The sequence below is a fragment of the Cyprinus carpio genome, chromosome B15 (genome assembly GCF_018340385.1).
Source record: "Cyprinus carpio isolate SPL01 chromosome B15, ASM1834038v1, whole genome shotgun sequence".
NCBI classification, from domain to species: Eukaryota; Metazoa; Chordata; class Actinopteri; order Cypriniformes; family Cyprinidae; genus Cyprinus; species Cyprinus carpio.
Genome location: NC_056611.1, coordinates 14,260,880 through 14,399,177, shown reverse-complemented (window position 1 = coordinate 14,399,177; position 138,298 = coordinate 14,260,880). Strand labels below are relative to the sequence as shown.

Sequence of the window (138,298 nt, the reverse complement as noted above, 5' to 3'; positions counted from 1 at the left end):
TTCTTTAAAACACATTAAAAATCTTACATGTTCAAAAACTGTTGACTAGAGAGTAAAGATATATTATATATATATACTATATATATATATTATATATACTATATATATATTCTGTAAAATTAAATAAAAATTAAAACAAAAAAGAAAATTCCCCCCCCCCCCCCCCCCCAAACGAATTCAAAATATTAATAAAATCTATACTCACATCTAAAAGAACACAATGCTTGTTGAAGAATGTTAGTAACCAAACAGCCTTTGCGTTTGCCTATTGACTTCCATCTGGACAAAAAACAAAAAAAAACATACACTGCAAATGATCTTCTTTTACATTCCACAGAAGTTATACAGCTCTTTACAGTCTTTGCGGTTGAACAACCCTCAAGTTGTAATATATCACCTAAATTATGCTTACTTATGGATCATTTTGCACCAACAAAATAAGATGAACTGCTTGTTTGCCTGATAGGCCTTTATAGCTGCTAGAAAAGATAAAAGATCTGATTCTAGACATTGCACGGTGACATCTTTTTGTGGCGAAGAGCTTTGTTTTCCTCAAATTAGGAGCTGACGTATACTGGACGAAGTCAAAGTTGGCAGGGTTCTGCCGAGGCAGCTGCTTTACACAAACCAACCAACCACAAACCACAGACTGAGTCAACCTCATTAATTCAGAAAGTAGCCAGCCTCCTCTGAAAAAACTACATCACTGTATACCCACAACTGTTTCACTCCCCTAAGAATATTAGCAGAAGTGCAGTAAACATTTCATCTAGAAAGTCCACCAGCAGAGTTAGTAGAGGGCTATGCAATTCCTTTTACGTAATCCAGAATAAAGCACATTTTATATGTAGAAAAGCTTATATATGTGGGCTCTCTCCACAGAGTATTATTGTTCTCTTTTATGTTATAAATGCATGGTAATCCTTTGATTTATTACATTTTAAGCTCTATACCAGTGCAGTCTTTAGACTCAGTTCTTGTCTGTTCACCCAGTTATTAATTTCAGTAGTTAATGGAAATCTCTATTTCTGTTGTAGACCTGATACACTGTACCAATGAGATGAATGTGAACATTACTCAGCTGGCAGACTCTTTGTTCGAGAGGACCACCAACACCAGCTGGGTGGTGGTCTTTAAGTCTCTAAATCACAACACATCACCTCATGGTATACGGGAACGAGGTGCGTAACCGTGGGAGACCTGTCCACATTTTAATTAAAAAAATAGTTCCATGCGCTTATAAAGATCTGCAAATAATTCTATGCATTAAACCTTTTTTTTTTATTATTTTGGTTACAGCGATTTATTCAGTACTTGGCCTCCAGGAACACATTATTTAACCTCAGTAATTTCCTGGACAAATGTGGCCTACAAGGTACAGTATTGAACTATTTCACATTTATTTCAGGCTCTACAAAGGTTTCATTTTTCCTTCTTTGTGCTCATCTTTGGATGCATTATTTAAATGGTTGTAAATTAAGCATTTATTTTACGCCATAACATTTTAATCATGTTATAATAACAGTTATTTTCTTTTTAAATCATGTATTTGTTGTAGAATAGTATTTAACATTCACTTTTCACAGTTTTATTTAACATTTCAAATTCCCTTTTCCTGAATTGTAGCCACTTTTCCTCTCGTGATACTTAGCAACTACTCTTAAGCATTTGTTAATAAATAAAATACTTTATTTCTAACGTGATATTTATTGAGTATTTTCCCCCCATAGGTCATATGATATGTCAACATTCATTCGGAGGTATCAGTCGCATATATCCCAATTGATGAACGCAAACCCACCCCTACAACCCCCAACATACTTTCTATCGACAGTGGCATGTGCACTTCACGAACACAAGTAAAGCGTGGGTAGGATCTTTTTTTAATACATATTCTAAAATGACTTTGAATCTAAAGGTAGTATCTAGTTCATGCTTTCTCTGGTGTGCTGAATTTTACATTATAAGTGCATTATGTAACTGAAACAGTGATTCATTTGACCGGCAAATAGTTCACTCGATACAAAGTTTTTTTTTTTTGCCTTAGCTGTAGTTTTTGTTCGAAATCATTTGAGAGGGGAGTTATGTGGCAGCACAGGTTTGAGCTGCTTGCATGAAGTGCCTTGCAAGTCATTGCGCCTGAGCTCATCCACTAAACACGGTCCATGCCACGGTGATCCCCCTAATGTCTTGTGAACCTCTATGTTTAAAATCGTTTTCCTATAAGGGTGGACCCGGAGGCTGAGGAGAAAACCATAGTGAACACAAGAGAACGTGCTTAAAACCATCCCCATTATACAGAAACCATAGGGATGCCCCTTCTTGACTTTCAATGTAAGCCGGACGGGTTGACTTACATACATGACCATTTCCACTGCTAAAAATAGAACTTCTTGATATATGCAATGCAAAGATACTCTGTAGAAGCACAGCATTTGCTGAGTTAAAAATGCTATTTTGTTGTGTGTGTGTGTCCAGGTCAATCAGCCAATGAACTTACCAAATTGAGAGGTATATCAAATGCAGCCCCTTCATGCTTCCTCTATCAAAGACGGTCGCATCCGACTTGTTTTGCCGCCTTACAATGAAGCGGATAAAACTTACTGGGTAGACGTCTTTCAGAGATTTAATGACTGTAAGCACCTCTACTTCACTTTCTGCAACGATGCACATTAAAGAATTGAGGTTAAAATATTTGATTTAAAGGAATAGTTCACCCAGAAATATAAAATTAGCTGAATATACTAACCTCAGGACCAAATCCAAACAGATTAAAAAGCTGCTGTGTTGTAAGAAACAGAGAATCAAGGCAATTAAACTTTAAACCACGCTTTGGCCACAATTCAAGTCTAACTCTATAATCTATACCATAATGCCCAGATATAATTTAAACATATAGAAACGGCCATAGGTGAATTTGTAATGCAGTTCCTATGTCCTATTCATCTACCTCTTACAGAAAGTTATTTTTGATTTTATGAAAAATAAGTCCAGTGCCAATAGAGGCGTTTGCCCGACATTTACAGGAAATTCATTACTCGTATGCACACGCGATCTCGAGAGTTCCTCAAAGTGGCAGAGGTGACGATTCTGTATATTGTTGTTGCTGTGTTAGCCACAGGGACTTCATTAAAAGAGCGCTATGTAACATATTTGATTGAGCCAAACCTCACACAGCTAGGTGGGAATAGACCGCGGAGGACATACCTGACCTGTCTCAGGTAAGACTACACTTTTAATTCAGACTTCTAAACACTGCACTCGTTACCGGCATTTTTTAAACTATCCTGTGACTTAAAGATGCATGCTGCTTTCTCTCTTACGTTACTTTGCACAAATGCATTTCTGACTTAAAGATGCATGCAGGTCATTAGGATGCGCATGTCACTAAAGATTTCTCAGCTTTTCCCTGTCTACAGCAAATAAAGGTGTTAATTCTTTCTTATTTTTTTTTTTTTTGTTTTTTTTTTTTTTTTTTTTTTTTTTTTTTCGGCTCAGGGCGAACATTTCAGAATAATAATTACAATATAGAGGGTAACTAGAAATCATGACTTCCACAGTTATGACAAGAGATATTGAATCAGAATATGCCAAATGGCCTTCTAACTCAGATAGCTGGAGCCATTTTGTGTAGGTTGCCTAAAATTTAATTTAAATAAAATATGACTATGCCAGATATATTACTGCCTTTAAAAATCTGTAGTAAGCAACTTAAAAATAGCTTTTTTGAAAAAAGTCTCCTATGTTCATTTATTTGCATCAATTAATACAGTAAAAACAGTAATACTGTCAAAGATTGATTACGAATTAAAAAATACTGTTTATAGTTTTTTTATATATATATCGTAATATATTTAAAAAAGTGTATTAATTCATGTGATCGACAAAGCTGAATTTTCGCCATCATTAATTCAGTCTTCAGTCACTCTTTGCATCAATTTAATGCATCCTTGCCCTGAACTAAAAGATTATTTTCATTTTAAAATAGCTTCAGGCCATTGAAATCGTAACATGCATTTTAGCGTGAATAGATATTTTTTCGCTTGTGCTCAGCTCAAAAATAGGTTCCTAAATATTTCTCGGACCAAGTTAAGTGCCTACCTTATTGTCCAAAGGTACCCGGAAAACCTGCCATATAGCAGTAAAATAGAAAGCCACCCAAAAACATTTCCGATGATGAGTATATTTCCGAGATGGTTTGCGGTTAATGATTGATGATAATAAGGTTGATGCATCATTCTATATAGTGACATGCGAGGCTTTTACACAAGCAGCCAGTTATTTGACACGCGTATACATTAACATCTAAGCTCATAATGGCAAATGTTAAACATGGACACATGAAAAGCGGACAGATGATTATCTAATGCCAAATACCATCAGCCTTAATTACAGAGCAGATTTGATAACTCGTGCATTTATATGTCTGCCCAAGGACCACCTTTATATTCTGTATTTCCCTATTATCTTTCCACCTTATGTCCAACTTCAGTTTACCGTGGTGTGTAAGCTACTTTTCTGCACTCTTTTCTGCACTCCTGCCCACTGATTATAATTTTATTGCAAATAAGCTGTTTACTGTCTTTTCATTGGAGTCTTGATGCAGTCAGTGCTTGACTTATTCCTGAGTAAATGTTTGTGCATTCCCTCAGGCCCCCAGGCCCCCCCCCCCGTCTTTCTGAGAGCCCTGCGAGCCAACCACTTGGTCTTCAACGAAGGAGACAGAAGTTGAAGGCGACTCCACTGCCGCAGCAGGTGGGCCCTTTCACGGTCACATTCAAGAGCTGACCAGTACCATATTATATGAGTTCTAAAGATGCCATTCTTATGTTTGACCGCACCTTGTGTTCGCGATTTTACAGATTTTTAGTCACGAGCTTGTTCTTGATCTTTAACATGCCCAGGGGTTCTGTATACTCTCCACTTCCCTTTGACCCCCTAGGTTGTGAATTATCGTTCTATCCTGCATATCATAGAACGGCCCCCCAATCGATCTTCCCCGACTTCTGTAGGGAACGCACACTATCCAATGCTGTGTCATCTCTCTGGCCAAACTACCCACTGCTATGTCTTTTCACCAACAAGTGGCCTTTCTCTTTTGAAGGGGGCAAAGAAGGCAAGCTTCAGGAGGAGGGAGAAGGGCTTGCGTCCCATTGAACACGCACTGCTATAAAAAGGTACAAGAATTCTATGCCGCCCCACTCTATTACCAAAAATCTTAATTAATAATTTTCTACGCGCCACCAAGTAATGGAGATATCAACACATCTGTAGACAAGTTGGTTTAGTTATAAATCATTACGAAATGTAAGTCCAAGTGTCTTTGGTCCTGTAATATTGTACTTTGATCAAAAATAGCAGCCGCAATACTCAAATTGCCATGAGCTATGGCAAAACTTTGCCGTTTTTACTCAGCATGGTGCCACTTATTCTAAGCAATTGGTCGACTGATCGCAGTCGTTCTTGCTTATAAGATGTCACGATAGACATTAAATCTCACATTCGTCCCCTCAATTTGAGGGCCGAGTTTTGTGTGTACAGTCATCGTCTAGGACCATAATTCTAGTAAAATACAAGTTCCTGTCGTCCCACACCTTTACTTCTTGTGCCCCTGTTCTTACTTGTGTGCCTTTCCCCCCTACGAATTCCCCTAGCCTATGAAGACAACTTATTAGATCATCATGGGTGCTTTCTATGCGTCTGAAGATCAACTAAACCATTTCATGTCTATATAATGCATATATTGCACCACAACTATTCGGCAAGGACCCTCGGGTGCGATTGGTCTGAAAACTTCTATGTGATTGGCTGGCTCATTGACTTCCATAAGTCAACATGAACAGTTTTTTACTCAGATAAGCTGTTGTGTACAACTTCCCACGCTTTGACTTCAAATTCACACTTCTGGTTATGGGACCCCGCCAACCATGCGCTACGAAAAGTTGTCAGACTTTGCCCAGCAATGTTGCATATATGGGATTATCTGGTCTTTGAAATACATTTAACCAGTATTCTTAAAGAGCGGATAATTGTTTAAAACAAATGTCATCTGCAGAAGCTTGGCATCGGTTATCAAATTTTAATCCTCAAAACATCACACTAATGAAATGAAATCGGGGTGGTTAGGCCCTTATCCCTCCCTGCCCATCCGAATGGATCCTTCCTGTCTTAAAATGGTTTTCTTGGCTTCCTTGTTAAACCAGGGAAAGATCGCGCTCCTGACGGAGCTATCCCCAAGATTTTTCCCGCCCTCTAGTTTGCCACGAGCCGACATTTAATCTTTCCAGTCTCCACACCAGCAGCATGCATCAGCACAGCTCCCTGCCATCAGCCCTGTTCTCCACCTCCAAGCTGCTCCAATGTGTTAGGTCAAATCCAATCACATTCATAGTGTGACAATCTCAATCCATCCTAGGTTTAATTTGACTTTTTTCTTTTAGGACGATTACAATCAGAGTTATATTAAAAACTGTCCCTGGCTCCTCCAAGCTGGATAAATGGCAGTCAATGGTGAAGATTTTGAAGCCACAAAAAAGTGGCATTATCATCCATCATAAAAGTTCTTCCACATGGCTATGGAGGGTTAAGAAAGGCCTTCGGACACGAATCAATGCGTTTTTTGAAAATTCCATATTTAAAAAACTACTATCTTCCTGAATACTGTCGTACGCAACGTTCAGCGTCGAAGAGTGGCGTTTCCAGCGGAAGATTTATGACATAGGACGAGCATAAGCTCTGGGTCAGAATATGCTAGTCTTTGCGAGTTTCGTTTTGTTTTGTTTACAGTAAAGGAAAACCAGTCTCCACTGGGCTTTAAAGATATTGAAAGTCCTTCAAAATTATTATTTTTATTTTTTAATTTTTTTACAAATCCTTGTTTTGTACTTCTAATTCATGACATGACATGACATTTTTACACAAACGCATCGCTTCACTTCAGAAGCCTTCTATTATAACCCCGGTGTGCTGCGTGGAAGACAACTTTTTATGATGTACATGGATGCACTTTTTTGGGCTGTCAAAATCTCAATCTCACTTTTTATACACTATTCATTGCCATTGATAAAGCTTGGAAGAGCCGGGACATTTTAATATAACTCCAGCTGTATTTGTCTGGAAGAGGAAAGTCATAGTGACACCTAGGCTTGTGGGTGAGTAAATCAGGGGTAACCATTTTCATTTTTTTGGGTGAACTGGTCCCCCTTTTAAATCGGTTGGGCATTAAAGACCTTTGTTATTGTTTTCTGAGCCTCAGTGCCCTGAAGATGGAGAGCGACCTCTTCGACATGCAGACTAACTTTCAGTCAAGCATGCAGCCCGGACCCTCTGTGGCCACGGCATGGGGAGGTGAGACCTTTTGTGAGACCATCTCAGAGATTTCAGCATGCTGTAGCCTTCTCTGTGTTTAACTCGAGTCTCTGTTCTAATGTCCTCCTGTTCGACTCTTTCTCTCTCTCCTCTCCCTTTTGCCTGCTCAGGATCCTTTCCTCCTCCTTCTGAAGCTGTAGATGACTCCCATTCCAAACCTAACCCTTCTCCTAACCAAACTTGTTGTTGATGGTGCTTGCATCTACCCGTTATGTGTCATCAAGAGGGTGTTAGTTTCTCTCCCCCCTAGGACATCAGGTCATGAGATTTTTGGTGGTAAACACGCTTTAGTTTCTTTCTTTCAACCCACCCATCCAAAGTGTTTTATTAGTTTGAGTTTTTCTGGTCTCTGAAAGTCCCTCGTTGTTTCGCATGCACAGTGCACAGTATCCCGTTGTGTCAAAATCAGGATCCTCTGATTAAGTTCGGTCACATCGTTCTTACAGTTGCAGGCTCGGCATCTGAGTAAAAACGAATGGCTTAGTCTTGTAATTTTGAGACTAAATGGCGGTTAGGTCGGGCAGTACTATAGATAACCCTCACAATAATGTTTGTACACATATAGCATTTGTTTTGGCTTTGTTATAGTGGGGCTGTTTCATTAATTTACAGGTTTTATCTTGATTTAAAGCTAAAAATTAAAGTGGTTGTAGGTAGTGTGAGGACCAACACAATTGGAAAAGTGCATGTTGCGGAGATTGGAGTATAGAAAGTCAGATAACAAGATGATATCAACTACATTCTGAATAGATTATTTTGCCCAAGTTTCAACATATTTATTATAATATCTAAATTTGAAGAACAAAGAATAAGTTAAATACACCACCATTCAAAAGTTTGGGGTCTGTCAGAAGATTTTAATGTTTTGAATAGTCCTCATGCTCATCAAGGTTGAATTGATTTGATCAAAAATACAGTAATATTTGTGAAATATTTATTACAATTTAAGATAACTGTTTTTCTATTTTAATATATTTTAAAATGTAATTACATTTTTTTCCTGTAATGCAAAGCGGAATTTTCAGCATATTACTCCCAGTTTTCTCAGTGTCACATGATCCTTCTTAAATCATTCTAATATGCTAATTTGATGCTTACGAAAACTATTTATATTTGAATTATTTTTTACTGAATAGGAAGTACAAAAGAAACAACATTTTTTTAAATAGATTTTAAAACACTTGTCAATATACTGTAGTGTACTGTCACATTTGATCAATTTACTTAGATTCTTGCGAATAAAAATATTAATTTTCTTTCATAAAAATAAAGGAACCCAGATCTTTTAAGGGTAATATATTAAAGTAGGGCTATCAAAGATAATGCGTTTAACATGCATGCGACTTACTGAAATATTAAAAATGTTTATAGAATAATGACTTTAATAAGCTTCGATTCTTTAAGACTTGTGTAAGGGGATGCAATTTTAATAATTATCAAAAAAAAGTCAGCAAGTGAAATATAAACCTGGCATTGACAAATAAATATTTAAATAATTTGACAGCAACTAATCCACTAATATATATATATATATTATTTATGAAACATTCTGGAAGCGTTCTGCACCCAACAAAAGTTTTCAGAAAAATCACGCATTTCATTCCATTTTCACCTCAGTCCTACCTTTGCTTTGTAAAGGTTTAGTTAGTTAAACTATAAAGCTATAAGTGAATGATTGTTTTTGATAAATTTTCCTTTTCCACCATAGATTCATACAATCCCTTTATTGATTCAAGTTCATCTGTATCAAGCAAATTACAACGGCACTGTGCGGTTAGAACACTTAATCTCAGGTACCATGAGCAAACCATCCCACCTATGTTCGCCTCTGTCTGGAAACATAGGAGCACTGAAACAGTGTGTACAGGTCGACGAACCTGTGTATGATCCCTGCATGGATACTGGTGTTGCTTTCTTCTGCACATGGCTGTCTTACATATTGCTGTTTAAATACGCGCGCTTTACTAATCCAAACAAGAAAACTACCTTAACTCAATCTCAAATGTCTTTATGTCTGTAACACCCTTGCCGTGTTGGTTCTCCTTCTCCCCGTCTGCCTGTCAGACTCGTTTCGCAGCCCGTCTATGGTCCAGCATCTCCCAAACCCCTCCTCTCCCTTCAGTCCCTGAGCCCTCCATCTGTAGCAGGCCTATTCAGAGGTAGGGAGCCTGTGGCTGGAGGTTGCCTGTGTGTGAAACTGCACCCCTTTTTGATATATGTTTTTCCCTTTGTCTCTAATGCTGTGCTGATCTAACATAATATAACATATATATATATCTCCCAAAAATGATGATACTGTCATCGTTTTACTTGACCCTCACTGTGTTTTATGGTGCTTGCTAGGAGCTCGACAGCCTGAAAAAAAAATAACCTCAGTTCATTTCCTTATATTCTTTAAAAATGACACACCTTCTCGATGCTCATACGAAGTTTAGAATGACACACAAAGGGTGGGTAAAATGATGACCAGTGTTTTTGAATTTTGGTGAAGTATCCTTGTAGTTTTTCAGGATGTCTTGTGCGTGATTGTAGTTTACCCTCTACTAACTTTGTGACCATGGACGCTAATCCACTTATTGGCAGCACTTGAACTTAAATTTGGTATGGTTTCAACTTGTGTATTCTTCGGACTGTGTCCTAGTCTATATTGTGGACTTCTGAAAGAAGGGTTTAAATGGGTTTTTCTACCTTTTAAAGGATACGGAGCTCCAACATATCCCTCCTCCACAGAGCTCAGGGGAGCTGCATGTTGCTTTGAGTCTGTTTTTCGGTACTAAAGCTGCCTCGACTAATAGCCTGGATACAGATGGTAAGGCCATTTACGGTAAAATCAAAATGAAAACACATCAACATGTAAATCAGGACGTTTCTTGAACTGACAGCATTAAAGGATTTTAAACTTGGCTTTTATGCCTGTATTTTTCTTATTTGCTTCATCCTGATTATGACCATTGTGTATCAGATATGCTATATAAATATACTCACCTGTCTTATTTGTGAATGTCACAGCAAGGGATTTTGAAACCGGACCACTGTGGCCGGTTCAATCAGTCCGCTCCAATCTGCTCCCAGAGAAAGACTGGTGTCAGAAACACCTGGATTTCTTCCCTTGGCCAACCTTGTTGGAAAGTAAGTGTCAGTTATTCAAAAGTTTTGTTGACTTTGTGTTTGTCAGAATATGATGCTAAAAGGAAGATATTATAAAATTTATACAAATTTAAATGTACCTCTTTAAATGTCTTCTAATATATATTTTTCTAACTATAGATCTGGGCATTGGAAAACGGTAACCACTAAAAAGTAAGAATTTTGGCCCTTTATGATGCTCAGTATGTACATTTTAACTCTTATTCTGATTGTTGGTGTTATATTGGTAACTGGTTTTTCGCAGTGGATATCCACTGGGAACCAACCAGGAGATAAAAAATTAACTGGTGGAATGAATTGGCAACCCAAAACTGCTCCATCTACTACATGGAACCCGGTCCTCTAATGGTGACAGGCGTACGTATTAAATAGTTGATGAAATTGCTCGGTTCCAAAACCAGTGAGCTGCGTCCATAAGCAGCTACCTTCTTTCTAGGGGTGCATCCTTACACTCTTAAAAAGGCTGGAATACATTTATATGACTTTTTGATTCTAACAGATTTTAAAACACTAGGCATCATACACCTTGGCCAACTTTGTAAATGTGTTACAGAGAAAACCGTAAAGGGCATGTATTCACTAAATGAGTACCTCCATTGCTATGAGACAAATAACAAGTGCAAACAGTATGTTCTGAAATCAAACTCAAACTATCAAACATGTAATCCGCTGAGATTTAGGTCCTGAGAGTAGTCTGTGCTCGTCGGTAGAACTATAGTGCGAGGTGATGTCATAGCAAATATGCAATTGTTCTACCAATGCTGAACTGGTGGTGAACAAATATGCAGAATAGGCTCTGACAGAGGGTTTAGGATAATTAGTGTTGACAAACGCCCCTTGACTGCGAAACCTGGGCATACAATAGAAAGTAGAACCACTGATTTCACAAATGACGTATTTTCAACAAAGTCGCTCCTTACTACCTTTCTGAATACTTAAAACGATGGTAGTTACGGGTGCTGTCTATGGAGGGTCAGAAAGCTCTCGGATTTCATCAAAAATATCTTAATTTGTGTTCTGAAGATGAACAAAGGTCGTTATGGGTTAGGAAACGAACAAAATGCAGGTTATAATTAATGGACAGAATTTTCATTTTTGTTGGAAATTAACTCATACCCTTATGTTGTTCATTTGTCTACCACTATGATAGGCAGCAGAAACAAAAACACATCTACACAGGCGACTCACACCAATGACTAGTTCAGTAGCACATTTGAAATGAGCAATGTTGCTAAGAGCTAAACAGTTCAAGGTACTACAAATAATTACAGCAGCACGAAATATTGGTGAAAGTAATACAAGAGTTTGGCCATTACATGTAAAGACCGTTTTAATATCAATCCTCATTATTGGAAAGAAATGTTTAAAATCATAACTGGACATTTTTCTGCCTTGCCTCTCTTTTATTAACTGAGCTCACTGAAGTGCGGCATTCTGGGATTTTGTGTCTTAAGTTTTTGGAACCGAGGCAAATATAATGAAATGAATAACTAGATGAACTTAGTGTTCTTATTAGTCTTTTTCTTTGTTTTATAGCCTCCATCTATCCTGGCTTTCCCTGCTACAACACCTACAGGAATGATGGGATATGGCATGGTTAGTATTTCTGCCTGTGATTTTTGTATTTTTATATTTTTTTCTTTTTAGTTATTTTTTGATTTAGTTTTTAGTGTGTCTATATATATCTATATATGTATGTGTGTTGTGTGTGTGTGTGTTATATATATATATATATATATATATATATATATATCATATATATACTATATATAAGTATTTCGGTTTTATATTTTATTTTTAATCTACATTAAAATGAGAAATGTTGCTTCAACAAGCTGCAATGTTTTTTTGTTTATTATTTTAATTAATGTTGATTTTATTTCAAAATAAAACTAGGTTTTTCAGTTTTTTTTTTGTGGTTTAAGTTCACTTTTAATTTGTTGAAATTGTCAGCTGAATGATTCCTCATGGTTGTGATTATGTGTAGCCTCCACAGTTGCCCTCTATGAGCATGATGACCCCAGCCCACAATGATGTACACACAGCCGGTCATTAGGCCATCCAATCCGTTCGATCAGTGTCCAGCGCACAGGTACAGCCCCTACAATCTCTCTAACCTTTCATGTACGTTATGTTGTTCTTGTGATGAATGTAGCTTTCTATTAACACTCTTTGTAATCATGGTCCGTTGTGTTTCTAATGGGCCATGAAGACAGAGAAACTCCCTCCCAAAGTGCAGATCATTCCTGTCCTCCTCCACGTGGTGCTTCTCCCTGTCACTCCCAAGCTCTTTCCCTTTCTCTCTCTGTGTTGTTCTCTCTCTGCATTAGCCCTCCGCTGCCTCTAGCCCTTCCAGTCAGAGTCCTCTTTCAGAGCCCCAGGACAAAGACCCCTTTGCAACAGCTCTCTCTCAAGGATTTCTTGTAGAGCTTCGTCTTTTGTCTAGTTACCGCATGTGTTTTGTTGATCACTGATGGTCCTGCATGCCATGGTCAGTTTCATCTCGTGCCTCTTGCTAGATGAAGACTGTACAAATAAATTGCACATATTATACATTAAGTATTAAGGTACTAGAGTGATTCCAGGTAAAACATTTCATTATTATTGACTATATCTATATATATATATATAATATATATATATATGATATAGTATATATATACTATTTATAATAAGAATATATATATAAATAATAGTTAATTTTTTAAGTAAAAATGATTATCGACTTTATACACATGAAATTGACAGTTTACTTTCTTAAAACCATATCCCTGAGTGTACATTATTTTTTAAACAATTCATGCTACTACTAATTTAATTAATAAATAATGAATTAATAATAACAACAGCAACAACTGTGGGGAAAATTACGGAGTTCACCTTTAAAAATGTGATATTCATGCCGTGTGTGTGTGTATATATATATACATACACACACACACACCTATACAGGTGCATTACAAAAAACATTTGGTAATTTGGTCATTTAATGAAACTGAAATGTAAAATATCCTAATACTTTAAGATACTGTATTTTTGACTTTAATCAAGCTGTACACGAGTTACAAAAAAATAACTTTTTTTTTACTATATTCAATTTTTTTGAGATGCACCTGCATGTGTGTCGTCTGTGTGTGTGTGTCTATATATATTATATAAATATATATATATATATTACTATATGTGTAATATATGTGTGTGTGTGTGTGTGTGTTGTGTGTGGTGTGTGTTTTAAAAATGTTAAAACATATTTTAAGATATTTCATAACTTTTCAAAATTATTTTAAATCTTATATTTTTTTATAGAAATAAAACTGACACTATTCTTTCTTAATATGTTTCAGTTAGAAGTATATATTAAAACATTTCATTATTTGTTTTTTAACAATTTTATTTAATTATTCTGTAAAGTAACAGTAACAATAAATTAGTTCACCTTTAAAACTGTGATATTCATGGACCTGAATTTATATTTGAAAAACCCCTGGAGATTTCTATATGATTTTTTTTCTAGTTAAACAGGATATTTGAAGATATTTCATTACTTTTGAAAAGTGTTATTTACAATGACCAACAATTATTTTCTACAAAAAAAACTGACACTATTCTCTCTTAATGTTTAATAGTCAAGTATATATTTGATATATTTTTAATTCTATTTTTCAACAATTGATGTTATGTTCAAATAACAGTAAGAGTAATGAGTAAGATATTCAGCCCTCTGATAGTATATTTTAAAAAGTCATGGAAATTTCTATATGGAATATATTTTTTTCTAGATTTTTCAAGATATTTCATCACTTTTTCATGTTCTGTGAGTACAGTTTGTATAAAATAATTTTACATATCCAGTAAACCCAAACTGGAAAAGTCATGGAAGTAGAACCCCCTGCAAATTTCCGTAATACCTCTAAAAGGTTTCTCCTTTTCGTCTGACATTCTCAAAACCCTCTTATTTTTTAAACCCCTCTCCTTCAAACTATCATACAGACCTTCACTATCCAATCAGTTCACCCAGTTCCAGATTTCATTCATAAATGTATCAGGGTATGGAAGCGACATGGGTCGCAAACACTGTTTTCAGTAGACTTAACACACTGTTGTTTAAAGCGCATCTATTTGATCATACATTTACTTCTCGTTTTTTCCTCAGATGATGCAGTTTTATGTAACACAAAATGAAGTTGCTCCCTGATGTCAAAAGATGTAAGCTCTGCCCTCTGTGCTGGGATGCTCTTCAGAGGACCGATCCCACAACATACTCAACGTCAAAGATGTGTTGAAAGACTGGGAGCATACTGCAATCATTTCGTAATTTGTTTAAGATGTCAAGTGATGCTGCTGTTTGACCCCATAAAGGGATTCCTCATATATTTTTATAATCTGTTAAGGTAGGTAAGGGCATTGAAAGACTTGGATATTTAGTGTTCTGAGAAGCTATAGTTTGATTTTCCCCTGCTAGGTTGGTTTTTTTTTCTTCTTCGACCGGGAACTTCTGATGAGAGGTCTTCTGGCGAACGCCGACCTAAATCGGAGTATACTCAGCATCTGATATAGTACGTGTTATGAAATAGTAACAGTAACTTTGTTTCACACTTTAACTCTTTTAGTTTCGACTTTAAATTGTATTCACCGCGGTAGACCTTTCTTTTGCGTGTCGTTTGGTATTTATTTATAATTAATGCCTAAAAAATAAACAGGAGAGTTTACGAAGTACATCGGGGGGAAAATATAACACTATTCTTGGGCGTTGGATTGTATAATGAGGATAGACTTTTTAAAATAGATATTATGTGAAAAATACACCTGTAAGCTTAATGATAGAGCACTAACTATTCTCTAAAGTTTTATGTCTAGAACAACTTCCCGTAGATGAAATGTTTGGAGCCCAAGGCTATTGGGAGGGTAATCATTAGTGAATGGTTTGTTATACTGTTTAGTCGATACTGTGCTTAGGGGTTTTGCAATGAATATTTGTTGGAGTAGAAAAGCACTTCCTCCGTGACTGTGAGGTGTTGCACTTGGAAGGGAGGTGTTCTGCATTATGCATGGCATGCCATCATTTTCACACAGAACGGACCGTAAAGATCTGGCTGCCCCTGATCTGAATGTTTCAGACTTTCTCGTCAAGTTAGACACCCTGCTCTCTAAAGTCCAGGAACACTGAACGGGAGCTGGACGCTCCTCTAGCTATTGGTCACGGACAGGTTAATGATATCACTGTAAATTTGTAGTGTAAAATATAAGAAACGCTGACTGGGTCAGACGGTGCGCTGCACCACTGTTTGATCGGTGCTTTTATGTATATATACATATGATCATGTAGGCAGCATTTGTCCAGGGGTTGGCTAAGGATGGTTTGAAATATGAAAGCAAGTTCAATCAAATCGGAACTGACCTAAGTTTTATTGAATAATTTTGTGTGTTGTCCTCACGGGTCATTTTTTTTTGTTTATGTATTTAAAAGATGTAAGAACAATTAGTGAACTCTTTTCTTTTTCAAATAAAGTGCAGCTTCCACAAATCTTGTGTACGTTTGGTGTTTATGGTATGGTCATGGCATTAGTTTTTTCAGCTTGACATGATGGTTAATCATGTGCTAGTCTTTATGACTTACAAATACTCCTAAACATAGCTTATCTACCAATAGGAACTTATAAATTATCATTTGTATTCTATTAATCTAATTGGTACAGTTCAGTATAAAAATGTTTGACAGATTTGAGAGTTTGTACTCGCTTGCCTGTTTATAATGAAATCGACCCGTTTTAAAACCTTGCTCCTACTTGTTAAACATAAACCAGGTTAAACCTGTTCTAATATAAACTTGTTGAGGGAATTAAAAACATTTTAATATTTATTTTCCTTGAACGTACCAGGAAATAAAGTAATGTATACACACAGACATGTTGTGTTCCTGAATCTGCTTTGAACAAACTGGTAAATGATTCAATGATTCACTCATAAACACAGTAATTTGTCGCCACCTACTGGTGTATGTAACCTACAGAAAAACTGAAAAGTTCCCATCATTGACGCACAGACTGTCTGGAACAAAAACAGACAAACTAACTGATGAAATCAAAAGTCCCAGTGCTGTTGTATATCAGCATGCACTAATCAAATTAGGACCTAAACGAATCATTGTATAACAGCAGTACAGAAAACGGAAGACTTGTGTAATGATGTTGTTGTTTGCATAGACCCTGGCTGACTCTGAATTACTAATCACAAATAACATATTAATATCATTATGCAGACAAGTTTTACATGAGATGGTTGTGTAGCCTATCCATCATTCAGTGGATTTGTAATTTATGAGAACAAACTCAACTGGCCTACAGTAAGTATGCTATTCATTACAATTCTCGTACATAAATGTAAAAACACAAATACAAATAAAGTGCATGTAAAAATGCAGACCACGTGAAATATGAACTATTTCAATGTTTGCGCATAGGGCCTTCATTATACTAGCCATTTACATTCTTTAGGAAACAACTTTACAGTTTTTCTCAGTCGCTTTGGTACATTTCTCGAATCATCCTTGACATTTGCAAAACAGTAAGTGCATTTCTCAAAACTAACTTGTACAAATAGCCAGAACATCATGATTTACCTGCAAAAGCCAGTCTCTTGCTCAAAATCCTTAGTTCATCTCTCAAAAATAAATATCCGTGTCAATGAACATGTCAGTGCCATCAGAATGACAAGTCCTTGTGTCACTGTGTACGGATAAGACAGTCAAATTACTTAGTCATGTTGTCAATATAACAGTGTACTCTGGAGGGATGTTCTGATGTAAACTATGGCAACATTTTTGGATGACAGTTACTGTATTGAACATTATGCCATATGCTTATGTATGCCATATATCCATTTCAAAAGTACAAATTTACACATTACTGTATGTGGGATATTGATTAAAAGAGACTGGATAGAATTCCTAGTTACACTTTTACTAGTGGTCTGACCAAAAAAAAAAAATAAAAACCCTTTACAATGTCATTGTGAAATAGAAAAGGAAAAAGAAATATGGGCACAAAGATGAAAATAAAAAAAGAAGACCACTGTCAAAACTTGTAACTCTTGTGTTGTCCTCTGTCTATGCTTTCCAACTGAAGATTCATGAGATGAACCTTTGAGCTATTTCAGAGAAATGCTTTATCATTGGTTTATCTGCATTCTCTTCATTAGTCAAGATTCACTTGCACAATTCATGCCAAATTTACAAAAAGTCTAATAATAATGTGTAAAAAAAATGTGCTTGGCAGTTTATGACAACTAGATGAAATATTTTGCATTCAATGACTTATACGATGAACTAACGACAAGATGTTTTGAGGGGTAAGACTACTGCACAGAAAAACTATATAATACATTTTGAGCAACATGACATTAGCAACTGATAATGTAGGAAACTGCAGATAAATGTGCATAATCAATTACATGAATGTATAAAAGCAATCGCAACTTGTTCAAAAGTATGAGAAACTGGTTTTATGATGTGTATAAATGACTAGATGATGTGGAGGTTGTACAAGTAGTTTTGAGAATTTCATTTCTGATTTGAGAAATGCACCAAAGTGACTGAAAAAAACTGCAATGCGTTAACGTGACGCGAGGTGCTCGCGTGAAATACGCACGCCGAATACTTCCGATTGGAGCGTTCTATCTTGGCGCGTCGCGTTGAGCGCTCAAACGCAGTCTTTGATTGGTCGACTGGAAGCCGACGTCAAGCTCTCCGTCCACCCCCCGAGAGACGCGTCGCTCATACAGTGAAGATGTTCTGTACTGCGCGTCAGAGAGGCGCTCCAGAGGTTCTGCCACGGAAACAAGGTGAGCTCAACCCTTTCATATCGGCATATATACCTGTCGTTGTGTTTGTGAAGATTGTTTTGCCGCTACAGAATATATACATGAGCTTCTAAAGTTTAATGAAATACTTATAAATACATTCTTCAAGGTTGTCATTGTGTTCGGTCTCGAGTAAACTAACGTTAACATGAAAGTAAAATGTTGCGATTGATAGACTGACATAAATCATATAGGCCTAAAGCTATATTTACAATGCATTTATAAAACGCGATTACTGATCTCCGGTTGGTTTTGATTATCGAAATGATTGTAATGTGAAGAAAAGTAGCCTAGTTGTGACAGGTTCTTGCCTTACCTGCTCGTATATGTAGCCTATCACTGATGAATGCAATGCATTTATGCCTTTTAAATATAAATGCAATAGGGAGGAATAATTAAGAGAAACAATAATAGAAAAAGAGCACATGAATCCACAGACAGCAGTGATTTTATCGCTGTAGACAGAGATACGCCACATTATCCTGTTTTTACAAAAGTCAATAACGTCTAAAACATCAACAACTGGACACCTAAAACTCCAAGGTGCTTCAATTATTTTAACATATCCATAAAAAAAAATACAATTTTAATTTATTGTTACTTGTCCTGTTCATTAAAAAGTGCAATTTAAGGTTGATGTGTAAATGTTTGTTTACTCAGAACTTATCCAATTGAATCCAGCCTAATAAAAATTTGCAAAGAAGAGGCTCATTTGATAAGTCAGAAGACCTTTGGACAAGAAACAGGATTCAGGATGCGACACTGCAGCATCAAATAATGCAGATCAATCAGCATGTTAATGCATTACTCCATGTGCTCTTGATACATGGTTTGTCTTGTTTAATCATACCAAACACATTCATAATTTCAGATTCGAGTCAGACTCTCAAGAGAATACGTACAGTATTTCCATTCCATATTAAGCTCCTCACTAATGTAAAGCATTAACATTTCAAAGATATTTTATTGTTCGCTTGTTGTTTGTATAATGTTATGTATTAGGCTGCTTTTGTCATTTCTTTGAGACTTGTTTTGATCCAGGTGTAACCCAGAGTAAATAATGTTTCAGTGAGCTGTTTTCAAATATTTGCACAGTTAACGTGACACGCTGGTGTCTTAAGCATTAAATATGGTCATATGATCATGTAAGGAATTTGTTTTTAACAAATTAATTCAAGCGTGTTCTTATTTTTCTGTGCATAGAAACAAACCAATAATTTTAATAGAACATTAAAACCATTATCTGACAAGACTTTTAAATGGGAGCAGCATGCAATTTATGATCAATGGAAAAGTTCATCATTTGTTTTAAATGTGCTCGATCTAAAGGTCTGCCCCCTCTCATGGTCAACTGACAGAGCCGTCACATGTTTTGTCTAATCTCAGCGTTCTCTAAACAGGCTCTCACTCAGCTTCATTGTGCCCTTATTTAGAATCACATTTCATTCCAAATTACATCAAATTCAGCATACAAATTGGGTTACATCTGTACTTTCCATTAAATAAATGACTGAATAATACTCTAATTATTACATTTTCATAGAAAAGCCTAATCTGATGTGAATGAGACTAATGGAGAATCTCAGATGTTTTGGTGTGCTGATTGCAGGTGCTGTAATTGTGCATAATGAACTGAAGGTGATTCAGGAAGAACAACAGATAGCAGTGTGGACTCTGTGAGTCTCAGTACTAGAGTCCCCAACTGTGAGAAGAACAGCGGTCATCATGATAGACCTGAGCCACCTGAGCGAGGAGGAGCAGGAGATGATCATGACAGTTTTAAAGAGGGATGCTGAGTTGAAGAAAAGCAGAGGAGGAAAGAGTCAAGTAAGATTGCTTAACCAGCATAATCAAACTTTCACATGTATAATGATAGCTGATCTCAAGCAGTAGCAGCAATTTTTTCTAATCAGTTTTAAGTTGAATTATTGTATAATTATTTTAAATGGCATTTTATGATATCAACTGAAGGATTACACTGAATATTCATAAAAAACACATCTTAAAAATATTTTTACTCTGAAAAAATAATGTGAAATAAACTGTTAAAAGCAAAAGGTGAATAAAATATTAGTAAATCTGAAATACACTTTCACTTGTACATTCACATACAATTTAACTTAAAATATGCATTACTCTTCAAAAGTTTGGGGTTTATAATTAATACTAAATTGATCAAAAGTGACATTAAAAACATTTATAATGCAACAATTCATAATTCAATTTGAATCCTGAAAAACTGAATCAGAGTTTTTTTGCAAATAAGCAGCACAACTGTTTTTACCATTGATAATAAAGAAATGCATGTTTTTTGAGCATCAAATCAGCATTTTACAATGTTCTTTAAAATATTTTATAATAGATTTTTTTAAATTGTAATATTTCACAAAAATACAGTTTTACTGTATTTTTGATCAAATAATTTTTTACATTTTCTTTGTGAGCATAAGAGACAAAAAAATAAATAAAAAAATACAATCTTACTAACCACAAACTTTTACAAATGCACGTAATGACAGTCATTTTAGACATATCTATTGAAATACAACATAATACAACATAAAAAAACAAAGACACTTGGGGGTTCACCTGCATGAACGCCATTGCACTAGCAAACTATTTGTTCTCGTGTTTATTGCTTTGAATGGAGACTGGTAGTCTACATGAAAGGAAGAATGCAGAATCTGGCCATGTCTGGGTGATTTCCCTGTGTTCAGCCTCAACCGTACTCAACCTTATAAAAGGATTAAGTCTACCCTTGTGAAATAATTGTCTTGACCGTTTCACATGACCAACATAGTTTCCCCTCCTTCAAAAAGCAAAGATGTGTTCCAATGGTTGTTACCAAACACATGATTTTAATCAAACAATTAAGAATCACTGCAAATGCTCACAATGTCTTTATTATGGTTGTTTTGAAATTTTAGCTATTTGTAGCTTTCAACATTAACCACCTCTCAAACAAGTCATAGTATAATGATTAGTTTCGGCCTCTTGAGATGTTTTTCTTAAGAAATCATTCAATAAAACTCCTTATCATTAGTGTCTGAATTACTTAACAGGTTACAGCTACTGGGAACATTGATAGTACCCAAGAAGCAGCCATTATGAGAGATTAAGTATGTGCAAAACAAACAGAGTCAGTACTGAACACAGTTTTGTGTATAGTCAATTAAGGAAGAGTTTGTCCTGACTCTTTGGTCATAAGGAATGTTATTGATTTAAGAGGCTCTCATAAAGGAGAGCTGTGTAATGTAATAAAAAAATAAAGTGCAATGAGGTACCGACATTTGGAAAGCTCAGTTTATGATCCTAGTACTCAAAGAACTGCCTGACACATTTGTACATAAAAAGAATTCAACATTTTGTGAGCAAACAACAGAGGATGTGATAAGTGCTGTGCTTTCTGTCCTTGATGGCTTATGGAGTAAACTAATTTGCAGCCTGTGGAATGCATGGTATTTGTCCAAATGACCATGCTGAGGTGAGACTATATTAGGTTAGATGGATGTTGCTGGGAACTGTTGATGATTTTAATTTTTCTCACCCAAGTTGAACCTCTCATCTGATTTCCAGACAGCTGCAGAAAGCCGTCCCAGAGGAAGACAAACGCAAATTTATGACAGGAGAATGGTTCTATGAAGCAAAGTCACAGAGACACCAGGACAGGATTCATGGCTCTGAAATCATCATGGCATCGATGAAGCAAAGGAAACCCTCAGTTGTTGGTGAGACCAAAAAGACTACAGTTTAAACATGCAACTCCTCTTTTTTAAATGCTTTGATAGCAAGCATATCAAACACCAGTAAACAACTCACTATCCTCCTATATAGAGTATTTAACCAAGTCTTGGGGTGGCAGATCCAGAAGCATTAGCCTAAAGGATAGTGATGGCATCATGACGTCACCTAAAGTAACACAAGCTACTGAGTCCTCAGAGCAGCTAAAAGAGAGGTAATGCTAAATGTTCATGTACAAAAGCACAAATATCAGCATCTAGGGTTCAGTGAGGTTGGAATAATCCTACACTGAATATTTAGACATGCATAGTATATCTCATCTAGCTCTGTAGTCATTAAATTATCTGGAACAACAGGAGCAATAACTGTTCACACTCGCCAGAACCCTTTGGTTTGCACTGTGTATGCAACCTCCACCCCTCCCAGGCGCTTTGTGTGCTTTACAGGTGTGGATACCTTATGATTTCAAGATCTTTATGACTCGACAAGGGTCAACAGAGGAGTTTGCACACTGTCCTCTTAAAGTACTCTGCATGTGAAGGTTTAATTAATCCTGGTCATTGCAGGATGTCTTGTAGAACGGGACTTGTTTTCTTTTGCTTCTTATGAATGCAAGCATAAAAATGCAATTGCTATTTCTTTTACAATTAGGGAAAATGATGACACATTAGAAGTCTGTCAAGAAAAGCTAAACATCGGCATGAGATCGCCATCCAAGGTATGTAAGTGCTCATTAAACCATATCAGGGTCAACTGCCTTCATTAATGTATATCTTTGGGGAAACACTTAAAGGGGTCATATAATAAGGAATCAAAATTTCAAAACATCCTCTCCAGTCCAAATATACCATTTATTAAAAATGTGGGAAAATGGTTCCTACTGAACTTTCATGACTTACAGCTATCAAATGAATACATTAAAGAGGATGTCTGCTGCTATTTCATGCATTCCAACTTATTTACATTGCTAAAGAATTGGATTCTCATGCTATAAATGACCAAAGTCGTAAAAATCGAGATGACGTATGATGGAGTATTTCTGTGCCAAAGACACCCCTTCAGGGTCCGTATAAGTTCTGGAAAGTTTTTTCTAGTATGGCCCTGTACGATGTTATAAAGAACGGATTTCCATGTGAAGGCACTTCTCCAGGAAGAGTGTGCACACACAGTGACCAGAGTACATGGCTGGATCTGTATTTTAGCCATAGTTAATTTAAGTCAATAAAGTTTTTGTTCCTGTTTTATTTATGCTGATGTCGCAGCTTGCAGACGATCGCTATGGAAAAGCATAAAAGCAAGATTTAGACATCAACAACACCTATCTGTACTTAGAAACTTGGACCACCTGGTCAGTATGTGGTACTAAGGAGGATACTGCCACAGTATAACACAGGCTTTGCAGAGAGGCTGTTATTGAAGGATGGGGCAGAGCAAACAGTATATAGAGTATATTGGACTCATCAGCAGACCTGCAGCTTGTGAGTAAACACAACTGTTTCTCATGTCACATGCAACCAGGGTGTTAGGTGTAGAGTGTTATTTCTATTTATTACACGGTTCTGTGGAATACTTGATTCTGATTTGTCAGTCGCGACATTCCGAGGTATGTTATCCCTCGATAACAACTGGTAAATGCTGATAACACAGGCTCATCCGGGTAACCAAAGTTGGCACTGTACTCTTGCTAGGAACAGTTTGGTAAGATTTTAAAACATTTTCGTCTTAAGACTTTTATCGTCTTAATTATTTATGTGGTGAAATGTTGTGTAATAAGTGGTTTGACTGCACAGTTTCCCTTAAATGTCCGTCTAGTTTGAACTTGCCGCTTGCTCGCAACTGCTGTTCACGGAAGCTTTGCGGTCAAATATTTCAACTCAAATCAATATTTTGTGACTAATTATTTAGCCCTGTAATAAGTTGGATAACGAACATCCAGCCAGTTCACCCCTTCAGGGTGATACAAGACCCCTCCGTGGGGGTTATTCTGCAATAACAACCGGCTGGATGTACATTATCCCTTACATATCAGATAGAGGGTGGAAAATTGTCATGAATTTGATCTAAAATTCATATCTTCAGTAACACTACAGGATAAGGTAATAAATAAAATTACTTAATACAAATGTATGATATGACCCCTTTTAAGTCTAGGTCACTCTAGTGTGTTAATTTTGAGTGAAAGTCAATGCTAATCAATATGGCATTAATAATGTATTTATTCATTGTAAACTTTGTCTGTTTACCTGGTTCCAGCCAAGGCACAACCCATTTAACAGTGTTCCAGCAGAGCTTGATTTTGAGGAAACTGATATCCACTTTACATCAGGACCTGGTCTCAGGAAATCATTAGAACAAGGCTCTGATTCACAAGGTTTATGTGGAAACTTGTTGTATAATGTTCATTTGTGCTCTGACATTTGTAGTTTTGTGTTCTCCCATGCTTACAAGTCTCATATTTGCAGCAAAACATCAGGAAGCAAGTCATGGTGAAGTTAATAGTGAGGTCTTTAACACCCCACACAACAAACCTCCTGGTATAAAGCCTGTGCCAAAGAAGAGGACCAAAATCAACAAACTGCAGAGCTCTGTCTCAGACAGCACCAACTCTGTGTCCAGCCAGGGTGTGTCCACCACAGCAGGCTCAGGTATCAGGTCTCCACCACCAAGAAGTATCCCTAAACATAGCTCCAATGAGCCCACTCTCAAGAGCCAGCTGCGACAACCAGCAGTATCCCTAAGCTATGTTCGCAAAAACAGCAGTCAAGAAAAGGATCCTGAAGAATTTAGACTCTCTCTGGGTAGTACAGAAGGATCAGGTAGCAAAACTGAAAACAAAGAGCAATTTAGCTCTCCTTCACCACTGAAGTTGCCAAAGTCACGTTTACCAGTTAGAGCTGCATCACAACTGATAAACCCTCCACAAGGATTACAAGAAAAGCCAAAAATAAAACCACGTCTAAGTCTGAACTCTATCACAAGAGCAGATGATGGCAAACAAGTGGAAGAACTTGTAAAACAAAGAAGAGAAACAAATAGTTGCCTTCCTCAGACATCAAGTATGGAATTAGATCACCCAAACATTTCTGGTGAAATTAACCTTCCTCGTGAGAATGCAATGTTCACGTTGATTGACAACTCTGAAAAGCCACTGGATGAGATCACTGGCCCTCAACCTACAATGCACAAATCTGGGAATGTGGAAAATCATATGAGTCTGTACCCAAAATCAGAAACAATAGGAACTGAAGAAAATATGAAGAAAACTGCTGTTGGTATGATCCACATTTTTTAGAAATGTTCAAAATTTGTTAAAGGAGAATTATGTTATTTACCCCGAGAAATATGTTATTTACACATCATCATGTCATTTCAAACCTGTACGACTGCCTGACTTCTGCCGAACACAGGAGATCATTTAAAAAGCAGCCTGTTAAATTTTGGGTGAACTGACAAATAATGGCAGTACACTGGGTCTTACTTTAGTACCTAAAGCACCCAAGTGTGTCAGCAAAATACACATTTCACATTTTGGTAAAATACAATCTGATATTCAAGCAGTTGTACACTCATCCAGCTCTTCACAATCCAGTACATTAGGTGATGGAAAGGTTCACCCTTCTTCTGCTTCAACAAAACAACCTACAAGGAACCGCCACCAATACTGATAATTCACACAATTGGATATTTATTACATTTTCTCCTTTGTGCATCCACTGCTGTGTTCTGCAGAAGAAAGAAAGTCATATGGGTTTGGAATGACATGCAGGTTAGTACTGTAAATAATAACATGATTTTCATATTTGGGTGAAATAATCTTAAGTTTAAATTTAGTTGAATTAAATTTTTGCTTACAATAGTGTTGTCTAGATTTTCTGGCCATTCAATGCTACACATTTTTTTTTTTTTTTTTTTACAGATCAACAATTTCCCAGATCCCTCAACATAACTGATACATTCAACAAGACAGATGCCTCTACTGACTGTGAGACTGACAGCACCCCCCTTATCTTCAATATAAAACAAAATACTAATAACTCAAAACAAGAAGATGCCAAAATGGAAGTCATGACAGATGAATATATTTCCACACCTACTGATGAACAAGGAGATTCCATTGCCAAAGTTCTTGAGTGGTTTAGCAGAAGCTCAGACAGCAGTGATAGGCTTGATGTAGAGAGCAATGTCCAAGACATGGAGGACGACACCAAGATCGATGACATAGACTTTGAAGATGACATTGATCAGAGAGCCAAACCAAGAGATAATGTGTACTTAATCATACCACGCCAAAGCGAAGAGGTTCCATCAGAAGTCAATACAATATTTCTACAACAGACAGATTGGGGAAAGGAACAGAATGTTGATGAGCCTTCCCAGAATTCTACAAAAGAACAGAGAAGATATGAATCTGCTTCTTATAAAGAACCTCTCATTAAAAAACCTTCTATTGACTCTGCTCTTACTGCAAACAGTGTGCCTCCAGAGATCCCAGAGGTGAATACCTATGTAGGTGGGAAAATGAGTCTAAATGAGAACAAAATCAAGAGAGAGGAAGAGACTAAAGTCAAACGTGAAATCACAGACATCAAGCAAACTCAAAATCAGCCAAAAGAAATAACAGGTGCTGAAGAGTACCAGCGACCAAAGATTGCCAATTTGAGATCATTCTGGGAGAAAGAAAACATTGGTCCAAAGATTTTGATCGGCCAATCTAGTGCACCTGCTAAAAATGAATACTTCATCCCAAGTGATATTAGCAGAAAGCCAACTGAAGGTGTAGAGGAACAACAAAGAAGTGAGCAGAGCTTGAAAGTAACATCTCCAGGACATCAGAAACAAGAGAGAGTTGGAGAAGATGTAGACCTTGAGCATGTTGGAAGTGGTAACACCACCTATGAACCTCAAGTACCCATTTTTACAGATGACTCAAAACCCCCATTGATATATGCCAATCAGAAGACTGACCAAATACATGCAAGCTCTCCCTTAGAGAAAGATATTCCACATTTAAAATCATCTTCGCCATCCCTTGACAGTGGATCCTTGCTTGTGGGTCAAAATGGTGATAGCAGAGGCACCATTAGCATCAACAGTAATGATGCAGATCACACTCCTTCAAAAGAATTGGAGGCAAAATCAAGAACCGCACCAAGGAAAAATCAAGTGCCTTTTGTTAAGCAGAATTCCCAGCAAGAGAACATGGCAGAGAGGATCAAGCAACTCAAGTCCTTTTGGGAGAAAGAATCTAAAACACCAGCAGCAGCTCAAAACAAATCGACTACTACTGCTCGACTGAACCAAAGATTTACAAAATCTGAGTTTGATCTCAGAACAATAGGTACTGATTATGATGATTATGATGATGATGTTGAGGATAGTACTTCTGCCAGAGGTAGACTGTCTCCCAGTTTCTTAGTGCATCCACAACGGAAGGATAAGCCAAGTGTGATGGATGGTATGAGCACTTTACAGTTTAAGAACCTCCGTGACTTCTGGGGAGGAACACCTACAAAATCTGGACAAAGGTCACCAGTTCTTGAAAGTGGAAATCAGAGATCCTTAAGTCCACAAAGCCAAAATGAAAGAGCCAATGTCAAAGACTTTGTAAATGAAAGCCACAATAGCAAAACATCCTCACCAGCCAAAACCAGAGTATTCCAGTCTGCCTCAAAGAAGAGGATTATGTCAAGACAGGAATCTGGATCAAAAACCGATCAGTCGCACATGGTCACAGGCGAATCATTCTCCCATGGAGTATCTCATTTTCTTCAGCAACAGAAAGGCTATCACACCTCTTTAGAAGCCACAATGGTACCTAAACCTCAGGTTGGTCAAGAGTCACAACCTAAACATGGTAGAAGAAATAGCAAAGGCAGTCTAAACGGAAAAGCAAATGCCATGAGACGTGCCGCCAGCATGTTTTCTGTGAACACTGCGGTTGAGGAGCAAAGCCAGGACTTAAATCTTCAGTCCAAGAAGTCCCAGGGCCCCAATCTGCAACAGGTTAAAAAGGCACCAGAAACTAGCACCACACAGTCCAGGAAAACACAGGAAGCTATCTATACCCTGCCAAAAACATCCCCAGAAATCTCTTGGAGAGACAGAGACAAAAACACTCAGAGAAGACCATCACGTACCTCAGAGGATTCTGACTCTCAACCTCTTGCTAGATCCTTCATTCCACGGGACTACCAGCATTACCTTGGCATCACAGAGGACAGAAATATGTACACTCCACCTCCAGTTACAGATCAGGTTGACGATTTTATCTGCACTTCATTTACGTCATCTCCAGAGACACACCACAGCTGTAAATGTTCCCCTGTGAAAACCAGTACTCCAGTACAGGGTTCCCCCGACCTACAAACCAGGAGAGGGAGCCTGGGATGCCACTCAACTACACAAACTGATGGAAATGCCACTAAGGGGAATTTAGGCCGTGAGTTTGAACCTTTGACATTGGTGTTGTTATCAGTATGGTCTATTGTTTGAGCTACAGGAACACTTTAAATGTTTTCAATTTCATCAACTGCCAGGTGTGAATCAGATTATTTAGAAAAGTAATAATACACCTCTTCTGATCAGATAACAGTTTGAAGCACAAACAACATGGCAGAGTTTTATACTTAGGTTTATTGATTTAGAAAACGTTTTTAACCATATAAGCATGAGAGCATAAGCATGAAATGTGTGTGCAGTTGTAACAGAGGCCAGTGGATCGTGCTGCACATGTGAACCTCAATCCCCTGTTCTCAAGAGGTGCACTAGTGACTGTCACTAGTGGGTGTAGTCTTTAGCCTCCTTGTTAGTGCGCCCACCTCCCATGCCAGAGACCCATTTCAAATTATTAACATGACTTAAAAACTAACTGACCCCAGTCTTAAACTATTTACAAATTAGGTATATGTAATTAAATCTGCATTGTATTAGAATTTCTCACAGCTTCCCTTTCAAGTGTCAAATAGTAAGTGCTCACATTACACAGTAGTACTAGTAAAGGGAACAAAACACCAGCCACATTCCTCTTGCTTCTCAAATTAATTCTTTATACCTCTATGGGATCAAACTTACACTGTTAAACCTTGCAGGTGAAAATGAAAGTCCCATTCAGAAAGCTTTGAGACGAGCTTCATCTAGACCAGTGTTCCATAAAAGCATGGAAGACATCAGCACTCTTCCTAGTAAGCATCAGTCCTCTCTATCATGTCAAATGTTTTTTTAAACTGTATCTGACAATAATTTATATACTGTTTATTATTAGTTTTTCAGCTTAAAGTTCCATATCTGAATTTAGCTCTTCCTTTCAGAGTTTATTTATCACGCATTAGCAGCACAATGCTTCTTCCAGAGTACACCTTATTGTTTGGCTCTAAATGGAAAGCACAGGTGACAACAGAATCTGTTCTACTTTTTCCTGTGTTTTTTCATTGTTATCTTTTCCCTAAGGACAAGACCAAAAACAAACAAATGACTACATGCAGAGCAACTTTGATGGCAAGTTTTGAGCTTAACTTCTTGATATGTTTTACAGTATATGGACTATTTTTGTTGACATCATATGACATTGGCATTTGCTCTGAATCTCACTTCTGATGTCTTGTTTAGACTCTAGCACAATTGTCCAAACTTCCTTTGCCACATCAGACCCAGTACACCTGAAGCAGCTCAGTAAATCAGTGCCTTCATTCCTGCAAAAAGAAGTTGGTTCATTTTTTTTTTTTTATCTAAGATAAAAGGTAAGGTCAGAAAAAATTGTGGTGCTCAAAGTGTCTGTTACTGTCCTGTCTTTTTAGAGTGATGGAGGAGAAAGTGACTCCGAGAGCAGTTCTCGCAGCGGTGTACCACAGTGGGATAACAGACAATTCACTGACCTCAGCAACTACTCTGGATCCACCTCACTGTCATCTGTACGTTCATATTCTATATATTATATACCTAACTATTTACCAAGCACATGCATATAATATAGTATATACTCTATACACTTATGGAAACAGAACCTGTCAATTATTCCACTTGCCTCAGATATGATTTCTGTTATAGTTAATTTCTTTAAATCATCATATAGCAAAATTCACAACCCAATTTACTTTTGTAACCAGATCATCGTAATCCAAATTAAAAAGAATATTCTAGGAGAAAAAAACAGTGCAGGGCTTTATTCTAACCAGATTACGAAGATGTACATGTTTTGATTAAGTACACTAATTTAATTGAATTACTCTCCCTCATTACGTTCCAAACCAGTAAGATCTTTGTTCGTGTTAGGAACACAAATTAAGATATTTTTGATGAAATCCATGAGCTTTCTGACCCTGCATAGACAGCAACGCAACTACTACGTTCAAGGCCCAGAAAGTTAGTAAAGACATTGTTAAAATAGTCCATGTGACATCAGTGGTTCAACCTTACTTTTATTAAGATATGAGAATACTTTTTGTATGTAAAGAAAACAAAAATGATGACTTTATTCAACAATTATTTCGCTGTGGAATGCACACACATGTGTCGTGGTACTGTCATTAATTGAGGTGGAGACTGACCCAGAAGAGAAGAAATTCTTTATTTTTTATTTTTTTATTGCACACAAGTGATATTTTATTAACAAATTTCGGGAGGAGCATGCGCAGATAATTAACACGGCCAAACCATCATCAGTAATTACACCATCTATCCAACCAGCACAAGAGCAGTCTTACGTTCATTATCTCTAGTCTTTCAGCATTGGCACATCCAATCGCCGCAACATGTCAGAGATTGAATTATTCCCGGACGATAACTCCTTTGACACCACGGGTCCTCCGGCGTCTCCAGTCGCTGTTCAGCGCACAACCGCTCCACAGGACACCACAATTGAGCCCTTGGCTGCAACATGGGGTCACGGGCCTTCCCACGCCATCACCTTTGCCTTCCAGGTGTCAGCCACCTTCTCCAGCATCGTCCTATGCTTCAGCCCTCTCCTCCGCCCCAGCTGTGGAGAAACGGATTACGTCAGGCACTCATCAGCTTCGGCATCAACGTCCAATGTCGGTTCACCATGGCGGATCTCCACGCACTTTATACTTTTCTCCAACCAGGGGCACCTTCTAACTCCACTCCTCCATCCAAGGCCACGAATAAAGCAAGCCAAATACCCGAGCAAACCACCACTCCCTCGAGGACAGGCCTTCGGTCATCAGGCCACAGCAGAAGGTTGCGCCCAGATGCTGCAGCAACCAGCACGCCAAATACGCATAAACTTTACCCAGTTTATTATATGTAAGTGTGAACTTTAAAAAATTAAGGTTAAATTAAGGTTAAACCACTGATGTCACATGGACAATTTTAACGATGACCTTACTACCGTTCTGGGCCTTGAACATGTCAATTGCATTGCTGTCTATGCAGGGTCAGAAAGCTCTCAGATTTCATCAAAAATATACTAATTTGTGTTCCGAAGATGAACAAAGGTCTTATGGGTTTAAAATGACATGAGGGTGAGTAATTAATGACAGACTTAAAATTTTTGGGTTAACTAACCACTTAAGCACATTGCTGTACTGGGAATTATTCAATACTGAATTTCCATCATCCTCAGGTTAGCGGCAGTGTTGTGAGTGTGTACAATAGTGACTACAGCAGTGTTGACGTCCAAGGAAGCATCCAGTTTTCACTAAACTATGTGCACAAAATGCGGGAGTTCCACATCTTTGTTGTTCAGTGCCAGAATCTAGCAGCAGTGGACACCAAGAGGAATCGATCTGACCCGTAAGACTGCGATCTCAGTACCACCCAGCCTTTCTTCTCTAAATAGATTTTTTTTCTCCATGGATAGCTTGTTCTTTTTCTAGGTATGTCAAGAGTTACCTCATTCCTGATCCCGCCAATTTGGGAAAAAGAAAAACTGCTGTGAAGAAGAAAACATTGAATCCTTCATACAATGAGATTCTTAGGGTAAGAGCATCACTGACAGAACAAGTCAGGGCCAGTTGTAGCATTTTTCATGCAGTTTAATGTTATGCATTTAGTAATTACAATATTTGTAATGATTTGATATATTTGCACATCACATTTCACTTTGTTGCATTAATTGCGTAATGTTTCGTAATTGCTTTACTATTCATACCAAGCTGAAATGTCTATAATAGGCTGTTTAATGGGAGATTCCATTGTGACAACATGCCCCGCTATTGGGTGTGTTCAATTTACTATAATTTCTTCCAGGCTGTAATGGGGCAAATGCAGGCCCCAGTCTCCCCTATATGCATTTTACCAAATGCCTAATAATCTTTTTTCATTTTATTATTTAATGCATACAGTACAGAGTTCGAATGGAGTACCTGATGTCCCAGGTTCTCAACCTTTCAGCATGGCACAATGACACATTTGGTCGTAACAGCTTCCTGGGTGAAATAGAGCTTGACCTCTCCTCTTGGGATTTTAATGACACGGAGTGGAAACTTTTACCTCTTAAACCAAGGGTATAGTATAAATTTGTGGATCATTTCTCTTACATGGCACTTATGATAGACAGCATTTTCAAAGTTAAATTACTTCATAAACAAATGCATGATCTCTTACTCTAATGTTACCTGGACAACCAATAGGTAACCGTTTTTTTTACCGATTTATTTTTTGGTTTACTAGACTTTCAAATTATTCCAAACACAGAAACATATGCCTTGTTGCATACGACAAATGAAAACAACATGTGTCCTAAAATCAAAATATCAAAGATGTTTAAAATCCGCTGACTTGATGGAATGAGCCTGAAGCTAAAAAAAAAAAAGCTTGGGCCCGTCATACACAAAGACTGCAATGACTTCTCTAGACTGCAAATTGAGACCAAAATCTGTGCACAAATTGGGAGTATGCTGGAGTATGCAGTTATAGTGTCATCTAGTGGAACTACAAAAGTAAAGCATGTTTTCAAACAACCTTTGCAGAAGCCCATTTTGCACATCACGTCTTCTCTAATTCTGACTGTTGAAAATCTTTTCACAACCTGATAGCAATCAATAATTAAAGAGGTGGTTAAATAAGAAGGTGTATATAAGAAGAGACTTTCAACCACTATAAAAAGAAACTGGAAAAATTTGCCTGCCCTAGCTTTAAATAATGACAGAATTTTTATTTTTGCATGAATTACGCCTGTAAACTGTTTTGTTCTGTTTCCACAATCTGTTTTCTCAGACCACAAACAGCCTCCAGCAATCTGACTTGAGAGGACAGATGAGACTGGCCGTACGTTTCCTGCCTCAGATTTCCCAATGTAAGGGAATGTAATAATTCACATTCATACACTGTAAAAAATATTTTTGAAAATGAAAGTTGTAAGTACAGATTATTGGAGTACATTTTACAAGTAAAAACTTTTCTTCTTCATTTCACCTTTAATTCAATGGTTTACTTGTTATTTCTATGTAATTTCTGAGTGAAAATGTTTCCTACACAAAACTATTCTCTGTACAAAACTGAACTGATATAATGAAAGACAGCACATTATGTAACAGAAAAAGTCAAATGTCAAAGTTTTGTCAAATGATCGTTGCTAATATATATATTTTTTTTAATCCAGCAAAAAACACTCCTGGCTCTGGTGAGGTGCATATCTGGGTAAAAGACTGCAAGAATCTCCCTCTTATCAGAAGTCCAACTATTGACCCATATGTAAAATGGTAATACTAATAAAACAATTCTATTATATTGTGATTGCATGGCATGATAGCTATTTTTCTTGAAAACATCTTTAATGTACTACTAAATAATGGTTTGTTTAATTCCTTGCACAGCTTTGTACTCCCCGACACCAGCAAAAAGAGCCGTCAAAAGACTCGGGTGCTGAAGAGAACAGCCAACCCTGTATTTAACCACACTATGGTTTATGATGGCTTCAAAGCAGAGGACCTGAAAGAGGCTTGTGTGGAGCTTACTGTTTGGGACCGAGACCGACTAGCCAATCACCTGCTCGGAGGCCTGAGACTCGGCATGGGCACAGGTGCAGTCCAGTGATGAATGTTTATGGATTCTGAGATCTATAAACATAAACACATATAAAATACATATTAACCCAAAAATTATATGCAAGCCAATTTTGTGTACAGGCAAGAGTTATGGAGTACAGGTGGACTGGATGGACTCTACAGCAGAGGAAGTCACTTTATGGAGGAGAATGATGGAATCTCCCAATGAATGGGTGGAGGGCATGTTGCCACTGAGGATGGTAACAGCAGCCAAAAACACATGGAAATGAGATTACAGGGACATTTATTAAATCACATCTTTCAAATAATATTTGTCCATATATAATATCTTGCATTTGTTATGATTTATAGTATAATAGATTAGGTTTCTGTCACGTTAGGACTCTTTGGCACCCATTAGACCTGACATCAACATGAGTACCGTTTCCAGATATAGTGATATTCTCTAGCTGGATTTATTTATTGCCTTCATTACTGTGTTGAGTAGGACTGAACAGAGATCAGATTGAATTTATTGCGCCAATAACATATTACATGAGATCATTTACCGATTTCAAAATGCTTTCCATAAAAGTAAGCTATAAGCAATGTATAAAGGTGATTCTTGTCTAATGTAATCTGTTTTAAGAGGTTACAGATTTATATAGCTAATGAGAATCCCTTAAAACATCACATATATTTTGAGTCTAAAGACCTTATTAACTATAGTATATGTTCAAGACTTAAATAGTTTTGATGAAGGTTGTTAAATCAGTGCTGAAGAAGTTTAAGGATACTATTTGAGGGTAAAAAACTAAAAAACCAAAGCCATGACAAAATGATTAAACCAGGAAAGGAGGGAAACAGAATGTGTGTATTGTAACAAACTGTGTGGGGGAATAGATTTGTTGCCAAAAATGTGCAAAGTGGGTGACTGCTTTATTTGTCAAATACGCCTGTACTAACATCAGTGCTCACAGTACTACAAGCAAAATAATGCAGGATACTCCTAATAAACATGCCAAAAGCAAATGAATAAACAGAAAGTTGGTTCACCATGATGAAATGTTTTTTTTTTGTATCTTACTATATCAAAGGTATGTGCATGGTGACAAATTTTACCTTAGTATGGGTATATTCTACACTATATAACACAGAATACACAAATTAACATCTGGCTATACCCAAGAAAGTGGCACAGAACTCCCCAGAAAATTGCAGTTTTAAAATCTGCTACCTTGTTGGCTACTCAATTCTGGATACAACTGTTTTTAAGCCATTGGCAGTGCTGTATTGGACTTTGTGTTACATGACAATGCAATTCTGACAATGCATACAAATACAATACACCACTGTTGAGATCTGGTGCGAAGAGCCAAGGCTCTGAAAGGAGGAGGTGAGACAAAGTCACGCTCGCAGAACAAGAGCTCTGGAGAGATTGAAAAGAGGAGCAGAGCTGTCTGAATTATTCACATTTGTTGAATGTTAGCTCATAAAGATGAGAACCAATTATAGTCCCCAGTCCCATAATATTTGGATGCCTGATAAATTACATCAACTGTCTGATATCATAAGAAAGAAGTGTGTGAGGGGTTGGTTTGGTCCAGTATATTCTGTAAGTTTAAAAAAGTCAACTTAATTGTATATTACAATTTATTACATAGTAATCATAATTATGTGAATGTACACAAACATTACCTATATTAATTATCTTATAATGGATGATTCTATAATTGGAGTTACATTTAGGGAAAAAAAAAGTTCACTAACAGGAACTCTTATTGAAAACATATCCAATTTTAATAATTCAGAGCTTGCCAAACACAAGTTAGAAATCATGATTTTTAGGGTTGTAAGACACTTTTTACAGAAAGTATTATATTGTTATGGTCTGTAATCTTGTGATTCATGATGAGTAACAAATTATTAAAATAATTATAAACATAAGCATTTGAGAAAAGTAAAGGAAAAAAAGACTTTGGACACCAAATGTACACTCGGTTAGTTCGGTAAAGTTGGTAAGATATTCACAGATTCGACTTTTCCGGAACAATAACTCACGAGCAAAACGTTTTAACTACACAAATGAAGCCTCTTTTCATTCGTAGTGATGTAGAAAACGAGCTACAAGCGAGTTTTCCTCAAAACAAGCTTTCCTCCGCTCTGAACAAAATAAGTTGATCTCAATGCGCTGGCAGAAGGGACCGTCTGCAAAGTGCGAAACGCGAAAAATGTTACTAATAAAATACTCAATAACTTCACAGTAACATACTGTACTTTCTCCAAATTCAGTTCACACATCACTGCTCCCCTGCTGGTTTTACTACAACACATATTTTAAAAATTATCGCTTTTACACATTTTCTATGATTTTTGGACAAAATATTTAATAACTTCACTGCAACACTTCACCACTGCAACACACTGTACCTTCACCAAATCCAGTTTACACATCACTGCTCTCCTGCTGGTTATACTACAACACTTATTTTGAAAATAATTGCTTTGCCATTTTTTTCATGATTATTTATTATGAGAAAATAGTCATTAACTTTACTGTAACGTAATAAATGAAATCCTAAATGATAACTGATAACCCGGATGAGTGAAAATCCCATGGGACAAAGGCAGGTGCTAATATTTTTTTATTCAAGTTTAAACTGAATAAAAAATTGTTACATTCATAGTGCATACATTTTCCCCCAAAGCAGTGCTACATGCATTATAGGCTTTTTAAAAGAACAAAATATGTAAACTACATATTGAATATGTTTCTTTTTTCTTGTTCTCATAGAAACATAGAAAAGAAGAAAATAAAAATTGCAAAACAAGTCTATCTACCACATTAAATTGAAAAATGAAGGTGCTAATAACTGACACATAATATATTTTCTCACATATATGTAACAGGTGAGATATCTTCTAAGAAACATTGTTTTCAGTCAAGTTATAAGGAATTCCCGAATCCTGATGTCGGATCACTGTGCAAGTCCTGATGTAGACAACCAGTCAAACAGAAAGAAGCTCAGCAAGCCAGCGGCTACACCAACATACGTCAGCTGAGGGACGGATGCTGATGAGGTTACTAGATACACATAGGAAGATAAATCAATGTTAAATCACAAATAAAAAAATTACAAAACAATAATAGAACTATTTAGATAAGGTTCTTAATGAGTTCAATAAAAAAGAGAATTCTTACATCTAGCGGACTTAAGGCCACCTGAGGAGAGAAGTGGAAGAGAATTTGAAATCAGTACAAATCAGTAACTTCAGTTATTTTTATAGAACTCTTATATGATTCTTTGTACCGTTGTCAACTTGAGTTCTGATTGGTCCTGAGGAGACAGTGGCAACATCAGAAGAGTTGTACACCGGAGACTCTACTTCTCTTTTCCTAACGCATCTCTACAAAAAAAAAAAAGATCTGATGAAATCCTCACATCCACATATAACCATGAGTTGAGCCAAACTAAAAACTAATCTAAAATAAAGTAACAACTTAAATCTGTCATCAGATAAGCACGATTAATTACCGGAAGCAAGGAGGCACAAGTGGAGTTCTCACAGAGTCGTGTAGCACAGTGCAGATAGAAAGTGGAGACGGAAAGATTTTTGTGTTCCACAAAGCGGAAGGCCTCAAAGGAGAAGAGAGCTTCCTGGGTTACCCCATTCCGATCAATCTTTGTCTGGGCATCACGATTACACCTTAAAACAACAATAGATGTAATTCTCACAAGTGAATTAAAGTGTCTTCTCAACTACTCTCTTTCAGTCTGCTTTTTATGAATGACTCACCCAATAAAAAGATCGTAAGAGGTGCTGAGGGTTGGATATGGGCTTGTTGTGGCATAGCAACGGTCCAGCAACACATTGAATTACAATACACAATAAAATAGACAATTAGATTTCACTGATCCATAAATGTATAATTAGCATTGTTCATTTCATTTTTGATACATTCAAGAGTTTCAGTGTTGTTATTGTTAACTAAAACCAAGACTGTTGAAATAATGGTTGAAATCAAATCAAATATAAATATTAGAAATGTTGCCTTGGCAACTAACTAAAATAAATACATTTAAATTGAAGTATTAAAATGACTAAAACTGAAATAAAAATAAATGGAGCTAAACTGAAATATTCTAAAGAGCACATACTTAAACTAAAATTAAATTGAAAACTGAAAATAAAAGCTAATTTAAAATATTAAGAGTAAAATAGTATATACCATAACCGTGTAATGAGCTGGATTCTTACTTGTTTGTGAGATTTGTTGCCTTGACCTGCACATATATGCGAGTTTTCAACTGCAGCCCAGATCCTGGTATCTGGAGTCTGGTTGTATAGTCGGGAGTCTAACAAACATTTAAAAAAGAGAGGGTGTCAAGAAACTTGTATTCACTGATTAATTAAGTGTTATTTAATGAAAAGATCCTTACACTGAAAAGAGCCATGCTTAGAGTACTGACGAAGGTGCCATTGTTGTCCTTTACTGCTATACTCACTCCTGATCTGTTGGCACAAAAAGACACTTTGTCACACAACTTAGAGTACAGAAACTTCAACCGAGAAACAAATTCTTGGCATTTATACTCACACGCTGAGCTCAGTGTTGTTGACTAAATACTGCAGTGGATACAGACATGAAAACTGGTACATCAGTTGCTGCCTGTAAGAGATAGTGCTGGTGCTGGGATCCCAGGAATTGATTAATCCAGAGACATTAACGGACTGGATTTGGGAGAAGTCGGAGAATATCCCTGATCCCACTTGACTTGAAATCTAACCAACAAACACGTCACACACATTATAAAATCTGTAGGATGAAAAGTTTCAATGCTGATTGCTTTTAAAGTGAAAAGCTCTTACGTTCATGTTGTTGCCACAAAGGATGAGCGCCTCCTGAGAGATTGAGAAGTTGAAGAGCAAGACGGGAGGATTGACAGTCCAGTCCGCTACTCCACGGCAGGCTGGGATGTTAAACTTAGCATTGAGCGCCATTAGTGATTCGTTGTATCCCCCGAAATACATTGGACAAATGAGAACTTTTAAAAACATTTGACTGGTTCCACACACCACTGTCATGTCGGCGTTTTCTGAAAGATATAAGAATATTCTGTTACTCAAGGTGTTCCTGCATTGATCTGAATCATATGAATGCATAATTTTAATCATTTTTTTCTTTGTTTTCTAGTAGAAATATCCTTTAAAGAATATATAAGTATTTGAGAACCAAAACTAAGATAATTTTAATTTTGTTTAATTATTTTTTTATAAAATTAAGATCATTAATTTTCTTCTACTTTCTCAATTCACTGGCTGATTTTTTAAGAATTCATTTCTTCTTTTTATTTTATTTTTTGCCAGTGTGGTAAGAAATCTAAAAGTTACAAATAACAAACAACATCTTTATATCTTCTGCAGTTTTGCTTCTCAAGTAAATGTATAATTTTCTTTTCACAATGTTTAGGTCTTTTTTTCCTGGAAAATGAGACAAATCTGATTAAGAAAATAGTGTAAGCACTAACCTGCCGGTCGGTACGTGGGGTGAGTGAGGCATGTTGGGAGACCCTGACCTTCACACAGTAAAAGAAGGCCAGAAAGACACAATAGCTGGACTATTCTGATCATCCTGAGCCAAACTAAAAAAAGACAAACCATTAGAAAAGACAAACCAGTGAAGCAAACACTTCTTTCGGACATTTTTTCATCTAAAATGAATATATTTTCATGTTTTTTAAATAATAAAAATATAATTTCAGATCAAACGTTACCTTTTGGATCTACAAACTCCTGATGAGTAACTTCTCCTGCCTTTCTTGCGGATTCTTCCAGATTGGGTATTTATACAGATGAGAAGGGTGTGAGAGAAAACATGACAAAAGACAAAGCAACACGAGACTCGATCTCCACACTGATATCTATTCAGATCTGGTAACTAAGTTTACAAAACAATTTTGTCATCAATATTGTTGATTGAACAGATAGTTGCTAGAACCACACCTGAAAATGGCGCATGGAAACAAAAGTATGTCAGGCCTCTTTTCTCATTAAGGTCTTAAGATTTCAATTCATCCTATTCAATCGGGTCAAGCAAGTCATTCAACAGTTAATAATACAAATACAGTACCATTGTAGGGTTATGCAATTGGACAATAATGGAATGTATAATTTTTAATTATTTATTTCAGTTTTAATGTTTGACGAAGTAGAATTCTTATTCATAAGAAAACACTTATCATAATTTAGTTTGAATTTAATATTAATTTATTTATATAATTATTTGCGGCATAGTTCACCCAAAAATGAAATTTCTGTCATTATTTTTATTCACCCAAACCTGTATGACCTCATCCAAAGCTGTATGACTTTCTTTTTTCAGTAGAACTTAAAATAAATTATTTTGAGAAATGCATGAAACATGTTTTTTTTTTTTTTTTTGTCGATACAATGGAACTGATTTATTTCAAAATATCTTCTTTTTTGTGTTCCCACAGAAAAAAATAAGTCATTCAGGTTTGGAACGACAGGAAGAGTAAATTATGACAAAATAAATAAATAATATAAAACTATCCCTTTAATAAATTAAATAAGGGTATGAGATAAATTTGACATAAAGAGATTTTAATACAAAGAATCATAAGAGATTTGATATGAGACACTATTTTCAAATTTATTGTATGAATAGTATATATGTTTATTCAACTGTCCTCACTATTTTTATTTTTAATTTTCAATGTGTTTCCCAATATGCTTTACCAGAGGTAGATAATGTTTGGCAGGTGTAGTCACTTTGTCACCAGGTATGGTGTTAAAGAAAGGTGTTGTTCACTTAACAAGGAGAGATAGAATTTCTTTTTATGAATATTGGCACTAACGCTAGTACTTATATCATAGTCAAAACACTTATTTCAACAAAAAGGTACCCACTGTTCTTTTCTTAGGACAGTAACCACATACAGGACATTCGCTTGATGAAACCAAGCACCTTTTCAGTACATACAAAAAAGGGAATTCCTCTTGTAAGACAGAGCCATAACTATTATTCTCAAAGAGTTTCTTCAAAATGTTCAGTATGCCGCTTTTGTTATTCAACAATTAGTATAACATTTCTTAATTAATGTTTCTTAATAAATAAACATAATGAGTATTTCAGTCATGTTGGAAAATTAACTAATAATTCATTTGCAGAAGGTTTTTTTTTTTTTTTCACGGATTTGGTTAACCTGTGTCAGTGAATGTAATGTTTATGGTGATTTCAAACTTTATTTTTATGACAGGGTCATGACTGCATGCTTGTCTGCCCTTTAGCTTTATCCAGGTCAAGTACAAAAAGCTATTGTGAATAAAACTATACAATGATAATCCTCTGTTTCTGATTGAACTCCCTTTTGTTGAAAATATCACATCCCAGAGGATTTGAAATTATCAACCGCTTTGCTTTGTCTGGAGCTCAAAGGTGTGTCCAGCTTCTGCTGTACTTTCTGTTTAGGGTTCAACTCATCACACCCTCTATACAATACCTGCATCCTCTTTATCGGACATCTACTGTCACAGATTGTCTTACTAACATCATCTACACTATTGACAGCTCTCTGACTGACAGGGGTTTTCATGACTATGCCACCTTGTGGCCACTTGTTGATGTGGCAGATTTACAGTGCAGCTATACTGCAGTGTCATTGTGAAGCTGGATCCAGTCAGTAAGAAACATTAAAAAAACACCCCTTATAAAAAGAACATATTAATAACCAAAGCTAAATATTCTCATTTAGTATTACAGAATAAATAAATACAAGCATCCTATAAGGGTGAATACAGGTCATGTGTGACAACAAAGTGGGACCCATTTCATTCCTGGGATTCTGTAATATTTCAGTCCCACAGAGTTTCTAAAGTGGTGGTTCAAAGTGAATTGTTAGAAGCTTTTCACATATAATTATTGCATTTTAATATTTTTTTAGCATAAAAAAATCTGATTTGGGGCAACAATGTAAGCATTTACTTGTGTTCCTTTCTTGTAAAAATATTTTTCTGAAAAATGCAAAATATTTTATAAAAAACAGACTTTAAAGTTATGTCCCTCAGTCTGAACTCAACCCCGTCACATAAACCATTCTATGCCCAAAATAATTTAGACTCCACTCTTATGTGACATCATTTACCAGAAATGACATCATTCAGGTCTCTTTAATAGTGGTGCAGAAAATGGTTAGTAATATCATACTTTTTATTTTCATATTTTTGATGTTTCATGTTATAGTCTGAGAGGGTACTGTCAAGCTTCACAACTCAACCCCGTCAAATAAAATTAAGATGCAAAATTATTTTAACATTTTATTTTAATCCATAAGTATATACAATGTACTTATTTTATTGCTTCCATAAATGGTCTACTCTCCTGATGAGCAGTGGGCATTTTGAGTGAAAAACCACAACCCTGTCACAAATATACGTATTTCTCATTGTTACGGGGTTATAAACTTGTTACATGGTTGAGTTATTTGCTTCATTTATTAATAATTTTAATTTAAAAATATAGAAAATAGTCATGGTTTCAGTAAATATATATACTCCAAAATCATGACAACTCATATTTCTGTTGACAAGCATCATACATCAGAAACTGCACCCATATTTGCAGCAGAAAGACATTGTTGGCCATGCAGATGTGTTGACCCAGAAACAAGGAGACAATATGAGAAAGATACAAAACCAAAAATATCAATTTAAGGCAATGTATCCCTTCAAATGTGTAACAGTCTTCAACCCTGTCACACCTTGTCAGATTAATATATAACATAGGGAAAACAATTAAGAACAAAAGTGTTTCTTTCTGATTACCATCTGGCATGTTCAGGCCTAAAACAATAAAATTGTGGTTTTAGTTAAATTTTTAAATGTAAAATATTTTTTTACAAAAATAAAGAGACCATAGACACACAATTTGTGTATTTTTAGCTTCAGTCCTATATAAAAATGTGAAAATGATGATAAATGTTACATTTGTTTTCAGTAAATTGGTATGAAGGACACATGAGCAGTACATGTTTGTTTTATAACAATTTGTGTGTAAAATTATTTTAAACCAATCCAATTTTGTCCGTTACAGCGTTGAGAAAAAAAGGTGTCTAAAGCTGATATATATATATATATATATATATATATATATATATATATTATATATATATATCTATCTATATATATATAGATATATATATATATATAGATATATATATATATATATATATATATATATATATATATATATATATATATATATATATATATATTAGGGCTGTCAAATGATTAATCACGATAAACACATCCAAAATAAAAGTTTTGTTTACATAATATATGTGTGTATACTGTGTATATTTATTATGTATATATAAATACACACACATGCATGTATATATTTAAGAAGAATATGTTATGTTTAGATATTAAATATATTTATATATAATAAAATATATGAATATAAACATATAAATGTATATACATGTAAAATATTTTCTAAATATATAATTTATGTGTGTGTATTTATATATACATAATAAATATACCCTGTACACATACATATATTATGTAAACAAAACTTTTATTTTGGATGTGATTAATCGTGATTAATCATTTGACAGCCCTAATATATATATATATATATATATATATATATATATATATATATATATATATATTATATAAAAAACGCAAAAAATTGATCCGAAACTTCGAGATGACAAAATTATTTATAATAGATAGATAGATATAGATAAATAGATAGATAGATAGATAGATAGATAGATAGATAGATACCTGAGGACTTCTTCTGACATCATTTAAAGGGACGTGGCGTGTAACGTTAATGTTAGAAAACACAGTAAACCAAAAGGCTGGGTTCTCAAGTTTATGTATTATTTAAACACGGTAATGTTTCAGTGAACACAAAAGTTATTTTATAAAATTATATATTTTTGATCGTTCACATCTGTGAAACTACTTCAGTCCTTATGCTTATTGTAATCGATATTCACTGACACAGCCATGACCATCCATTTGACTGGATTTCTGATTAGTGCAAAAGTACTCTAAATTACCAGGGAATGTTCTAGAACTCTATGGATCGATATTTCCTCCGTTTAGGAACATTCTGCTGTGTAATATGCGGAACTCTGCTGGCGTTCTCCAACGCTGAACGCCTCAGCGTCCGCGCGAGGTGATTGGCTGCTGCTGCGCTCGTTCCATGTTCTGGACTGTTCTCAGGAAGAGTCTTAAGCGCATAACGGCACACTTCTGCCTTCTGCTGCAGACAGCGCGCGCTGCGAGACCACAGGTGATTGACAGACTCACAGCGTTTCTGGTGAGCATTATGATGAATGTTGTTATTATGCGTTTAAAGTTAAAGAGTTTAGTTTTTTTTTTAATTATAAACAAACTATTGCACAGTTGCTAATATTAGAATACTAAGACGTACCAATATGCGTTGAGTTTGATGTTGTTCAGGCTTGATAGTTTAGCAACTTAACGGTACAGTTTACTTAACAGTCAAAATACTGTTATCATTTATTCATCCTCATGTTGTCCCTAAGCTATGATTTTCTTTTTGTCGTCAATCATAAAGTGATGTAAGGGAAAGACAGACGCTGTCATTCCGCTAACATTTCCAACACGAATGAGGAAATTACAAAAGCGCTAGCTAAATGTGATTTTAATATTTTTAACTGCGTTTGATCTGCATTCTGCGATAATATGGAATGTTCTAGAACGTTAATAATTGATGCCATTTGAGTGGTTGTGCGCGGGCTTGATTAGGGGCTGTGGAATGTTCTAACAGCAGATGATTCCGGAATAAGACACTCCCAGTTTTTCCAATTCAGGAATGCTTAGGGAAATCACAAATGCTGCATAATAGTTTGGAGCAAACGAAAGGAAACTGAACATTAACTTTCCCTCATAGGCAGTCAGTTATCTTAAAGGGATAGTTCACTCAAAATTAATATTTTGTCATTTTACTCAGCTGAAATTCTTTCTGGCCTTTATTTTCCACAGAAGAAAGTCTTGGAACGACTTGACTTTTTTGTCATGGTTTTTATTTATAGACATATAATCACTAATTAAACCTAAGGAATGATAAAGCTGTTGTGAAGTGATTTCCTCAGCTCTGTTTAAAGGAGCATCTTTTAACACAGTGACAGCTGATCCGCTCTGTGGTCCATGTTGGCCACAGGATCATCTGATGTCTAGTGTGCCAATAAAGCTTCCCGACTAAACAGCCATATAGTGTAAACAATGAATTGAGCTACAGTATGAATATGATATCAAACAAATATACATCCCATATTTTGGAAGGCTTGGGTTGGATGCTTAAAATATATTCCATCACTATATATTAACCACTGCCATGTGTGTTTGCTGCCAGCAGAAACCATGTCTAAGGGACCAGCAGTTGGCATTGATCTGGGGACCACCTACTCCTGCGTGGGGGTCTTTCAGCATGGCAAAGTTGAAATCATTGCCAATGACCAGGGTAACAGGACCACACCAAGTTATGTAGCATTCACAGACACAGAGAGGCTGATTGGAGATGCTGCCAAAAATCAAGTAGCAATGAACCCCACCAATACAGTCTTTGGTAAGCAGCTTTATGCATTATATAATTTGAGATTTTTAAAAATGTATCTGTATCAACCAATATTGGACAGTTAATTGTGCATACTAATTTCCTGTAGTGTTACATTTAGATTACACTCACTCAGTTAAGATTTAAACACAAATAATTTAATAACACCGGTATGTGTAATCTTTAGCAAATCTCAAAATGAAACTTTAAATTTGCATATTGTACATCTAAATGTAGCTAAACAGTTGTTTTTTAGTCTTCATTTAAGCAAAATAGTATGAATTTAGGCTATTTGCAAACATATTTATACGGTTATTTATGTATTGTTGAACATGTTCAGAGTTTGTTGCCATATTTGTTTCTCTAGATGCAAAAAGGCTCATTGGACGGCGGTTTGATGACTCTGTTGTGCAGTCAGACATGAAGCACTGGCCGTTCACTGTTATTAATGACAGCTCACGCCCCAAAGTTCAAGTTGAATACAAAGGGGAGACCAAGACCTTTTACCCAGAGGAGATTTCTTCCATGGTGCTTACAAAGATGACGAAATTGCTGAGGCTTACCTTGGAAAAGTAGGTTTCTGTCAAACACAGTATCTGTATTTGCTAATGGTTCTGAGAAACCATCTCTCTTGTTGCTGTAGGTCTAAAGGCCAATATACTTCAAACGAAGTTCGTTTTCATTCTTCGTTTGGCGGCAAAAATAAGTTTGAAATGTCTGAGCGGCGGTGTACTGTTTCCGAACATTCCAAAACCCCCGGGCTGCCGGAGGCGGGGTGTAGATTAATGTAAACATGTGTAGCGACGTTCCCATGTATCTCCTAAGCACAATAAAGATGCAATGATGTGTGAGACGGGTACCAATGGTCAGAATATTATAGACAAAAGAATAATGATTAGCAGCAGTTTAGAGTCAAGTATCATGTTTGCAATACAAAAAACCATTCCATTCCCATAATCAGTCTTTAAGTGTGAATGGCTCATAGTTTGAAAACTTTAGCATGATGTGGAACAAATACTGGAGTCATCTCAAATCTTACTTTATATAATCAGTGTTCATTTACCTTTTAAATTTGCTTATTGAAAGAACAACAACAGCAGTAGCAGTAGTATGGTGTAACATTTATTTAAAACACATGTATTTGGTACTTGCTACCTTATATCTTTACTCTTTCCTTTCATTCTTTTCATGGCTTCGGAAAACTTGCATCTGATGTTTCTCTACGTTACTTTTTGCATAACTTCGTCAATACCAGGCTTCATTGAAATTTCTTTCTAGGAATTAAATGCTTTCTTGTACAGGTGTGGATATATCTGTGGCCGCTCAGCTATTCGACGCAGTGTATTTATGTTGCTAGTGACTTGCAGATGTTGTTCTCCCGAATGACCTCCAATGGATGAGATACGAACCGGGAAAAAAAAAATTGCACGTCAAAGAAGGTGGAATTTCAGAACACATCCACCGGTTGCATAACCGCCACGGACCAATGGAAGCTCAAAGGTGTTTAGGAGCCAAAACGAATTCACCCAGAAAGTTCGCTTTGGTGAGCTGTTTCGAACTGCCGAAACAAACTCAAAACAAACTTCGTTTCGGACTGATTTTGTTCAAAATGACGTCATATCAGTTCGTTCTTCGATTTCATTTGAAGTATATCGGGGCCTTAAAGATGTTTACATGTCTAACCTGTCAACATTGACACACAGTAGTTTATTAAAGCATGAAAGAGGCCTTTTTGAATAACACGTCTTAAACATGAACTTTCTAATTCAGAGGATGACTTCAGTAAAAAGAATCAGCTGTTAACTTACACTTCATGAAACTGTGTTCACAGACCATCACGAATGCTGTTATTACAGTACCTGCTTACTTCAATGACTCTCAGCGCCAGGCCACTAAGGATGCTGGGACTATCTCTGGCCTCAATGTTCTACGAATCATCAATGAGCCAACTGCTGCTGCCATTGCCTATGGTCTGGACAAGAAAGTAAGTGTGCTACTTTTACTTACAACAATATTAAAGGAGTAATTGTTGAATACAACTGATTTATTTGTCTGGTACCAGGTTGGTTCTGAGAGAAACGTCTTGATCTTCGATCTTGGTGGTGGCACTTTTGATGTGTCCATTCTTACAATTGAGGACGGCATCTTTGAGGTCAAGTCCACAGCCGGAGACACTCACCTTGGCGGAGAAGACTTTGACAATCGCATGGTCAAAAACCATTTCATCTCAGAGTTCAAGCGGAAGTATAAAAAAGGACATCAGCGACAACAAGAGGGCTGTCCGTCGGCTGCGCACAGCATGCGAGCGGGCAAAGCGCACTTTGTCCTCCAGCACTCAGGCCAGCATCGAAATCGACTCTCTTTATGAGGGAATCGATTTCTACACTTCAATCACCAGGGCTCGGTTTGAAGAGCTCAATGCCGATCTCTTCCGTGGCACGTTGGATCCGGTCGAGAAATCCCTCCGTGATGCTAAACTGGACAAGTCTCAGGTTCATGAAATTGTGCTTGTTGGAGGATCCACCCGTATCCCAAAGATCCAAAAGCTGCTCCAGGACTTCTTCAATGGGAAGGAACTGAACAAGAGCATCAATCCAGATGAGGCTGTCGCATATGGAGCAGGTAATGAAAATGGACAACATTTTGAATGGCCTAATCTTCCATGAATGTCCTATTAGAGACATATTTCCTTTTTATAGCTGTTCAGGCAGCCATTTTGTCTGGAGACAAGTCTGAGAATGTCCAAGACCTGTTGCTCCTGGACGTTACTCCTCTGTCCTTGGGAATTGAGACTGCTGGTGGCGTTATGACCATCCTGATCAAACGTAACACTACCATCCCAACCAAACAAACGCAGACCTTTACCACTTACTCCGACAACCAGCCTGGTGTCCTCATTCAGGTGAGCAGATGTTTATATTTTTTTTATTTTTTTTTTTTGTCCACAGTTTCTGGCAAAGTTTCCCATTTAATGCATTCCTCTACTGTAGGTGTATGAGGGTGAAAGAGCAATGACTAAGGACAATAACTTGCTGGGGAAGTTTGAGCTGACGGGCATCCCTCCTGCTCCGCGTGGTGTCCCCCCAGATTGAAGTAACCTTTGACATTGATGCCAATGGCATCATGAATGTCTCTGCTGTAGACAAGAGCACCGGCAAGGAGAACAAGATCACCATCACCAATGACAAAGGTAACATAACTCTTGATCTCCTGATTGTCTTTTGTTATTGGAAACCAAAGTCCTAATCAAAGGTCCCAATTTTTTCCAGGACGTCTTAGCAAGGAGGACATTGAGCGCATGGTCCAGGAAGCTGAGAAGTACAAGGCTGAGGATGATGTCCAAAAGAGAAAAGGTTGCTGCCAAGAATGGCCTTGAGTCCTACGCCTTCAACATGAAGTCCACAGTTGAAGATGAGAAACTCAAGGGCAAGATTAGCGATGAGGACAAGCAGAAGATCCTTGACAAGTGCAATGAAGTCATAAGCTGGCTGGACAAAAACCAGGTATGGTTCTCCACCTTTGTGGCCGAGATGTCCAGTCATCTTTGTGCATCCATAGTACTCACTGCCTTTTGTCATTTCTGTACAGACAGCTGAGAAGGATGAGTTTGAGCATCAGCAGAAGGAACTAGAGAAGGTGTGCAACCCCATCATCACCAAGCTGTACCAGAGCACTGGTGGGATGCCAGAAGGAATGCCTGGAGGCTTCTCAGGAGCTGGAGGTGCCCCTGGTGGAGGTGGATCCTCTGGACCAACCATTGAAGAAGTTGATTAAATTATTCTGAGAATGTTTCTCACTGTTTGGAGCACCTTCACAAGTAAGCTTTCTCTTTCGCATGTTTCTAAAATATTTATTTTTGACCAGTTGTGAGTTGATGTATAACTCATGAGTTTTGTTACCTGCTTGCTTTGTAGCTGTTTTGAGCAGCATGTTTTTGTTCCCATGTTAAACATGTAAAAAATGCTGCATATGCATCACATTCTGGTGTGTCGAACACTGACAATAAAGTATTTGCTCTTCACAAAGTGAATGCTGTGTGGTTAATGTTCTTCCTTAAAATAAAAAGTCTGAAATACAGTAAAGTAAAGTTGTTGCAGTGTATTTTATTAAAGAAATTTAAAGCAGGGAAAAATCAAAATTTTTAAATCAGAAAAAAACATATTTAAAAGAAATTAAAACTTTTGTTCAGCTAGATGTTTCTTTTGATCAAAAGTGACAATAAAAACATTAATTTAGTTAGAAAAGATTTATAAATGCTGTTCTTCTCAACTTTCCATTTATCAAAGAATCCTGAAAAAGTGTCACAGTTCCCCTATATATTATTATAACATAATATTAAGGAATAAAGGAAAAAATTAAGGGAATTAAGGAAAAAATATTAAGGAATGTTTATTGCATATTAAAAATATTTCTGAAAGATCACATAACACTGAAAATACAGTATGATAATGGCTGCTGAAAATTCAGCTTTGACATCATAAATTACATTTAAAATAAAAATTAAAAAATTAAAAATCATACTGATCCCAAAGTTTTGTATACTGTATATATTTGGAAACTGCTTAAATGCATATAAAATTCTACAAGAACTTCAAAGAATTATCTAAATATCAGCCTAAAAGCAAGATTTCTAAATGTTGTTTTCTTCTATAAACTAAAATATATAGTCTATTTTGGTACCAACCTGATCTGCACATCTTATTAGTTTGTATAGGAAATACACAGAATATAAACAAAATTTTATACTGAATAAGTACTGTATTAGTAATTTATTAGTTTTTGTTATGGGATTTTACACATTCAGACTGAATGGATCAAATAGCAGATCTAAGATGAGAAGCATCAGCGCGTCATGGGGCCTCTCGGTTCATACATCCGGTAAGCACACATATAGAAGATCCCTGTAAGAGAAAGACGAGGGATATTAATAACTACTACATTAGCAACAACTTCACTCATCTTTACTCCTTACTGAAAGACACTGACCATGTTGTCATGATGTAACATTTAAGGGATAGTTCACCCATTTAGAACACCCGATCATCTTCGGAACACAAATTAAGGTATTTCTGATGAAATGCAAGAGCTTTCTGACCCTGCATAGACAGCAATACAACTGACACATTCAAGGCCAAGAAAGGTAGTAAGGACATTGTTAAAATAGTACATGTGACATCAATGGCTTCATAATTTTATGAAGATACAAGAATACTTTTTGTGCATAAAGAATGCAAAAATAGTGACTTTATTCAACAATTTCTTCTCTTCACTGACAGTCTTCGACGTGTGTTCATGACGCATGCGTGTGGTGCTGCTGATGCAGTAGCCAGCGTTCTGACGTAGACCTGGATGTGCTGTGCCTTGTTTTCAATCAAAGGATTGTTCACGGATGCGTGGTACTCTCATGAAGGCATGTCGACAAGAAATTGTTGAGTGAAATTATAATTGTTTCTTTGCGTAGAAGAATATTTTAGTAGCTTCTTAAATTAAAGGGATACTCCACCCCAAAATGAAAATGTTGTCATTAATCACTTACCCCCATGTCGTTTCAAACCCATAAAAGCTTTGTACGTCTTCGGAACACAATTTAAGATATTTTGGATGAAAACCTGGAGGCTTGAGACTGTCCCATAGACTGCCAAGTAAATAACAGTGTCTAGGTCTATAAAAGGTATGAAAGTTGTCGTCAGAATACTCCATCTGCCACAAGGATGCACTGTTTTCTTTCAAATCAAAGCTAAATACACGTAGAAACAGCGCATCCTTGTGGCGCGGCTGATACAGAAGAGCATTCACAGCATATCGGTGATATGGAGAAACACAGAGAAGACTGTTGACAAAGTAATCGTTATTTTTGTTTTCTTCGCTTACAAAAAGTGTTCCCGACGCTTCATATAACCCAGATTGCACGTCTGATGGTAGATGGAGTATTCTGATGATGACTTTCATACCTTTTCTGGACCTTGACACTGTTATTTACTTGGCCGTCTATGGGACAGTCACAGGCCTCCCGGTTTTCATCCAAAATATCTTAAATTGTGTTCCGAAGATGAACAAAACTTTTACGGGTTTGGAACGACATGGGGGTAAGTGATTAATGACTAAATTTTCTTTTTGGGGTGGAGTATCCCTTTAAGGTTGAACCGCTGATGTCAAATGGACTATTTTAACAATGTCCTTACTATCTTTCAGGGCCTTGAAATTGTAGTTGTGTTGCTGTCTATGGAGGGTAAGAAGCTCTCGGATTTCATCAAAAAATTTCTTAATTTGTTTTCTGAAGATGAATGAATTTCTTACAGTGTTGGAATGACATGAGGGTGAGAAATGAATGAGAGAATTGTAATTTTTTTGGTAAACTATCCCTTTAATTAATTTATTCTGGATTAATGCTTGTTCTTTAAAGGACTATCCAGGTAAAATGCTGTGGGATTTTGTTGAGTACAACAGAAAATATTCTATATTCTAACTCTTATCTCAGTTTAATAAAAATTTATGTATATTTATAACAGAATATTCATTTCATTAACATAAACATAAAGTGTACCTGACATAACACATAAACATAAAGTGTACCTGAAAAGAAAGTGAGCACCACAGAAACCCAGCCCATTATGAACGACCATGAGAACCGCCAGTTCCCATATCGTTTTCCATAGTAGTTGACTGTCATCCCAGTGTAGACAGCCATAGCCAGCAGCACAAAGAAGCCTGGGATGTACAATGCAAACAAACAATGACTTCACATACAGTACTGTCAGTTAGATATATAAGAATAATTTAACTTATTAATGTTATTTTTAGGATTGGATGCATTGACATTCTTACATGACATGAAATACAGAATTCCCGCAGCAAAACGGTTTTGTCAAAATCCATTAAAGGAGGAGTAATTGATGAAAGCCAAGACACCGATGATGATGCCAAAGAAACAAGCTAAGATGGAAAGGATCATGAAGGCCCGGGTGGCATCCCAATATGCTGTTCAAATAAAACCAGAGATTAGTTGTCTTTTTTTTTTTACTTTGTAAAAATTTTCAGTGTACGTATTTTATGTCCAGGGTGTGACAGTCTCACCAATGCTGTCTGTCAGTGTCATGCATTTTCCAGGTAGACAGTAGCGCCACAGGCCCTGATGCATGTAACTGCCAGACTGGCGGTACTGCATCCAGTAATCAGTGGCAGTGGAGATCACCAGGAGTATATTTCCCACTCCTGCACAAAACAATCCACCTCCCATAAAGCTGTACATCTTGCACCTGCAGACACACTACAGACAAAATATGAGTCAATACTAAAATTAATTCCAAACATATGTAAAAATACTTTAATTACAGATTAATTAAAAAACTGTAGCAAGTATGAATGTATTAAATGTTATTAAATATGATTAATTTAATTATGCTATGTATTATGTTTTGATTTTATATATTTTCAGTTTTCATTTTAATTTAATTTAAGTTTTAGCAAATTTGACAGTGCTTTTGTCATTTTTATTAGTTTTAATTTATATATATATATATATATATATATATTTTTAGCTATTTAAGTTTCAGTCATTTTCTGTTTTTTTCTATTAAGTTTCTCATCTAACATTTATATTTTATTTCATCTTTATTTTAATTAATGGAAACAACTTTTAGTTTCAGTGAACAACAACAGTGTTTATTATCAGTTTTACCATCATAAAAGGCAGAGGTTAAGTTACAAAGTAAAAAAAAAAAAAATCTAAATTCTAAATTTGTTATGTAACATTCATTTAGTTCTTTTTGTGTCTTACTATAGCATCATTTCTAATGACTGGTTTTCAATGTCTTTTTATGAATTATCTAATAAAGAGAAATGAGTTTGTGAACACTATTTTTCACATGTCCCCTGTACAGTACAGCATTTAACCCCAATCACATCAGCAGCGACTAGATGAACATGACTGATGGCCTAAAATCACCTTTTGTAAAGTGTGAAGGGATTTGGTAAAAGCTCAATTCACAACAACAAATCAAAATACAATATGAAAAAATATATATAATAAAATAACCTACCTCTTTTTCCCCCAAAAATGTTAGCAGACTGAATAGTGTGAAGCTCAATTATGCCAAGGTATTGGCAGATTTCCATGAGCTATTGGCAGTTATTTTTTTGTGGAGGGCACAGGAGCTGGGGTGGAGAGCGGACACCAACAATAGAGCTGTCAGCCAATCAGAGAGGCACATGAGTGCTTAAAGAGAATCTGCTGAAAATACAAAACCATTTAGCACTAGTTTCACTATACTGATGACAAAGTACTTTCAATTGACAATATAGAAACATCATAGAAAAGTTAACAACAAGATGACAAGCAATTGTAAAACATGTCTCATTCTGGTTTATTCATTATAATATTTGTAGTATTTTTTCTTTCTTTCTGTTAATTTCAAGGAGACATTTCAATAAATTTATATACTTTTTATTTTATTTTACAGCAAGAATGTATGAAATATATGATGTTTAAAAATACAAAAGTATGACATAAATGTCCAAAAATTACTTTACTTTTTTTCCCCACTAAGCACTACACAGTCATGATTTGATCCATTCACTTTACTACATTGTCTACTGCTCGGCATTTATTTTCAAAAGCTTCTTTTTAGTGGAGTAATTATAAACTGTCTCCCAAAAGGTTAAGAATCCTTAACGTGAACATTGTGTCTCCCCTGAAAGCTCCATGTCTACTTAGACATTAGATACCACCTAGAGCCTTCACATTAAAGTAATGCAATAGACTTGAATAAATAGAAAAGTAATGAACAGATAAAATATAGAGCTCATCCGCCCACAGGAACACTAATAAAACATCAATCCTCTTCAGTGTACATTGAAACATAAGTAGCAGCTGGAACTTTGTAAATGTGAATGATTAATATATTTTTCCAGGAGAGTTGGTGATGAAGGTTTGGCTACGTTGTATCTTTGAATTTGGTTAAAGGATTCGAGGAGCCCATATGATGAAAGTGGTGCTGTTACAGCCAAAAGTAGCTTTTGGGGTTTAAAATGTTTCTAGTTGACCAGCAGAGGGAGACGTTTTACCATAAATAGAATAAACAGAGAGAACGCAGTACTTTAAACTCTTTCTATGTACATCCATGGCCAAGTGGCATAGGGAATATGAGGATATTTGATATTTCTTGATATGTGGGATTCCTCGCCTGTCCTGTCAACAGCATCTGTCTGCTCTGGGTATTGATAGCAGTGCTTGTAGTACTCTAAATACTCATCAATCATACTGCTATACTCTTCATAGTGTCTCTGTAAGGGATGACAAGCAATTCTGCCCTGCAATATTACATATAAAAACATGTCTTGGCTCAGTCTGGTATGCAAAAGTTATGGTGGCCTGCAACCATATTCAACATACTGTAATGTGTAATTACAGTTACTTATGAAAATATTAAAGATTACAAAGGGAGTTACATCTGAATATTTTCTGTAAAAAGCTAGGATATGTTGAATAATATTAATTTGTTGCTTTGCCTGTTTTTGATGTGAACGATGCCTTCTGCCATTTAAAGACCATTTAGTACAGCAATGCTATTCTTATGCTTTTGATTGGTTCTCTTGGGTGAATTTTCAGTGTACCACTTCTGCCAATTACATCAATCCACACTGGCAATGAAAGCTTTAGGCTACAATCTGTCTGAGAGTTGATTAACTGATCAAGAGTTAACATTTGCTAGAAATTTTAGCAAAGTAATCAAAATGTTATCAAATTTAATCATTTACATTACTTTAATTAAAAGTAAACTGAAATAGAAAACCTTCCCAACACTGCATACTGCTTATCCTAAATAGGTCTACAGGCATTTCTGAGACAGTAAAGGCCTGAGACTATTATAGGATGCTGCAGGGATGATTTTTGTAGGCCAAAACTTGGAAACTAATTAACATTTTCACACTTCCAGTTCCACCGTCCCAAAGTCCGTGGGTTTTTGTTAATGGGTTTTTGTGGTTAAATGCATGCAATAAAGTCTGGTGGTTATAAAGATGAACTAAATGTTTAAGAATCTTTATGAGCAATTACACATTTCCAGGTTTTGGCCTGCTTTAGCTGGTCACAGAGCTTATTTTCTGCAGTGATCTAAAAGCCAGTGGAAAATTTCTGTTGGGTTTTGTAAAGGGAAGCTGGGTGATGCTAACTTGGAGTGGAACTACAAAAAACATCATCACTGAAAGTTACGAACCCAAAAAAAGAATTGTTATGGTGGATTTAAGATTCTAGTATAGGCCTCCGTCCAAAGAATACACCAGACATATGAAACAGCAATGAATGACCTCTATTTTGGAGGGGCATCTCACAAAAACCTATTTTGGCATTCCACTGGTTATTTTTTTCTACGTTAATATGCACATGCACATGAGTAACTCAAAGTTTACTTGCTTTTCTGCATTCTGCTCAGTTTCACCAACAATTAGCATTACATAATTTTCATCCCACAAAAGCAGAGCATATGCAACTGATGTATTGTTAAAATTTGGTTCTTTGCTTAATAGAATCATACTTTTTTGCTAACATAAGGAAAACAAAATGTTATGTACCTTCTCAAAAAATGCATGTTTTGTTTTTTAAATATATATGTTTTGTTGTCTAGGGGCTAGTTAAAAAATAAAAAAAAATACTTCACAAACTGAACAATAACAGCTTCAAAGAAATGGAAGAAAAAAGGGGCTTTTTAATGACATGACTTGTGGAGACAGAAACTAGATTCATGGGGTCCAAGAGAGAAAACTGAGCTTGTATAATTGAAGAGTTTGTGATGCAGTATTAACTCATCTCCTCAATTATACAAGCTTCATTTCTCTGTTCCCAGGGGTGAAATTGTACAAGGCGGATGCCCTCAGCATAGCAAGTAATGCCTCATGATGTCATCCTCTGCATCAGTAGATGCTGATTTTGGAATGACGCAACAATGGCTAAATGATCACATTCTCTGTAATCCTCCTTTGCCTGTCTGAATGGCTTCTGAGGTGCTAAATGCTGATTTTGGGACACACACTTCATATCAGAGTGCTGAGGGAACCGTGGCAAGCAACGCAGTTGTGGTGGATTCATTAGGCTAACAAACGTCACTGTGGATCTGTGCTGCTGGCTAGCTAATTGGCTAATTAGATTTGTGCTCGTCTAAATCCATTTTACAACTGAAAAACAACAATGGCTTCAAGCAATTGAGTTTCCAATCTTCTCCCAGTGCTTTTTCAAGAGAGCAAAAATGAGCTCAAACACTGAATACGCAAGTAGTGAAATAAGGCCTCAATTTTAGAAGACTTCTGAAATATACCTGTTTGAAAAATGACTTAAAACCAGCCTGAATCATTTTTTCTGGTCTCCTGACTCTGGTCATTTTAGCTGGTTTTAGAGAGATTTGGACCATGCTAAACCTGTCAAACAACATCTTAGCCAGCTTGAACCACCTTTAACCAGGTAAACAGGTTTTTTATGGGCATATGTTTTTCTCAAACTCTGTATTTTGGGATCACTTCATGATAACAAGACTTATGAGGTCTGGAGTGTGAGACTTGTTGTGCTGGTTAGAACTCACTCAACTCGGATCCTGACCCAGTCATGATTGTCCACACCATATGTAGGATGCAAAAACTTGTGATCTACAGTACCACTAGGTGAAGACGGATTCTCATGGTTTCTTGTTTTAATCAGTTATCCACATTGCTAGGGCTTTTTTTTATTTTATATATATAAATATTCAAATGGTGTTGAATTTATTGTTCATCATTTCAAGCATATTCAAGGCTTTTAGCCTAATCAAGAACAGATTATGAACTTGACGTATCTATCAGGGGGGGGGGGGGGGGGGGGGGGGGTACTGACAGAGCCAGAATTGTAAAATTAATAAATATTACTTCCTGCCTGTGATTGGAACTGTATTTTCAGATTTCACATTTGAATGAAAAATCAAAAAGTAACAGTCATTTGCATCTCATATAGTGATGCAGCTCATTACACATTCTAGAGCACATATTTCCATGTTTACAAATGTTGTGAAATAATGCATTCTGTCAGTCATTTCTCCTCATTAGACAATGATCCAGCACAGGCCTTGCTGTAGCCCTCAGTTAATCCACATTAATTGAAATAGGAAAAACACTCACGAGAGTAGAGCCCCAAGCAGCTCCTCTACGGTTCAGTTGTCAATGTGGATGAATATAACAATATAAAACCCTAATCCACTGCATTCATAAACAGTGTGGGACGAAAGAACACAAATCAAAGTAAAGAGCCGTCATGAAAACACCCAGCCAGTAATAGTTCCCAACTCAATTTAAATGATACTTGCAGTGAAAATACAAAAAGTGCTGACTTTTATGTACTTATTTATTAAAGGTAAAAACAGATCGGTGGATCAGTTACTTGGTTTTTATTTAGCAATTTTCTCTTCCCCACAAACTCTCAAATGTGGGATCCGTTTGCATACGATCTTGAACAAAATGCCTTGTCCTACCAAAACTCATACTGCAAAGTTGCTTGTATTAATCCACAGACTACCTTCATCAATCCTGGCGTGCTTTACTCCCCCCCAAAAAGATCAAGCTTTAATAATGTCTGCTGTCCCAAAGAACCACTGGGATGTGCTTTGGAGATATCATCAAATATCTCTCTTAACACACGATACCATATGAAATGGGTGTTGGGGGACAGGGACTGACCCATATTTAACTGGAAATACCCAGCATACCCACACGTATCCCTCGCAACGGCCTGCACAGCAACTAGCATACATTTTCAAATGTTCCTTTCTCTCGTTTAAACCCAGAGGGACCCACAGGTTTTAAATACACCACATGTGAGTTAATAAAGCCTGTGCCAGGGCTTGCTGCCTACTAATATTCAAATGGACTAGACTGAGGTGAGTGGGGTCATATCAGAACCAATGCAGAGGTCAGAAAGTGTTTTGTTAAAATTTAAAAATGATCTCCTGAGAAGACGGTCTCAGGTGAGACACACTCACATTCACCTCTTGTTCACATCGTGTGTTGCTGACTTGAACCACCCTACTTTAACTAGGCCATAGTTAATTTGCTCAAAAACAGACTTGTGTAGGCTATTCATTAAACGTGTCGTCTATTTATTTTTTGCGCTTGTGTTCTAAGCGACTGAAAAATGCACATTTCGGTTGACAGCTGTGTTGAATGCTCTTGCACTGATGCTGTTTTAGACGCAAATAGCCCCCCTATGTTTTGTCCTTAAAGCTACATTTTGCAACTGCAACATCTCAAATAACAGTCTTCCAGGGTTCAAATTATTTCTGCTGCTGTAAATTCAATTTATGAAGTGAGGGATTCAACTCAGTGGCTTGTAGAATTTGCATACTAAATAATAGATGTAGGCGTTTGTACAATATTAATTTCAGACGGTCTGATGATCGCTCTCTGCACTGGGCTATATTAGTCCATTTAGATTTAATGAGAGATAATTGAAGATAATTAAGAAGTATCATACGGCCAAGAGTGCTGTTGTTTATCCAGTTCAATATTCAAGAAACAACTTATCTTTTAGACACAATATTGATAGTTACTTTGTCATCTTTCGTCTCTGAGGAAATCTGCAGTGGTGTGTTTGTTCCAGAATGAATCACTGTGTGAAGTTTGATTCAATTGACTAGCTAATAAAATTTCGCTGCATTCGGAACAGTATCGGATGCTATTTTAATTTATCTTTATCAATTGCATGAAAGAATGATTGAATGACTTTGTTTTCATTTATGAATAAATCGGTGGCTTTTTTGAACAAACTGATTGAAAGAAATATTTCATGACTCACTCAAAAAAGACAGTCGCTTGTTCGCCACCTACTGGCTTATGGTTTTTAACTTGAAAATAGGTGATGTCCATTGCATGATTACCTAGGCGTACTTCATTTCAGTTTATGCGGCGCATTCGAATGGTTAAAACTTGAACAGATATAATCCGATATGAAATTAGTGAATTTTCAATATTTCAGTATGAATCACTGTTAAATTAACAATCACTTACATTTCTATTGAGTCTTAGATTCCTCATGCAAACGTGATTGGTGACGCATTTTAATACACGGAGATTTTCCATGATGCATTTTCATGAATTCCATACCCAAGTGCACAGTTATTGACAAAATAATACAGGAAGAAATCCATATCAGTAACCAGTACTGTAAAGCAAGTCTTAGAACATGAGTTTTATTGTGTTTTTGTATGCAATCCGAAACATGTAAAACTGCAAATGATTGATGCATTAGTGGGAAACAGTCTGACATGGCGTGAATCATTCTCCAGGAGAAAAAAAAAAACCTTTCAGTGAGCACATGATAGTAAGGAGACTTAACAACAAAGAAACATTTGGTATTCTATAGGCTTACTAATGTATCATTGGATGGTTTTTGTTTCACAAAGACCGTGCCTGATAATATCTGCTATATTTTTTCACAAAAATGTTGAAACCACCTTTTTATTACATGTAGCCAACCATTGAGGCGTTACATGTATGCACCAGATACATTCAAACCATCATGTTCATCTAAAATTTTCGGACAATTTTTTGTTAAACATTTGATTTTCTTTTTAAACTAATAAATACAATAAATAATAATAATAATAATAAATAAAATAGCACACCTTTCAGCATGCCTTTTTCCTCACACAAGAACATTGTAAACAATTATATACATACAGAGGTAGGACAACAATGGATCATTTAAAAAAACATTTCTAAAAAAACACCTAGACAAAATGACAGGAAAAAAAAAAAACGGTGAAGGACCAGAGCGTGGAGGCATATACACTGCACGGCATATGTTGCCATGTAGAGTGGTGAACAACAGGACAACTTCTTCCTCCCTCATCATATCATGTTCTGAAATAACCAAGCCCAAAGTTACATAAAATCGTCGTCATTTTGTTGCCAAGCAATCAAGTTTCTGGGAAACATTAAAGCAGTAACATGCAGTAAGATTCTACCTAGTTCTAACCAGCAAACATATATTCGTATTTTTAATATTCATTGGAATATCAATACCATGGAGACCGCATGAGGCAACATAGTTTCTTTAAAAAAGTGGAAATGTAATCATTTGCCTGATTCATTTTTAGTGTGCTTCCCAGCTCTGCACGCCAATCAGTGTCCTGGAGCTTATCGATTGTTAATTTTACTGCAATGCTCCAAGGCCCCACGCGTGTGCCAGTGACTAATGAACTTATTCAGACCAGAAGAGATCCCAACACAAACTCATCTAACCCTCATTTCTCCTCCTTCCAGCCCCCAAGGAACGCGAGGTTGCGGAGGATTGAGAGGCAGAGCTTCTGGATTTAGGGAACAGTGGCTGGACAGCTGGTTTGCTTTGAAATACTGGATTAAATCTTCCTCTGTGCAGTGAAATAGGTACAACAGTCCAAATATACAGTGAGAATTAAAAACAACACCACAGAACGATATTTTTATATTTTATTTAATAACATGTTGGGTGTAAAACTATTACATACCATATTTTATTGCATTGCAATGTTAAGTGCTAAGGTATTTGTGGGGTTGATTTTTTAGTACTAATAGTGATACTTGCAATCTCTACTAGCAAAGTTTTTTTGCTTGCATTTAAGTCTGACCTTGTGTGCTCCACTGTGCAGCTGTTCTGCGGTCTGATCTTCTCTCTCTGTGTTGTGGGGGCGTCCTGCTCCCGCCGTTGTCCAGTGTGTCTGTCAGGTGCTCGAGTGGGTCTTCCGTTACAGAGGGGGCTCAGGTGGAGGAGGCAAGTCTGCAGACACGCACAAACCAAAAGTGTGAATGGATCATCTATCCACTCCATCATTATAGAAGAAAAACTGCTTTAATTACTTTAAATCAATAATTTATTAACTATGTGGATTCTTACTCCCTGGTTTCAATGCTTCACGTCTCGCAAGGCCATCCTTTTGAGATTTTCTTCTTAGGCCTGGGCTTTCTGAATTTAAGAGGACGTGAATGATGTGTATTCTCCTAATAGCAGTGCAAGTTTAAAGTAAACAAAGATTTATGATTATGTACGCCATACATAATCATCAGCAATTTAATAAAAACAGTTATTTTTCCAGCATGAAGGGCCTACTTTGAACCTTGTTGGTTGGAGAAACGTTCCTCCATTCAGCAATGTCTCTCCAAGGACCGGCTGTGGTTTGGGAACGCGGTCCATTAAGATACTCTGTCTTGGTTAACACTCCGCTTTTGGGTGGAAAAGAGCAGAACTTCGTGTATTGTGTGCACACTGTGTTTTCCTGTTTGAACGGACACATGATGAATTATGGTTTTTTTGTTTGTTATTTGATTTTTTTTATGCAAATTCAGAATTTAAAGCTATTGTCATGACAACGTAACAAAGTAAACATTTTTAATAATAATAAGACAAAGAATACCGCGATATGAAATGATATTTTAAAAGATTTATCTTAAAGAGATGAAACATAAATTGTTATATTACTATGTCTTGTGAATGGCAATTGTGAACTATTCCTTTACTGACTGTCGAGCCCTGATGCCTTTGTGTGTGGTGTGGTGTGGTGTGTGTGTTAGAGACCGTGGCAGCAGGTCTGAATGGTGCCGTGGCGCGGCGGGTAGCTGCTCTTCGCTTGGGGAGGGCGTGAGAGTTGCTGTTGGTACTGAGACTGTATGGCGTGGGGCCCTTTTGGTTTTCGTCTGCCCCTTCCAAGGCATAGTGGCTTATGTCCTCCCCCCCAATAAGAGTCCTCCACAGACCCGCAATCAGAAACGATCTCTCAGGCAGTGGAGACCACCACTCTTCATCCTCCCTCAGGCTATTGAGATGTAAACATTAGGTATTCCAGTTACCCCTAAAATATTCTGTACACCTACTACAACACAAACTAGGTTGAAAACAAGGCAAGAATACAGAAACTTCATACAAACACACACAAGAAGCACATATCAAAAGACTCTGTACCTCCTTATGCATCTAGCAGTGATGTTCATTTACTGATAAAAGACTGCGCTAAATAAAACCAGACTGTGGTCCCTTTGAAAAAGTTGAAAACATTAATATAAAGAGAATCCAATGGGGGTACAAAGACAGCATTGGTACAAAGCTTTATTCAAAATTTGTCCAAGCAGTTTCATCCCCTGGAGCTGATGATAGAAAATTAGAAATGTGAATAGGAAGAAAGCTTGAGGACAAAGTAGTATGAAGTATGTGTGGGTTCCAGCTTCAATTCCAACCCGTTAGAAAACAATGAGATAACATAAAATTAAATAGGCTTTCCCTTACAGGTCAGTGCATATCGGAAATCCGCGTCTGGCGACCTGGCCTCCGCGGGCCGGCTTCAAACAGCCAGATGGCTTTGGCGTAGAGCGCTAACTATCATTGCCCCTGTCCTTTGATCTGAATACATCCATACACGTTTAGATAAGACCTCGAATGTCTATCGCCCAGACTCACATTTTACCATGTTGCACAGGGTTCCATCATTGGGATTCCCTTTTCTTGAGAAGGAGGAATTAAGATCCCGAAAAAGAGGTCTGATACTTAAAGAAAAAACCATTCGTATGACAGCCTACTGAAAAGCAGTTGTATATAAGTTGTACTTGAAATCGTCTAGAAAATGAGGTTTTGAGCAGACTCTAACCTACAATATCACAAAGTAATCGAGGTATTATCACATGTGTATTTGGATATTATCATATTATATCATGGGTGTTATTTAAATCACATCTCCCTGGTCTTGAAAATGGTACCTATGATATCACAATGGCGTATTATAACAATGGTACCTCGATGGTTTATTTGAGACATTTTTCAACGAGAACTATGCATGTCGTGTCTTTTTCATCTGTTACCCGCATTTTTTTAGGATAGTCGCCACTGTCTTGCGTATTTCCACATGGCTACTGTTTTGAACAATTACCATGTTCCTATTTGAGATTGACTATCCGACTGTTTTTGCAATATGGACTATTATTCTACTACCATGTTATTTTAACAAATTGGAACGCCTTGGATCCCCTGGACACTACTACCATGGTATGTAGGCATGTTTGTTAATTTGTACCACAAGTTTTTATTAGGCAGTCATTATTGTTATTACATATGGTTTTTATAATCACACTAATGGCACTCATATTATTGTGATTCACGATAAAGGGTCACATTTTTGTACACCATTAGTATAAAGATTGGTGTGTTTAAAACAATGACCATATTCTGTTCAGACATGTGGTACCATGGTTTTATGGCACTATGTTGACGTCATGATATGTACCATGTGTATTTTACATGGTACCTATGGTATAAGCATGTTTATTTTTTATTATACAACATTTTTGACATCGCATCGAAGGGAGGGAGGGCATTACAATGTTGTTTAATCACTGCAGTATTAATTCGCTTTTGGACATGCACCAGGGTGAATACCATGATTTTTTTTATATACCATTAGCAGTATGGACGCCCCCACATGTGTATTTATGATGTTTTTGACAAGGTTACCAAGAGCTTTGACTGCTGGTATCAAAATGGATTTTTGTGATCAAGTACCCTGGTCATGTTTTGACATACAGAAATAGCATAGGCGCTTTGTTGACATTTACCATATATTATCAGTTTTTTTTGAGTGTTATTTCTTTTACTGTACCACAGTGTTGTGGACGATCAAACATGGTAATAAACCATGTTTTTCAGATACAAACCCAGTTCAAATGAACATGTTACCACATGGGCTTTGGGATCATCGCACTACTGATCACGACATGTGTTTTTTGTACATTTACCATAAAACTACCAGGCTTTATCTTGGATAATGATATTAACTGTTCTGCTTCTAGAATGGTTGTACCTGTGTTCATTAGTCACTGTGTTTTGATCCTCCTTGTTTTGTACTGAATGTAGGGACAACACATCATACCAAGAGTTGGTGAAGTAGGTGGTGTCCTAGACGACTCTGCTTTCTATGCAGTTTTTGGCTGTATATACACGCATGAAACAAGGCTAAACTCAAGTCCCAGTCTGGCATAAAAATTGACATTAGCATTTGTGTGCAGCACTTGTTGCCACATCTGTCTTCATATTCTCGCCTAATACCTAAAGGACCAATCCCGTAAGCCCTCATGATGGAAAATCAATGGCCCTAGGCGTCCTACCATTATTCGCCCTCTTGGTACTAGAAGTTTTTGCATCAAGCTTCTCCACTGTTGGCTGGCCTGAAAGGCTCCACGATCCAGGTCCTGCGCCATACTGTAGAGGTCAGTTTTTGGGAGATGACTGGTGTGCTTGGTGTATTGGGTCCTGGACCCTGAGAGTACAGGCAGACATACGTCATGCCCATATGCCTCGGTCGGGTTTAAATGCGTACGTATAATGGCGCACTTCAAGTAAGAGGCTGAGCTGTACTACTCCTCATTCTGGCATCAGGATTACTTGAGATAATCCTGTAAGCTGGAATATCAGATGTAATGAGTTATTAGGAGATTTGGATTTGTATGTGGTGGACAGTACCCATATATGTAGGGTGGAACGCCCAGGACAGATAAGTATTATGTATGTAGTATTGATCGGCTGGAATCAAGTCTGCCTCATAGGCAACACGCAGTTACTCCCGAGTCTTTGATCTCTTCTGAGTGAAGTTGCTGGTCGGCCACGAGTCAGCCAGCCAAGGGTAGTTTACCCAAGTTTGACCTCAGCAAACATGGCCATTAAGATTTAAAATAAATTATTGTGGCATTAAATATATAACAAAGTGTTACACTATTTTTTACAGGAATAATAATATAGTATATGTAATTGTGAAATTCTCTCATATGATACAGACCTCTTCCATTTATCATGATCCTAAAAAACCCATCACCACCGAGAGAGTGCGACTAAATAAAAAAAATATGACAAAGAATTTATATCCCCAAGCTCTTTTGACAATCAGGAGTTTGAAGACACTACTCATTGTTAGTTTTGCTGCTAGTGATGGAAAGAAGGTTAACTTGTCCGGGCGTATATGCAAAGGACTATAGTAAAGTGTCCAAGTGTCTTTCCTAGCTCTGGTGTCTGCAGTAGATCCACTGCGCTGCAAACCCATTTATACCCATCCAACATGATTAACCAACCCCGGCGCTGAAAGCGGGCTTACGGACCACCATCTGTGGATCTGCTCCGGATAGGCCTGACACTATCAGCCTTCACCACGGACAAGGACTGTGAACTCTAGTTAGCTTCACTCCCTCTTGGATACAGACCAGATAGAAGTGCGGAAATGGGAAAACGTGCAATAGAGAGCGAGTATGTGTGAAAATGTGGAAAAGACAACAGAAGAGTAAATGCTTCTTGTCTTGGACAGGAAAATCATGTCATCACAAAATGCATAATTTCCCCTAGCGATCTATCTGCCACGGACACCACATGCAGATATCCTATACATTTTCGATTCCCTTAACATAAAATAAGAGTAAATGTCTGTGATTAAGAATCTGGTTAGGTGGGAGAAATGTCACCATCACGAGAGTGTGTGGTAAATAGTTTTTATAAACCTGCTGGACCAAAATCCAGAATTAAACTGGCAGCGTTGTGTTTGGGAAACCGGCACAAAACATGGTATGCAGGATTAATAGCTGGACCTAGCTGTGGTTAGTATCTGGAACACAAGCCTGCGCATTAGCGGTAAAGCCTGTCCAAGAAGATTATCACTTGTTCAGATCTGGCCATTACTACTGGCCAACAGAGGGTTATTACTCTAGTCAAATACTAAGTTTTATTCAGGTCATTAGCTTTTCCAAACAGGGGGGTTTACTAACTAGCCAAAATGGTTTATTTACAAGTCTAAACTGTGTTATTAGTATTGGATCAAGCCAGTCCTATTTACTGGTCACCAGGGGCCCATTGTATAGGTGCTCAAGCTGGTTACTACACTTGTATCAGGTACTGCGCTGCTTTTAACTGGTTCAATCGGGCGTTTAGCTAGCCAAAATGTGGTTATGTATATAGTCAAAACTAGTTTATTCGCTAACTCCACGGGCATTTTGGTTATTTGGCTTGTTGAAGTATGTTATTAAGCTACACCAAAATCTTATTAGCAGGTCTAAACTGGTTGTTATTTGGATCAGCTTAATTAGCTGGCCAAAACAGTTATTGGTCCTACAGCGCTGTTTATTATCTGGTCAGTGCTGGCATTCATCTGGTTCATCTGGATCATCTACCTTGCCAGGCGTGGACGCAGCGTTATTATTTGAATCAAGCCACTCATTAGGGTGCACCTAGCTGCATCTAGTATGACGACCTGGTAACGATGTTTGTTATTTCAGCTTAGAACAGTTCGAAACCAGCTATCATGTGTGTCCAAATCAAGCTACTAAGTTAGGTTTTCCTGGGTGAGCGAAATGTGCAGTACTCATCAGGAAGATGACACGGGTTGGCTAGAAGTGCCCATTCCTGCATTGTCACCGCTGCACCGATCTAGCTCGGGCAACTAGGTATGACAACTCTGGTAAACCCATCCACACTTGTTGAACATCTATGACCTACAGTTTAGAAAAACCCGAAACAGGCTTCATCATGTATTTTCCCTAGTGGTCACGTGAGAGCTCTCCAAAACAAGCTCACCTTAGTATAGTAGGAGCTCTTCTGCACAAGCTCCTGGGAGAGGCTGACCAGGACACTCTCCGGTGAGAAATGATGGCAGTTTACTCTACTCAGGAAGAGAACATTTTGGTTGGCTATTTTTTTTTATTTTTTTAGTGGGATTACTCCTGTTTCAATTTGTCACCGCTGCGACCTGCATCGCGATACTCCATCGTTCAGACTCGGGTGTTGCAACAGCCCGTCCAACAGCACCCACAGTGTATCCCCATCCACCTCCTGGTTTGATCATCCTGCTGAGACTCGTTCAGTTGCCCTAAACACCACACCTGTACTCGGATCAGACCCCAGCAAACAGACTTCAGCCATTACTATTATCCCATAGTGGTCACTGAGAGGCTCTCCACATAAAGGGAGTATCACCACGAAGAGTGGCTCACCCTGATACCTCTAGTAGATCAGAGCTGCTTCCTGGACACATCTGGGGGACGGAGGCTGACCCCATCTGACACTCGCACGGTTGAACTGTGTTTTACTTAATTGTGGTGCACCACGTGTGACGTCCCTGAGGAGGGCCGTTTGTGGTTTCTCTTGTGTTTTGTACTTAACTGCTAAAACAGAAATTATGATGGGCAAACTGTCAAAACATTAACATTACAGCAAAAGTTTGAGAGGTAAAATGAAAGTCATGCCACTTAAAGCTAAAGACTTGAGTTGCATATCAAAACAGTCTTGCCTTCATCAGGGAGTGCGAACCACAGCTATTTCACTGTCCATATCCCCTGAAACTCATTGTAATACGGTCTCATTTTGAACTCGTAATCTTTTCCCTCTGTGTAGCTCTGTTTAGGACAGCAGTGTGTAGGGGACATGCTTTTACGTCCATGGATCAATCCACGCACTCCCCACTAGGCCTGTAATAACATCCTGTAACCTTCAATATAGCGAGGATGCTGGTCAAGCTGAAATAATATCAACACATACATATGGTATCATGCGTTTCAGATCTTGTGAATGGCCATGTCATTTTTTTCAGATACTGATAATAAATCATTTATATGTACTGATGTACTGATATTTACTTATTTCTCATCATTTACCATCTACATATGTACACCAAATCATATACTCACACGTCCATGTGATTTGAACACTTGTAGGGCTCAAGGACTTGGGTGTCTGCAGACGAACCTTGACCCCTCCTAAATCCATCTGCACATGTGCCTGGTCTGTCCCTGTCCCCTGACCTTCTGGACCATCTGAAAATATATACACACACAAAATTATGTTGATGTGCACAAACCATAAAAACAGCAATCACACACACTACACCAAAACTACTCTCACCTTGTTTTCGGACTGGCTCTGAGATGGGGCTGGGGTCACTCAGGCCATAGGAGTTGACCGCTCGGATGATGAAAAGGTACACGGTATTTGGGTAAAGCCCAGACACTGTGTGCTTCTCTAGCCTCACGAGATCAGCTACAGTCTGCCATGTGCTGCCCACTGACTGACTGGAATATAACATTAATTCACAAACACATCTCCAGCTTTACAATCAAAATGAATGACGTTCAAAGCCACTGACTGTACATCAGCTGAATTCCATATTAATGTGTCAAGTTGCAGCTTACAGTCAAGCTGATGAGCTATATTACTGTATTACATTATTAAAAAAATGTAATTATTTAACATTTATCTTTGCTACTGATGCCTTTTTAGAAAAGAACTAATTCATTGTGAATTGCTGTGCTTTGGCATCATGCCTAATAACATCCTTTATCCATCAGAAAAAAATCAGTGTGATGCTCATCCATACACATGAAAAGACATTATCTGAATTATGACAGCGTTCAATTATACAACAGAGGGTACGCATTTGAATATTCAAATAATTGTTATATTAGTCATTCTGTTTGGTGTTGGGGAAGCTACTTTGAAACTGTAGCTTGTCACAAATCACCAAGCTACTCATAATTTAAGTATATTATATTAAAGCTACTCTTCATCACAAGCTACTAACAAAGACACTGAAGAAATATAAGGGATATGTACCAGATATATATGTGGTTGGTTTGGGGTCAGTAAAATTAATACTTTTATTCAGCCAGGGTGCATTTAAATTGCTAAAAAATAACAGTAAGACCGTTAGAAAAGGTTTCTATTTCAAATATAAATGCTTTTGTTTTGAACTTTTTATCATCATAGACTTGTTCCACATAGAGGTTCCACAAAAAAATATTAATCATCACAACTGTTTTTAACATTGATTATAATAGTAATGTTTCTTGAAGGATCATGTGATGATTTTGAAGGATCATGTGACACTAAAGACTGACGTAAGGACTTATATTTGCCATCACAGGAATGAATTACAATTCAAATTTTACTGAAATAAAAAACCCTTTAAATTGTAATAATATGTAACAATTTTACTGTTTTTATTTTTGGTTAAGTAAATGAACAAAAATAGTTAGCCTTGCTGAGCATAAGAGCCATCTTTCAAAACAGAACCCAAACTGTATATGCTAATTAGTATGAAACACAAATCTATACTTCAGCTTTCAATTGTATAACATTAACACTCTGTAGATTTATACTAAACTCTAAATAGACAACATGTAACTGAATAACAGTGATAAACAGCAGTAATTAACCAAGAAATAATTCAAACTGTTTTTGAACCAGTTCATTAAAATGAATGATCTGACTTCCCAACTCTATTTGAGAGATACAGACGTTCTAGTAGAGCCTGTTTATTTATTCCCTCAGCTTGCTCAGTTGTAAGGTGGCTGTGTACAGAATACAAACACCTGCTATTTTGCCATACCGCTACCTGTCGAAAAAATAGCATGTTACTAGAAAACCTGCAGTTTTTCAAAAAACAGCTGCACTATTGTCATGCAAATGATAAATGTAGTTAACTCTGTATCAAGTTTGTTACTCCCCAACAGACTCTAATATCTTTGGGTGAATAAAAAGCTTCACTAGCATGCTGAATTGGACACATTGGCCTTTGTTAATGAGAAAAATGAGCACGGAGCAGAGTGTGAAGGACAATCGAGAGGATCTGGCCCCGTCTCCATGCACCGTGAGCACATAAGGTCTGCCCAGTTGACTTCTCGGACTGTGCGCACCACCGTGACCTCTCAACAGAGCGAGCTGCACTATAAATCCGAGCGTCTTCTTAACAAGGTGTCAGAGCAGAGCTAAATAACGACTTGGCCTCTACTCTCGGCCTCCCTGCTGCTCTCCTGGCGGGACAATAATAGAGCCTTCTGTTCATCTGACCTCCACAGAGCCCAGAGGGACAAGTTCTGCTGAATTCTAACTGCAGCCCCAGGGAACATCCAGCCTGCAAGAGGGCAATGCTTCACTCTCACTTTACCATAAACTTTCATCCGCTCTGACACTCTGAATGACGCCTCCAACAGAACCGGCGCTATATAATGAGAATGTCTGCCACTTGCTCTACCCATCAGGCCACTGGAGAGGGTGTAGAACCCCCTTCCTCATATATTTATTTTTAATATGTAGCAGTGCTGCTGACTTTAAATCCATGCAGGAACTGACAGAATGCATTTCCCAATACGAGATAAAGTGCAAATTTGCAGGAGAGGAATGTTCCAGGCTCAATGCAAGTTAAGCTTTATCGATAGCATCCGTGACAGGCTTTTGATTACCTCAAAACTCGGCCTTCAGTGTGTAAACACAAGCACAAATCATATGTAATGCATACAGGGTCAGAAATTAAGAGGTGATTTTTTTTTTTCATTTTTTCATTTTCCAGTGAATTTTAAAATGCAGGAAAACACACTCCCTAACATGTTCTTCTGTTTTTCTTGTTTGTAACATCTGATATAGTTCTTAATATTTTATTCTAGGTCTAGTTATACACAATGTAATAGAAAATATGAGTAAATATTGATTTTGTTTTATTGGTGACACCCTAACATCCAATTATAAAAGATATAAAAAGATGACACAGTGTGATTTTATATAGTTAGAAATAAACACAACCCCATAAAGGTGAAAAAATGCCCTGAAAATCAAATCCAGGGGGCCATGTATTGCTTCTTAATGGAAAATTGGATTTCTGACACTGAAAGTGTGTATAGTAATGCATTACAATAGAAGTCTATAGGGCAAAGCTCTGCACTGGATTAAACCATTCTCATGTAACTTTCTCATGATGCACATAAAGATCCAGAAAGGATTGTGTAACTGACAGAGAAGTCTGTTAATATTTCATGTTTATTTTATTATTTTGTTCAAGACCTAGTGTCTCCTCAAAAGGCTGATTTGGGTAAAATAACAGCTCAAAAGACACACATATTCATACAAAATGCTTAGCACTTTAACTAAAATTAAAACTGTATGTTTATACTTTTAAACCTTCCAAAATGCTTGTTCCATAAATCAGAAGTCTTCAACTTTTACAGGCTAAGGACTTCTTGGTAGATAAGGAGACGTATGTAGACGAAAACTAAAACTAAACTAAACTACAAAAATAATACAACATAAACTAAACCTATAATAAAGTGTATGGTACCACATTTATGGATTTATACACACAAATGAGATGATGGTGAAATATAAAAATTCCAATAAAAATATGCATTTTTGGCTAAATTTATGCTGTTCGTATTAACAACCAGAACGACCAAAAAAAAAAAAATGTTCCCAAGGATGCACAAGGTTATTGATGCATATACTTTAAACCCTTCGGTAACACTTTACAAAAGGTCCTATTAGCTAACATTAGCTAATGCATTAACTAATATTAACTATGGGTTTTTTACTGTATTTGTTAATTTTTGTTAACATTAGTTAATGGAAATACAACTGTTCATTGTTTGTTCATGATACCTCAGGTCCATTAAAGGGATAGTTCACCCAAAAAATTTAATTCTGTCATTAATTGCGCCCTCATCATGTCATTCCAAACCTGTAAGACCTTTGTTCATCTTCAGTACACAAATTAATATATTTTTGATGAAATCCAAGAGCTTTCTGACCCTCCATAGACAGCAACACAACTGACACGTTCAAGGCCCAGAAAGATAGTAAGGACATCGTTAAAATAGTCCATGTGACATCAGTGGTTCAACCATAATGTTATGAAGCTACGATAAAACAAAAATAATGACCTAATTCAACAATTTCTTCACTTGCGTGTCAGTCTTCAACACATCCACATAAGAGTACCATGTTGAATAAAGTTGTTATTTTTGTTTTCTTAGTGCCTATGGAGGGTCAGAAAGTTCTTGGATTTCATCAAAAATATCTTAATTTGTTTTCTGAAGATAAACAAAGGTCTTATGGATTTGGAACGACATGAAGGTAAGTAATTAATGACAATTTTCATTTTTGGGTGAACTAACCCTTTAAATAATATTAACAGATACAACCTTTGATTGTAATTATGCATTAGTAAATGCTGAAATTAACATCAGCTAAGATTAATAAATGCTTCAGAAGTATTTTTTCATTGTTAGTTCATGTTAACTAATGTAATTAACATATGTTATTAAATGGAACCTTCTTTTTAAATGTTACCAACCCTTTTAATGAAAGTAAAAAGGTGAAAAGTTATTCAAACAATAGTAATTTAGAGTTAATAAAGATATAAACCTGAAAGCCTCGATGATGTAGGAAGTGACAGCAGCTCCGCCCTCATGTGGGTTGGGCTGCCAAGTGAGAGTGACGCTATTTGAGGTCACATCTGTCACCACAGGCTTCTGAGGAGGACCAGGCAGCTGCAGGGACTGCGAGACCCGCGGGACGGAAGACGTTCCAGTCGCTAAACACAAGATACAGAGTCAAATGTGACTGCGTCAAGGGTGCATTCTTGTACAAGGCCGTTTGACTGCACATTGAAATCATCAGCACAACGTGTTTCTTGAAGTGTCAGCCTTTTCAAAGTATTATAGAGAGCTGTGTTACAGAGAAGAATGCTTGAATGTTACCTTTCACTGTCACGGTCCCACTCCAACACATCTCACCAGTGGAACTGGATGCGACACAGGTGTACATCCCTGAGTCGGTCTCCTAGCAACAGAGAAGACAAAATCATCTCTGAAAGACGACGAAGATAATTGCGAGCATGCAATGTTTCTGAAGTAGTTGTGTGCTTTTCTCTTTCCCTCCAAATGAAGCGGATCAAATGTATTGTTTCAGACGATCAGTCATTTCAATTTGTTTTCAGTTAGTTTGAGGTTGGGGCTGTTAGATCTCCTTTAAGATCACTTTTGACATTCTCAACGGCTTATATTCTGCGTACCGCAGTGCAATCTGTCAAATGTCTCAATTAAGATATACAGGCCTTGTACCACAGATGGCATTCATATTGGAATGTTCTTGAAATTTGAAGCAAAGTAAAGCTGTACAATACACAGCTGCTTTTCTCAAGTTACTTAAACCAACTTTTGAATGACAAAGTCTTTTGAATGCTATATCAAGGTCAAAATTCTGCATTTAAAAACGGGTTCCCTTTCAGTATGAATTTATATGGACATGACCAGATGCTATAAGTGTTTGAAAAAGAAATTTAATATAATTAATTTGAATTAATTATGCTTATATAACCTAAAAAGAATGTTTATGATGAAACTTAATTATATAATTAATTAGAATTAATTATGCTTATATAACCTAAAATATATACCCTGATATACCATATTTGTGTACACTACAGCACATACTATAACAACACACTCTTTATTTTTATTAATTAATAAATACTTTGCAATAAATACAAAATAAATAGACCTTTTTAAAATTATATTGAGAAAAAAAAACTAAATTAGTGCATTCTGGGAAATGAAGTATTGCTCCAGTTAATTTATCGAATACAATTCAGGTTATATTAAACACAACTAATTTTGGTAATTAATATAATAAAATGTTTCTGAAACTAGTGTATGTGTAAAAAATAAAATAAAATAAAATAAAATAAAATAACGATTAATGTTTTATTTCATTACAGCATAATACAAAAAAAAACTATAATAAAGTAGATGGAACCACTTTTATGGATTCACACACACAAAGGACATGAGGGTGAAATATAAAAATTCCAAATAAAAATACACATTTTTGGCAAAATGTATGCTGTTTGCATTAACACCCAAAACGATAAAAAAAAAGAAAAATTTAAAAATACAAAAATGTCCCTAAGGTTCCTTTTTTTTCAAATGTATGTATTAATTTATTCATTTATTTTGTAAAGATTTTGTCTGTGTGTGTGTGTGTGTAATGAAAACTGAATTGGTGCATTGCTTCATTATTGTCCATAACATTTATGTTAATTTATCAAATAAAATGCAGGTAATATTAAACACAACTAATATTGATAATTCATGAATTGAATTCTGGATGGCACACAACCATGATTCTTTTATGTTATGTTATGATATAAGATGTATGATGCTGCTTTAACATTCAAAAGAGAGCTCCACAGAGTAATATTAGCAAACTAAATATTTCAATCCTCCATCCTTATCTGATAGGCTAATATATCTGTTATGTCAAACATTATATCATGACATGACAGATTTGGCTGGTTGTTTAGATGTATTGCACTCAGAGCTTCAAGTCTTGAGCAATTTTTCCACTGAACCTACTTGATGAATGAATGCCAAAATCAATTAAAACAAATCTTACTCTTTTCTCCAAACTTGGAAGGAAACTGCAGATTAGTGTCACTTCTACTTTATCAGTGTAATTTCGTGTGCGTAATTACATTTGAGCTAAATGTACGTAGAGCTTCTCCGAGCGATCAGATCTGTTGGTTATTGATTTATGAACGTTACGTGGCTAAATGTGTTTTGCATGCGCTGATGGAAACCCTGCCTCGAGTAAGAAACGCTCAAGTGGACACCATTATTTCAGGTATGCTTGTGAACGTCTCACTTAGTTTGAAAATGTTTTCTCAGAGGCTCTCTGTCCAGGGAGCTTTCGGTTTTCACAGCCCTAATCAAAGCAAACAATTCACATCTTTGTCTGAAGCGTCTGTCAAATACCTTCAAGCCGCTGATGTGTAAAGTGCCGTTTTCCATTAGGCTTATGTGAATGTCATCGCTCAGAACGCTTTCCCCGTCCTTATCCCACCTGACGCTGGGGATTGGGCTGCCCATCCCATGGCACTGGAGTAGGGCACTGGAGCCTAAAGCGAGCGTCTGGTTGGCTGGGCCCTGTCGGATAATTGGAGGGACGAGATCTGATGGACCTGGAGGATAAAACAGCAGAGTGTGTTTGTGAGGAGTGTGTTTGCATCTGTCCAGTTATCTAACAGTGCTTCTGGCATCCAAAGATCAGTCTGACTTGTACGGCTACGGAAGTGCAACTGGCAGTCAGAGTTAATCACACTTTGAGAACACAATGGCACAAAAGATGAAGATATTGTGGAATTGGGGTGATGGTCAGTATGGTTGACTTAGACTAGTTATTTCAGGGTATCTGCAGAATTGTAAGACTTTTTAAAGACATTTTAAAACTTGCAGGAGTACAATGAACAATCCATACAAAACAAACCTATACAATCTCAAAATAAAGCATGTTTCTCAGATTCTTACTTGATTAAACAAGCTACGACACATTTTCAATGGCAAAACAGGCTTATTTTCAAGACATCAATACATATGAACTAGAGTCGATCCATATTGGATTTGCTGATATGATGATATTAAAGAAAGGCAATTAAAAGATTGTGTTGATACTCATGAAATCTATATATTGAATCTTTTCTTACTGTGACGGGGCGGCCCAGAGAGAAGCCACAAGAGTTTTACATTTAAATAAACACCAGATACAGTAAATTGTGTAACCACAATACCAATAATATTCAGAAAAAAAGATTTGATGCATAATGCAGGACTTTCAATTACAAACAAGCCCTCCAAAAAACCCGGGACTTTTATTTTGAAGTGCCAATGCTTTACTTCTTCCAGCTACTCATTCAAAAAGACGAAGAAGCAATACTCTTACAAAAATTTAAAATATTGAGAGCTCAAAATTTATTTAATCATATCATTGCCTTTAATTAAACTATATCATTCCACAAGTGTTGTATTTGTCACCAAATTTAAGATTAAAATTACATTTATGATATTTAAGAGTTTTTATGACCTTAAATTTTATGAAACTGAATATATGACTTTTAAGGACCGGCAGAGACCCTTAAGTATTGAAGTCAACTAGTTTATTATAAAAGGGGATGCTGCAAAACTTGAAAATGAAGTAGGTTCAAGTACACTTCACTTTTAGTGATCCCTCAGCAAGCATCATTAATTAAAAACTAGCTTTATGACTTAAGGAACGCACATCATAACGAAGAGCCATGTGCATTGTCTGTTCATGCTCTGGCGGTTTGTTAATGCTAGGGGTTTTCTTCACAATTATCTCCAGAGATGCCATTTGCATGTGGGATGAACTGTAATCCCAGATACTCACCAGTTTCCACTTCCAGCAGAGCCTTGGCGAGGACACTTCCTGCCACACTAATCGCCTGGCAGATATAGTAGCCGGAGTCCTCCGAGTGAACATCAGAGATGGACAGCTCTCCGCTCATGGACACAGAATAACGGCCCGACTGGGAAGGAGGTTGGCCAGGGAAAAGCAGCATCTACGGAGGGGGACAGATTCTTGAGTTCACACCAAACTTTGGGCAAATTACCCAGTGTTCAGAGAGACTGAATGTCTGATTTACAAATTCCAAACAGCCAGGAAAAAAAAACAGGATCGTTCTTGTTCTTTTGAAGTAAAAGGGTTTGATGAACTATGTAGGCATACTCTTATGTATATAATTCAATGCTCTTGAACAGTTAAAGGTACTAAAAGTAATAAAAGCAGCCTGTTTAATTGGATTTTATGTAAAGGACAGATGTAAAGCTGTAAAGTCATACACAACATATTGGTACCATAACAGTTATTTGTCTATATTAGTCTATTTGTCTATTTTTAATATTTAATTGTTTGCGCTCATTTCCTCTTTTTTTTTTTTTACACTATCTTTGCTGTCAACATTAATACTATTAAATGTAATCTTTATAAATGTCAAAATGAATAACCATTTTTTATAATACAAACTATAATGTTGTAATGTTAAAATTCAGTTGTAAAATTTAAAATAATTCATTTTAGTTTTTAGTATTAAATTTGTCATTTTTTCAGACAAAACAGAACTGGACATTATATGAAAATAATTGTAATTAATATCCACCACTTATCGTTTATTACCTAACTTTAAAATAATGGTCTAACAATTAAAAATTCATTTAAAGCATTTATTAATCTAAGTTAATTTAATTTAAATGAGTTAATTTGTGTTCAATCATAGTACATTTACATACAATAATTTATATAATATAATTTAAAAGTTTGGGGTCATTAAGAATTTGTTATATTTTTGAAAGATTTCATAAAATATACAGTAAAACAGTAATATTGTGAAATATTATTACAACTTAAAATAACTTTTCTATTTTAAAATATTATTTATTCATGTGATGACAAAGCTGAATTTTCAGCATCATTACTTCAGTCGTCAGTGTCACATGATCCTTCAGAAATCATTCTAATGTACTGATTTGCTTCTCAAGAAACATCTTAATGTTGAAAACAGTTGCGCTGCTTAATATTTTTTTGTAAACTGTGATTCGTTTTATATTTTCAGGAGTTTTTGATGAATAGAAAGTTCAAAGAACAGCATTTATTAGAAATAGGAATCTTTCTTAACATGATTCATGTTTTCACCGTCACTTTGATCAATTTAATGCGTCCTTGTTGAAGACAAGTATTTAAGTATCTAAAAAATAAAATGCTTTAATATGGTGCCTCCAAAATATCACTGCAAAACTGTAAGCCGATTAAAAGATCTCATCTCCATCAAAACTGATTTGAGTGCTTGGTTGTGTTTTTCTGGCAGTTTAATTCGCTGAGCGAAGCTGTTTGCTCCTTTGTGGGGACTGCAGTGGGGTTAACTGGGGGTACATACAGTAAGTGAGGGGGAATCTATGCACTTCTCTTAAGAGGCTTAAAATGGGCAAGTAATGGACGAAGGTGAAAAGGCCACAGCCTAATCTGGGACACAGCTGCAAATGGCTTACAAGCGTGAACACGGGGGACGTGTTATAAAATCCATTGCACAGACCACACCCCAAATGACTCCAAAATGATGTGAGCCATCAAGGCTGAGTGGTCTTTAGCTCTCTACCGCACTGACGGAGGTCTATTTTTAGCGTCGAAACACACTACTGACTGCCATTACACCGGACGCTGTGCTTTTGCTGACCTATGGGAGCTGCTCGGACACCTGATGTTCCTCTGTGTCAAATTTTTCTCCTCCCACTCCCTCACAAGTCTCTCTAGGAGGCCCAACTCTCATCGGTGGTTTCCCATAATGGCTCTGAAAACATGCTGCTTTGTCAAAGGGCCCAGCTCCAGCAATCCAACTCTCTGAATCATCTCTTCAATGCAATCAGCAATACACGACTAATCAGCATCAACAAGGGTAAATATAATCATCGAGAGGCTCTAGGCTTGTTTTCAAGCTCTGGCAAAGTTAATGAGTCACTGATAAACATGCTCTGAGATGCAAATAAATCATCTTTATATGAAGAGATCTGCCTTTGATCTCCAATCAGGCTCTTTAAACCCACGCATGACATTCAGTGAAGTATTGGATTACTGGGGGACAATGCTGAGCCATCTTATAAGCTGCATCTCGAATCATGTACAATGCACTTTTTACTTGCACTATACAGTATGTACTTGACTATATACTGTATGAATTTTAAAGGCAATTTAGTTTATTTATACACTACTGTTTAAACTCAAAAAACATACTGTGCTTGATTAGATACTGTAGCTGCACTCACCTGACTACCTTCTTTCTGCCAGAAAACTGCTGGAAGAGGGTTTCCCTGGGTGCCACATTGAAAAGTGACAGTCCGTCCTTGGGCAGCGACTTGATCCTGGGGACGTACGTCAATCTGTGGGGGCACTGCGGCCAGAGAGAGCAGAATGTAACTGGTTAGAGAATTTGAAATGCTTCATGATTTTTTGTATGTTTGTCTTTTTTTAAGCTACCTTTGCCATACAAATGGATGGAGGAAGGAAAAGAAATAATGGCAAAAAGTGTAGGCAAAATGACACAAGGTGGACAAGCTGGACCCAATAAGAAATTTCCAGAGGAAAAGTTGAATTGTCCAGTAGACCAGATCTATCAATCTAGATTTAATTAATAAACATATGCTTTCATTTCTTAAGAAATGTTCTGAAATCAAATGATTGAAGACTTTGGCATCTCTGCAAATTAGAGCAGAGTTTGTGGCACTGCAGAGATACATTCTGAAAACTCTAGAGTAACATCTGAGAAGTAGGAGACTCAAGCAAACGTCTCAGGGGGAGTCATTTATTTGCATGCACTGTCTCTGTTGTTTCAGCACCTGATTCACTAAAGAAACTAATGCTAATCAGCTGAAAACCCCAACACCCTAAAAACAGTTTCAAATCAAAAAAGATACAGCAGACTATCGAAATTTGGCGTACTTTACTGAGATGTCTGTTTACGGCTGTTTTGTGTGCAAACCTTTCAAATTGTTCTCCTCTAAATCTCCTAGATTTCTAGCAGAAACATCTGAGATGTTGACGAAACAGAATTTGCGAATCATTTCTGCTATGGGTGGCTCTGACAACAACTACTCGTACTTGAACTTGGTTTGATTGAATTTAACCCTCACCAAACACCAACTATGCTCGCCCACTCTATAAAAACATGTATTTTAAATCACTTATCAGTTAAGTGCTGTCCTCTGAGCCTCATCAGCTCTGTGATTTGCACATTAGCGTGAGAGCTATCAGATTTAAAACATATAGAGTCTCCACTCAGCCCAGATTAAAGCAAGTAATTAGTTGGGACTGCAAAGCAGATTCTGATGCTAGAGTCCATGGCTCATGCTGGGATAGCGGCGGATGCATGATATCGAAAAACATCTGTTTTCAGGGGCGATGTTTAAGGTGGTTACTGCTCGGTTTATCACTCTGAAAGCCAAACAGAATCACCAATGTTATCCAGCAGCCATTTCCCACTCACTTTTTAGTACGGCGCTGGGCTCAAGGCTGTGTGTCTTTGTTTAGATAACCAGACCGCTACCCTGCTGTTCAGAAACTTCACAGTAGGTTTGTACCGCAGACTCAAGTGAGAGAAGGCGTATGAGAGTGAGAAAGGCAGACAGGGAGAAAGCGCGAGATCTGACTCATCCGTGTTGTTTCTCCATTTTCACATTTTTTCTGACGGGGCTACAAGCTCCCACACAAATAACAACTCATGACGAGAAGCCGACAAAGATCATATAAACCGAAGGAGAATAATAGTGTGGGGAGAAGTGGCTCGGGGCTGACGGAGCTACTGCTCACTTCTGCAGGTGACAACTCCCAAGCGACAGATTGACATATGTATGCATGTCAGCTTTAGGGATTGAAATAATGAGTTAAAGAAACATTTCCGAGTAGAATGAAATTCTGGAGCCTCAAAGGGGCAGAAGATATTTTAAAAAATATCTGGGTTTTTATTTTTGGCCTTAAAAATCAATGCCTTAAATATCTTTTTTAGCATTTATGGCTTGATGAAGCAACTTTAACATCCACAGAACCTTTCTATTGCATAAAACATTCTTTATTGATTGGTTGGCTAACACTTTACTTAAAGTCTTTATGTATAATGCATAATAAAAGTCATTTTAATGCATTAATTATGCCTTGTAATGCACCTTATAATGCACTGTACAATCTCATGAGTAATTGTAACCACAGTTATTATAAAATAACATTTGCATTTTAAAATTCGGTTTTAATTATTTACAAGATATAATGTAATATAATGCACATTATGAATAATTCTAATGCATTATACCCTTTAATAACCCTTTATAATGCATTATACATAAAAGCTTTAAGTAAAGTGTTACCAAAGGTTGTTTAGATTATTAAATGTTCTTTCTTCACAGTAAGATTCTTTTAAGAACTGTTTACTGAATGGTTCTTTATGGAACCCAAAAAAGGTAATTATGACAATTCAGCCTTTTTTTCAAACAAGTCAGAATTGCAAGATATAACTTTTTTTCTTGCAATCGCAAATTTTTACATCATACTAACTTTCTTCTCAGAATTGTGAGTGTTATATCTCGCAATTTGTTTATATCTAACAATTCTGCATTTATATTTTCCAATTATGAATTGTGAGATAAATATGGAAGCCCATTTCTGCCACAGGATTAAAAAAAAAATCTTTTTTATCTCACAAATCTGACCTTTTTTTCACTCAACTCCAAGTTTACATCTTGCAATTCTGATTTTTGTTCTCAGATTCGTGTGGTATAAACTTACTGCGAGTTATAAAGTCAGAATTGTGAGTTATAAAGTCCAATTTTGAGGAGAAAAAAAGACAACTGTTTATATCTCACAATTATAACTGTGTTATAAAGTCAGAATTGCAATATATTAACTCACAATTGAGAGAAAAAAAACTGAATTGAAAAAAAAGACTGAATTGCAAGATCTAAACTCTCAATTCTGAGAAAAAAAGTCAAAGAGTTCATTTCCCACAATTCTGACTTTATGACATGCAATTGTGAGTTTATATCTTGCAATTCTAAGAAAAAAGTCAAAGTTGCTAGATAAAAAGTCGCAAAAATACCTTTTTTATTTTTATTCAGTGGCGGAAACAGGCTTCCATGGACAAAAACTCACAAATACCTTTTTACATTTTTTATCCCGTGGCAGAAACAAGCTTCCATATTAGGGTGAATAAATTATTTTCATTTTTTGCATGAAATGTCCCTTTAAAAGCCACAGAATTAAACCACACCATTTCCCATTTTTAATACAGGGCACGTTTGAGATGATCCAGTGAACGAGGATGCATTTGACTCACGACTCATCCTGTGGGCATTTTGTTTGGCTTGGTAAAAGCTCTTGTGCACATGGCCGCTCATCGTGTGCGCTTGTCTGATGAGTGTAAAAACAGCAGATGTGTGTGGTCAGTCATAATCTTCAGTGTGTTAAGTCACTGATGCCATAGCTTTGCTCCCTGGTATGTTGGGGAAATGTTAGGCTAGAAGGCAGCAAACATCTGCTGAAAGGATCAGAGAAGACAGTGTTCCCCTGACAGACACAGGCCCTGTCAATCTCACATGAGCACAGGTGTTGTCATAACATCACACAGGAAGTAAAAGTTAACAGACTGCATGCATAACTATTTTACTCTAGCTTCTGCTACTGTGTATTTACACTCCAGTACATGCAGGGTCCAAATGTAAAACTCACCAAGTGCCAATGTAAGTAAATATTGCTGTGGAGAGTAAATAAAACTAGTTACACACCAGTGGCTGGAAACCTTTGCATAATACTGCTGCATAATACAGAAGTAAATCTGTAAGAATTACAGTCACATATATGGAATATTTCTCACGTTAATCCACCAAAATGAAAATGTGAAGAGTGAAATCCTGATTTTTGTCACAGGTGCAGTTCTACTTAGAGACGGATACAGGCTCATGTCATAAGTGATGCTGTGAGTGACATAAAAAAACAACACATTGGGATTTTGTTCATCATATTTTAGTTTTGGTGGATTAATGTGAGAAATATTCCACATATGTGACTAAAATTCTAACAGATGTATTACAGCAGTATTATGCAAAAGCTTACTCATAATTACCCACCAAAAAAAAACACAAAATGGAAAAACCTTTTTTTATTGGCTTTTTTTTTAAAAATTTTTATAATAAATCAAAGTCACACGTCAGATTCAAACTAACGTTTTTATAATATATTATATTGATATAGACAGTAAGGGGGAGGACAGGGAATGTGGAGATGTGCAGAAACAGGATGAGTCAAAGTCACACGTCAGATTCAAACTAACGTCACTAACATGGGTGCCACAAATTAATGTGGTAAAGCATGTGCACTAATTAATAAGCCACATTCAAAAGGCTTCTATTTTTATCTCTTCTAATTTTCTATTTTACACCATTTTTTCAAAATCTGAGAGAGGTTGATGACAGCAACTGTATTCAGTCTCAAAACGCTTGTAGCTGGTAGAGGGTCATGGGTTCGATCTTTAGGTAATGCTAGCACTGATAAAATGTTTCGGAAGCAGTTGTTTTGTATAAAAGTGTCAGCCAAATGCACAAATAGATATGTAAAATTTGCTTGTGATTCCTTAAAATGTAATAGTCACTGTCAAGCGTGAAAGTTCATGCTTCAGAGTTATTAATATTAATCAGCTGCTTTAAACTTCGTAATTCACAAGCTCTGAATTCCCCATTAATTTAATGGCAGTATCAGAGTAATGACTTTCTTTTTGAAGCATTCACACACTTTTCAATCATACCCACAATGCAAAGCAGCAGAAAACAGTCTGCCTGTGCCACCTTGTGAAATGCAGCAGCATGCAGTGAAGAAGAAGGAAAGGTTGGTAAGGATGAAATGATTTAGGGCAACAAAACATCAAGGCAAATGAGACAGAAAATTCACAAATGAAACGTCAGTAAAATGGCCCTGAGTCAGAAAATGGAGAGAGAAAGAGAGAGAGAGAGAGAGAGAGAGAGAGAGAGAGAGAGAGGAAGAGTAAGGCAGAAAAGGAGACAGTAGGAAGGAGATGGAGGCAGAGCTGCTTGGTCTCATCTTAATTCAGACTGGCAAAATAACTGGAGGATGAATTGAATCAGGGCTGCTTCCCCCAGCTTGTGCCAGCTAGATTCCCATCCAATTCTCTCTCTCTCTCACTCACTCTTTCTCTTGCTCATTTCTACACACACGCAAACACACACTTTGCCATGTTCTATTAACACTGCCTCTGCACTCCGGCAGTTTGCTAAAGCACACCGTCTCTCTATAACAGCTGTCAAATACAGTAATCCACACGCTTTAACATAAGCTCCACATTGTTGCTCTGTTCCGAAGCTGCCTAAGTAGAAAAACCTACAATAATTTACTCACCCTCATGTTGCTCCAAACATGTATGAGTTTCTGTTTTCAGTGGAACACAAAAGGAGATTTTGAAGAATGTTTTCTAATTGTTTTCGTCCATACAATGAAACCAGCATTGTCCAAAACAAGAAGAAAGTCAAACAGATTTGGAACAACATGAGGTGACAGAATTTTCCCATAAGCTCAGAGAAAAACTAAATCCAAGATGGTGAATGAGGTATGATTTTTTTTTAAGGTAATTGTTTCAATCAACACTGAGAAGTATCAAGAAAAATAGTTTAGTCTAATTAAAAAGTACCTACTGTTTGTGTATTTTGTGTTTATTTCAGTATTGTGTTGTTAGCTTAGCAACATGCTAACATAAACTTCAATGAAAGCAATTGTGAGTCGAGTTGCTGCCTAAATCAGTCACTTCCTTGGCAGTCAGGATGCTGCCTTAAAACAAAATTATTTTGTTTTTATGTGTACGCTAGGGTATAAGTACAGTGAGCATTGCGTAAATGTCATAATCAGCATAGTAGTGATGTTATTTTCGACAACAAAGCTGAAAAGCTTGTATTGTAGCTTGATTCGTTGACATAAATTATAAGTGTAGTTAAAAAGACAGATTTCATATTTAATTTATGAATTTGTTTAATTTAATTCATGCCAGTGTATTGCACTTCAGTAAGTAAAATAATCACTTCAACAATGTTTATTGGGGTTTTTAGAAGTCAGCTGGCTATCTACGCAATGAGGCAATGCGCTAGAACAGAGTTAACATTTAAGCAGCAACAGAGGAGCTGATAACTCCTTCCTTGTGACTTCACACAGAAAAGACTGATTGCGCCTTACATGTTCATATGACTGCGGTGAGTTCTGTTTAATGGAGATGAGTGGCAACATATGCATGAAGCTAAGAATATCAGCTTGCTTCTTTGTGATTCAAATTTGATGTGCGCTGTGATGTGTGTCTTGTAAAAGGACGCATGCCTGCGCATCTTACCATGGACCTGCAGCACGGCGGAGGCTTCGGTTTTGCCCACGCTGTTTTCTGTGACACACGTGTAAGTTCCCTCGTCCTCTGCTCTGACCCTTACCAGACGCAGGCTGTTGTCACCACGGATCTCAAATCTACTCGGCCGAGAAGGTGAAAAGAGACAGTGGTTGTCCGTGAGAAGAGCAGATTGAACAGTCATCGCACATTCCTCCTACAGCCTGTCTACATCCTTCCACTCTCTGAGAGGACATTTCTGTGAGACTCCATCAAAATATGCCACTGTACTGTGCCCCAAACTCTAGGAAACACTAATTATACAGTATTTTATTCTTGGGGCTTTTGCCACTTTTTTATTTGACAGTAGAAAGGAGACAGAAAACTATTTGGGAAGAGAATGGAAATGTCAAGTTCACTTGGCGGTCATCTTCCTAGTCAAACAGCTACAGGAATCTATTTGAATAGGAAAAGACTGAAATCTCTAAAATTATTGGCTAAGAAAGCTTTCATTTAAACAACATACAATGCCACAGTGCCAATAAAACCTAACAACAACGTTACCAAGTTTTGCTTCGTTAGCTCAAAACACAATACAATGTGATTTTCATTTTCATTGCTATCTTGAGCAGTGCTGTTTCGAACACACATTTTTCTAAAAGTGGTCAGTCTCCTTCTCTTCATACTGTCTCTGACATAATTTAAGCCAGATTTGAACCTGACTCTTCCACATAAGCACTAACACAAGGTAAGCACTACACCATACATATGTAATACATTTCCTAGCTAAACATTTCATTTTGGAACAAAAATGAAGATATCTTTAATATTCTCTAATATTTTTTGTCCATCCACTGAAAGTTCATGCAACCTTAACTTTCATGCATCACAAAGTACAAAATGACACTGTAAAAGCAATCCATATGAATCATTTATTCTTCAGATGAGACACGATTGCATTATATTAGGGCTGCACAATATGTAAAACTATCAAAATATTGCAAATGTGCAAACTGCGAAATGCACATTGCAATGGATATAATTTAAAACTGAATGATTTTAATACTTCAAAAATCTAAGTTTTAGGTTAACTTGGCAGAGAATAAAAAAAATTCTGAAAAGATGAGTAACTCGCAGCTGCTGCCAACATTTTAGTGGCAAAAAAATGTGAAACGTATGTCAAGGCTCCAAACAAAAAAATCAAGTAAGGAGCCATTGGCTCCTATAAGAAAAAAAAAACTTAGGTGCCAAATAATTTTTTTTAGGTGCCACAGAATAAACGAATCACATAATATAATTAAAAACAATACTATAATCACATAATCTATTTTGTAACATTTCACAATCCTAATGTCATGTGTTTTTATGTCTCATATTTTCTTGACTTTATCAGCATTTTAATCCATCTTCTATAACCTGGGAACTAAGGTTCACTTAAAGTGGGAATTAAATGTCTTTTCCAACTTGAAATATACAGTCACTAAGAATTGTTCATTATCTGTACCAATATTGTGGACAATAAGCATCACTTGGCCACTGAGTGTAGTTTGGGCTCCTCCTCAATGCATCCTTTAAATGTTGTCAAATGTTGTCATACACTCTTAAAGGTGCTTCATGGTGCCATAGAAGAACCTTTTTTGTCTAAATGGATAACTTATGTGTATTTGATTTCATTAGACGACGTCATGATTATGAATCAGGATTTTTGTGCAGAATTAACATCTAATGGAAAGCTGGTAGTCTTAATGGGCTGCTTTCAGTCTTTATTTCATATTCATCCCATTGTCTTACAACAGAAACAGAAAAATATACCAGTGAAAACAGTTTTATTGAGAATTTGGCTGCATTAAAATACAGTTTGTGAGCAGTATCAAATGTATTTTTTTTGCAAGTGGAATGCATTGTAAATGGTTATTCACTGTTTATAAGGAAATGTCAGCTTTTTTTGGTAGTAGCATGTGTACAGTGCATTGTGTAATAATTGGTCTTCAGTGATATTCTTTGAGTGAAAAGCCTATGGATAATTATGGGGATACATAAAAGAAAAAATAATCATACAGTTGCGAACCCAACCATGCATACACAAAAAAACAAAATTAAATAATAAAATATTTTTTCTTGTTGTTGTTATCTTTTGTTAAAAAGGAATGATCTAACTTAAAGGGATACTCCACCCCAAAATGAACATTTTGTCATTAATCACATACCCCCATGTCATTCCAAACCCGTAAAAAATTTGTTTCTCTTCGGAACACAATTTAAGATATTTTGCTAAAGCAACTGCGCCTTTCGCATTATATAGCGCCAAAAAACTGTATTTATTGTTTGTATTTCGTTATGAATATTTTTAAAGCTGATACTTTGGTTATTAAAAAGTAACAAAGCACAAAGCTTTGTCAATATTGTCAATATCCACACAGCTGACAGCTTTACCAGTTGTAGTTTGTTCAAGTTGTGCATGAAATAGATGCTGCTTTTCCTCACTTTCACGTCGTACGTCTCCGTCATGTCGATCCCTCTTCCGCTGCTCAGCTGAGCAGTGATGAGGACTGTTTGAAACTATTTTTTTCCACTAAAACATTGATGCGGGTTGTCTCAGTGTAAACGTGAACATAGCAAATGATGCGATTGCAAAACAATCAGGAAAAAAGGCATTACATGCTAATTTTTAAGTTATAGCATGTAAATATATAGGCCTATTAGCCAGTCGCGACCTCAGCAAAAACTTGCAATTTAATATTTTTGGTTGCAAATGCGACCGTTTTAGTCAGTTTGGAGCCCTGTATGTTTGTTATATCATTTTTAGTTTTTAAATATGCTTAAATATAATTTAAATGACACATTTAAAGCATTATCATATCACAAATATGTAAGTTAGCACATATAAGATTTTTAATCAATATTTTGCATATTTACTTGAATTGTAAATACTTTTTAAATTGTCAAAGTTTTGGTGAAATAGACTTTCAGTGGAGGGACAGAAATCAGTCAGGTTTTATTAAAAATATCTTCATTTGTGCTGCGAAAATGAACGAAAGTCTCATGGGCTTGCAACAACATGAGGGCGAGTAAATTACATAATTTTCATTTTTGGGTAAACTATCCCTTGAAGGTTTTGTTGTATAATGCTGTATTATGCAATAAACATTATTTTTTTTCAGTTTGAGGTTTATTGGTTTAATGTGCTTTCTGCTTCTCTAACTCAACTATAACAGAAATAGGAAACTGATCTTCTAATCTGTTACTACATAAATGTCATTAAACTGGCATTTGAGCTCCATAAAGCTGCCATAACAGCATCGCAAATGTTTGTAAGCAGAGTCTTGCCTCCCCCGCGGTAGTTCTCCTTCATCTCTGTTCCAGCGGACAGTCGGAGCCGGGTCTCCATGAACCTCGCACGAGAAGTCAACAGTCTCCTCAGACAAAACAATCTGATTCACAGGTCTGCGGATGAAGACTGGCCTCTCTGCTCCCACAGTCACACACATAACACATAGTGATTATTTTCACTCCTTTGTGAAACCAAAAATATGAGCCAGGAAATCGGACTTACCAAACACAACGAGTTCGGCTGGATCGCTGTCTCTCTCGCCCACCATATTGGTGCCTACGCACACATACATGCCTGCGTCACTTTTCCGGGTGTGAGAAATCATCAGCTTACCACCACGCATCTGAAGAAAGAAAATCACCCATATCACTATATCATCGTACAACCTGATTTGGTTCTTAAAAATGTTTTCTGTATTTTCTTCAGTTAAGGTGCACTCAGTAATGTGTGCACTCAGTAATGTACTCCTCTTTAAAAAAGTTTCCCAACTAACAAAAAATGGTTAGCTAACTTTCATTAAGTTATGAAAATGCGGTTTCTGAATGTTGAATGAATTCAAAATGTTTTACATTTAAAAAAAAAAAAAAAACTCTTGGTTATTCAAATATTAAAGGTTTACGCTATTTATGTTCTCTGACCACTCTGAAACAAGAAGTAACAGTTAAAAAAGTCAGATGAAAATATTTCAGGAATTAAACATTCCATGAATGTTTTTGTGCTAACGTTTTGAGAATATTAAAGACCCAATAATGCTGCAAGATCGTTCTATTAACATTACTGGATGAACGTTTGTTTATAACTTTGAGAGAACCTTGCCAGAACGTTCCTTGTTAGCTGGGTTAACACATAAATAAAATAATAATATTTTTTTTAAATATGTACTTTGGAAAAATATGTTGATTGCCTAAGTCGATTGTAGCTCCATTCAATTTCAATGAGTCTACGATGTACTTAAGCTTATGATGCTTTTGGGAAACACAGCCCTGGTTGTCTCCATATTGAGGTCACATGATCAAAAATTTCTTTTTTTCAGAAACCAGTGTAATATTAGTTATTTTATTATACTATTATAGTATTTATAGATTTTATTTTTAGCTGTTATTTTTATATTTTCAGTTTTAGTCATTTTAGGACTTGAGCAACATTTTTAATTTAAATAAAATTCATCTAGCATTTATATTTTTATATTTCGTTTTTTTAACAACAAGAGTTTCAGCTATAACAACCCTAGTAACCAGCACAGCACAAACATGGAATAATGCTAAGTGCACCTTTCATTTAGATAATTTGCATTTGGCAGTGATGTCATTGTTGGTAGAGAACAGGACGTGAGCAAGTGCACTGATTTATGTTTCAATCGATGCTGGTTGCAGAGGGATAGGGTGATGTCACTGCTGCACTACAACCTAATCATCACTCCTGTGCCAACATTGCACTTTCTGCTATTGACTCACAGAGATCCTGCCGTCCTTGTCATTGACACGAACATTGTTCCTCTTCCAGGAAACGGTGGGCTCTGGGTGACCCCTGGGAGGGACACACTCCAGCACAGCGGGCTCTCCTGCTGCCACCACCACATCATTGGGAGGCTGGCGGAAATCATCCCTGAGAACTATGGGAGATTGAGACAAGTGTTAGCTGTATGCTGTGTTGTGTTTGTTCGGTATGTTTTCATCTGCTCCCCTGTGCGAGCTGTTTATTCATGGATCTTCATTGAGGAACTTGGGAATTGTGAGGCAGAGATGAATGCGGCCTCTTATCTTTGCTTTCTCGCAGCTCCTGTCCTCAAATCCCCTTTGCTCCTTCCTGTATGTAATAACTTGGCTTTCTCAACTAATCAATTATAAAGTGTTTTCATGACAACAGATTCACATTTAAATACAGCTGAATAATTGACCACAGAAAAGAGGCATGACATGACTAGGGGTCTGCTCCAAAATCTAGAGAGCTGCCTTCTGTTTACACTATTGTTCAAAAGTTTGGGGTCAGTAAGTTTTTTTTTTTTTAAGGAATTCATATTTTTTTTAATTCAGCATGGATATAATGACAGTAAAGATATTTACAAGGATCTTGTGATAATATACACTGGAGTAACGTCTAATTACATTACTAATAATGTCTTATCCTGCTACCACAGGAATAAATTACATTTTAAAATATGTTTAAAAATAGACAGTTATTTTAAATGGTCATAACATTTCACAATCTTACAATTTTTTCAGTATTTTTGATCAAATAAATGCAGCCTTAGTGAGCATAAGAGACTTTTTTTCAAAAACAAAAATCTTACAGACCCAAAATTTGAACATTTATGTACACAAGTAGGAACCTCATAAGTGACCGATTTGGAGCACTCTACATAGGTAGCAACTCTGTGTGCCACATAAATATTGCTCTGCATGAGATATAACTCAGAATTGATATCAACAGTGTATGACATATGCTGCTAAGTTCTAAGTAAGTTATGAAATAAGCATAAAAATACATAGAACAGACATATATTGGGTAAATTGATGCTTTTTTTGTAATTAGATTATTTATTAATTTACCTATTATTTTTCATACCTTTTTGTACAGAATTAAAGGGATAGTTCACCCAAAAATGAAATCTCTGTCATTAATCACTCACCCTCATGTCATTTCAAGCCCGTAAGGAACTTCGTTCATCTTCAGAACACAAATTAAGAGATTTTTTTATGAAATCCGAGAGCTTTCTGACCCTCTATAGACAACAACGTAACTACCACGTTTAACACCCAGAAAGATAGTAAGGACATTGTTAAAATAGTCCATGTGACATCAGTGGTTCAACCATAACTTTATGAAGCTACGAGAATACTTTTTGTGTGCAAAGAAAACAAAAATAACAACACGTCACATGGACTATTTTAATGATGTCCTTACTACATTTCTGGACCATAAAACATTTCAGCTGCTTTGCTGTCTATGCAGGTTCAGAAAGCTCTCGGATTTCATAAAAAATATCTTAATTTTGAAGATGAACAAAGGTCTTACGGGTTTGGAACGACATGAGGTTGAGTAATCAATGACAGAATCTTTATTTACAGTATGGGTGAACTACCCCTTAACTATCCCTAAGCTACACTAAAATCACTCTCTTTGACCTGACTCACAATTATTTACAACAGTTTGATATAGGCTATTATTTTCTTTGAGTCCGAATTTCTGATTTGGGGGCGTGTTAGTCAGAAACATGGTGGATGAAATGGATACAGCACCTGTAGTTGACAGTAAATTTGTTGAAATGAATTATTATTTTTCCAATACTGGCTAAACAGCATGCATATAAAATACAACTGTACAATTATAATAAACGATAATAATATGATAATTTATAGCACCAACATAAACTGAATAAAACAAAGCAAAAACACACCCGATGCTAATTCTTTAATGATCGTTTTGCAGAAGGAGAGTTTAAATGCATTATTTTTCTTTGTGCAAAAGGTACATTGACATCCAATCAACGTGGTTTGAATGCACCTGCCATCATAAATACAACTTCACAACTCATAAATACGAACCTCCCTGGACCTGAACAAAATGTTAATAGACAGCTCACTAGGTTTTGGAACACAACTTTAAAGTCTCGCAAAACAAAATCCAACAGGGAAGCCAATGCTTAAACTCTGCAGACAGCCAAATTCAACAAGTGCTGGATGTGCTGACCTTACTAAGCGTCAGTCTTACCGGTAAACACAGTGAACTCTGCCCCCTTCTCTTTTCTATGCCTATAAGGTTCACACTGAGAGCGAACGGCAGAATGCTACATTCCCTGCTGTCTGGCTTGGAAGGAAAAGTTACCCATAAATCCCCAGTGGTGATTGACAGATTAAAAAATGTGACCCCTGCCCTATGGCAGCTGCCTCAGGGGGCCCTTTGAGTTTCATACATCAAAGAGTGAGCTCCTACGGGCTGTAGACTCCCACCAAAGGCTGCTAAAGAGCCTTACACACACATACAAGCATAAATGCCACTCATATTCTCATCTCTGTGAAATATAAATGCATTTCGGTAATAACACACACCGTTGTCCACAAATTAATCACCAATCTGACAGCCGCAATATCTTGCAATGTCTTATCTCTTAAACACTTTGTGGATGAATTTTTTCGATTAACACCTCAATTATAAGGTGTAATCTCACCTGTCGTGGGCTGCAAATGAAATCATAGAATGTAAAGCATGAAAATGATTCCAAATAAATAAATTTAGCCATCGATTCATATTTATGATATGACCTCTGCAGCATTTCTGCTGCATTACCGAGTCCTGGCTACACCGTCCCTTGGCAGACCTTTATAAATGCAATGACTTGTGATAATTACTTATAAATATTCATTGAAATGTCATGTTATTGGTGAGATCCAGAGTGCCGAGTGCTCCATTTTCTTTGTTAGTTAAACTCATGCTCATCTCCTGTCTATGAATATTCATATCTTTCAGGCTGGGACAAATGGTGTGGGTCTGTCTATGGACAGTAAGTGACTCACTTCAGAATCTGAAGTGGTCATCTGTCAGTCTTGGCACCCAACCTTACCATAACTAACTTCAACACTCCTCCATCCAACACAATCTGCCACATTCCTGTTCACTCAAACCTTCTTCACATCTTAGATTTTTAGAGGCAAATCAAAAGAGGCAATCGTCGTTGTGCCATGGTATATTTTGCATCCTGTTCACTATCTACTCGCAATCCAGTTTAACCAGGGGAAAATATAATTAGCAAACATTCACTCAACTCAAGAACAAACACACAACCTTTCTAGGAATGTAACGATTCACTCAACTCACGATTCGATTCTTTTCGATTCACGATTTTGGTTTTACGATTCGATTTGTTTCACGATTTTATTTTATTTTTTAAACAAATTGAGATTTAAGTTATTTAAATTATAAATTAAATGTGTCCCCATATAAAATGAGAGGCAACCACTGCACATTTCTTTGTGAAATTGAAATATAACTATAATAATATACTAATATAGCAATTCATATAGACAAAATAAGTCTTTGTCTGTGTTTTCCATTTAAAATGAGAGGCAACCACTGCATTTTAATCATGAGCCAAACAAAAATGCTGCATACATACAACATGAGCAGATTTTAATCTAAATTAGACTGTATAATTTAGAATTTTTGAAGCAAAAGCAAAATGGTTTGACTTCAGTTTTGTGAAACTATACATAAAAATATCTGCATGAAACAGTGGACGAGCTGAATGAGACGCAGATTCACTCTTGGTCAGCAGGTGAGGCTTAAAGCGTTTCATTGGTTTCTGCTATAAAAAAAACAACAAATCGTCACATATGTGAATCAATTTTCAACCGGCTCGCAGTTAATCGTTACATCCCTAATCCCTTCTATGCAAATTAAGCTTAATGGTTAGCCTTACTAACAAAATTTAGTGCTAATTGTATGCTGAAATTAACTTTGCACAATTATTGGCCAATGCTCATAGTTTCAAAATGCCTAAATATTGGTTTATTAATTGCTGAACTTTTCAACAAGAGACTCTGATCTCTTAGCATGTTGCTAAGTTAACAGTCTGTTTAGGTCTGCTTAGTAACACAAAGCTACTGTAGGTGCCATGATATTTTTCAATATTAAATGAAATACTCATTTTAAAGTGGCACTTTTAAAATGAAATATCCAAGGAGTGGTGACAAAAACGCAATATAAATGTGAATCTACCAATGTTTTATCAGTTGGTTGTTGTACAAATTATACCAACTAATTGCAATTGAGAAATAAAATGTCCGGTGAGTGGAGGTACTAGAAGGTTAATGCTTCATACCGTTTCAAAAAATTTACCACATACGTTAAACTCTATTCTAAACCTAACCTACACATTAACAAAAGCAAAAATGCTTTTGCCGAAGCAAACATGGAAATTCAGCTTGCTTCTACAAGGCTTTGAGCAGTTTTATCATGACTCGTCGTGTTTCATATGAATTGTGCAATTCTGTACCAGGTGTGCAACTGAGCAAGTTTACAATGTCAGAAAAGACATATTTATGGACCTAGTTATGTGATGCGAATGTCAAAATAAATAAGTTTTACAAATCACACACTATGCTAAAAACGTTAAGGTTCTAACCTAGTGTTTTCCAAACCTGTATTTATAAATAGTGTAAAAAAGGAATAAAAGTTGTTGGTGTTTTACTGACACTAGTGTTGATTTCAGCTGGTAACTGCAGTAAACTTGAAGAAATGTAGGTAGAGGCATGTTTTTTCAATGATTATTTCATTAAAATTCATAAATGGACTTTTTTTTATACAAAATATAGTAATAAAACAATAAGTGCCTGCAACCAAAAGCCAATGACACAACAGATTTGACATTTAGTTGAAAATTTTATCAACCCAACAAATAAATTCATCCCCCAAAGGCTAATTATTATTTTTTAACTAACTGACTATAAAATTATTCACTTGTCCTTTTCCCCCGTTGGCCTGTAAGATCTGCTGACTCCATCCACCATTGTCTGTCACTTTTAAATAAGCATCCACTTATTCCCTTGGGCCACTCTATCAGTGTACAAACAAAGCACAAGCCTTCCCTAGCATATAAAAGCATGTTTTTACAAGAGAAAGAGCGCAGATGTTGCAGAAAAGTGCCCAACCGACCAACGGCACACCCAAAACAGACATCTTCCCCGTTCCACAAAAGCCATCTCACCCGGTGGACACCCTCCAATCGGTGCAGATCCGATGGCCACTCTGATAATGAAAGCTGATGCAGAGAGTGACTGATGGCCCCCAAACAGAAACATAACAAAATTGGTATAATACATATATGCATGTATGGGCTTGCAAATTGGCAGTGTGCATACATTCTCCTTCCCCTGCAGTCCACTGTGGTGGCTCGTCACCTCCTGAACAGGATTTAACTCACAGGAGGCATATGCACAAGCAAGGACAAGGACAGGCTGTTCCCAAACAGCCCACAGCATGTTGCATTTTTCAGGAGATGAAGCCATGTGTTATTCATGAGCGCTGGTTAAGAAAAGAGAGGGTAAAATAGTGTCACCGTTTACCTAGAACTGGCCAGCCCGCACACAAAGCTCGTAAGTGCCCTCGGCGAAACCACATGCCTAGTTATGGGAAAGAATGATACACGCTTGGCTCTGACAGGAGTCGTCCCTCTTGGCGGTGCGTTCGGGAAGCCATTCGTTCCCCCTCTCATCCTCTACACTTTATTGTGAAGCACGAAAAAGGGAAAGCAATGTGATTTTTAATCATCTGTGAGGTGAGTGACATGAGCAGGGAGACTCATTAGCTACAGCTGAAAGCCTGAGTGGGTCACATGACGGGCACAAAACATTACAGTCATTCTCTTAATTCTGCTTGGCTTCCTTCCACCGAGCAGACCGTGCACAGCAGAATCATCATCATCCCTTACATATGCTGTACAAGCCAATTACTTCAGCTGCTAAAATTATATATGAAAATAAATCAACATGAATTAGCAATATCTTATTCCTTATACATTGGCTGTCTCAAAATCCAGCATTATGCTTTCTAAGACAGCATTTTGCATCCACAACGATAAAAAAAAAGAGAAGACTTTTCAAATTAGAGGATTGCAAATTGATGCTCGGGGGTCTGCAGAAAATTGCTGAGGTCAAAAGTTAATTGTGAAAAGCACTAAACAAATCAGTTTGAATTAAACCCAGTGTCTTTCTTCAGGTTTCTATATCTAACACTACAGAAGTATTATTGTTTACTAAAACTATTAAAAATAGTTTCTGTTCATTCCAACAAAGCTAAAATGAAGTAAAATAAATATTAGACGAAACACTTAAAAATATTAAAATGTAGAGATTTTTAATAAATATACACTATATATAAAAATTATTAATAATTATTAAATACTTATAAAATTAAAAATTGAAAGTATAAAATTAAAGGGTTCAAAATATTAAATTCAAGTTCAAGATATTGATAAAAACTGTAATTGTACATAACATGAAAATAGCACTGCAACACATGTAATATTTTAATAAATTATTTGCTTTAGTACAATATAAACATTATATATACAAACACACACAAAATATACTATCTGTCCAGCACATGTAATATTTTGAAAAATTTTTTTTGCCTTAGTACAATATAAATGTAATATTACATACCTATATATTTTAGAGGACATTGGTTTTTATGGTTTTTATACTGAACAAACTGTATTTTCTATCACCCTACACCAACCCTAAACCTACCCCTTACAGAAAACTTAAAAAAAAAACTTAATTATCAGCTTGTTTCCTCATGGGGACAACAAATGTCCCCACAAGGACAAGGATTTTGGATATTGCCATCTTTGTGGGGACATTTTGTCCATAACGTAGGGTATACCTGAACCACACACACACATCTCTTAAAAGCATAAAATGGACCAAACAGCCAATATATTTTCGCCTGTCTGCTCTCTTTTACATTACAGCTCAGGACAGTCACTATTCATTTTCCTGAGTCATTAGTCACATAACGCATGTTTCCAGAAATTTGTTCTCTCTCCTGGTAGACCCCCTAGCAAGGTAGTTACTATGGGAGGAGGTACTATGTTTTCAGACACAACCACTGCTTTCATAAATAAGTAACTAATGATTTGGGCTTCCCATTTTCATGAGTTCCTGCTAGGTTGTTACACATGCTACCACACTGAAACCCCTGCAGTGAACACAGCCTAAACATATTCATCACCGCACCAAAAAATGTTGAATTTGTGATCACGGGTATTCCGACAACTCATGATTTTGAATTATAGGAGCAAAAGGACATTTCACTAGCTGAATCTCAGACAGGTCGGGCTCATTTCAAAAGGCCAGAAGTCTCTCTTCTCCACACCCCTGTAGAGATCATGGAATGATGGTAAATGACAAGCCTGTTGGGATGTACATTATTAATAGCCCACCACTGACTCACCACGCGCTCTTTCTCCTTCTTTACACACGGCCGCTCATTTGCATCCCCCACTATGGAGACCCACACCACATTTGCCCGTTTGTGACTCAGACTTTGGTCTTAAAAGGACAATCATTCTAACCTGAAGAATCTGTGTCGGGTTTGACAAGCGGCCATCTGTCGGTGTGTGTGTGTGTGTGTGTGGGTATGGGAGTGGGAGGAGACTTGTGAAATGTTTCAAGCTAACTGAAGCACTCCTACACTTTCAGCCTGACAATTACATGAGAAATTATGCTAACCGCTAACGTGTAATTACACGGCGGTGCATGAACGTGGATGTCATTGTGAAGGGTTAAGGCCGGCTGGGATTCTGACACACAGCTGGAAGTGTGTGTGGGCTAGACAGGATGTTGTTATTGTTCATTTCAGAGCCACATAAATAAATCCATCCCAGAGGTGGGCTAATCCCACGCTACGTTATTCCCCGTGTAGAGACTCAGCTAATCGACCCACCCAGAGAGACTCTGACTGGGTTAATCTGCACGTCTTTTGTGTTTACTTCCGTTTGGACTGATAACATCCCATTCTACATCTCTTTCCGGCTTTTATGTGCTTTCTTGAACAATCAATAAAAGGAGAGAACTTGGCCCGGAAATTGTCTTCCCGAAATGCAACGCGACAGCTGAAAATGTATCGCATTTTACATGAAACAGACAAAGAGCATGGAAGATATGCGATATAAAATGTGATTGGTTATGTTCAACAACATTGTGCATGCAAGAAATCCCATAACAGCCCTTCAGAGGGTTTAGATAAGAGCGCATGGGGAAAGATGTATTAGGGAAAAGCTGCCACAGAGCATCATTACTTTATAATCCCACACTGCGTGAAAGAGGGACAGCTGGGTCTAGAGCCTTTTAAGCAAGTTTTATTTTTCATTTGTCCTACTTTATCTTAATCCAGGCTCAGGGAATGCGGCAGTTTGCTCCCCCAGACAGACTGCCACATTCAATGCTTTGAAATAGATACAGCTTTTCTCTTGTATAAAAGCTTCAACACAAAGCTGCTATTTTGAGAGAATACGTGAATGGATTTGCATTCAAGCCAAGAGCTAAATACCTACTTCTGCCAAAAAAAAAGAAAAAAAAAAGGAAATAACAGGCTCCACTAGTCGCACTTGCCATTTGTCATTCTGCCATTATGACAAGTGTCAGATTAAGCAGTGGTTCTGTGGCATACATATGTTAGGTGGATAATACTGTATCCCCCAATATACTGCAGTCTAGCATTGCGTGGATTAATATATTAGTGTAAGACCCAGATTCAGTCTTCTCTTACTGGTGAACCCTTTAATATTACAGAACAACACTGGCTTTTCATAAAATGCACAAATCTTTTTGTTTGTCAAAGACCTTGAAATGCAAGAGCAACAAAAGCGTTGACTTTAAAGAGCGGTTTACTTGCTATGGCTGTTTAAACCTTGATGAATAAAGTCGCTTTTAACATTTTCTTAAAAAAAAAAGTGAATAGATGCTTGAAACTTACTGCTGTAAACACAGGCTTTTTGTCCAAAGGCACATACTGTCAGAACATGTGCTGAATTTGAATTCGTTTCTTCTCAAATCTCAACTCTTCTCAAAGTATGCGTGCATTGTCATGTGACCAACACTGTCTTTGTATTGTCAGCCATTTATGAATAAGATTTCTCTATGACATTGGAAAAAAAGGTAAGTCTGAATTCTCGATTCTTGATGCAGTTTTTTGGGCTTCAAAATCTTAAACCTCATTCACTGCCGCAGCTTAGAAGAGCCAGGACAGTTTTTAATATAACTCAGATTGTATTCATCTGAAAGAAGAAAGTCATATACACCTAGGATGGCTTGAGGGTGAGTAAATCATGGGTAATGGGTGAACTTTCCCTTTAAATAAAGAACTTTAAAAAAAATAAAGTACTAAAATAAATTAGATAAAAAAAAACAAGAATTTACAGTTTTTCTCAGTCGCTTTGGTACATTTCTCGAATCATCCTTGACATTTGCAAAACAGTAAGTGCATTTCTCAAAACAACTCATACAAATAGCAAAACACCATGGATTACCTGCAAAAGCCAGTCTCTTACTCAAAATCCTTAGTTCATCTCTCAAAAATAAATATCTGTGTCAATGAGCATGTCAGTGCCATCAAAATGACAAGTCCTTGTGTCACTGTGTATGGATAAGACAGTCAAATTGCTTAGTCATGTTGTCAATATAACAGTGCACTCTGAAGGGATGTTCTGATGTAAACTATGGCAACATTTTGGATGAAAGTTACTGTTTTGAACATTATACCATATGCTTATGTGCTGCCATATATCCATTTCAAAAGTACAAATTTACACATTACTGTATGTGGGATACTGATTGAAAGAGACTGGATAGAATTCCTAGTTACACTTTTACTAGTGGTCTGACCAAAAAAAAAAAACAAAAAAACAAAAAAAAAACCTTTACAATGTCATTGTGATATAGAGAAGGAAAAAAGAAATATGGGCACAAATATGAAAATAAAAAGATAAGTCCACTGTGTAACTCTTGTGTCTGTCTATACAGTGTATGCTTTCCAACTGAAGTCATGAGATGAACCTTTGAGCTATTTCAGAGAAATTGGTTTATCATTGGCTTATCTACATTCTCTTCATTAGTCAAGATTCACTTGCACAATTCATGGCCAAATTTACAAAAGTCTAATAATAATGTGTAAAAAAAAATGTGCTTGGCAGTTTATGACAACTAGATGAACCTTTTTGCATTCAGTGACTTATACGATGAACTAACGACTAGATGTTTTGAGGGGTAAGACTATTGCACAGAAAACTATATAATACATTTTGAGTAACATGACATTAGCAACTGATAATGTAGGAAACTGCAGATAAATGTGCATAATCAACTGCATGAATGTACAAAAACAAATGACTAGATGATGGAGGTTGTACAGAAACTGGTTTTATGATGTGTATAAATGACTAGATGATGTGGAGGTTGTACAAGTAGTTTTGAGAATTTCATTTCTGATTTGAGAAATGCACCAAAGTGACTGAGAAAAACTGTAAAACATACTATATACTTAACATATTAAAACATACTATAACATTATATAACTAACTCTAAAATAACAATTTTCCAAAACTATGACTTTCTTACTTCTGTGAAACAAAATACATTTTTCACATTGTTTTTCTTGGTGAAAAATGCTTGGTGAAAAATGTGCGCAGATCAAGCCTAATGTGTTTCCAAAAATGATCTCTCCCAGGACATTCACGACTCGACTAGAACAGTTAATCACATCACACATGTGCCTAATACTGAAAAACACAAGTGATTCACCAACAGACAAGCACAGAGCGAACATTTCATAGCTCAACAACTCTCCGTGTTTACGAGTCCCATAAGCTGAAATATCTAACAGATGGGCACAGCCGCATCAGACTTGTCGTGGCAAAAACTGCTCACTTATCACAAACAGGCTGATCCCATGTATACAATCAAATTTTCCTTTTCACCTCAATCCGCTTGCTGCTATAATCTGAGCTGCAGGACTAGACGAGGTCTCAGAGATGTGTGAAGGATTGCTTGCCCTCGCCCCTGCCTTCACCTGTTGTACCCCTCAGGATCCTCCGTCTTCATAAACCATCCGCTCTGCCCTCATGCTGCAGTCGCGCTGGAAACTGTCCAGCTCTAATTAGCACATTAATCACTGCTGAGGAGAAGATACGGCCGGCGGTGAGCTGGGTCTCCTGGTGTATGACCCGAGTCTCATCTTCCACAAGGACGAGCACTTAATTCACAAGCATTGTGCAGCACGAGCTAATATCCAGCCAGATTTGAGGCTCGCAGGAGTGCTGAGTGTGAGTCTATATGGACTCTAGAGAGCAAAAAATGATTCCTTTCTCTCTGGCTTTAATCGTACATAATAAATCATCTTGTAAGGCTTGCTTAGACGACATATTTTTCAATGCGGTAATTATGACTTGGATTTAAAGGCCACGTAGCATCATTCAGCAAATCCTGTGACTGAAAAAAAACCCACGTTCTAAATGAATAGTGATATAATGAGATTTAGGTCTTAAAGAACAGCACTACAATCGGCTAGTATTCCCCTTCCTGCTATTTACGTGGCCAAAAATATGAAGAGCTATTTGGGAGAGTGAGTATGCAGACTTCAGGATAAGAACTACCGCCGAGTGCATGATTGCAAATCATTTTCACCCAGCATGCTCTGCTACTCAGCATCCTCTGGGATAGTAAGCAAAAGTCTGTAATGGCTCTAAGGGCTTGACTCTCCCTCGGCAGTTAAGGATGTCTATTTTAAGAGCTCATTTCATTTCGATCGGGGAAACGCTTTAATCATTTCTTTCGGCAAGATGCATCAAAATGGGCTTGATTTGACATTGGCCTTCTGACATTTACATCAGATCAGCCTCACCTTCATCTCAAAGCGCCAGAGCAAACTGACAAAAATCTGACTTCTGAAATTAACAGGGAAATATGAGAAAATTTGAAGTGGTATCACTTTATAAACTACAATAAGGTTCCATTAGTTAACACTGATTAATGCATTAACTAACATTAACTAACAATGAGCCATATATTTGTTAACAGTGTTGGGGAGTAACTAGTTACATGCAATGGGATTACATAATTTAATTACAAAATAAATCTAACTGTAATAATCTATTACAGTTACTGAGAAAAACTTATAATTAAATTACAGTTACTTATGAAAATGTTAATGATTACAAAGGGGATTACACCTTTATATTTTCTGTTAAAAGCTAGAATATGTTGAATAATATTGATTTGTTGCCTTGCTTGATTTTGATGTGCACGATGCCTCCTGCCATTTAAAGGCCATTTAGTAAAGCAATGCTATTCTGATGCTTTTGATTGGTTCTCATTTGAATTTGAGCTAAAAGCTTTAGGCTACAAACTGTCTAAGAGTTGCCACCCTGGCGAGTGACACAAATGTGTTCCAGTGTTTTAAATGTGCATTGCCGTGATGTGCTTTAAAATTAAATTTTTTTAATCTTAATTCAAGTGATGAAGGATTTTGAAAGTCTGACAGTAATCAGTGTTGAGTACTACTGTAGGTTAACACTGCCTGCTTAAAATGTTTGAAAACGATTAACAGTTAAAAGCATTTGTTAAAAAAGTAATCAAATGTAATCAGTTACAAAAAATAGTTACATTATACGTATTACATTTTAAATAAGGTAACCTGTTATATTTGCAAAGTAACCTTCCCAACACTGTTTGTTAAAACATTTATTAATCTTAACATTAACATCTTAACAATATTAGTCAATAAAAATACAACTGTTCATTGTTAGTTCATGTTAGTTCAGGTCCATTAAATAATGTTAACAGCAAAGTTTTTATTCTTGATTTTAATATCAAAATGTAAAATAAAATGTATTAGTAAATACTGAAATTAACATTAATATAAATAAATACTTTAGAAGTATAGTTAACCAACAAAACAAAAACAAAAACATGAATAAAATCAAATGCAATTTGAGCAAATCAATTGAGCAAACTTTGGGGAATCTAATTAGTTGCATTCCAATTCTAATCAACAAACTTGCTAATCCAGTTTCTTCTGGCAGTGGAGCTGGATATGGTGACCTTCCTGTGCCAGAGAGCTGGATTACAGCTGAGCCAAAGGCCCAAAGCACAGTCACACAGCAGGAAGACACACTGCCACAACAGGCAAAAACTCACCAGCAGCCTGCCACAAAGAACTCAACAAACAAAACCTCAGGCCATGTCTGAGAGGGATAGATTACTTTTATTTCAGCATAGCTACGCTTCACCCAGAATCACTAAACATGGTGGAATTCATCAGAAGGTACTTACTGGCTACTTCCAGCGAGGCATTTCTGCTAACGGCCTCTCCTAGGTAATTGCGGGCAACACAAGTGTAAACTCCCTCATCAGGTTTGCTGCGGCGTCCGTGAACGATGCGCAGGAAGAAAAGGGAGCCGCTGGGCAAAAGCATGCGGTGAGAGCGAGGGTCGTCCTTATCGGTTTCAACGTGCTCGCCATCTTTATACCACTCCACTGTGGGCATGGGTCGACCCTCTGCCTTGCAGTTCAGGGTGGCCGGCTCACCCTTTGACACGATCAGATCAGAGGGATCCTCCACTATCCTGGGGGGAACATCATCCAAACGTGGGCGGGACCCTGTGAGGAATCAGCAGTGAAGGTTAAAAGCATCTGGCGGATGTAATGTATATCAGAAATGTACGTTTTCCAGTAAGCAGTAATATTTGTCCCCTGAGATTGTAAGGGCAATTTTTTTGAATTACTGTACCTTATAAAAAGTATTTGTGATGTCCTTCATGTCAAATCCTTAAATTAACCCTCTGGAGTCTAAGGGTATTTTTGGGGCCTGGAGAAGTTTTGTCATGCCCTGACATTTGTGCTTTTTTCAGTTTCTTATAAATATCTAAATGGCTAAAGTCTAATCTCACTGTAATCAGCACAAACTGGGCTATAATACAGTTTTTTTCAGTCGCTTTGGTGCATTTCTCGAATCATTCTTAATATTTGCAAAGAAGTATGTGCATTTCTCAAAACAATTCATACAAACAGCAGCACACAATGGATTACCTGCAGAAGCCTGTCACTTAAAATCTTTAGTTCATCTCTCAAAGGTAAGTATTTATGTCCATGAACATCAGTGCTATCAGAATTAAAAGTCCTTGTGTCATTGTTCACAAACAAGATAGTCAAAATGCTAAGTCATGTTGTCAGTATAACAGTGCACTTTGTTAGTGTTTCCTGATGTAAACTATGGCAACATTTTGGATGACAGTTACTGTATTGAACAGTTTTGCCATATGCTTATGTATGCTACAGTATATATCCATTACAAAAGTACAAATTTACACATTACTGTATGTGGGATATTGACTGAAAGAGACTGGATAGTATTGGTTTGACCAAAAAAAAAAAATTAAAAACCTTTACAATCTCACTGTGATATAGAAAAGGAAAAAGTAATATGGGCACAAAGATGAAAATAAAAAATAAGTCCACTTTCAGAATTTGTATCTCTTGTGTTGTCCTCTGTCTGTACAGTATATGCTTTCCAGCTGAAGATTCATGAGATGAACCTTTGAGCTATTTCAGAGAAATGCTTTATCATTGGTTGATCTACATTCTCTTTATTAGTCAAGATTCACTTGCACAATTCATGCCAAATTTACAAAAAGTCTAAAAATAATGTGTCAGAAAAACATGCTTGGCAGTTTATGACAACTAGATGAACCATTTAGCATTTAATGACTTATACGATGAACTAACGACAAGATGTTTTGAGGGGTAAGATTATTGCACAGAAAACTATATAATACATTTTGAGCAACATGACATTAGCAACTGATAATGTAGGAAACCACAGATAAATGTGCATAATATGTGTATAAATGACACAAAAGTAATCACAACTTGTATAAAAAAAAAGGGGAAACTGGTTTTATGATGTGTATAAATGACTAGATGATGGAGGTTGTACAAGTAGTTTTGAGAATTTCATTTCTGATTTGAGAAATGCACTAAAGTGACTGAGAAAAACTGTAATATGTGAGCAGCATGTATGTACATGATTGTGTTTGTGAGAAAAAAATGTTATGCGTGGTTAGTGAAAAACTAAAAATGTTAAATCACTTGAATAAGGCAATAAAACACATACAGAACAATGGTTTCCCGGGACTTTTGAGAACTGGAGCTTGTAGCCTAGAATTTTTTTTCTAAATGATGTGAAAATCTCTTGTTTACTCACTTACAGAAAAAACAATATATTGAACATAAAATTTTTCTAAGACACTCTTTTTGTTGGTAAAAAGTCATGTGCGAGTAGGTGTCAACTATCATGAATTCACACCTGAGAAGACAAAGGCCTGCATAATGAGCTGCATAATGAGCCATTCAGTCAGCTGTGTCACTGAGAGGGATGAGTTACAAGAAAGAATGTGAGGACAAAATAAATGTATATATTTTTTATTATTGTAGTTTATTTAGAATATATTTAAATTATCCCACCAACATAATTTAATATTCACATGTGAGTGCAGTTAAACAGTTTATTAGGAACAATCAAAGCTGACTTTTCAAACTCAATTTTTTTTCATTCTACTCCAGTCACACAATCCTTCAGAAATCCTTTTAACAATCTTATTTTCTACAAAAAAAACATTTATTGTTATCATTATTATTATTATTATTATTATTATTATTATTAATGTTGAAAAGAGCTGAGAATATTTTTTTCAGGTTTTTTAGGGGGGATACATTGAAAGACCAGCATTGTTTTATTACACAAGTCAATCATCAGAGTGCGAAAAGCAGTTACCAATAAAATTGGATAAAAATCAACATAAGTAACCTTTAAATGACAAAAGTGGAATTGAAGCTGAAGCTAATTTTCTTTTTTTATCACCGGTGACTAATCTAATCATTCATGCACCCAATAGATACATGTGTGATTGGTTATAATGCTCAACGCTGCAAAAAACAATGCATAAAAAGAAATTTTTGATGAAGCGTGAGCAGATATAAATGTAATGCGCAATCAACACTATTTATTCAACATCAATTGCAACAGTGGTTACATAATTACCACAACCAAAAAATGACACTTCAAAAAATCATAAAATAAATTCACAGCAGTGCAACCGTGAAAGTAAATCTGTTTTATTTTCACTTCCAAAAGACGAGGCTGCAAAGAATCAGTGGTCAAATCAAAAACACTTCAACCGAGAGATGAATCATTATCCAGTCACTTTATTGCCGACTGCTTCTCTAATCTTGGGGAGTTTAACACGGTATTCACAAAATGCTTGCTCTTGAAATATTGCTCAGTACCCAGTTTATTTAGACCAGCTGGCTCCACTGAATCACAACCTGTCAGTATGATAAATAATAGATGTTTATACTTTCTATTGAGCATTCAAAATCTGGAACTGCTATGGCAATGGCCGTAATGTTTTCAACAAACGCTGTATGTGGTAGACCAATCACAACAGAGTGAGCCATCTGACCAATCAGAGCAGAGAAGACTCACAGAAAGGAGGGGTTTAGAGAGACTGAATTTTAGAACTGCTTCGAAGGAATAGTTAGAGAATCGTTGGAAAATTGAGGTGATTTTAAATGCATATTATGAGAAAACCAAATTTTTTCAAATAAAAAAGTATACTAAAACTAGATATCAGAGCTATCTGTGGACATACTGTACAGAGGGAATGTTAGGCACCTTTAAAGTAAAATACTATTTAACAAAACCAGGCAGTTAAACTTAATTTTACATAAACTTGGTGGTGAGCTGAGGTGGCTAAAGAGCAGGGCTAGTAACCAAAAGCTTGCTGCTTCAATCTTCATGTGAACGAGTTTTAGCCTTGGTTAATCCAAGTAAGCTGCTTTGTTAATCATTTCTCATAAATGACAGTAGGTGCATCCCAGTTATGTGTCATTTGTAGTATAAACAGTAAACAAAACAAAAATCCAAAGAAAATTGCACTTCAAATACTCAAAAAATAATACACAAAATTACCGAAATGTGGGATGTTGGACACTTAAACACTCAACATAATGAGTTAGCTAAATTCATGTCTGTTTAGTTACTATTGCAGTTATGTTTTAGTTATCTAAATATTATCCCCCGGTGTCTAAGGTGGTTTGACCCTGATTTAATTGGCTCTGAGCATAAACAAAGCAGGACTGAAACTGCCTAACACTTGTGTGGAACCACTTTAATTACATTTCTAACAAAAAAAATTGTGAAATAAAAACTTTTGTAACAGAGTGCCTGGGGTGCACCATTCAACCACACAACTATAGTCTTCACCAGCATCAGTCAAAGGATGGAACGAGGGGCGAGAGGCTTCTAATGGCCAGTGGGAAAGAGAGCTGGGGATGAACCTCTCAAAGGCTGATGACTCAGCACCTATTAAGCTTTCAGCCCAGAGAGCCAGACGAAATCAGTGCAAAGTTAAAAGAAGCTGACATTAAGGCTGAGTCTTGCATGGCTGCGGCTGTTGAATGAGGCTCCAAACCTCACAACCCATTAGTGCTGAATTCTGCTCTATCCGGGGCTACAGAACTAACAGAGAGGGTTTCTTCTTCTGGCTTTTACAAGGTGGAATACTTACAGTGTAAGGCACTGCAGTGGCCATGTGTTTGGTTTTACTTGAAGAGTGTAAAATTTCTACAGTTGGCGTGTGTGCATGCTGCAATTAAATAATAGCATCTACGGAATGAAGGAGAAAAACTTAATTTGTCTAAAAGTACTTCAGTGGAAGAAAACAGCCCTTAGAAAGCATAAGGTGTTTTTCTTGGATAAACTAAATTCAATGAAGTTACTAATGACTTTCATAAAAACTCAGTCATGAACACCTAAATAGTTCATCAGCCTCCTGCTGCACATTACACTCAGCATAAGTATGTTTCCATCCGTTTACAGCAGTCGACGAGATTATAACTCCCCACTATTCAGAGCATCATCATTTTTAAAGTCATGGCAAGCTAAATTTGGCTAATTGTGAGAGAATGAAAGGAACGAATAAAAGCCTGTGCTTTTCAATCCCATCACACATGAAAAGCTATTCCTGATTTGAAAGGATAATTATCTGTCAGTGATTTCATGGCGAACAAAATGAGAAATGAGAGGTGTAACACCACATTAACAGGTTCATATCTTACGGGAAAGAAGGTTACATATGGACAACAGTGAACCAAATTAGTCCCACAGCATAATCAAGTGAAAAAAGCACTGAAAGAAGGTTCTGTCATGCAGTCACACATAGTGCTGTTAAATATTTACACACGAAACTCACATGAGAAATATGTGGGAGATTCTAATTCTCGCAGTATCTCTCAGTGGTAGATTCCCTGAGTAGTGGATATAAATGGGTTTTGCTGGGTTTCCGGATACATATTATGAATATGTCCTTGAATCCAAAAATGTGGAAAGTTTGGTGAATAACAAATGGGATAAAAAGGAAAAAAGGAAATAACATGCAGAATTGCAGTTCAAGTGCAAGAAAGAATTCAAATGAACTGAAATAAGTTCATAACTATCAATGTTAAAAATCTGATTCCCAAGACAAACTTTTAAAGCTGGCTTAAAGTCTTGTTTGAACAATAGAATAATCAATTGACAGATAGGAACATAGATTATTATAGAATTAGATTATAGAATATGATTAGAATGATAGATAGAATGATAGAACAATAGAATAAACATTTACTAGAATAATGGATAGATGGAACGATATATAGATAGACTTATAGACAGACCCATAGATAGATAGATAGATAGATAGATAGCAATAGAATAATAGATAGAACGATAGGTAGAATGATGGATAGATAGAACAATAGGGTGATAGATAGAATGATGGATAGATAGAATGGTGGAAAGAGACTGAATGAGAGATAGAATGATAGAACAATAGATAGATAGACAGAATGATAGAATGACAGACAAATGATAGATAGATAGATAGATAGATAGATAGATAGATAGATAGATAGATAGATAGATAGATAGATAGATAGATAGATAGATAGATAGATAGATAGAATGATTAGAAATGTTAGAAAATGAATGTTTGATACAGATGGATGGATGGATGCATGGATGGATGGACAGAATGATAGAATGTTTTGACTGTTAGGTAGAACATTAGAAAGAATGCATGGATGGATGGGGGGGGGGGGGGGGGGGGGGGGGGGGGGGTGTGTAGATGATAGGTGTTTACTAGAACAACAGATAGAATGTTTGATAGAATGATAGACAAAACATATTAAAGCTAATACATTTTGAAAACAGTGACAGGAGACCTTGTGCCCAGTCAAATTTTCAAAGCTGTTTGCTTCAAACATATTCAAAAAACAGAGCATCAACCTGGCTCTCTGGGATCAGTAATGATCTAATGTTTTTTCCTCAACAGATGTTACTAATGGGCGCACGGGTGCATACTGGTGTTCATTGATCAAAGAACAAAACAAAATAGTCGTTCATGAAAGAGATCTGCTGGTATGATTCCTAGACCCATTATTACGCCAGGCACAACGCTTTTCACAGCGCCACAAAAACTGTTCTTATCGGCTAACTGTGACAGCTTACATCTCTGCTGGGTGATCCATCTCAGGCCATTTGTCATCGTTTCAGAAACGCCATTATCTCTGTCAACCCCATCAGCCTCTCGTAGTTGGCCATTTGCCCTAACGTGACTGCAACTGCTAAGTAACACAAACTGAACAGCTTTTGTTATGTCAGTTCTCAGCTTCAGACCTTTTACATTAATGACAGCTGCGGCAGATTTTGCAGTCTGCAGTTTTCTGGTAATAAATATAAATATAAACACAAACACACCCACATTCCCCCTATTTAAGGAACTAGCGCATTTACTTATGAAAATTAAATCTGGAACACCTATTTGCTAAGTGAAAAGCAATAAGCCGAATGAATCATTGGTCTATAGAAAAATTAAGCAAAGCTGATGTGATGTTACTGTAAATGGTGTCAAAATGTCTCAAAATAATCATTGGATTAAATAGATAAGAACGATAGATAAAATAGATAGAATGATGGATAAAACAATTCCTATAATAGATAGATAGATAGATAGATAGATAGATAGATAGATAGATAGATAGATAGATAGATAGACATAGAAGATCAACAGAATGATAGATAAATGGAATGATAGATAAAATGATGGAATGATAAAGCAATAGATAGAGAGAATGATAGAATAATAGAATGATGAATAGACAGAACGATAGACAGAACTACAGATAGACAGATAGATCAACATAGGATGATAGACGGAACAATGGATAGAATGATAGATAGATGGAATGATAGAATGATAGAATGATGAATAGACAGAACGATAGATAGATAGAACGATAGAACGATAGAACGATAGAACGATAGATAGATAGATAGATAGATAGATAGATAGATAGATAGATAGATAGATAGATAGATAGATAGATAGATAGATAGATATGAAAAAGAGAACAATAAACAGAGCGATATAGATAGAATAGATAGGTAGAACGGTGGAATGATAGAACAATAGAAAGACAGAAAGATAGAATGATGAATAGACAGAATGATAGAACGATAGACAGACAGACAGACAGACAGACAGATAGATAGATAGATAGATAGATAGAACAATGGACAGATAGAATGATAGAACGATAGAATGATGAATAGACAGAATGATAGAACGATAGACAGACAGACAGACAGACAAACAGATAGACAGACAGACAGACAGACAGACAGACAGACAGACAGATAGATAGATAGATAGATAGATAGATAGATAGATAGATAGATAGATAGATAGATAGATAGATAGATAGAACAATGGACAGATAGAATGATAGATAGATAGAATAGATAGGTAGAACGGTGGAATGATAGAACAATAGAAAGACAGAACGATAGAATGATAGAATGATGAATAGACAAAATGATAGACAGAACGATAGATAGACAGATAGATTAACATAGAACGATAGATGGAACAATGGATAGACAGAATGATAGAATGATAGAACGATAGACAGACAGACAGACAGACAGACAGACAGATAGATAGATAGATAGATAGATAGATAGATAGATAGATAGATAGATAGATAGATAGATAGATAGATAAACAGAATGACAGATGGAATGATGGATAGATAAACAAATAGAAAATAGACAGAACGGTCTTTAAATAGTCATTGGATTAAGAGCTGCAGTTAATCCAAGTATAGTCAAAATAAATTGACAATGTATTGGATTATTTAAAACATATTATTACTATTTCATATTTGGTCAAATTTGGACTAAGAATAACTTCAAAAACAATTTGTGACTCCAGATCTGCCTGTGGTACAGACGTCTCTTAGCAACCGGAGTACGAAGTCTGCTATTATCTGGTATTATCTATCATTTTTCATATTATACAGTATGTTTTAACTTTCTATAAGCACACAGCACATAATGCTTTTCATATTCACAGCTGACAGTCAAATCGATAAACCCACTGCATATTAATACACACATATATCTATCTAAGCATCCTTTCAGTTCGGGCACTCCCACAATGGAAAGACAGATGCATAACTCATAAAGTCTCTTTCTAAAGCTTTCTGTGTACAGCAGCGGCTGTCTCCTGTAATGCAGAAGGCCATTAAGCCAGCCTCAGCAGGGGGACACATCATGCCGCCCCGCAGACTCTCTGCACCTGCCAAACGTATGCGGTCAGTACAGGTCATTTCACCGCAATCAAACACAGTACACATACGAAGAGTGTAGGAGGAGATCATGGAAACAGATCTTGTATTGTAAATATTTACTCGTAACAGTAGCTGTCATGTCCAGATTTAAGACGTCTGTGAGTAGCCTACTGTAATAACGGACTGTCAAAACAAATAAAAATAAATGGCATTTCTAATAGCTAGAAATGCCTTTTTAAACAGCACAACATTTCTATTTGAACTGCTGTGCTTGTTTTGTACCATTAGCTACCGAATGAAGAAATAAAACACAATCGTCTTTCTTGTAATACGCTTTGAGAAGTGCCTGAACATGAATATTTTATAACACAGCTGTCTTGTGTTGTATCCAGCGTGATTATGATCTTTTTCATCTTTTAATGGAATTTTTTTATTATTATGGTCTCACACTTCACTGCAAAACGATCATTATGCTATAAAAACATTATTGTTTCCATTTATCTCATTACAAAAAAGTCTGTCATTTCTATTTGATTTTGAGTGTTTACTCAATTTCCTTTATCAGTAATTACATTTAAAGTAGTCGAAAAGGTCAATGAACTTATTAAAAAGTATTATATTTAAGTTCTGAATTCTTCACAGTGTATTGTTACTGTTGTTGTTACTGTAAAATTATTGGTCAAAGTTGAAAATAAAACAGATTACTTGTGTACGTTTCACTAGAAGACACTATTTCAGTCTTTCCAGTTTAGAATTTTTCTTTAAAGAAGCAATTTCTTAGTGAAAATGTTTCTACACCTTTTTTTATAGGTAGATGTGACCTGATGTAACTCAACATTAATGCAAGATTTTCTGGTACAAATTATAAGGTTGCTGGGGATTTGTTTCACTGTTTAATTAAAAATTCACATCCAATAATTTAAATATCCAAAAAACTGAAAGCCATCTATCTGTATTTACAGTGATAAGAAAGTAGGCTATATTAAGTCTGAGAGTCAAACGTAATATTAAACTTACTTTCAAATTGCAGTATTGAACCATAATCAGATCAATAAATGAGTGTTTTAACTCACCTGAAGAGCTATAGATGATAGAGAGCATCAGTAGCAGGGTTCCTATGACAGTAAAAGCCATTTGTCCGGCTTCCAACAAGACTTAAGCTTTTCTTTACGGCATAAGTACACAGTTTCTAAACAAAATGCATTCTCATTGGAACATGGCAGGCGAACGCCAACAAATTTGAACTCATGAAATAAAAATGAGAGCAGGAAAAAGCACTTCAGCTGCTCTCTTGGAGAAATCCACAGCAGCGCATTACGATAAAGTCTCAGTGATGTCTGGATCCGAAACGCGCGGATCTTTGTGTTAGGAACTGCATGACGACTCTAATGTCTAACTAGTTTGTTCACTCCCTCAATCACTCATTCGGCTGTAATGTCCGTCCGCTGAAGCGCTGAATGCGGTACACAGAGTTCACCAGCTGTTCATCCATTCAGCTCACCGCATGGCGTTTAAATAAGATGCTCGAGTGTGACAGCTCTCCGCAGAATGAAGCGAGTGGAGCTTCAGAGCAGCGTGCGCTTCCCAAACAAATCTTAAAGCGACAGCTTTGCGTCGCTGTCCCGTTCAAGGGTATTTAACATTTATAACTAATCATTTTTAATAATTATCCAATAATTATGTATTAAAATATCTATTTACCTTATTATATATATATATATATATATATACATATATATATATATATATATATATATATATATATATATATATATTATAGAGAGAGAGAGAGAGAGAGAGAGAGAGAGACAACAATGTAATTTATAAAGTACAGTACTGTGCAAAAGGCCTAGGCACATCTTTTGCTGTAGTGTGTCAGTAGGAAATATCAGTTTAAAATTCCAAACATCTTTTGCTGTAGTGTGTCAGTAGGAAATATCAGTTTAAATTTCCAAACATTCATTTTGCCATTAATTGTAATAATCTAGTGCGATTTTGTACTGTTAAAAGTTTAAAAATGCTGTAAAATGAGGTTGCTGGCGAATGTAATGTCATAAATAGAGTTTCTTTATCAATTAACTTCGATTAACTAAATTAAATCAACATTTGGTGTGCAGCTTTCTCCCTAGGTACACTTTGGCACATAGTTTTTCAGGTAGCTTTGCAGGTAAAATAGATTTCCTGGAGCATCTTGGAGACGTTGCCACAGTTCTTCTGGATTGAGTCTGTCTCAGTTTTTTCTGTTTCTTCATGTTATTCCAGACAGACTGGATGATGATGAGATCAGATCTCAGGGTGGAGGACTGGCTGTTGTCAGACTCCTTGTGCAAACAAAAATCTTACTGGATTATTACAATTAATGCCAAAATTAAGGTTTGGAAATGTTTGGAAATGTAAACTGATATTTCCTACACACACAATCAAACAAAAAAACAAACTAAAAAACATTTTTTTAGCTGTAAAAATACTAGCGTTCTAATCATTTTGGCCACCACTGTATATACCCTAAGTGTTTCATCTTTGGTTGATGGTTAACACTTTTTAAAAAAATAAATTTTCTTTAAAAGTTTTTAATCATTGACTGACTCTCAGTCAAACTTGTGATCAAAAAGCAAAACATTTATGTTTGAGCTTCATGCACTTGAATTGTAGCCCGTGCACTTTTGTTTCACCTCACATCAGCAGGACTCACTTTAACAAATGTCAGTGTATTTCGAAGCAAAAATGATCTTTGTTTAAACTGTCTGGCTATCCTTTTCAGTGTTGCATCTCTGATGAATTGATATGCGGCTATATTTTACAGCAACCCATTAAGCGGACATTATTTCCAATGCAATCAGACCCTTCATTGATCGGCCTTCTCAAGATTTACTAGTGCTCTTCTCCAGGGCTTTCCTTATACCATGTGCCATTTTTCTTTACTGCATTGACTTTGTGTCTGTTTTGAAAGACCACCATTATTGAAGCGAGAAGCGAACATTTGTCTTTCTTTGATGCTCAAAATGGGCTGAGAATCTGAGGACAGACAACAGTTGCGAGCTCTAAGGAAACCAACTGTGCAACAAATTGAAATTCTCCTCACCTCGGTTGAGAAATTGCTCTGAGTAATAGCAAACAATGTCTGAGAGGTCCGAATGAAAACCTTCATCAAGATCTCACTGCATCAATAACAAGTATTTTAAAAGCATGAATTTGCTGTCCACGCACGTTGGATTCACGCTTCTTTGCTCGCGTCAACAATGGCCCTGTCAAAATTCTAAAAGCAATGTTTTATCTGGTTCTTTATATAAAACAGTTAATTAATATAAGAACTCTCTCAGACTGAGATGAGATGCAAAATTGCTCGTTTACTTTTTAGCCATTTCTCTGATACTCTCAGTGACGTTTGTCATGAACATGCACCTACATGTCAAAGGAGGATGTCAGCAATGATTGCCTTGCAGATGACAGACAATTATGTGTTTAGACATATTCAGACCAGCGCTGTCACAAACAAATTATCATCCTGCTATCCTGTAATCAGACGGATGAGTCATAATTTCTTTCTGCCACAGAAACTATGGACTCTAACAATGTGGGGCACATTTCAAAAAAACTCGACAGCACAAACAAACACATTTTTATCTCCTCAAAGGCTTTTATTGACATTTCTACAAAAGAAGCAGACTGCACAAGACCTTTTGAACTACAGTTCTAGACTTTCTTCCAATGCGCCTCAGTAAATTGCTAGTTTTTTAGTGAAAAAACGTATATTTTCCCATTGGGAACTGGCTATTAATCCATATGCTGTCTCAAAGGAACACTTTTTTTTTTTGAAAAAGCATGGCGATGCATCACCAATCTTCTTCAGCTGTAAATACTGTTTCGATTCACACAAGACTTTGCCAAAGTGATGCACGGTACAAATAAAGGGGCAGAAAAGAAAAAGTAAAAGCTCAAAAGTGATCCAGGTTATCGTCTGCCTTCTTCAGCAGCTTCCTGTTCTTTCAACACAATGGCACATGAAGGTAAACAGTAACACTGACTCATCCATGCTCTTTTACAAAAATGCTAGTTGATGCTTAAAAAGAAACCCTTGACGCAAGTACATTTAAGTACTTTTGATTAGGCCAAGCACCTGCTGATACACTTCCATGTATTCCGTGTAAACACACGACGAGGAAACAACAACTGCACAACGCTAAAAATAACATAATCGCTGCACCACACACACGTATTTGGGTTCTTGTTGGCCTAAGTTGGCCTATAGCTTATGTTTCTGTTTTTGCTGTCTACAGTTCCTGTCAGTGGAGTGGCAGTGCCATATGGCCCTGGCTCTGAGTTTCTCCTGGATTTAGGAAAGGGGTGGGAGAGGTGGGGGGACGGAGACACAGACTGCGGGTCACTCCGGGGCAGGTCGAGCTTTTCATAACAAAGGACCTGATCCCGGGACGTGTGCTCAAGTAGACACACGTACTATGAGGACACAATAGACTTTTGATGATTCCCTGTGGTCTGGCATAACCATATAACGGCTCAGTGACAGAAGTGAGGGCATTCATCTGTGTATAAGTGTGGAGGATGATAAATGTAGGGGTTTGGGATGAGGATGGTGATGAGGGGTGTATTTTTGGGGAGGAGGAGTCAGGGTCAGTTAGGATAAAAGAGCAGACCGTACACCTGCCTGGCAACATCAATAAAACTTCACAGCTTGACCTCTAGTAGACACAACTGTGACCTCAGCTGGCAATAGCATGACTGTTATGGTACAGATGCTTTTGTTAATTAATTCACTTGAGGGTAGTATGGTTTATTACTACAGTATAAACTCTCGAGGTTATCTGTGCAGAATTATGATGAAAATTGCCTTAGAGACTGATAGTTACTGACTCTAAGAGTTGACAGTGGTGCCTCAAATATATATATTTACTGCCACCTACTGGAGATATCAATACCTTTAGTGCATAAAAGGGTTGGGAAGCACAATGGGGGCTTGTTTGTGGAATTATGCTAAATGTGAACATACAAAAATTTCCGAGATATACTTACAGTATGAATGATTTATATAGATTTAGCCATATATGCACAAATAAAATGTGTCAAATGATCAGGAATAAGTAGGTTACAGCACTCTCATCACACTGTAAATGTGCAAAGAAAATCAAAGGTATACATATACAAAACCTATATTTTTTCATCATAATGCAGGCAACCGGAAGGAGTGCAAAAAGTATGCTTCAAACAGTATAGGCTTATTGTGCACTGAATTCTGTAAAACACGTTTATTGTTTGCAAATTCTAATGACGGAAAAATAAACTTGCTATAAGGAAATTAATTTTTACCTATAGCCTGTTATTCAGGTAATTATTTTTAGTAGATTGAATAGGTCCCATACAGTAATTACACTGCATCACTCAAACAAACCTGAGCGAAAGTGCCAGTAACTGAGACAGTCACCATTAACAAATCATTCTGGCGATTTAAAACATTATCATACAACCAGTGTGATGGCAAATAGGCTTTCCAAATAACGTAAATCATTATTTACATAGTATAATTGTATTAAATACAGTATATCTCTCACATGCATGTCTTAGTGTACTGTACATTGTCCTGCAAAATCACATATAAGCCTACTGTCCTGCAAAAGGACAAAAACCAGGTTGTCACCCTATTTTAACATCAAGAAGTCACTATTTGGATATAAACAAACAAATACTGAAGAGCCTAGAATTGAATCATTATTGCAGTGATTAATATGTTTCTGGCATGTAACGTTTTGCAACAATTCTTTTTACTGATGCAGTGTGTAGCTTTCATTTTTAAACAACCATGTTGGAAGATGTACCTGTGCATTCCAGGATGACAATGTCAAGATTCACTGGACCTAAATCCAATGTCTTATCATGGGACAGCTTAGTTCATGATCAAACAAAGCGATTTATATGGAGTGTGTACATGAAACCCGTGTACTACTCAAATACAACAACATCACGAGCCATCATTCTCATTGTCTTGATGAGATGCCTGTAGGTGGTGGTGAGATTGATGGAGGGAGAAAGGAGGTAGAGAGAAGGGCGTAAAAAAGGAAAAGAAGCTTCTGGAGTTGGCCCGCTTTCCACTTTCCTCGCCGTAGAGCTAGAAAATACGACTTGGCTCAAGCTGAGAAGGAGTACCAGAGTCAGGCTGGATAATGTCATGATAATTCTTCAGTTACGGAAACTTCTGTTCTTCTGCCTTTTTATAACAAAGAATCACTGTCCCAAAACAAGCTGCTTACATTATTACACCAAACATTTTACAATTATTTTCATGATTTTTGATCAGAGCATGATTTGAGAATAGCTTTATTAGGTGTCATTACCAAACTTGTCAATAAATCAATTCACATTGTTTAAAGAAGTTAAATTTTTAGCCAACGTTTTGCCAAGTCAAATTTGCTCTAAATGTAAAGTATTTAGACAAATAATGCGGATTTATTTTTTGTTTCAGGTCATGGATTAAGACATGGAGAACATCAGAAAACAACTCCTGTCAAGGCCACCCAGTTGTTTTCTGTCTTCAGTCAGCTTTGCGTCTGGTGGGCTGACATGAGTGGCCTTTCCATGCCTCCACTTACAGGTCCTTCTCAAAAAATTAGCACATTGTGAAAAAGTTCATTATTTTCCAAAATGTAATGATAAAAATTAAACTTTCATATATTTTAGATTCATTGCACACCAACTGAAATAGTTTCAGGTCTTTTATTGTTTTAATACTGATGATTTTGGCATACAGCTCATGAAAACCCAAAATTCCTATCTCAAAAAAATTAGCATATTTCATCCGACCAATAAAAGAAAAGTGTTTTTAATACAAAAAAAGTAACCTTTAAATAATTATGTTCAGTTATGCACTCAATACTTGGTCTAGAATCCTTTTGCAGAAATGACTGCTTCAATGCGGCGTGGCATGGAGGCAATCAGCCTGTGGCACTGCTGAGGTGTTATGGAGGCCCAGGATGCTCCGATAGCGGCCTTAAGCTCATCCAGGGTGTTGGGTCTTGCGTCTCTCAACTTTCTCTTCACAATATCCCACAGATTCTCTCTGGGGTTCAGGTCAGGAGAGTTGGCAGGCCACATTGAGCACAGTAATACCATGGTCAGTAAACCCATTTACCAGTGGTTTTGGCAATGTGAGCAGGTGCCAGGTCGTGCTGAAAAAACGAAATCTTCATCTCCATAAAGCTTTTCAGCAGATGGAAGCATGAAGTGCTCCAAAATCTCCTGATAGCTAGCTGCATTGACCCTGCCCTTGATAAAACACAGTGGACCAACACCAGCAGCTGACATGGCACCCCAGACATCACTGACTGTGGGTACTTGACACTGGACTTCAGGCATTTTGGCATTTCCTTCTCCCCAGTCTTCCTCCAGACTCTGGCACCTTGACTTCCGAATGACATGCAAAATTTGCTTTCATCCGAAAAAAGTACTTTGGACCACTGAGCAACAGTCCAGTGCTGCTTCTCTGTAGCCCAGGTCAGGCGCTTCTGCTGCTGTTTCTGGTTCAAAAGCACACGCCTGTGCACGGTGGCTCTGGATGTTTCTACTCCAGACTCAGTCCACTGCTTCCGCAGGTCCCCCAAGGTCTGGAATCGGTCCTTCCCCACAATCTTCCTCAGGGTCCGGTCACCTCTTCTCGTTGTGCAGCGTTTTTTGCCACACTTTTTCCTTCCCACAGACTTCCCACTGAGGTGCCTTGATACAGCACTCTGGGAACAGCCTATTCGTTCAGAAATTTCTTTCTGTGTCTTACCCTCTCGCTTGAGGGTGTCAATGATGGCCTTCTGGACAGCAGTCAGGTCGGCAGTCTTACCCCTGATTGCGGTTTTGAGTAATGAACCAGGCTGGGAGTTTTTAAAAGCCTCAGGAATCTTTTGCAGGTGTTTAGAGTTAATTAGTTAATTCAGATGATTAGGTTAATAGCTCGTTTAGAGAACCTTTTCATGATATGCTAATTTTTTGAGATAGGAATTTTGGGTTTTCATGAGCTGTATGCCAAAATCATCAGTATTAAAACAATAAAAGACCTGAAATATTTCAGTTTGTGTGCAATGAATCTAAAATATATGAAAGTTTAATTTTTATCATTACATTATGGAAAATAATGAACTTTTTCACAATATGCTAATTTTTTGAGAACGACCTGTAGACCTTTTGGTAGCGTCTGACACCTTGACTTGAAACAGAAATACTTGCACCTGGAGGTATTGCAAGCATGAATAAATATTTATATAAAGTTTTTAGAGTTCTATATACTTTATAAGAACATAAAAATAAATACATTTATCTTACAATATTTCTTAGCAATTTTAAGACAATTTTGAAAAAAAATATAAGAAACTTTGGTAACTTTTATTTTATTTTTTGTCCTTGTTTCATTAAATGTACTTACTATAGCAAATAAATAAATTATGCATGATTAATGCATTTTGTAAGAAAAATTTTCTTACAACATGTTTTAAAATTTATAATAAATATTGTAATACCTATAAGAAAATTTATTATACATTTTGTAAGAATGTATATGAAAATTCATAGTGAATTTTGTAAAAAAAAACTAAAAAAAAAAATAAAAAATATTTTTTTTTTTTTTTATAGAGTTCCATAGTACATTAGCCTGCCAACCTTTAGTTAATAAACAATTATTAGTTATTAACAATTATTAAATTGTTTAATTAAGGTTTATGCATGCTAGTATCCAAGACAGAGTTCAAGATAAATATTTTCATTACTATTGGAGCTGCCAGTTTTCTAAGTTTCAAATGATTATTAAACAGCAAGCACAAACTATGCAAAAGCGGCAGCCCTTCAGGTGCACTTTGAATTCGAATGCAGTATCCAAAATCGCTTTCTTGTTTTCATAATGTAGGGAAGAGTGAATGAACACGGGATTTTGAACACACCCTTACTGTGCAACCAGTGTACTGTGATTCCCAAATTAACTAATCTATTCTTTTTAATAAACAAACATCTTACATCTAACTGTAATACTTAAATCCTCATCAGGGATTGGTGAGAATATAAAAATCAGCATCAGAGACTGCGGAGTCTTTCAACTCGAAAGCTCCAAAATTATGTAAGTACAGAGAAAGGCTCATTGTGAGATGAAGTCATATCTCCATTGCATTTTATACTCTGCAAATGTACCAAAGGTATTCAAGTCAAGTCCCTGCAGGGCCACTCCTCGACTGTTGTCATGGCAACGACCAAGAAGCCCCTTGAGGCTGCACCTGTTTTAGCAGTCAGGTACATAAAAGTCTTTTTTGGATGATAGTTTTTAAGAATACTTCAAACTAAATGCAGTCGGTTTGATCCAAATAGATTTAGTTATACAGACAAGAAACACATCTATTTGACAGCTTACGTCAAGTCTGTAAAAAACCTTCTTAAACATTTAGGAAAATTAACTCACCGCTGACGTCAATGCCTCCTTCCAAATCCAGGTGTGACAGACTCTTTGCAGTGACTGAAGTGAAGGGAAGCGTGATACCTGTGTCTTTAGATTGTGTATATATGTTCAACTGAAAAAGTGTTCTGAGTAGATGGAGCAGCATTTTCTTCTTGTGTGCACAAACTTTTTGCTTCAGTCATCAATGTCCTATGGTTTTCAATTGAAAAAAATAATCTAGAATCAAAATAAATCCATTCTAGTAAGTCTGAGATTTTTAAGATATACTATTGAAATAAAAAAAAAATGGATGGCTTTTTCCTGGTCATAAAGCAGAGATGAAACAAATGCTATGTAGCTACTGGAAATGACTGCTGCCACTGGAGCTCCGTCTCTGTCTGTGTGTCTTTCGCTCTTTCTCTCTCTTTTTTCATTCCATCTGCATCATTTGTTTACAAAGACTCACTTGAGAATCTGTTTCAACAGATTGTAAAAAGAATCTTTATGAAGCAGTGTTTACAGACAGAGCGCCTCTTTTGTAACTCTATGCAATTAAATCAGCACCTCTGGCAAAGAAAAGAGTGCCGGACTATTAACTAACAAAAATAAAACCAAGGAATGTGTTTATGAAGGCAGAATATAGGAGTCTATTGTCCCTGTGATGAGGTGCATTCTCACAGCTGAGGTTCACCTCATTGTTTCTTTACCCTGCCTTTTGTTATGGTGAATCTGAATGGCCAAGGGGCAGTGAACAGAACACTGTTGCTGTCCCTGCAGTCACTAGATTTATTGATTTATCTGATGGATTCCAGACACATGGATTTCTTTGTAACCTAACAGATGTTTAATTAGAAGAGAACACGTTTTCTGATATTATATAAACATACAAAACAAATATTCAAACTCAGTCTTTTGGAGTTCAGAATGTCAAAACATTGACTTAAAAACACAGCTTTCATAGTAGAAAAGTCCAAACTGACACTAATGCTGATGATAAATGGGGCAACTTTATGAGCAATTTTGCCTGGCTCCTTTTTTTGAGCAATGTTTGCTTGGGCACTTTCCAATTGAGAATGGGTAACAAATTTATATTTGGATATTTTAGATTGTCGTGGGCTCTGTGTCTCACCTGCTTACCCGTTGACTAAGAGACACATGTACGTAATGCCTGTATTTTGCAATGTACTCCTATACAAGTATTGAATAATAAGTAGGACCATTATTATTAATTGGGCACCAAATTAATGTATTAGAATTATAAAAAAAAAAAAAAAAGGATCAGTTTAGACAGCAGACTAGAATAATATCAAGACTAGACAATTCAGCCTTGTCATCACAGGAATAAATTACAAATACAATAGAAAACAGTTATTGTTAAATTTGAATAATATTTCAAAATATTGCTGTTTTTACTGTATATGAATACAGTCTAGGTGAGCTTGGTGAGACGTCTTTCAAAAACAAAAAAATCTTGTGCTGTATAGCTATATAATTATTACATATATTGATATATAAGTGAGAAGTAACCATTCAACTTTGGAGGCTTCTGCTGAGAAGATATCATGCCCTAAAATACTGAAGCAAAACATCTTGGGGACAATTTGTCAACTCCAGGAGTGAGCAAGTAACAGGCTGCTAATATTGTTGTGGAGGGCTGCTGTCTCAATCTCCCAGGCTCAGTCCTGCCCCATATGTCTGTGTGTATATGAGCTGTACTGGGTCAAAACCTTACTGAGTGAAATGTCTGGATTAATAGCTGTGTAATACTGGCAGCTATAGTTTTATATCAGCAGATTGTCCTATGTTATGGAGTTGGTTAAAGGTCAGTAAATCTGTGTATGTTTGGCTTAGATTTTAAAACGGATTTAAAACCATTTATTATACATATAGTTTTTTTTTTTTTTAACATCATATCCTGTCCCCAGTTGTCAAACACCTGTAACAGTAATATATCCCCCTCTGTGAACTGCACAAATTTGACCTTATAAGACGTTCCTTTTTGGAAAATGAAATATTTTAAATGAACGTAATCGTCTATTTGAATTTTTTGGAGGTTCCTTTATGACCACTAGGTGGCAGAGAAGACTCATATCATCTGTTTAGAAACGTAGGTTCAAGTGAAGCTATATTGAACATATTCATTCATTTTTGTTTAAAAGCTATTTATTTCCTTTTTAAATAGAAAACATTTTTAAAAGTTCTTATTTAAACTATTTTTATATAGAAAACATAAAAATGCCATATTAATAAAATGCCCATTAAATGAGAATGAGAGACAATGGACCCCGAACCATTCAAATACAGTTCAGTGAAAAATTCCAATACTTAAAAGTAAATTATTAACCTCATGCCTAAAACTCTGGTCAACGGGGTTTTAGCCTTAGAGGCCTATATACAATTATATATTGAATATATAATTTAGGTTCTTTTGTTATGGCTTTGACCAAATTATTTCTGAAGTGGCTATGGTCACCTCCAGACAAGAGAAAAGCATTGCTGCACACAATTACAGTATATAATATAATACAGTATATTACCGTACAGCTGACATACAATGACCTTAAATGAATAGGTCACCAGAATAAACAAATAAATAAATAGTATAGCATTATCCTGCATCACTTTTTCATTACATCACTTTCTCACCAATAGATCCTCTGCTGTGAATGGGTGCCGTCATTCCAATCAGCTGATAAAAACACTTCACAAGATGTTGTTGATTGATGGACTGGAGTTGTGTGGATTACTTGGTGGATTATTGTGAAGTTTATATCAGCTGCTTGGACTCTCATTCTGACGGCACCCATTCACTGCACTGCATCCATTGGTGAACAAGTGATGTAATGCTATCACTGTAAAAAAAATCGTGATTTTAACGGTAAAAGACTGTAAAAATACCACAGTAAAAACCTGTTAAATGGTTAACAGTAAGTTTCCTTTCAATATTCGGTGAATAACTGTAATAGATCTAACCTATGTTTTCAAGAAAGTAGCCTCAGATTCAACACACAGAGACTGTGTCTGAAATCACACCATACACCCTCATTCACTAGTCCCTACATGAATTTACTAATAGAGTCCACCTGACAGAGAAAATGAACACAAACTAGTGAATTCAGACACTGATCAACAGCTGCTGTTAACAAGCACAATCACTGAAGGAAAGAGCAAGAAATGAAACTACAACTGACTTCAGCCACATCCTTAGATGAAATTAACTGAAATAAAACAGCAGAGGAGGATTAAACAACTCCACAAACAGCATTACCAGCTTCACTCATTACTAACCAGTTTGACTTTATTTCTGTCATGTATCTACAATTTTTTTTTTGAGAATTAACAGAGGTTTATATTGTATTGAAAATGTTTTGTTTGACCTAATCATTTTGGCGATAAGTGGTTGTGTTAGCTGGGATCTTGACCCTTTACTCTACAATGTTAGTTTTTCTCTGCTGTTATAGTTATGTTTGTATAAAAACATTTGCTATGATAAGAAAAGCTGGGAGAAATTGTTATGATGTGGTCTTGATAGCTATTGGTGATGTTGTAATGATCTGATTTCAATTAGTGTTCTTTTATATGGGTAAATTATTTTTGTATTGTTTTATGGTATTGGTATGAGGTCTAAAAAAGACAAATTGACATACTATTTGAAGGAATTTAAAAACATTTTATGCACAAAATCTTTAGAGATACAGCACTGTTTAGACACACACAAACATCAATGTTCAGCCTATGAATCTCGACATGGATGACAATGGAAATAAAATTTCATTGTGCAAAGCATGCTGGGAGTTTTGTACTGCCACCCAGCATGAATTGCACAATTAAATATTATATTTTGATTGTCACCCATGTTCAGATTCAAAGGCTGAATGTTGGTGTCTATGTGTGGTTAAGTCCTGCCATAGTTCAAAACTTTTTTTTGTACATATTGTGATTAGGAATGCCTCACAATGATTGCAGTAGTAATAGTAATATTTCACACACTTAATAAGAGGTTAAACATTAAGTGAGATCAGTGTATTTGACTGGCCTATGATGGTTTTGACATCACAAACACCAGTTTTATCTGATCATTGACACTTTACGCTTTATTTTCTATAAAAACAGTGTTAAATAAACACAGCTAACTAAAGCAATCAAAGAAAAACTATTTTTTAAATGTCAAGGTCCAAGAGCCCAACTAAAGCAAACACCAGTCACCATTATGGTGGCTTCAAATGAAAGTACATCACCTAAAATCTCAATAAGAGCTTTTGTGACAGAAATAAAAACAAACTAATCAGTAAAAACTGAATCTGTAGTTGAGAATCAAGAATCATTTTAATCCTCCACTTTTTAGATCTTGATAAATGTAATGTTTTTTATTTTCAGTTGATTTCATCTTTGGCTTTGGCTGTTAGTTTTGATTCTTTGCTCTTGTTTCTCTTTTATTCAGGTGAGTTTGTTAACAGGTGTTCATCACTAATGCCCAATCCTCATTTAATTAGTCACTTAATTATCTCATTGACTTCATCACTGCTTCAATGTCACTTCAACACTCTTTAGTGTGGACACATATACATGCTCTTTAAACTTGAGGATTTTGCTGTGGAATTAAAGGGGTTAAATGTGTCAGATGAAGAAAAAAACACACTGTGAAATGTATTTACAACAGAAATATACTGTTAATTGAATTTACGAATGCAAACTGCAAAAAAAAAAACAAAAAAAAAAACAGTAGATTACTGGCAACCACAGCTGCCGGTATTTCACCGTAAAATCAAGAAGAAAAAACAGCAAAATACTGTAAACCCTAACAGTCAACTTCCTGTTGTGTTTTGGGTCACCATTGTGCTAGAGAGTAGAGCCTGTGTTTAAGTAAAGGATGGACAGCTCATCTCTGATGTTATGCTGCTTGTTGCTTTATTTAAAGGCAGTGATTGTGGTTACTGATGAAGTGTGAATCTCTGTGATAATTTCAATCACACATGAATGTGTGCCGCTGTTATCTCCAAAAAGATTGAGTTGAATTGATCCTATTAATGGCTTTTTGTAAATCATAGGTTTTTCTTCATGGACTTAAGCAGAATAGTTCCCAACACCAATAAACTGCATTACTTAATTCTGCAAATAAAATGAGTTAACTCAAAATGCCAATTGGCCAATTTAAATTGAGTCAACATCTTAAAATAAAATGAGTTAACTCAAAGGATTGCATGTAAACATTGTATGAGTTAATGATATACAGCTTTTCACTGTAAATTTAAATAGTTCTGTAAAACCTAAAATGTTGCTACCGTATTTTTCACTGTAAAGATCTGGCAACCACAGCTGCCGGTATTTTACAGTAGATTTTATGGATTTTTTTTTACAGTGTACATTTCTCCTAATCTGTTCCGATGAAGAAACAAACTCATCCACATCTTATTAATGTCCTTTTCAGCTAATTTTCATCTTTGGTGAACTATTCTTAAACCATGGCCTTGCCAACATAGTTGTCATGGAAATCAAAATGGATATTATAATATTGAATGTGAAGAAAAAGGTAAGTTATGGTGCAATATTTGTCTCTTTTTTTTGTTTGGCACACATACTATGTGTAGGCTGTGCTGTCTCCCTCTGTGTTGCATACACAACACTGACAGCCTGTAAAATCTTTTTATATATTGTCACTGCTTCATCAATCAACAACCATAAGATCTGATCATTTTTGTGTCTTTCACTGAAGTAGCAGTGCTGACAGCAGCTGTAACTTGCTGCCACTCAGTATATTCTTATTTCAGTGCTGACACTCACAGACACCCCAATTTTTATTCTTTAGTTTAGTTTTTGACTTCTACTTTTAAATCTCTATTTATATGGCAATCTTTTTATGCATATAATTTCATATTTAAATATATATATTAGTGGTGTGAAAGTTGACTGGTGACATTGTCTATGAGGTCTTCAATAATATGACAATTGTTGATCCTGGCCAGACTGCAGCAGACAGTTTAATAAATAAGTAGATTTTAGGAATCTATTTCGTAATTTAAAATATACTTATGTCGCCATTTGAAAATCGCTCAGGAAATGCAACTAATTTGTACAGCAGGCTGCATTTTACCACTGAATAACTGAAGGGTACAGCGCAGGCTTGACTTACCACCAAGACTTCTAGTTGACCATTTTCTCTTAATCACAGTCTTTGTGCCAGACACGTTGTACCTGTAGTTCAAGTTAAGCGTTAAGCTCAGACAAGACAATCACAGACTTGAGCTCACCAGTTCCCAATAATTGAGCAGCCCTAATGCATGAACTTCTGATGTGTTTCTATGGCAACCATCCAATTGAAGAGGGTGAGAATGAGCTTTTGCTCGGGGGTCTGTATATGCTTTCTCCAGTAGCCTACTGATTAGCCTATAATATCACAACTCATGTCACAGTGCATACGTGAGACAGTAATTGGTTGCTCCAACTCAGTTTGATGGAAACTTAAACTGAAAATGGTTCTTATAGGTCAAATAACCATAGAAAATATAATCAAAGATTTACCGGATTGTTGTAATGTTGATTGACTTAATATTCAAAAAATGTAAGCTTTCAGGAACGTAATAGGTTAATGGACCGTGATACAGCTTTTATATGTGTCTACTCTTTTTTTGTGTGTTTTTTTTTTGTACTCGAATTGTTATCACCAAGCAGATAAAATCAGGATCAATGCATTGTTTTGTAGTTATAATGAATCTACAATGAGAAAGAAATGGTTTCCTGGTTTAGACCCATTCCCCATTATTCTAGGATTTACATGTGCATGAGTTATTAATATGCTTGCACTGTTGGTTTTGTTGCATGTTTTGTTGTTGGCTTGTTATGTCAGGATGAGTTTGTTCCTATACTTAAAATGATCAGTTAGTTAATTGTGTGTTTTCTTGTGATGTTACATATGTTTTTTTTTTTTATGTTTTTTTTTACTTTTTTTTATTTATTTGAATGTAGAACGAACAAGAACATTTACATAGAAATATGCATAAGGTGGTGAATACAATGTTTTCAGTTATGATGGTAGCAACAGAATAAATGAATAGAAAAAATAGAAAAAAAGAAAAGAAAAAACTTTTTATTGATTTATTTTAGTATCTTTCAGAGTCTCAAAATATATTTCACTAGTTTAGTTTTGAACAGAATCTGCTGTATGTGATGTTAATCATTTGCAACGATAGCAGATTTCAGGCTTTTTGCAATACAATATTATTTAATCGTTTCAATTGCTATAATATTAATATTCTATTTATATTACAAAATTACATTGAGTTAATTAAAGTAGTTTATGGATCAATTGTTCTTATAGGGGATAATACAGAAAGGAAATGATCGAGGAGCGCTCGTGGCACCTGTAGGCTGAAAGGGGCGTGGCTTCCCGCACACATCTATACTTGCAAAGGGCTTCGCGCGCGCGCAGGTGACAGACGCGATTCCTACAGTCCCAGAACAGCCAAAAACTTCAGTTGTGAATGAAAATGCTTGCGTAACTATCCCCAGAGAGCTTATTCAGAAGAAAGAACCACCAGAGCGTTACAAAGAGCCCTTCTCCAAATGCCGTCCGCTGCGCGAATGCGAATGGAGAAGAGGAGGGAATGGGATTTACTTTCAAGCTGGAGTCTAGTTCCTCTGTCGGGGTTGAGTGAATTGATATACTTTGAGTAAATTGATGTATTAATTTTAACAACGGAGGGACGGCAGAAGCCAGCTCGGGGCAGAATAAGAGGAGCGCGGGAGTGACTGTCACTGGATGCTGTATGAGGTGTCGCTGCAGCGGGCGCTTAGTGAGGGGCGATGGAGATGCTGATGGACTGGAGACTTCACACATTTCTGCTTCTCACCCTGCTCTGGTTGTCTCCAGGTAAGATAAATAAGAAAGTAAATATCTCCTAACTCACAATATAAATACCACATTTAAAAATGCATGTGTTGTTGATGCTGTGTTGAGCGAACTCTGACCAAGTTAAAAGTTCTGTCAGGACCACTGTCATAAAAATGATAGATACTTAGCATGAACTTTGGTTTGGCGTATGGTTTATGAAAACACATATTTGATTACAGCCGTTACCGTGGAAACCGCTATATCTCCCGCTCCAACAGCGCCTCCTGCATGCAGAGAACGAATTTGCATTTGCAAGTCAGTGGCCAACAAACATAAACAAAAAACATGCTTCAGAGCTGTTTTGAGAAGGTGCTTAAGTTTTGAGCCATGTATTATTACTATATTAGGCTACTACTACTACTATTATCTTGTGCCCTGCAATAAACATTTACTCGTAATCTCTTTAATTTTATGAGGGGGGAAAAAAGAAAATAGGCCAAACATTTCGGCCAAAAAAAAAAAAAAAAAAAATTCGGCATCATAATTGGCCATTGACTGCCCTGATTTCTAGATATTGGCATCGGTCAGAGAAAAACCCATATCAGTCCACCTCTATTGCTGACACTTGAAGGTATTTTTTTTTGCCTCTTTTGTAGTTGTTCTTAATGTGTTTTGAATGCAAAACACACTTTATTATTATTATTATTATTTTTAATTGTGTTGATTTGTTATGCATGTTTATTAAAAACAAGTTTTGTAATAACTAATTGTTCCAGACCTTTGACATTGAAGAAATTTCAGATTTGGACCGTAGACTTTGAGAACACCTGGCCTATATTTTATCCTGGTGTACAGCCGTGTTCTTCTTAGCTTAATGGGAAGTCATCATCACATTAACCCTTAATGACTTGAATCCTGATTTTTCCTTATAGTAAATTAGGTGGTAAAATTAAGATTGTTGCTATCAATTGCAGTCAGCAACTGAAAGTAGTGACAGTGAATTCAGGTGCCGTGATATGACCATTGTCCTGTCTCCTGACTAATCTCCAGCAAGGCTCAAGTCAGAGGAGCTTGTAATCCGCTGAATTACCCTGGCATTTTTACAAGCAAGGACAAGGTACGAATTCACTCTCAGTGTTGGCCGATGAGATTAAACCATGTCATTGTGTTGCATTTTTTTCTTCCTTGAGCTTAAAAACTCACAATTCATGGACAAGGTTGAATATAATAAAATTGCATTCACATGCCCTCGTAACCACTTGGATGTTTTCGAAATGTAGTGAGCTTTATTAAAATGGTATTGGTTGCTTTGTCAGGGTTTTGGTCTGTGTTTCCAACATGGCAAATTGCTGATGTGGTAGTGTTTTCTGTACCTCCAGGAGGCACCATTATCGCATTATATGGAGAATGTGCCTTATAATGGGGAAACTGCCAGATGACTGCTGTAGCCTGCAAATATTAAATTGTTTTGTTTGACCTGTCTTGAGTGACCCTGAAAGGAAATTGTCACCATATATGCTGCCTTGCAAAATTACTACATTGCACAGTTAATCCCACAGCAAAATCAGCTCTGCTTAGAGTACATATCGTCTCAATCTACAGTGTGTTAAAGTAACACTGAAGCAGAGTTACCACTGTTGAGGATTATGTGATATGTTTTCATGTCTAAAAGCCTGAGCAGTAGTTGTTCATCTTCAACATTGTTAACAGCGGGGGGGGGGGGGGGGGGGGTTGTTTCTTTTTTTTTTAACTAATGCTCACTCATCAATTAATTAATTGCTTAATTATCCCATTAACTTTAACTGGCTTCAGTGTTACTTTAACACTCTGTAGATTGGGACAATATGTACTCTGAGCAGAGCTGATTTTGCTGTGTAGTGTGTAGAATATTATGCTTGATTTTGAAAGGATTTCATTTTTGGAGAAACATTTATTTCACCTACAGTATATGAAAACTAATTAATCATTTACTCACCCATAAGACTATGATAAATCTTTAAAACACACAAATTTAGATATTTTTAAAAGAATCCTGAGAGATTTCTGTCCCTCCACTGAAAGTTCAAGTCAGGTACTCAGGTAAGATCCAAAGAGGTTATAAAGCTCTTGTAAAATTAATCCATATGTATTAAGTGGTTTAATTTAAGTGATGTGAAGCGATATGATTTCTTTATATAATTTACAGATTTCACTTTTATTGAACCTTTAATTCAGATATAAACACACAAAGATAGAGCACATCACATACAGTTTGGTAAACATGGAAGATCCATCACATACTAAAACAAACCTCATTGGTTTTCTCGCATCATGCACCCACATTTGAGCTTCCATTTTTACCATATATGATGTGTTCTATGTATGTGTGTCAATAATTTTTTAGATGTCAACAAAAGCCTTAATTAAATCTGTTCATCATATAAAGCAATCGTAAATCACAAGACTTTAAGTAAACCAAGTGATTCATTTAAAAAAAATTTACTACAAATTTATGACCTTTATGGATCTTTAAGTTTTAGTTTCCTGGGACCTCATTTATCAACAGTGCGTAGAAAAGGTTCTATATTTTGTCCTTATAATTACACACATTCCTACATATAAGTACAAGCTGGTAGATCGCACACTTTGCGTGAAACTGTGCTTACGCACTCATTACTCACACATCTCTGCGTACGCACTGTTGATAAATGAGGGCCCTGGACTTTAAATGGTGGGACAGAAATCACTCAGATTTCATTAAAATACTGTATATATAAATATAAATTTGTGTTTCGAAGATGAAACAAAATCTTAAACTTTTAAAAAAAAATGAAGGTAAGTAAATGATGAGAGAATTTTCATTATTGGGTAAATTATCCCTTTAAGTCCTGAAGGTGGTTTGAAGGTTACATTCTGTATGTAGACTGTAAATTTAGGCACAACCCCTTATTTATCATTAACAGTGAAACATCAGTTTTGGCTTATTAATGCCTGCTGTGAACTAAAATCGTCTGAAAATGAAAATGGCCAGGATTTAAATGCCATTTATCAAGAGCATTTTAATCCATACCATCTTAAATACACTCCATACTGATTTAAAGGAAAAGCGCCATAGGAGATGGCTTAAGTCCCTTGATCAAGTATTTAGTTGTGGTCAGACTCTGAGCTACATCTGCTTGTGATCCTACAACCTTTGTGAAAATAGTGTAGATCTGTACAAGGTCAATTGTAACTGTACTTTAGAAAAGATAGTTTGAAATAAGTAGGATTTAGTACTTTGCAAAATTATCATCTTTAGCAATCAAAATTGAATAAAATATTTGGTTTCTCAAAGCACAAAACCACCTGTAGCAAATTGCGGCATGTTAAAAGTTTTTTTTTTTATCCTCTTTGAAAAGCCGGAGGTGGATAATCAATGACTGTAATTGAGTGCGGATCACTGGGCCTTCATATCAGAGATCATTAGAAACGGTAATGCTCACCTACCAGAGGCAATTATGTTTGCCCCCTGCACAGCAAAGAACATTCAATACTGGCAAAAAAATCCATGTTTCAATTCATTAACCCTGCCACCGGTCTATTGTTGAAATCAGTTTTTTGATTTGTACTGATACAGATTATTATAAGATAGGGTTATACATAAATCTTACTTGATGATATAATATCACACTATATATCCTCATATCATTTGGTTTATTGAAAACTGAAATAATATTTACATTTAAATAACCTTGTGGTAATGCATACACTGAAAAATTGTGTATTTGTAGTATTTCGCTTTTTTCACTGAAAAATTGCTAGTAAATTTCACAAATAATTATTAACCATGAAACTTTTAATTAGAAGGATGGAAATTATTATTATTATTATTATTTTGTAAAACATACTTCAGTAATCTTATAGTTTTATTTAAAATTCATTTAAAAGTCCTTTTTACATAGTATTTTTGTGATAATTTAGTGAATTAATTATATTTCAAATCATGGTGGATGCAAACTAAAACAGTAGATTATTCATAACAAATGAATATCTGACATTGCAAAAACAGCTTCAAATTATGCAAAATCTGAGCTAAAACAAAGGCTCAAAATAGTAAAGCTAATATTATAAAATTAGTTCTGACTCTAAATACTGACTGGATGAGCCACAACCGCACAACAGTTGAATTTTGTATTTACATGTTACGCTATTTCTCTCATTTGTTTTGTCCCTATAACATTTCATGTTCATTTGAGGTACATGTTCCACCATGCATAATTGCATTACTCTTTTGTTGCTTTCACATGTGATAATGTAAATTTATCCTGCCCACTAGCAAATATGATAATATAAACAGTATATTGGATGACAAATTTCTTCTGTTATACTACCCATCCCTATTTAAATATATTTTGAATGCACTATATGGCATATCTACAGTATATCTCTATATGTGCAGTCCTCATTAACTCCAGGGTTTACCAGGAAACTATACAGCTGACATCCTTTAAGCCCACATTCATCTGTCAAACAATATCCAGACAGATCTGAGACAAGAAACAGATTCAGCTCTCATTAATGCTTTAGAGGAGACACAGCATCGCATGTAAGTGCTGGCATATCACACCTGCTGTCCTGTTGCCCTCCACCTCTCTCTCTGCCACCTAGTGCAGCGAATGGACGGACACCCCTGCCATACAGTTTTCTCAATACGATTATTAAATAATTTGAATTGCAACCTGTTTATAAACTTGCATGCAATTTCAACAGCAGATCAACATGGCATCATAGTTGCACTTCCCTTGAGAGCCCGCTGTGTGTTCAAAGGTGCCGGTGTGTCGCTTTCTGGAGTGTAGGCGAGGGAGACGCTGTTTTACAGCAGGTGTAAGTTGGGAGAGTGGATACAGTAATGAGGATCTCAGCCATCTAAATGAGGCCATGGCTCCTCTGGGCACCCTGCTCTGCGCCTGTGTGGGCTTCAGAGACACCTGGGAAACTGCAAACTAGCTGACCACACACTCCAGCATTTGAAAATATATGCCATAGGTACTTCTGTATAGTGTCATTGTATGTTCAGAGTATGTTTTATGGGGATTATTGGGGAGAAATAGCTCAGCAGGATTAGACACGGAGAAGCTTATCCTTTCATTAGGATGGATGGATCCCTGGCATAGATCAGCTGTCAAGGGCTATATTGATCTAAGCATCACAATAACACATGTTACATGAAACATGCTACCCAGAGCTATTTCTAATGTAAATCTGTGAAAAAAAAAAAGAAAAAAAAACTGTGAAAGTTATGATAAAAAATGGCTGCTGTATTTTCCAGGACGAATAAAAATAATAATAATGTTTTTAAACCAAAAATAATGTTGATATACCATATAACTAAAATCTGGCATATTAAATAATAATAATAATAAGAAGAATATATATTATTACAAAATTATATATATATATATATCTATATATATATATATATATATATATATATATATATATATATATATATATATATATATATATATATTTAACCTTTAATAAATACTCACTGGCCACTTTATTAGGCACACCTTGCTAGTACCGGGTTGGACCCCCTTTTGCCTTAATTCTTCATGGCATAGATTCAACAAGGTGTTGGAAACATTCCTCAGAGATTTTGGTCCATATTGACATGATAGCATCACGCAGTTGCTGCAGCTTTGTCAGCTGCACATCCATGATGTGAATCTCCTGTTCCACCACATCCCAAAGCGGCTCTATTGGATTGAGATCTGGTGACTGTGGAGGCAGTTTGAGTAAAGTGAACTCATTGTCATGTTCAAGAAACCAGTCTGAGATGATTCAAGCTTTGTGACATGGTGCATTATCCTGCTGGAAGTGGCCATCAGAAGATGGGTACACTGTAGTCATAAAGGGATGGACATGGTCAGCAACAATACTCAGGTGGGCTGTGGCGTTTAAATGATGCTCAATTGGTACTAAGGGTCCCAAAGTATGCCAAGAAAAATTTGTTCTAAGCTGACAGGAGCGGCACCTGGTGTGGTCTTCTGCTGCTGTAGCCCATCTGCTTCAGGGTTCGACGTGTTGTGCGTTCAGAGATGTTATTCTGCATACCTTGGTTGTAACGAGTGGTCATTTGAGTTTCTGTTGCCTTTCTATCATCTCTAACCAGTCTGCTCATTCTCCTCTGACATCAACAAGGCATTTTCATCTAGACAACTGCTGCTCACTGGATATTTTCTCTTTTTCAGACCATTCTCTGTAAACCCTAGAGATGGTTGTGTGTGAAAATCCCAGTAGATCAGCAGTTTTTGAAATACTCAGACCAGCCCGTCTGGCGCCAACAACAATTCCACGTTCAAAGTCACTTAAATCCCCTTTCTTCCCCATTCTGATGCTCGGTTTGAACTTCAGCAAGTCGTCTTCACCACATCTAGATGCCTAAATGCATTGAGTTGCTGCCATGTGATTGGCTAATTAGCAATTTGTTTTACCAAGCAATTGAACATGTGTACCTAATAAAGTGGCCAGTGAGTGTATAATATAATATAACAATATTTTTACAGTTAAAAACTTTTTGTGTTTTTCCCTGTTTCAGTTCTCCTGCCTTGTTTTGTTCCTTTGACCCAGTTTTCCTTAGTTGTCTTGATTTATGTGACTCTGTTCACGCGTGTATCGTTAATCATCCTGTTTGCTCCTTTGTTTTGCCTGTGTATATATTCCCTCAGTCTCAGTCTGGTCTTCGTTGTGGATTGATTTGTGTTTAGTGTGTGTGGTTGCATACTCTCCTGGTTATTCTCCTGTCCTATGTGTTAGTAGTTGGAATTAAAAGAGCTTTTATTGTTACTCCGTTGTTGTGAGCATGTCTACAGCCTCAATACCGTAACTAATATAATATAATATAATATAATATAATATAATATAATATAATATAATATAATATAATATAATATAATATAATATAATATAATATGAGCTGGGTAGATTACTAACAAATTGTAGTCCAATACTTATTACAGATTACATGATGAAAATGTAGTTAGTAACATAATTTAGGTTACTCATTTTGGGTAATGTACTATATTCTGACTACATTTTAAGATTACTTTTAGAAGTAATCTTGTTTTAAACTTACCATTAAACATCCCATATTGATATAAAAAGCAAAAAGAAAGAAAATATATTCCTTTTTTATATGAACATCATAAAATCCATTAAACATTACATTACTCCAGGGCTTCCCAAACTGGGCTTAATGTAAGAATTGCAGTGGGTTTGTGAGTTGTTTAAAATGAAAATTTAGAAAGGAAGTTAAAAGGGAAAAATTAAAAGAGAAAAAATAAGAATTTAAGAGAATCTATAAATCATGCATAATTTAGTGTCATTGTGTGAATAATATGTAATTATGTAATCCATAAAAAAGTAACTGTAATCTGATTAGATACATTTGAAAATGTAATTTGCTTTTCAAGTACTCAATTTTTGGAATCTGATTATATAATCCAGATTACATGTAATCAGTTGCTACACAGCTCAAAATATAATATAATATATAACACTGTGATAAAAATATGATAAAAAGACGTTTTTCCACAAGCTGAGGTAAATCCAAACACACAGAAAGTGCACTGTGCCATATACACAAATTTAAAAGAATAAGAAGAACCTAATATTAACCAATTAACAGGTTTTTAACCAAGGCATTTTTACAGTCTTTTACTGTTGAAATGACTTGATTTTTTTTCAAATCACCCATTATAGTGCAATATATTGATTTTCTATTATAGTAGTCAGTGCTATTCGCTTAACCTGCTGAACATGATTACAAAAGACGGTTTAGGGGCAAGATTGGTCCTGGAGGCACATAATCCTCGTTACCCTGGATAGTCCAAGGGGGCTGACAGAAATCTTGTTTTTAAGGAAGTGTGACCTGGATTTAGGCAGGCTAGACCTGGTCGAGTGAGGCTAATAAGGGCCTAAAGGATCCGATAGAGGCCAGCCACCTCGGAATACACCAGGAGCAGCTGTTGCACCTTGCAGATTAACGCCGGTGATTGTTTTAAGCTTTCATCTGCCTCCCCCCTTGCTCTCACTCTCTCTGATCTGCAACGGAGTCGTCCGTTCCCTTCTCTTATCGCGGCGGAGCATAACATCTCTCCCCCATCTCTCCTGAGCTCTTATTAAACCTCCCCCTGCCCTGCCGCTACATCTGTGCAGCTGATCCACATCCGTCTGTCCTTCATCTTACTGACTCTACGTGATAGACATCTTGTAAATGGGCTGCATGTGTTTAACTCATATCTAGGAGGGCTTTTTATTACACCGTCCCTCTGATAGTAGTAGCAATTACTCTGATGTTCCTGAGGATGAGAAATGGCCATATGAGATAATATCAAAGGTGGAAGAGGTTGGTTATGCTGTGCACCCATCACCTGCAAATGTAATTAGTGAGAATAATCACAGGCATGATGGGACTGAGCTCGCAGTCATCTGTGTGGGGCAGCATTCAGCACCTGCAGCATGAAGCACAGCAATGACTTCATTCTGAATCCCCAAAATAGCAGTTAAAGGTCCAAAGACAGTGATTATATCTGAAAATAAGAAATATCACACACGCTTACATGCTCATATTCAGTATAGCAGCAGTGAGTGAGATATTGCTTCTAACAGTTTTGTTTTAGACAAGAAAACAAGAAATGGACATATGAAGAATTAGACATTCTTTAAACAATAGTTTTGTCTTCAGCAAGTGAAATGCATGCTCAGTCAAGTCGAAATCAGAATTTCAGAATATTTCACTTTTTACCTTCAAAAACTCCTGTGTTGTTTTTGCTGTATGTTTTGGGTCAACGTCCATTTGTACTACGAAGCGCCAACCAATCAACTTAGCTCCATTTGACTGAATCTGGGCAGACAGTATATCTCTATACACTTCAGAATTCTTCCGGCTGCTTCTGTCCTCTGTCAGATCATCACTAAACACCAGTAGCTCAGTGCCACTGGAAGCCATGCATGCTCATGCCATCACACTGCTCTACCATGTTTCACAGATGATGTTGAATGCTTTGGATCAAGAGCTGTCCAAGCCTTCTCCATACTTTTTTCTTTCCGTCATTCTGGTACAGGTTGATCTTAATTTCATCCATCCAAAGAATGCTTTTCCAGAAATAGTCTGGCTTTTTAGATGTTTTTGGCAAAGTCTGGTCTGTCCTTGTTTGCACCTTTTAGTGAACCCGCTGTATTTGCTCTTGTGAAGCCTTCTCTTGATTGTAGACCTTGACAGTGACACGTCTGCCTCCTGGAGAGTGTTCTTCTCTTGGCTGGATGTTGTGA

At 36.5% G+C, this 138,298-nt stretch overlaps 3 protein-coding genes and 2 pseudogenes across 4 annotated transcripts; 2 read left to right on the top strand and 3 right to left on the bottom strand.

Annotated features, from left to right (window-relative positions):
• Nucleotides 1-19,398: 19,398 nt before the first annotated feature.
• On the top strand, nucleotides 19,399-35,116 carry LOC109103158 (synaptotagmin-like protein 2). Its single transcript, XM_042739371.1, is given in 19 exon segments — nucleotides 19,399-20,175; nucleotides 20,177-20,199; nucleotides 21,949-22,100; nucleotides 22,207-22,327; nucleotides 22,765-22,831; nucleotides 24,367-24,484; nucleotides 24,576-25,385; nucleotides 26,030-28,552; nucleotides 29,202-29,294; nucleotides 29,560-29,607; nucleotides 29,719-29,813; nucleotides 29,907-30,020; nucleotides 31,691-31,860; nucleotides 31,944-32,046; nucleotides 32,412-32,573; nucleotides 33,286-33,364; nucleotides 33,671-33,770; nucleotides 33,885-34,090; nucleotides 34,197-35,116. Coding segments are annotated over 19 exon segments (5,211 nt in total). The 5' UTR covers nucleotides 19,399-20,097; the 3' UTR covers nucleotides 34,346-35,116.
• Nucleotides 35,117-36,690: 1,574 nt separating this feature from the next.
• On the bottom strand, nucleotides 36,691-39,880 carry LOC109103693 (zona pellucida-like domain-containing protein 1). The gene is made up of 11 exons (XM_042739374.1): nucleotides 39,833-39,880; nucleotides 39,587-39,700; nucleotides 38,928-39,154; nucleotides 38,656-38,840; nucleotides 38,498-38,570; nucleotides 38,315-38,413; nucleotides 37,854-37,933; nucleotides 37,592-37,763; nucleotides 37,367-37,463; nucleotides 37,258-37,278; nucleotides 36,691-37,140 (listed from the first exon to the last, which is right to left on the bottom strand). The coding sequence occupies exons 2-11, from the start codon at nucleotides 39,687-39,689 to the stop codon at nucleotides 37,034-37,036; spliced, it is 1,164 nt and encodes a 387-aa protein (XP_042595308.1). The 5' UTR covers nucleotides 39,690-39,700; nucleotides 39,833-39,880; the 3' UTR covers nucleotides 36,691-37,033.
• Nucleotides 39,881-44,266: 4,386 nt separating this feature from the next.
• Nucleotides 44,267-49,708, top strand: LOC122139802 (annotated as a pseudogene). Its single transcript, XR_006156551.1, has 9 exons — nucleotides 44,267-44,418; nucleotides 45,478-45,690; nucleotides 46,046-46,250; nucleotides 47,510-47,662; nucleotides 47,741-48,300; nucleotides 48,378-48,580; nucleotides 48,669-48,868; nucleotides 48,948-49,181; nucleotides 49,267-49,708. The product of XR_006156551.1 is annotated as a heat shock cognate 71 kDa protein-like (transcript).
• Nucleotides 49,709-50,432: 724 nt separating this feature from the next.
• Nucleotides 50,433-52,942, bottom strand: LOC122139803 (annotated as a pseudogene).
• A 1,832-nt stretch (nucleotides 52,943-54,774) lies between these two features.
• LOC109054363 (roundabout homolog 2-like) lies at nucleotides 54,775-113,342 on the bottom strand. Its single transcript, XM_042740054.1, has 18 exons — nucleotides 112,838-113,342; nucleotides 103,368-103,694; nucleotides 89,994-90,151; nucleotides 88,762-88,882; nucleotides 88,536-88,674; nucleotides 85,221-85,348; nucleotides 79,117-79,241; nucleotides 76,691-76,862; nucleotides 75,262-75,467; nucleotides 73,207-73,288; nucleotides 72,872-73,040; nucleotides 68,585-68,751; nucleotides 68,371-68,496; nucleotides 64,865-64,967; nucleotides 62,243-62,480; nucleotides 61,778-61,943; nucleotides 60,934-61,061; nucleotides 54,775-54,960 (listed from the first exon to the last, which is right to left on the bottom strand). The coding sequence occupies exons 1-18, from the start codon at nucleotides 112,896-112,898 to the stop codon at nucleotides 54,775-54,777; spliced, it is 2,802 nt and encodes a 933-aa protein (XP_042595988.1). The 5' UTR covers nucleotides 112,899-113,342.
• Nucleotides 113,343-138,298: the final 24,956 nt, after the last annotated feature.

Excerpts from the sequence above, each read along its gene's own strand:
- LOC109103693 (XM_042739374.1), bottom strand. The coding sequence starts at position 39,689 with ATGATCAGAATAGTCCAGCTATTGTGTCTTTCTGGCCTTCTTTTACTG. Across the intron at positions 38,841-38,927 it reads TTTGTGGCAACAACATGAAC|ATTTCAAGTCAAGTGGGATC; the intron begins GTAAGAGCTTTT and ends TTTGTTGGTTAG. Across the intron at positions 37,934-38,314 it reads CAACAAATCTCACAAACAAG|TTCAATGTGTTGCTGGACCG; the intron begins TAAGAATCCAGC and ends TGTGTATTGTAA.
- LOC109054363 (XM_042740054.1), bottom strand. The coding sequence starts at position 112,898 with ATGGCTTTTACTGTCATAGGAACCCTGCTACTGATGCTCTCTATCATC. Across the intron at positions 68,752-72,871 it reads TACATCATCGAGGCTTTCAG|TCAGTCAGTGGGCAGCACAT; the intron begins GTTTATATCTTT and ends GTTATATTCCAG. Across the intron at positions 64,968-68,370 it reads TGTTCAAATCACATGGACGT|GGTCCAGGACCCAATACACC; the intron begins GTGAGTATATGA and ends CTGTACTCTCAG.